The 144,179-nt window shown below is 45.7% G+C and overlaps 5 long non-coding RNA genes across 8 annotated transcripts; 2 read left to right on the forward strand and 3 right to left on the reverse strand.

The window, feature by feature from the left end:
• Positions 1-25,110: 25,110 nt before the first annotated feature.
• LOC309338686 lies at positions 25,111-27,268 on the forward strand. The gene is made up of 2 exons (XR_014155020.1): positions 25,111-25,241; positions 27,091-27,268. It is a non-coding gene; the product is annotated as an uncharacterized lncRNA (long non-coding RNA).
• A 556-nt stretch (positions 27,269-27,824) lies between these two features.
• On the reverse strand, positions 27,825-87,908 carry LOC309338136. Its single transcript, XR_014154750.1, has 2 exons — positions 87,641-87,908; positions 27,825-27,964 (listed from the first exon to the last, which is right to left on the reverse strand). It is a non-coding gene; the product is annotated as an uncharacterized lncRNA (long non-coding RNA).
• On the reverse strand, positions 32,404-53,576 carry LOC309338047. Of its 2 annotated transcripts, none has more exons than XR_014154622.1 (4): positions 50,298-53,576; positions 39,419-39,558; positions 33,866-33,995; positions 32,404-32,576 (listed from the first exon to the last, which is right to left on the reverse strand). It is a non-coding gene; the product is annotated as an uncharacterized lncRNA (long non-coding RNA). The 2 variants fall into 2 exon arrangements; XR_014154623.1 differs by lacking the exon at positions 32,404-32,576 and adding an exon at positions 32,583-32,952.
• Positions 55,848-87,066, forward strand: LOC309338061. 3 transcript variants are annotated; one of them, XR_014154653.1, is made up of 3 exons: positions 55,848-60,159; positions 60,535-60,667; positions 86,891-87,066. It is a non-coding gene; the product is annotated as an uncharacterized lncRNA (long non-coding RNA). The 3 variants fall into 3 exon arrangements; XR_014154654.1 differs by lacking the exon at positions 86,891-87,066 and adding an exon at positions 62,233-62,408; XR_014154655.1 differs by lacking the exon at positions 86,891-87,066 and adding an exon at positions 62,233-62,408 and having other exon boundaries at positions 55,848-59,211.
• A 46,817-nt stretch (positions 87,909-134,725) lies between the features above and the next one.
• On the reverse strand, positions 134,726-136,309 carry LOC309338154. Its single transcript, XR_014154767.1, has 2 exons — positions 136,190-136,309; positions 134,726-134,900 (listed from the first exon to the last, which is right to left on the reverse strand). It is a non-coding gene; the product is annotated as an uncharacterized lncRNA (long non-coding RNA).
• Between the last annotated feature and the right edge of the window lie 7,870 nt (positions 136,310-144,179).

Genomic DNA, 144,179 nt, shown 5'->3' on the forward strand with positions numbered 1-144,179 from the left:
AGATGGCACACAAAGGTGTTTCAGTGACTGTAACTTTGGCTTTTTACCTGCTGTTCAATTGCTATTCAGCAGACATACTTTTTGTACATAAATGTTGGTTGTTTTCAGGGAATAATGCTTATGGCTCTGGACTGGACCATGAAGTAGCTCATTGGCAACATGTGAAACCTGTGCCAAACTTCCCTGCTCATGACTGCATACACCATTCTGTTCCTTTCATTTCCCCCCTCAGCTGATTCTTCTTCAGTCACAAAGAAAGCGGAGCCCTGCAGAGATTCTGCTCGGTTGCCAGCTATTTCCTGGAGGATATAAACTCTCCCCATTCTCGGGGACCTTTGTTCTAAATGTCATCCACTCCCCTCTGTGCTTCTGCCTGAGAGAACCACACAGATCAGCTCAACTGTCCGCATTTCCCAGCAAATAAAATCCATTCTCTTCTCAGGATATCAGCAGACCACTGGGTTTTATGCAGCCTTGCCAAGGACTCGAGTGTAGCTTCTGCCAGCCTGGGTGGGCATTATGCTGAAGTTTTATAACCTAACGCTGCCAAAAGATTTCCCCAAATGGAAATTCATCTTCTGTTTTGGTGATCACTTGTAGCCGAGTAAGATTGTCTTCCATGAACATGATCTTAACAGTGAGTCCGTAAGTGACTGTGGAGGCCATTTCTGGATCTACACATCCTTTCACACTGGGGACATAGGTTTCTGGGCAGGGGTTGATCACGGTGAGGGTTTGCCAGACGTGCCTTCCTCTTAGATTGCTTCTCCCTTTCGTCCTGAGTTCGAGTGTCTTCAAAGCCCATGACACTTTTGGTAAAGGCTGTTCTCCAATAGGAGCGCTCGTAGGCCAGTGTTGGTGTTTATACTGCATTTTTAAAGATTTGCCTTGAGAGAGTCTTTAAACCTCTTTTGTTGACCACTGGCATTATGCTTTCCATTTTTAAGTTCAGAATAGAGTAGTTGCTTTGGAAGATGATAATCAGGCATCCACACAATATGACCAGTCCAAAGAAGTTGATGTTGAAGAATCATTGCTTCGACACTGGTGATCTTTGCTTCTTCCAGTACACTGGCATTAGTTCGCATCTCTTCCCAAGTGATGTGTAATTCCCCCCCCCCCCCCAATTTTTTAAAATTAATTTTCCACATTTATAACAGGAATAACATACAAAACACACAAAAGAAAACACATCACAATACTAAAGAAAAAAAATAAAAACACTTATTACTTCTAAGACCTAATTTAACTTTCATTGTTAATTGACTTCCTCAAATCCCCCCTAACTGAATTTCATTGAATCACCTTATAACAGTTCTCCAAAATCATATTTCTAATAAAATTAACTCCTTCAATTTACTATCATCTTCTCTTTTATTAGTATTCTAATCCTTAATGCGATGTGTAACATTTTGGGGAGACACCGTTGATGGAATCTTTCCAGGAGTTGGAGATGGCGTTTTTAAGTGTTCCATGTTTCAAAAGCGTACAGTAACGTTGGTAGTACAAGAGCTTTGCAAACAAGCATTTTGGTTTCCCTGCGAATGTCCCGGTCCGCAAACACAAGACCGCGCTCAGGGCGGCTAACACCCAATATAATCTTGTTTTTTAAGTTGTATCTCAATCAATTTGTTTTTGATTGAGATACAACTTAAAAAACAAGATTAAAATACAACATTAAAACATTAAAATGCAGCCTCATTTCTATGGAAACTCAAATCAAAAACTTTTGGGGGGATGAAAGTCTTCACCAAGGCTAACTATCCAAACTGGTCCTACATGGGCCAGAAAAAAGCCAGGGAAGTCCCCAAATAGGAGTTCCATCACAGGAGGAGAAAGGAAAAAAGAAAGAGGGGGAGGGAATCAAGTTGATTCCAAGCCAAAGGCCAGGCAGAACAACTCTGTCTTACAGGCCCTGCGGAAAGAAATCAGATCCTGCAGGGCCCTGGTCTCATGAGACAGAGCGTTCCACCAGGACGGAGCCAGTGTTGAAAAGGCCCTGGTTCTGGTTGAGGCTAATCTGACTTTCTTAGGGCCCAGGACCTCTAAGGTGTTGCTATTTATGGACCTTAAGGTCCTCCGTGGGGCATATCAGGAGAGCAAAGCCCCCACAGCCCCTAAGAATTGGCTCCTAGGAGCAATCTTTAGAAGTCTCTGCGTGTTCTCTGTTTTCCCTTCAGCTTCCTTAATAAAGAAACTAACTGTAAGTTAGCTGGTGTTTCACTGTCTTTCTCTGAACCGTGAATGACCTGTTTCTCCTTGTCGGCTCCCTGACACACAGAGGGAAACCAGATGCTTCTGGGAAGCCCACAAGCAAGACTTGAGGGCAACAGCACTCCCCCTCCATCACTTTGGATTCCTAGCAACAGGCAGTGCAGTCAAACGATGGAACTCACTTCCCCAGGAGGCAGTGATGGCTGTCGGGATCTCTGCTTGGCCAAGCTGATAAAGCTCATCTTCCTCCGAATCCTTCGGAATCGCCCTCCCGACGAATAATTAACGACCTGAGCCTTTGATAAGGCCTCAGGCACATTCCATTCAGCAGAGAATCCAGCACAGGGAAGTGATTAGATTTATGGCTACATGCTATGCTTTATTTCTTACTACGCAGACAGCAAAGAAATATAGAATCATAGAATCATAGAATCATAGAGTTGGAAGAGACCACAAGGGCCATCGAGTCCAACCCCCTGCCAAGCAGGAAACACCATCAGAGCACTCCTGACATATGGTTGTCAAGCCTCTGCTTAAAGACCTCCAAAGAAGGAGACTCCACCACACTCCTTGACAGCAAATTCCACTGTCGAACAGCTCTTACTGTCAGGAAGTGCTTCCTAATGTTTAGGTGGAATCTTCTTTCTTGTAGTTTGGAACCATTGCTCCGTGTCCGCTTCTCTGGAGCAGCAGAAAACAACCTTTCTCCCTCCTCTATGTGACATCCTTTTATATATTTGAACATGGCTATCATATCACCCCTTAACCTCCTCTTCTCCAGGCTAAACATGCCCAGCTCCCTTAGCCGTTCTTCATAAGGCATCGTTTCCAGGCCTTTGACCATTTTGGTTGCCCTCCTCTGGACACGTTCCAGTTTGTCAGTGTCCTTCTTGAACTGTGGTGCCCAGAACTGGACACAGTACGCCAGGGGAGGTCTGACCAGAGCAGAATACAGTGGCACTATTACTTCCCTTGATCTAGATGCAATACTCCTATTGATGCAGCCCAGAATTGCATTGGCTTTTTTAGCTGCCGCGTCACACTGTTGGCTCATGTCAAATATACATCCTCTCTCTTTGAAAGCAGAGAGCAACCGAACAAAGGAACAAAGGCAAACAGGAAACCAGTACGTCACATCCGTCTCTAGTCTCCCGTGAGACTTCCAGTAGCCTGGACTGTCTCTGAAATGTAAACAGAGCCTTGTGACTCTAAGCAGCTGCTCAGGGGGAAACAGAAACTAACAATGGCTGCCATCTTGGATGGCTATAGAAGACTATTGGGGAAATTCATCGAGAAGGGTTACCAATGGCTATCAGCCATGACAGCTAGCCTATGGTTACCAGATTTTTTTTCAATGAATCTGGGGACACTTTTTTCTTTTCTTTTTTAAACTGAGTAGCAACAGGGAGTCAGTAGTGGGGATGGTGAAGCAAAAGACCCTGGGCCCAAGCACACATGCATATTGTATAAAGGTGCTGCAAAGCCCTTCTTTCTCACCCTGTGAAACATAAATGTGCAGATTTTTTTAAAAAACTGGGCAACGGCGTACTGCCTGCCCGTGACTCCCGAGCCTTCCTTGATCTCCTGCCCCTTTCCCCCTTTGTTTTGATAGATCGGGGGGGGGGGATTCAGGAGTCGTAGGCGGGCGACCATTCTCCAGGTGGGGCGCAAGGCACACGGTTTCTCTGCCAGGCAAGGTGCAAAGCCCTTATTTCACACCTTGTGAAACATAAATGTGCAGAGTTTTAAAAAAACTGGGCAACAGCCAGCTGCCCGTGACTCCTGAGCCTCCTCCAATCAGTCAAACCAAAGGGGGTAGGGGGCAGGAGATCTGTATCGCTGGACATCCCCTGTTCCCCTTCAGCAGTGGCAGTGGCAGTCAGCAGCCCGGAGCCAGCCTGGTAGTGCAGTTGGCTCTGGCTGGTTTCAGGAGCTGCTCGTTGGCATGGCACCCTCCATTTTTCCTCTCCGGAAGTCCCCATATGATGTGTTGCACACAAGACACATCATATGGGGACTTCCGGAGAGGAAAAATGGCATGAGCCATGGCAGCGAGGAGTGAGCAGCGAGTAGCTCCTGAAGCCAGGCAGAACCAATTGTGCTACCAGGCTGGCTCTGGGCTGCTGAGGCTGCTGCTGCCATGTTTCCAGGGGACAGATTTGCAAATCTGGGGACATTCCGGAGACAGAATTTGTCCGGGGACAGATTTGCAAATCCGGGGACGTCTGGTAACCCTAGGCTAGCCTCTGTTTTCATAGCTGGAGGCAGCAAGGCTTTCAAATATCAGACGCTGGAGGAGATAGAGCTTGAAATATACTCGGAGTCGAGAGTGGATTTCATGCTCTTTATTCAGCTCATAGTGGTGAGGAGGAATGAAAGTTCCTCCAAAATATCTGCTTTATATACATGATTTACCCAATGGGCTGCACGTGATTGGCTAATTCCAGGATTCTCCTGTAGGCCAATCAGGTTGTGGATTCACTTCCACCTGGAGCTGGATTGGGTGGCTCCTGCGGACCAATCATACTGCTGCATCGTTCTAGGACCAATCAGACTGCTGCATTCTGAATCCTATTGTTCTAGGACCAATCAGACTGCTGCATTTTGGATCCTATTCAACTCAGTACATAACAGAAGAGTGACTAGTGGAGTGACTAGTGGGGTGCCACAGGGTTCTGTCTTGGGCCCGGTCTCATTCAACATCTTTATCAACAACTTGGATGATGGACTCAAGGGCATCCTGATCAAATTTGCAGATGACACCAAACTGGGAGGGGTGGCTAACACCCCAGAGGACAGGATCACACTTCAAAACGACCTTGACAGATTAGAGAACTGGGCCAAAACAAACAAGATGAATTTTAACAGGGAGAAATGTAAAGTATTGCACTTGGGCAAAAATAAAAATAAAAATGAGAGGCACAAATATAAGATGGGTGACACCTGGCTTGAGAGCAGTACATGTGAAAAGGATCTAGGAGTCTTGGTTGACCACAAACTTGACATGAGCCAACAGTGTGACGCGGCAGCTAAAAAAGCCAATGCAATTCTGGGCTGCATCAATAGGAGTATAGCATCTAGATCAAGGGAAGTAATAGTGCCACTGTATTCTGCTCTGGTCAGACCTCACCTGGCGTACTGTGTCCAGTTCTGGGCACCACAGTTCAAGAAGGACACTGACAAACTGGAACGTGTCCAGAGGAGGGCAACCAAAATGGTCAAAGGCCTGGAAACGATGCCTTATGAGGAACGGCTAAGGGAGCTGGGCATGTTTAGCCTGGAGAAGAGGAGGTTAAGGGGTGATATGATAGCCATGTTCAAATATATAAAAGGATGTCACATAGAGGAGGGAGAAAGGTTGTTTTCTGCTGCTCCAGAGAAGTGGACACGGAACAATGGTTCCAAACTACAAGAAAGAAGATTCCACCTAAACATTAGGAAGCACTTCCTGACAGTAAGAGCTGTTCGACAGTGGAATTTGCTGCCAAGGAGTGTGGTGGAGTCTCCTTCTTTGGAGGTCTTTAAGCAGAGGCTTGACAACCATATGTCAGGAGTGCTCTGATGGTGTTTCCTGCTTGGCAGGGGGTTGGACTCGATGGCCCTTGTGGTCTCTTCCAACTCTATGATTCTATGATTCTATGATTCTATAACAGAGCTGCTGTGCTCAAATCCTGCAGGCATCTGGGTGGCCACTGGGAGAATGCTTGACTAGAAAGGCCATTGGTCTGATTCAGCAAGACTAATCTGATTCAGAGGCATAACCCTCCCAAGGAATATGCCTCCATTGTGTCCTGAGACAGACGGATGCCAACCGCTTTTGATCATCAAATCAGCCTGTTGTTGTTGTTGATAGGATAGCAACATTTTCTAGGCTCAATTGCAAGGCTGTTTTATGTGGACCTTTCCCATTGGCCAACATTGTATGTTCTCGCCCTGAGACTCTGCATTTCTTACCGCATTTCCAAGAGCTTTATGGTGAAATCTAAACCTGGCACCTTCCTAACAGGTAATTAAAGCTTGCCTAACCGAGAAGAGATGGAACATGCTGGCAATGTTTCACCTTGGCTATGCCAAGTAGCCGTCTTTGAACTGTAGCATTCCTTATCTTACCTGCAGTGCTTGATTAATTTTCCAAACCTGCATCTTGCACTGAGTAGAATCATTCCCCTGCCTGGTGAACTGAACAACCACAGCATTTTAATTAAAATGCAATAACTGCAATAACAGAATCTGCTGCTCTTGTGGGTAGAGATGAACAAACCTGTCAATTTCAGTTTTTCTCAGGTTCCCCTTTTTTCGGTCTTACCTTCAGCATTTCTGCAACAGCTTGCGTTAAAAAAAACACAAAAACCTCTTTGTGGAAGTTTGTCAGCATTTCATTGCTTTTTTATCTTACCGTTCACTTTTTAAATATGCATTTGCTTGTTATGCAAGCCATTTCCCCATATGCAATGCACAGAGCTGCTTCTTATATCGTTTCAATCCTATCAAAGTTTAATTACCTTTTAGCAATTATTTTTTATATGTTTTTTTGTATTTTTATCTGTTTGTAAGCTATCTTACAAACAGGTTGGACAGTGTTCTCGAAGCTACAAACATGAGTCTGACCAAATTGCGGGAGACGGTGGAAGACAGAAGTGCCTGGCGTGCTCTGGTCCATGGGGTCACAAAGAGTCAGACACGACTAAATGACTAAACAACAACAACAACAACAACAATTCTATATCTATCTATATCTATCTATCATCTATCAGCGGGGCTGAGAGACTTCAGAAAAGTGTGACTACCCAAGGTCACCCAGCAGCTGCATGTGGAGGAGCGGGGAATCGAACCCGGTTCACCAGATTATGAGTCCACTGCTCTTAACCACTACACCACACTGGCTGCTTTTGAATGCTGGTGCTGGAGGACACTCTTGAGAGTCCCACGGACTGGAAGAAGATCAAACCTCTCCATTCTGAAGGAAATCAGCCCTGAGTGCTCACTGGAAGGACAGATCCTGAAGCTGAGGCTCCAATCCTTTGGCCACCTCATGAGACGAGAGGACTCCCTGGAAAAGACCCTGATGTTGGGAAAGATGGAGGGCACAGGGAGAAGGGGACGACAGAGGACGAGATGGTTGGACAGTGTTCTCGAAGCTACCAGCATGAGTTTGACCCAACTGCAGGAGGCAGTGGAAGACAGGAGTGCCTGGCTTGCTCTGGTCCATGGGGTCACGAAGAGTCGGACACGACTAAACGACTAAACAACAACAAGCTACCTTGAGTCACATTCTGGAGAAAAGTTGAGATATAAATAATAATAAAAAAGGTAAAGGACCCCTGACAGTTAAGTCCAGTCACGGACGACTCTGGGGTTGCGGCACTCATCTTGCTTTACAGGCCAAGGGAGCCAGTGTTTGTCCGCAGACAGTTTTTTCCGGGTCATGTGGCCAGCATGACTAAGCCGCTTCTGGCAAAACTAGAGCAATGCACGGAAATGCTGTTTACCTTCCCACCAGAGTGGTACCTATTTATCTACCTGCACTTTGATATGCCTTCAAACTGCTAGGTTGGCAGGAGCAGGGACCGAGCAATGGGAGCTCACACCATCATGGAGATTCGAACCGCCAACCTTCCGATCGGCAAGCCCAAGGCTCAGTCCACAGCACCACCTGCGTCCCGATAAATAATAATACATATTATTAAATGTGTGCTTTTTAATGCACACTTTCCCCTATATTCACATGTATTGGTTGGCAAACTGGGTTGCAAAACCTGGAGGAGGGTGGATTGTGCAAAATAGCTGTGTTTTGGTTCGCGTATTGTTCGGGGATGTTTAAATTTGATAGGTTAACATTAACCTGTGAGCTGAATTGAATTGGATTCTGAGTAACTCCAGTGCAACTGTGCAGGTCCAAACATGCTTTCAGCCCAGCCCTGACCAGCCCTGACCAGGCACTCAGCGGTGAGACCTATGTTGAGCAACAGTACACTAAATAACCATCTTTGCATCTTCTCTCCCTTTTCCTCCTCTCCTTATATTATTCCCCAGAATCTAAGAGGTGTGTGTGGGGAGGAACGGGCACTCAAAATTTGATCCCATCCCTGGAGATGCATCTGGCATAGCAATAATAGCAACATGCGCCAGAGAGCATCAATAATTCAGGGGAAATGGAAGCAGATGCAGAATTTATCTGGGTTGTTCTTTTACTGCCAGTTTGGTCAGCAGTTGATGACACTGACCTATGTTAGGACACAGTGAGGCTAAAATAGGGTTGAGCGATTAATCTTTAAATATGCAGGGTGACACAGAGAGATGGGGCAGGAAGGGCCATAGCTCAGTGGAATTATTATTATTATTATTATTAATAATAATAATAATACCCCACCCATCCAGCTGGATTTCCCCAGCCACTCTGGATGGCTCCCAACAGAATATTAAAAACACAACAAAACATCAAATATTAAAAACTTCCCTAAACAGGGCTGCCTTCAGATGTCTTCTAAAAGTCAGGTAGTTGTTTATTTCCTTGACATCTGACGGGAAGTTGTTCCACAGGGTGGGCGCCACTACAGAGAAGGCCCTCTGCCTGGTTCCCTGTAACCTCAATTCTTCCAGTGAGGGAACCTCCAGAAGGCCCTCAAGAAGGCTTTCCTAATGTTCAACTGAAATCTACGTGTCACTTAAGCCAAATAAATATTGTATTGCATCTAGATCAAGGGAAGTAATAGTGCCACTGTATTCTGCTCTGGTCAGACCTCACCTGGAGTACTGTGTCCAGTTCTGGGCACCACAGTTCAAGAAGGACACTGACAAACTGGAACGTGTCCAGAGGAGGGCAACCAAAATGGTCAAAGGCCTGGAAACGATGCCTTATGAGGAACGGCTAAGGGAGCTGGGCATGTTTAGCCTGGAGAAGAGGAGGTTAAGGGGTGATATGATAGCCATGTTCAAATATATAAAAGGATGTCACATAGAGGAGGGAGAAAGGTTGTTTTCTGCTGCTCCAGAGAAGCGGACACGGAGCAATGGCTCCAAACTACAAGAAAGAAGATTCCACCTAAACATTAGGAAGAACTTCCTGACAGTAAGAGCTGTTCGACAGTGGAATTTGCTGTCAAGGAGTGTGGTGGAGTCTCCTTCTTTGGAGGTCTTTAAGCAGAGGCTTGACAACCATATGTCAGGAGTGCTCTGATGGTGTTTCCTGCTTGGCAGGGGGTTGGACTCGATGGCCCTTGTGGTCTCTTCCAACTCTATGATTCTATGATTCTATGATTCTAAATCTAATCCTACCCTCTGGGAGCAGCAGAGATCAAGTATTTTCCCTCTTCCATGGAACAGTCCAGCATCAATCCATCATCTCCAGGTTAGGGCTTGGAGAGACTCTGGCTTAGAGACCTGGACAGCAGCTGTCAGTCAGCGTAGACCGTAATAAGCTACATGGACCAATGGTTTGACACGGTCAAGGCACCTTCCTGTATCCCTATGCCTTGGGCTGAAAGAGGATTACAGAGCTTAAATTTCGTAGCAAATCTTTGTCCATGGTGAAGACTCTCACCCCAGAAGCTGTGGGAGGAAGTGGAAGAAAGCTTTGGTCAAGCTCATTGCTAGGGTTGGGGAAGAAATTTGAGTTTTTTCTCAATCCAGAATTGTTGATTGTCCTCAACATGCTGCTTTAAATAAGGATGGAGAAGGTCCTTGGTAAAGTCCCCAGTATCTCTAGGCAGGCCTGGGAGTGTCAAGGACAGACACAGCCAGTCAGTGTAGACCAGGCTTCCTCAACCTCGGCCCTCCAGATGTTTTGAAACTACAATTCCCATCATCCCTGACCACTGGTCCTGCTAGCTATGGATCATGGGAGTTGTAGGCCAAAATTGGGGAAGCCTGGGTGAACCAATGGCCTGACTCATTGTGACTTCACACACTGATAGCCTGACTCTGGCCTTGTTTGGAAAAGCGGAGCGATCCTGTAAGCCAGACATCGAAACCCTGCCAGCAGTAACTTGAGAGATCCCACAAGCCTGATCTCAGTGCAACATCTTCAAGGCAGCCTACAACTGCAGCATCCTTCAATGAGGGTCATCCAGCCTCTGCTTCAACTCTTCTCATGAGGAAGACCTTGATCAGTGTGGACACGAAACCACATTGTGTGCAGAAATCTGGCATGTCCGAAACCCAAAGGGTAGACTTCATGCTGAATTGCTCCAGATCTTTTTGGAATGCAAAGCCTTTCTGACCTGGCTAGCGTAGCAAACAGTCAGGGATGCCTGTCTCACAGGTGCTGGATGTTTTTTCTGGATGTTTTGTTTGTCTCCTAAATGACAGCAGGTGCTTTAAACACACACACCCTGTTTTTTTATGTTATGGTCTATTCCTGTTCAGATGCCTTAACTCCTTACAGCCATTTTCTTAAAAAAATATTACATCTGAAGATAGTTGCGTAGGTTTTAACAGAAAGGAATGTGGAAATGTTGGGTGATGCAACAGACAGGCAATGTTAAAAGCAGCTGAGCACCTGTGGTCTGTAACTGCCATGTTGCTTTTGTGGAAACCAATTTGATGGACACATTGCAGCAATATCTTTGCAACGGCATTTGATTTCAGAGGAGACTGGGGGGTTGGTGAGAGGAATGAGCAGTGGAATAGAGCCCACTGGCTTTATTTTATTTTTAAAGTCACCTTAAAAAAATAAAATAAAACCAGATTTTTTTTCTTTTTGAAGGATTTTGTTTGATGCTATTACTAATGCTAACAATAATACTTTGGGTAGGTGAGCATGTAAAAAAATGCCCTTCCTTCAAGTAACCACAAGGGTCCAGCAAGGTGGTGGGGACAGACTTGCCAGAGGGATGATGCCCACTGGCAATGTGGCTATTTATGGCATGAAAGCTGCTATAATACATAATACAATAATAATACATTTTATTTATACCCCACCCTCCCCGGCCAGAGCTGGGCTCAGGGCAGCTAACACCAATAAAATCACAGTAAAAAACATAATGGGGGGGGGGAATCAATTTAAAATACAGGTTAAAATGCAATTTAAAATGCAGCCTCATTTTAAAAGTAGCCCATAGATCAAAACCATAAGAGGAGGGAAACATAAAGGTCAGACTGAGTCCAAACCAAAGGCCAGGCGGAGCAGCTCTGTCTTGCAGGCCCTGCAGAAAGATGCCAAGTCCCGCAGGGCCCTAGTCTCTTGTGACAGAGCGTTCCACCACGTTGGGGCCACTGCTGAAAAGGCTCTGGTCCTAGTTGAAACCAATATAACCACCTTGTGACTTTGGACCTCCAAAATGTTGTCATTTGTGGACCTTAAGGTTCTCCGCGGCGCATACCAGGAGAGGCGGTCCTGTAGGTACATGGGTCCTAGACCACATAGGGCTTTAAAGGTCAAAACCAGCACCTTAAATAAACAGATTTGCCTGGCACACTTCTCACCAGGCATTTAGCAGAGCTGAAATACAGTCTGCAGCGAAGTGTGAGTCTTGATTGATGAGCAACACACTATTGTTGCAGGCAGATTACTTTACTGCCTGTCATTAAGCTTAATGGTTGCTGAATACAGAGACTGGTGTGGATCGTCTCAGCAGATCAAATCCCAAACTCTTTCCATCACTCAAATAATGCAATGCACAAATCGATATGGCTAACCTGATCCAAAACACCCACCCACCCCACTCACACATGAAAACAAAGATCACCACAGCCAATCACAAACAAACAACCACACCCTAGGCCAACCCCAACCCCAAAGAAACAAAAGTAAATACAGTGGTACCTCTGGTTAAGAACTTAATAATAATAATAATAATAATAATAATAATAATAATAATAATAATAATATCTTTATTGTCATTGCCCCCTCTCGGGGACAATGAAATTACTTGGCTGCTCCATCCACCCAGGTAGGGCACTCCATACAAAATCAAAACAACTATAAAAACACTAATTAAAAAAATACAGTATAATACAGCAAGGAAGTTTAGATGACTTTCAAAGTCCAGGCTTCCCATTCAGGGCCGAGATCGCTCTGGAGAAGAAGCTGTTCTTGAGACGGCTCGTTCTTGTCTTCATCGTCCTGTATCTCCGTCCCGACGGCAGGAGCTCGAAGAGACAGTGACCAGGATGCTATGGATCTTTTACTATGTCCAGTGCCTTCCTATGGCACCTTGTGGCATAAATCTGCTCTAAGGTGGAGAGTGGGCAGCCAACAATGCTCTCTGCTGCCTTCACAACTCTGCACAACCCCATCCTGTCCTGGGTAGTACAGCTTCCGTACCACACACATAAGCCATAAGTGAGCACGCTCTCAATGGCACAGTGATAGAAGGCAAGCAGCAGTTTCTGCGGAAGATGGTTTTTCCTTAATTCGTTCCAGAGGTCTGTTCTTAACCTGAAACTGTTCTAAACCTGAAGCACCACTTTAGCTAATGGGGCCTCCTGCTGCCGCCACTCCGCCACCGCCCAATTTCTGTTCTTATCCTGAAGCAAAGTTCTGAACCTGAAGCACTATTTCTGGGTTAGCGGAGTGTGTAACCTGAAGCGTATGTAACCTGAAGTGTATGTAACCCGAGGTACCACTGTACAGTCATACCTCGGATTGAAGACCCTTCAGGTTGAGTGTTTTCAGGTTGTCTTCCGCGGTGACCCGGAAGTAACGGAATGGGTTACTTCCGGGTTTCGCTGCTTGCGCATGCGCAGACGCTCAAAATGACATCATGCGCAGAAGAGGCCAATTGCGACCCGCGCAACCGCAGATGCTCAGATGCGGGTTGTGTTCTGCTCAGGATGCAAATGGGGCTGCGGAACGGATCCCATTCGCATCCAGAGGTACCACTGTAGCAGAGAACCTGCACAAGTGACGCTGACACAAAACCCCACATATATTAAGCAAAATAGATACATCGCCACCTGACCCCACCCCACTCACCTTTCCCGCCTCCACCTCTTTCCCCCTTTTCTTCCTAATGTCAACAAATGAAACTGATCTGTAAAAAATGTTACTTGAAAGAGAGAGAGAGAGAGATTGCACATACTTTTGTAAACCAAGAAAATCTTCAATAAAAATACATTAAAAAATAAATAATAATAATGCAATGCACATGTCCACGACTTCACTGTCTTATCATTGCACCTGTGTAAGCAATCCAGCTACACAGCCAGAGCCTCGTGTTACATACAGAAACTCACAGTTTTCTGAAAAAGAATGACCAACACCCCAAGAAGCAATTCCTATGTGGGGCAATGCATCCTTCTCATAAACTTTTCATTGATCCAAGCTAACTCCCTCTGAAACATGAATACAGCAGATCTGAATGCCTGTGATCTGTAATTGGGATCTTACTTCTGTGGAAACTGCTATGACTGCCAGACTGCAGGAATACCTCTCCAGAGGCATGTGATTCTGGCAACGTTCTCTTCCACGTCAGCCTAAGTCACAGTGTCCCAAGGAGATTACAATTATGGGAAGCATGGGTGCAGCCAGGATTTATTTTATTTATTTATCTGTGAAGAAGAAGAGAAGAGTTTGGATTTGAAATCACACTTTATCACTACCCGAAGGAGTCTCAAAGCGGCTAACATTCTCCTTTCCCTTACTCCCCCACAACAAACACTCTGTGAGGTGAGTGGGGCTGAGAGACTTAAAAGAAGTGTGACTAGCCCAAGGTCACTCAGCAGCTGCATGTGGAGGAGCAGGGAATTGAACCCGGTTCACCAGATTACGAGTCCGCCACTCTTAACCAATACACCACACTGGCTCTCCTCCTCTTCTTCCTCTTGTGCCTCCTCTTCTTCCTCTTCTGAATGAACTTTCCTTTCCCTTGTGGACCATGGTACTTGTTTCTCCCTCTACACAGGATTTTCCCTGTTACAACCAGATTTTATGTGCTTATACTGAATAGTCCCTTTCATGGATCACTGCCTTGCTGTGGCGAAGGGGCTTGAATAACTCAGAGAACCTGGAGGAGGGAGCAGGGAGCAGCTGGAGGAGGGACTAACTAAACAACAAGATGTCTCTGCAATTTCTAAGCTGGAACTGCAATGGCTTGAACCTTCCCAGAAAAAGGCGTGAGGTTTTTCATATCTTGAAAAGAGAACAATTGGACTTGATTTGCTTACAAGAAACCCACGTGACCAGGGCACACAGAAAATTGCTTATAAATAAAAGATTAGGACAAGAATTTATTTCAGAGGCAAAGTTAAGAAAAGAGGAGTGGTGATCTACGCAAAGGAAAAGTTGGCCCCAAAGTTGATTTTTAAAGATGAACAAGGAAGATTTTTGGCAATTGAAATACAAGTCCAAGGAGAAAAATTTTTGACAGTTGGAATTTATGCACCAAACGAAGGGAAGGCAGATATCTTCAAGAAGTTGCATGAGACTTTAATGGACCATTTGGATTATAATGTAATTATGATGGGAGATATGAATGGTGTGGTCTCCACAAACATGGACAAAGCACAAAGACAGGTGGTCTCCAAGGATGGGAGATTACCAAAGACTTTCTTTGAAATGACTGAAAATATGGATTTGATTGACATTTGGAGAACAAGGAACCCTCTGGAAAGAGAGGGAACCTTTTTCTCTGAAGCAAACATGACATGGACAAGAACTGACCAAATATGGGTTACTAGTGGGATGGCTCCAAAGATAAAAAAAAGTAGAAATCTGCCCAAAGACTTGCTCCGACCATAACACCGTAAAGATGGAGATGAAATTGACAACAGCTGGCTCCTTTAGATGGAGAATGAATGACACCCTATTTAGAGATGAGGAGATTCACAAAAAGGCCCAAAAAACTTTGAAAGAATATTTTGAGATAAATCTGAGGACAGATGTCGAGAAAAGAATAATTTGGGACGCAAGTAAAGCCGTGATGCGAGGTTTCCTAATACAACAGAATTCTTTAAAGAGGAAGAAACAAAATGAGAAAAAGATAAGATCCTGGAAAAGATGAAAGAAGGAGAAAAGAAATTGAGGTCAAAACCAAAGTCTCATGAGATTTTAAGAGAAATTAAGTTTTACCAGATGCAGTATATGGAACTGATGAATCAAGAGATAGAATGGAAAATTAAGCAAATGAGACAAAGGACATTCGAATCAGCAGACAAATGTGGGAAACTTCTTGCATGGCAATTGAAGAAGAGACAAAAATTGAACACAGTTACAAGTTTGGAAGTGGAAGGAAAGAACATTTATAAACCAAACGAGATTAGTAACTGTTTTCAGAGTTACTTTAGAAGATTATATGCAAAAGGGCCGGAGAATGAAGGTGAAATAGATGATTTTCTTAAGAAATATGGTTTACAAAAGATTTCACAACAAAGTACAATGGTTTTGAATGAGAAAATAACAGAACAAGAAATAGAGGGTGCCATTCAAAATATGCAATTAGGGAAATCTCCAGGACCAGATGGGTTGACCTCCAGATATTACAAGGCTTTGAAGGAATGGTTAGTACAACCGCTGAAGGAGGTCTGCAATGAAATTTTAGAGGGGAAAAAGGCACCGGAATCGTGGAAAGAAGCATTTATTACACTTATACCAAAAACTGAGACTGAAAAGAACCAGATACAGAACTACCGCCCTATATCATTACAGTGGTGCCCCGCAAGACGAATGCCTCGCTAAACGAAAAACCCGCAAGACGAAAGAGTTTTCCGATTTTTTAGCAGCTTCGCAAGACGAATTTCCCTATGGGCTTGCTTCGCAAGACGAAAGCCCATAGGGAAATCTCCGGGACAGCGGGGAACCCTCCTCCCACCGCAAGCCCCGGGAAGAGAGGAGAAGCTGCGCGCCTTCCCCTCTGTTCCCGGACCTGTCCTGAAGGCTTGCGGTGGGAGGTCCGGGAACAGAGGAGAAGGCGCACAGCTTCTCCTCTCTTCCCGGGGCTTGCGGTGGGAGGAGGGTTTTTCCTCCCCACCACCAACATTCAGAACAGCTCTGCTTAAGAGCGCCCCTCGTGCGGGGCAGCAGGCTGCTATCCGCAGCTTGGAGAGCCCTGCGGGGAAGTCCGGCAGGGCTCCCCAAGCTGTGAATGTCTGCCCCGCGTGAGGGGCACTCTGCTTAAGAGTGCCCCTCGTGCGGGGCAGCAGGCTGCTATCCGCAGCTTGGAGAGCCCTGTGGGGAAGTCCGGCAGGGCTCCCCAAGCTGCAGATGTGTGCCCCGCGCGAGGGGCGCTCTGCTTCAGAGCGTCCCTCGCACCGGGCAGCAGGCTGCTATCCGCAGCCTAGGCAGCCCTGCAGGAACTCTTCTGAAGGCTGGCGGCGGGAGAAGGGCTTTTCTTCCCACCGCCAGTCTTCAGAAGGCTGTTCTGAAGCCTGGCGGTGGGGAGAAAAGTCCCCCCCCCACCAGCCTTCAGAAGGTCCCCGGACCTGGTCTGAAGGCGGTCTCCCTAGGAACGCATTAATTGATTTTCAATGCATTCCTATGGGAAACCCTGCTTCGCAAGACAAAAAACTCGCAAGACGAAAAAACTTGCGGAACGAATTAATTTCGTCTTGCAAGGCACCACTGTACTTAATGTGGAGTACAAAATATTTGCTGACATTTTGGCAAAAAGATTGAAGAAGGTGTTGGTGGAAGAGATTCACAAGGACCAGGCTGGCTTTCTCCCAGGGAGACATTTGTCAGACAATGTGAGAAATATAATTGACATTATGGAATTGCTAGAAGTCAACATTAACACGAAGGCGGTATTGATATTTGTGGACGCGGAGAAAGCTTTTGATAACATTTCCTGGAATTTTATGAAGAAGAATCTCCATGGGATGGGGGTAGGCCAAAGATTTGAAAATGGTATAGGTGCAATATACTCTGAACAAAAAGCGAAATTAATTGTGAACAATGTGGTTACTGAAGAACTTCCAATAGAAAAAGGGACACGACAGGGGTGCCCAATATCCCCACTGCTTTTTATATTTGTCTTGGAGGTTTTGTTAAATATGATCAGGGGGGACCAGCTGGTTAAAGGAATTCAGGTCGGAGCCAAACAATATAAACTGAGGGCCTTTGCAGATGACCTAGTTTTAACTTTACAACAGCCAGACACTAGTACGAAAAGAGTTTTAGAACTAATTCAAGCTTTTGGTCATGTAGCAGGATTTAAGTTAAATAAGCAAAAAACTAAAGTTTTGGAGAAAAACTTAACAAATGCTGAAAAAGAGAGATTTCAAAGTGAAACTGGATTAATGGTGGCAAAGAAAGTGAAATATTTGGGGATTAACATGACATCTAAGAATGTGAACCTATTTAAAGATAACTATGATAAATGTTGGACAGAGATAAAGAAAGATCTAGAAATATGGTCAAGTTTGAGACTTTCCTTGGTAGGCCGAATTGCTGTAATTAAGATGAATGTATTGCCTAGAATGTTATTCTTGTTCCAAACATTACAGATTGTTGATAGAATGGACTGTTTCAAGAAGTGGCAGAAAGATATATCTAAATTTGTCTGGCAGGGCAAAAAGCCCAGAATAAAATTTAAGATATTAACTGATGCAAAAGATAGAGGGGGGTTTGCCCTGCCGGACTTAAAACTGTATTATGAATCGGCAGCTTTCTGCTGGTTGAAAGACTGGCTACTTCTTGAGAATACAGACATTTTGGATTTGGAAGGGTTTGATAATAGATTCGGTTGGCATGCATATATATGGTATGACAAGGTAAAAACTCCTAAAGGATTTAAAAACCATATCGTCAGGAAAGCACTATATAATGTTTGGATTCGATATAAAGATTTGCTGGAAAATAAAACCCCTAGGTGGTTGTCACCAATGGAAGCCAAGGAGGTGAAAAAACTTAATATGGAATCGAAATGGCCAAAATATTGTGAAATATTGGAGCAAGAGAGTGGAAAAATCAAATTACAGAATTTTGAGAAAATGAAGTCTAAGGTACGAGATTGGCTTCATTACTATCAAATAATGGAAGTGTTCAAACAAGACAGGAAAATTGGCTTCCAGGTGGAGAGATCAAAATTAGAAACAGAACTGTTAGAACCCAATACTAAGAATTTGTCAAGAATATATAACCTGCTGTTGAAATGGAACACACTAGATGAGACAGTTAAATCAGCTATGATTAAGTGGGCACAAGACACAAGACATTATGTTTGCTGACTGGGAACAGTTATGGACCACCGGCATAAAATTTACGGCATGTAATGCCTTAAGAGAAAATATTATGAAAATGATTTACAGGTGGTACATGACCCCAGTCAAGCTTGCAAAAATTTATCATTTGCCCAATAATAAATGTTGGAAATGTAATGAGACTGAAGGTACTTTCTACCACCTTTGGTGGACTTGCCCGAGGATTAAGGCCTTCTGGGAAATGATTTATAATGAAATTAAGAAGGTACTTAAATGTACTTTTCATAAGAAACCAGAGGCATTTCTCCTGGGCATGGTCGGCCAACTGGTGTCTAAGAAGGACAGGACGTTTTTTATGTATGCTACTACAGCAGCAAGGATTCTTTTAGCAAAGTATTGGAAGACACAAGAACTACCCACATTGGAAGAATGGCAGACGAAGGTGATTGACTATATGGGACTTGCGGAGATGACCGGCAGAATCCGTGACCAAGAAAAAGAGACGGTGGAAGAAGACTGGAAGAAATTTAAAGTATATCTTAAGAATTGTTGTAAAATTGAAGAGTGCTAAAATGTCAAGGGAAAAGAAAATATTGAATTATAGCTGTAATTGATTAAGTATGAGAAGAAGCTAAAAAAGAAAATAAGTAATTAGACAATTGGTGTGAGGAGTTGTTGAAAAAATCTTAAAACAGGGATGCAGAAAAGGGGAGGTAAGGGGAAGTCTGAGAAGCAAGGTTATGAAAAAGATGTTTGAAATTATACATGTTTATATGTTTTGTTTGTTTGTTTATGTATTGTGTGTTGTTTTGTTTTTAAATCTGTGTTGAAAAAAACCAATAAAAAATTATATAATAATAATAAATTGAATAACTCAGAGAAGCTATGAGCTATTCCGTGCAGGGCCACCCAAATGGACAGGTCATAGTGGAGAGTTTTGACCATACGTGATCCACCTGGAGCAGGAACCGGCAAGCCACTCCAGTATCCCTGCCAAGAAAACTCCATGGACAAAGACAACAGGCATATAAAAATTATGACGCTGGAAGATGAGCCCCTCAGGTCGGAAGGCGTCCAACATGCTACTGAGGAAGAGAGGAGGACAAGTACAAGTAGATCCAGAGCTGATGAAGCGGCTGGGCAAAAGCCGAAAGGTCGGTCAGTTGTGGATATGCCTGGAAGCGAGAGGAAAGTCCAATGCTGTAAAGAAAAATATTGCATAGGAACCTGGAATGTAAGAACCATGAACCTGGGTAAGCTCCTGAAGCTGAGGTTCCTGAAGCTGAGGCTCCTGAGGTAAGCTCCTGAAGCTGAAGCTGAGAACTTTGGCCACCTCATGAGAAGAGGAGACTCCCTGGAAAAGACCCATGATGTTGGGAAAGATGGAGGGGACAAGGAGAAGGGGATGACAGAGGACGAGATGGCTGGACAGTATTCTCGGAGCTACCAGCATGAGTTTGACCAAACTGCGGGAGGCAGTGGAAGACAGGAGTGCCTGGCGTGCTCTGGTCCCAGGGGGTCACGAAGAGTCGGACACGACTAAACAACTAAACAACATACGGAATAGTATTTGCCTCCTGTTCTTGTGCCCTGCTGGCTTCACTGACATTGGAAGCTGCCCACCAATGTATAATTGTTGTAGAAGGGAACTCCAGCTTGGAGAATGAGAATCAAACAACTGTCCAGAGCAAAGTATCATTTCTCCTCCCCACGCCATAACCCTCTCGCAGCATTTTCTGGGCTGATAATTTTGAGGAGCCTCTGATTTGGGTGGTTTCTTTTCTTTTTTCTTTCAATTTTTTAAATTGAGTTTATTTAACAACACATTACACACTCACTTATCAAACAAACATAAAAATACTAACTCCCAATCAAAACAACAACAACACACAAACAAACAGCAACAGAACAAAAAACTAAAAGATACAAATAAAACGTAATAACATACGAAACTTATACAAAATTACTCGTCCATGATATATATGCACACACACACCATATTTCAAGTCTTTTTTCCCTCCAATTGTCTTCCTTCATCCTCAACACATTTCTCTTTTCAATTTTTGGTAAACTGTCTCCTTTTTAGTTTTTTTTATTATCCCTTATACTTTCTGTTTTAAGTTTTTAAGTACCATAAATTATTTTGCAGAAATTAATCAAAACAAGTCCAAGTATTCATTTGAGAGCACTGCTTTTTAAGATAATCTTTATGTTCTTCCAATTCTTTTGTATATATTTGGTTGGGCTGGCCCCTAATTGCCTAGGTCAATTTAGCCAATTCCATATAATCAAATAATTGTCTTGCCATTCTTTTTTTGTTGGTATTGTTTCTTTTCCCCAATTTTTAGCAATTAGTGTTCTCACAGCCCCTGTAGCATAAAGGAATGTTTTCTTATTTTCTCTGGCAATATCTGTGTCTAATATCCCCAACTGAAAGCCATTCTATTCCTTCATAAAAAGCATAAAAAGCCAAAACAAAATCATTAAAGTCATTATATTGAGTGGTTGTACCTCCTGCAAGATTTACAGTTGTTTTAATTATGTTTTTCATCAATTAAACAGCCACTGGCAGTACAAAGTATCTCTAGTGGAACTTGTTTATTACACAAAATGTCATGTTCATAGAGCAGTGAGTACCATGCTCTGGTCCATGGGGTCACGAAGAGTTGGACATGACTAAACAACTAAACACGTGAGTACCAGCTGCCTGTTCCATTAGTTACACAAAGCATCAATTACTCAAGTTGTCCCTGAATACATCGTCCTCTGATTGCAAGCTTAATTGGTTGCACAGCCAGTTGTTTCCATACTTTCTCCATTGCAAAAGACACCTATGGCAGAATCAGCCTAGGGCGGCACATCCCGTATTAACCCAAATGGCAGCCCAAAATCAGTGCTGATGATGCTGGTGCCTCTCCTCCACTGGCAGAAGCAGCAGGGCAGGAGGGGCACCCATGGGCATTGTGCCTGGTTGGGGGCTTCTGCCACCTGAAGGAGCGTCCTCACCTGCCTCAAGGCTCTGGGATCAGCCCTGTCTTTGGTTGTTTTACTCTGTGAGGTTTTGCCAGTTCCTCTTGGTTGAATCCTTAAATCACACAGCATTTGCATGTTTAGAATAATATGCAGTTTCATCCATTATTTTTCTCAGTGGATAAAGGGATCACTATAATTATCCATTCTGAAGCTTAAATAACTGCTGGGCATTTGATCAGAGCGATCTTCTCCCCTCCATCTTGTTTGAATAGCTAAGGATTACTTCTCATATATTCCATGCAAAGTGTCCCACATTCTGTTCTAAGCACCTTGCGCATGAAAGCACCAAGGCTGGGCATGAAAGCTCAAATGAAACCTCAAAGCAGAGAAGGTTAACTCATCGGCCTTTGGGTGTTTCTGATCTGGAGATCCCATCACCCCTGATCTTTAGCCACAAATAACAGCGACTCCATGGAGCGCAGGGCAGAAGAGCGAAGTGGCTTCAGTAACAGGGTTGGGAAGGGGAAAAGGGGGCTTAGTCATCTTCTAGGGTGGAAAGGAGAAAGGAAAGGACAGGTTGGCCAGTTATGATGGGGTGCAGAGTGGGACATGGCAGGTGGAGCAAGCAGAGAAGCAGAGCCCCTCCAGTTTGAAAATATTTTTGTAGGTTGCCTTGAGTCTTGTCTGGAAAAGGTGTCTGAGAAATAGGGTGATGATGATTGCAAGAAGGATAAGGAGTAGGATAAGAGAGCATGTGAAGATTGCCCTTCCTTCAAGTAAGCACAAGAGTCCATCATTTCACCTTTGAAATCTCCTTGCCCTGCATTTCCCACTCAACCTCTTCAATCGATTGACTTGGATCTTTTCTTTTTGAAGAACTGTTTGAAGCTATTACTACTACCAGTGCTTTTTGCGTGTGAAGACCCCCAAACCACCTCCAAAATAAATCACACAGGAAACAGAATATTTGTTTAGGATTTTTGGCATTAATTTGGCCACAACTTTATTGTTTACAGCATGTGAGTGGTTGCTTAGGCATTGGTTCGGACTTCCTGAACCTGCACCAGACTGACAACTGGGACCTTCAGAAGAAAGTAAGGGAAAACATACTAGAGGAGCATAGAGGCAGATTTCCACCTCTTAGTTCACCCCAGATGTTCCCAGGAACTCTGGCATGGCCCTACCCCTGAGGGGAGATCGGACAGAGCAAATCGAGCCCCTGGATTCCTTTAACGGAATTCCCCAGCAGCAACAACAAAAATGAGGGGCAGGCAAAACCAATCCACAATCCCCTCTCCCAAAGAATGAACCAGTGCCTAACCGCCAACCTTACAAAGTTGTGACGATTTGCTACATGGTAGGCAAAAACCAAATGGCACCAGCCCATCAGCCAAGTGGCAAAATTCCTACCGGGCCCCTGCTCCGAAAACAGACGACCCCTAGTCAGGCATAGCAAGGTCAAAAACACAACCTAAAATTATAGGGAGGGAGGGAGATCCACTGCACGATGGGAAAGAGAAAGTACTTCGCCATGTGCAGCCCCTTAAATAGCTCCTTATATGCCAATCAAAGCCCAACTGAAAGAAATCTGGCCCAGTAACAAAGGGGCAACCACAGTGAGGCAAGGAGGTCATCCAAACGGGCCCGCCCCTGCAACAAGAAGGCAGTTTGGTGATTTCACCGCAACACGTGGATCTCCATGATTTGGAGAACATGATTTCCTGGGGGGTCGCTGGGGTACGCCTACCCCTAAACATTTTGTGAATCTAAGTTTGGCCTCATTGAGAGGCAGTATTTTAATATGAGTAAAAAATTTTTTAGCAAAAAGCAGACTACTACTAAGAATAATCATTATGAAAAACATCTTCATGTATGCGACAATGGCTGCGAGAGTTTTAATGGCACAAGGATGGAAGACTGAAGAAACCCCAACTAAAGAATCATGGCAAGAAAAATTGATGGACTATGCAGAACTGGCAAAACTGACACACAAGCTATGGGACAAGGATAACTGTGACTTTAAAGATGAATGGGAACCCTTTACAAAGTATTTGAAGACGCAACAAAGCGAATTGGACTCCTTGGCTGGTTTTGAATAAACATTCACAAACTTTTTATTGATAATTATTACTTAAATAGTTTGAGGATCTATACAACTGTGTAACATGCAGAAAACAGCATTTTTTAGAGAAATCAAAGACTGGAACTGAGGGAAGTCGGGGGGTGGGTGGGTTCTGTGGGGGGAAGGAGGGGGAGGGAGGAAAAAGAGGGAAAATAAGGATGATATGTTTCTGGATAATATGTTTTGTTTTAATTTTGAATAAAAAAGTAATTAAAAAAAAAGAAAATTCATTGTGGGAGGCGAGCATGTGAAAAGTGCCCTTCCTTCAGGTAACCGCAAGGGTCCAGCAATGCGGTGGGGACAGGTGAGGAGTGAGTCATTTACCTGAGGGATACATCCCCCTAGCACTGCCTATGTGGGGCATTGCATCATCCTCACAAACCTTTCATTTGATTCAAGCTATCTCCCTCTGAAAAATGAATACAGCACATCTGAATGTTTGTGATCTTCTGTGGAAACTGCTATGACTGACTGAATGCAGGAATGTCATTCCAGAGGCATGTGATTTTGGCGCCGTTGTCTTCCACGTCAGCCTAAATCACAACGTCCCAAAGAAATTACAATTATGAAATCTTCTTCTCCCTACCTGCCCTCTCTTGGCAAGCTTTGGGGCTCCATTTAGCTTAAAAGCAGGCATTGGGCTTTGCCACCACAGTTCATCCGGAGTCATGAAGATCCTTCACCTCTGCTTGGCTGTTCTCTCTTTGCTGCTCCTGGCTTCCCCAGGTAAGGGATGGAGGGGAAGAAGGCAGAGGGACACCTGCCAGCCTATTATGGGGTGGAAGAGGGAGAGGAGTACAGTCGCTGTTCTGTGGCCTTGCAAAGGAAGCTTACTTTTCTTTATAGAGACGTTTCTTTAGTGGTAAATTTTGCATAAAAATGTATATATGGTACAAAATTGCCTGCAAAAGTGTGTCTATTAGGGAAAACATGCACTGTGTTGCTGAATTTCCCCCATTATGCCCATCATTGCTTTGCAATCTCCCCTAATATAACCTTTATTTTCATTCTGTTTTCATGAAGTTACACTTTTTCATGTGCAGTTCAGTAGACACATTTTTAAAAAAACATTACTTGAAAGGAGAACTGCCTTTCAAAGGATGGCTGTGCTTTGATGTTCACATGTTAACTTTATTATGCTGCAGTAATACATGGAAACATTGCATCACATGTAAAAGTGGTAAGGAAAAACAAAAGTAGCCTCCTCTTTTCTCAGTTTGGTTAGATTTTATGGAATTCTATGCAATTCTATGGAATACATTTTAAAAAGTAAAATTTCGATTTGCCTCTTCCACAGGTCTTTCACTAAATTTGGCGTATGTCGTGTCTAATTAGTGGGGAAGTTTTCCTGATGTAATATAGAGCCTTTTATTCTGGGTAGTCCTTGGGGCTCTGATGGCTTCAGTTACAGGTTTTAGATTCTCTATAACTTATAAGCCACGTGTGCCTCACTTCTTGCTCTCCTGTTTCATAGGTTGACATCCTCCACTTACAAGCAAATATTTGTATAACTACATTTACCATTTCTTCTTGTGAATGTAGCAAGGGGGGTGAACAGGAGTGGCCAGTGGCGGGTTGGGGGGGTAGGAGTTAGGATGCCACGGCACCCAGAGAGTCACAGAGCCACTCCTGTTCAAAGAGCTATGGAGTTGTGGCTTTCTTTCTGCCTATTGTGAATTAATCTCCTTCTCCACACTTACGTTTGTTTTTCTCTTTGCACAGGATCTGCACAAGACGATGAACTTAACAATTATGACGAGTGTGAAAGGAGTGCCGGTATTTGCATAAATGGAGGTTGTCCTGATAATTCTCAATACATTGGAATGTGTGATTATGATCTGTTCTGTTGCAGAAGGTAATTTCTTCTTGCCAAATGAGAATTACACCTCCTGCCCCTCTCCCTTCAGCCTCTGGGTTGATCATTTTTTCATTTCATTTCATTATTTCATTTCATTATTTCATTTCATTTTAATGTTTGATGCATTATTGTATTTTATTATTTTGTTGGAAGCCACCCAGAGTCCTGGGGAAGCCCAGCCAGATGAGTGAGGTATAAATAATAAATTATTGTTATTACTATTTACTATTATTATTATTATTATTATTATTATTATTATTATTATTATTATTATTATTTGGCGCCTCTGCTTTGGGTGGCTGCCACCTTAAATTGACATCCCTTCTCAGACTGAGGCTAAGGGACCCACAGAACTAAGAAATTAGTTTCATTACGTACAACCTGGCAGACTTTAGGATGGCTTGTCACAATTAACTATTGATTAGTCTGCATGTTTACAATAATCTGTGTGATTCCAGTTTAGCATCCTTTAACGTAGCATTCATCCGCTGTTAAAATCCATTAGACTTTTCCATCACAACCCTCTTATATTCAATTTGTTAATTACATATATTGCTTTCATAGGTCAATGAGTACCAGCTACCTGCTCCATTAATTACCCAAAGCATCGTTTACCTAAATAGTTAATTGCTCCATGTACCAAATGCAGAGTCCCCTAAGTTGATCATCCTTTGCCTGCAAGCTCGATTGTTCCATTGCAAAACAAGGACAAAAAAAATCTATGGCAGAATCAGCCAAGGGCAGCATATCCCATTTTGCCACTTGAGGCGAAGTAAGAATTGCTTCTTTGCCATGCTACTGGCAACGCTCCTGACCCCATCTACCTGCTCCTCCTGCCATGGCCTGATCTGCCACTGCCACACACCATACCCTGTTGGTTGCAGGCACAGAAGCGGCACTACCATTGTTGCCCATTTTAAGCAAGATGGTGCCGAGTTCTTGCACCACAGGCAGAACCAGCGGGGCAGGAGGGGCACCAATGGGTTTGTTGTCTGAGGGGCTTCTGCCACCAGAAGCAGGGTCCTCACCTGCCTCATGGCTGGTCCAGCTGTCTTTGGCCCCTTGGCCCTGAGAGTTTATGCCAGATCTCCTTTGCCAAATCCTTAAACAACACTGTATGGGCACATTTAATTTGTTGTGCACCTTCATCCATTGTTTATCTCAGTGCCTAAGGGATGTCTATTCTGCAGCTTTAACAGATGCTGGGCACTTACTCTGTGTGGTGTCCTTCCCTCCACCATTTAAGATTACCTCAGTATCACATCCCATACATTCCAGGAAATCTCCCACTTTCAATTCCAAGCAGATTCATTATTATTTTATCTTTTAAAGAAAGAACCTGAGGCAGTAGACTTTTGTCTTGGGTCCTGGCAGAGAAATTAGCAACTGGACGGAATGAACCCCAGGGTGCCAGTACCTCCCGTGTTTCTCAAAACATTGTCACAAAATTGTGAGCAAGCTTCCTGTTTCCCCAGAACTGTTCCTCGGGGCCACAAAGACAACAAATCCCTGCCATGCATAACATCCAGTCTGCAGGAGAATATTGGAGACCTTGCAAGCTCACTCACTATTCTGTCATATATTTAATTTTACTTATAAAAGGAAGTCCCCCAGGGATGAGGATGGGCAAGAGATTGGATTCAATTCTCATTGAAAGGTGAATCTATGTAATTCATAGTTTCTGGAAACGAAAAACTGAAACAGACCTATCCTTACCGAATGGTTTATTATCATGAAATGTTTCTTATAGTCCAACATCGCTTGCTTTGTATTTTCTTGTCTCAAACATGGTCACTTTGCTATGAAACTAACTGTTGTCCTTTTGTTGCTGATTTCTATGTTTTAGACGGGAGGAGTGATAGATGCCTTTGAAAAGTGGAAGATGCTCCCTCTCTTTGAGAGCCGCTGGATCCCGCTTGATCCCCAGCTAGGGACTTCTTCTCCAAAGCATCCAGACTGAAAAAAGCAACAGTTTCAAGGCTCACATGAGCTTGTGCCTTGCAATAAAAGCAGATCCAAAAGCCTTTTCTCCTCTGTTTTTCATTTCTAAGCATGAGTGTTCTTGCTAGTGAGAAGCCAAAAGGGCACCTTACGTCCATGAGAAGGAGGTGTTAGCAGGCATGGTTTGTGGAGAGGCCCAAAACGTCATTAGAAAGGAAGACTATGAGGGGGTGAGGATCCCCCAAAACAGTCTAGTGAGCAGGACTGGGCCACAATGTGGAAAATGAAGAGTGACAAAATATGGAGGATGGAATGAGAGGGAGAAGTTCAGTTCTGCTTCCATTTAAATGGTAACCAACCTGAGTGGCACTCTTTTAAAAAGTTTGCCAGTTGAAATATAGTCATCCTTCAAAATCCACAGGTGTCTGAATTTTGGGATTATTGAACTGACCAGACCAGATCTGGAAGTTTCCTCTTATAGATTCTTGCCCCCTCCCCCCACAGGATTGCAGGTTGGGAAGTGTGGTGATCACACAGGGTCCCCGGACATTTCACCATCTATTGATCCCTGTTCCACCAATTTATTTCTTGGTACCACCACCCAGGCCCTACCTGGTAAAATACTGAGTCCAGTCAGGGTTAAGTTGGAACATAAACTTCTGTTTATTTATTGCAGTTTAACAAGCGTGTGGTTTCATAAACGGTCTCAGTGAATTACAATCTTGGGGTGCCTATCCAGACCTATAACTTCTGCTACCTGCTCTCACTCACTAAACCACCTCTCAAATATTTACTTGTCTTCCTTATTTCACTACACAAACTCAACCTACCCACAGACTCTATCCCAATTCACTCCTACTCCCACCAACCACCCAACTCCCAATGAACTCCTCCCTTTGCCCCTCCCAGAGCTGGTTTTATAATCTCTCTGACTCCACCCCCTGGGTTCTGATAGGGTAACCTGTTTAACTATTTCACCTCCAGCACTCTCATATGTTAACGTCACAGGAAGTAGCCCTGGCTTTTGCAGAAATTAGCGCCACTCATTACAGTATATTAGGCATAATTGCATGCACATGTGCCCACCAGGAAGAAATCTTCATCCTAGGATCCCATAGCACCCAGTCTGGTGAGATACGAGAATGCAAATAATAATAATAATAATAATAATAATAATAATAATAATAATAATAATAATTTATTATTTATACCCCACCCATCTGACTGGGTTCCCCCAGCCACTCTGGGAAGCTTCCAACAGAATATTAAAATGCAATAACCTATTAAACATTAAAAACTTCCCTAATCAAGGCTTCCTTCAGATGTCTTCTAAATGTTTGGCAGTTGTTTTTCTCTTTGACATCTGGTGGGAGGGCATTCCACAGGGCAGGTGCCACTACCCAGAAGGACCTCCGCCTGGTTTCCTGTAACTTGGCTTCTCGCAGTGAGGGAACCACCAGAAGGCCCTCAGCACTGGACCTCAGTGTCCGGGCAGAACGATGGGGGTGGAGACGCTCCTTTAGGTATACTGAACCAGGGGTGTTTAGGGCTTTAAAGGTCAACACCAACACTTTGAATTGTGCTTGGAAATGTACTGGGAGCCAGTGTAGGTCTTTCAAGACCATTGTTAAATGGTTTTGGCAGCCGCTCTCAGTCACCAGTCTAGCTGCCGCATTCTGGATTAGTTGTAGTTTCCAGATCACCTTCAAAGGTAGCCCCACACAGAACGCATTGCAGTAGTCCAAGCAAGAGATAAGTAAAGCATGCACCACTCTGGCGATGGTCTATGGTCAGCTAGGGTCTCAGCCTGCATACCAGATGGAGCTGGTAAACAGCTACCCTGGACACAGAATTGACCTGCTCCTCCATGGACAGCTGTGAGTCCAGAATGATTCCCAGGCTGCACACCTGGTCCTTCAGGGGCACGGTTACCCCATTCAGGACCTGGGAGTCTTCCACACCTGCCCGCCTCCTGTCCCCCCAAAACAGTACTTCTGTCTTCTCAGGATTCAACCTCAATCTGTTAGCTGCCATCCATCCTCCAACTGGCTCCAGACACTCACACAGGACCTTCACCGCCTTCACTGGTTCTGATTTGAAAGAGAGCTAGAGCTGGGTATCATCCGCATACTGGTGAACACCCAGCCCAAACCTCCTGATGATCTCTCCCAGCTTCTGCATGTAGATGTTGAAAACATCTGCCCTCAGATCTGTGGACCAGACCCGGAGTCAGGGATAGTCCTCAAACAACGACTAAACCTGCCTCTTTGGTAATGACGTAGTCTGGTCTTAGCGTAACTTCTCCTCCTACCCCTAATCACTGAGATCGGTTCTCCCAGTGCACCCCCCCCCCCCGTGGAACCTGCCCCAGCCATTTTGTTGGATGGTCTGCCCCCGCCACTTAATGGATCCAAATGGTTTCCAGAGAGTGGCAGGGAATGCTTTATCTCATGTTGATGGCCTTTCAGCTGATTCCCTGGTGGCCCGCTGGAATGTGGCGTTAACCAGGGCTATTGACTGTTAGGCTCCGAAGCGCCCTCTCCAATTGCATGGTTTTCCACAGATCTGAGGGCAATGAAACAATCGCTGAGATGGCTAGAGCGCAGGTGGCGGATAACTCATTCTGAAGCTGACCGGACACGGTTTAGAGCTCAATGTCGAGCCTACCAAATGGCGGTAGTGATGGCAAAGAGGAATTTCTTCACCGCCTCTATTGTAGCTGCAGAAAACAGCAGCAGGAGACTCTTTCGGGTGGTTTGCAATTCAGCGGGACCATCTGCTACATCAGGGCCCAGTACGGGCCACATGATCTCCTGCAATGATTTTGCAAAGTTTTTTGCAGATAAAGTCACTCAGATTCAGGAAGAGGTAGACTCCACCGTGGGAGCAGGGCCGGGGTGGGAGAGTGCTAAAGTCATGTCTAGTCAAGTTGCGGGGGATCAATTCCAATCTGTTACCTCTGAGGATGTGGACAGGCTGCTTGGACAAGTGAAACCAACCACCTGTCTCATTGATCCTTGCCCATCCTGGCTTATAAAAGCTAGCCGGGAAGGGCTGGGCGATGGACTTCGTGGGGTGATGAATGCTTCTCTCTGTGAGGGAACCTTCCCAGATGGGCTGAAAGAGGCGGTTAGGAAACTACTTCTTAAAAAACCATCTTTAGATGCTGCCAATATGGCCAACTATCACTCAGTCTGAAATCTTCCATTCTTGGGCAAGGTGATTGAGAGAGTGGTTGCTGAACAACTCCAGGCATGCCATTTGGATCCCTTCCAATCAGGATTCAGGCCTCATCATGGGACTGAAACTGCCTTGGTCACACTGGTCTATGATCTCCGGCGGGCTAGGGACAAAGGTGAGAGCTGTTTCCTAGTTCTCCTGGATCTCTCAGTGGCTTTTGACACCATCAACCATAACATCCTTCTGGGCCGTCTAGAGGGGCTGGGAGCTGGGGGCACTGTCATACAGTGGTTCTGCTCCTTCCTCCTGGGCCATGTTCAGAAAGTGGTGGTGGGGAATGAGTGTTCAGACATCTGAGCTCTCACTTGTGGGGTGTCTCAGGGTTCTGTCCTCTCCCCCATGCTTTTCAACATTTACATGCAGCCGCTCGGCGGGATCATCAGGGGGTTTGGGCTGGGTGTTCATCAGTATGCGGATGATACCCAGCTCTAGCTCTCTTTCAAATCAGAACCAGTGAAGGCAGTGAAAGTCCTGTGTGAGTGTCTAGAGGTGGTTGGAGGATGGATGGCAGCTAACAGATTGAGGTTGAATCCTGACAAGACAGAAGTACTGTTTTTGGGGGACAGGAGGCGAGCAGGTATGGATGACTCCCTGGTCCTGAATCGGGTATCTGTGCCCCTGAAGGACCAGGGGTGCAGCCTGGGAGTCATTCTGGACTCACAGTTGTCCATGGAGGAGCAGGTCAATTCTGTGTCCAGGGCAGCTGCATATCAGCTCCATCTGGTACACAGGCTGAGACCCTAGCTGGCCAAAGACTGTCTCACCAGAGTGGTGCATGCTCTAGTTATCTCTTGCTTGGACTACTGCAATGCATTCTGTGTGGGCCTACCTTTGAAGGTGATCTTGAAACTGAAACTAATCCAGAATGCGGCAGCTAGACTGGTGAATGGAAGCGGCTGCCAAAACCATTTAACACTGGTCTTGAAAGACCTACACTGGCTCCCAGTACGTTTCCAAACACAATTCATAGTGTTGGTGCTGACCTTTAAAACCCTAAATGGCCTCAGTCCATTATACCTAAAGGAGCGTCTCCATCCCCAATGTTCTGCCCGGACGCTGAGGTCCAGTGCTGAGGGCCTTCTGGCAGTTTCCTCGCTATGAGAAGCCAAGTTACAGGAAACCAGGCGGAGGTCCTTCTGGGTAGTGGCACCCGCACTGTGGAACGCCCTCCCACCAGAGAAAAACAACTACCAAACATTTAGAAGACATCTGAAGGCAGCCTTGTTTAGGGAAGTTTTTAATGTTTAATAGGTTATTGTCGTTTAATATTCTGTTGGAAGCCACCCAGAGTAGCTGTGAAAACCCAGTCAGATGGGTGGGGTATAAAATAATAAATTATTGTTATTGTTTTATTGTTATTGTTATTGTTATTATTTGCATTTTCTTATCTCACCAGACTGGATGCCATGGGATGCTAGGATGAAGAATTCTTCTTAGTAAGCACATGTGCATGCAATTATGCATAATAATAATAATAATAATAATAATAATAATAATGATGAGTGGGCTTGGTGGAGCTAGTTTCTGTAAAAGCCTGGACTACTTCCCATCCTGTAATCCTGTAGCTGGAGGGGCCTAGAATCTATAAGAAGAAGCTTCCAGATCTGGTCTGGTCCGTTCAATAACCCCAAAATTCAGACACCTGTGGATTTTGAAGGATGACTATATTTCAATTGGCATACTTTTTAAAAGAGTGCAACTCAGGTTGGTTACCATTTAAATGGAAGCAGAACTGAACTTCTACTCCCTATCATTCCATATTTTGTCACTCTTCATTTCCCACATTGTGGCCCAGTCCTGCTCACTAGACTGTTTTGGGGGATCCTCACCCCCTTTTAGTCTTTCTTTCTAATGATGTTTTGGGCCTCTCCACAAACCATGCCTGCTGACACCTCCTTCTCATGGATGTAAGGTGCCCTTTTGGCTTCTTACTAGCAAGAACACTCATGCTTAGAAATGAAAAACAGAGGGGAAAAGGTTTTTGGATCTGCTTTTATTGCAAGGCACAAGCTCATGTGAGCCTTGAAACTGTTGCTTTTTTCAATCTGGATGCTTTGGAGAAGTCCCTAGCTGGGGATCAAGCGGGATCCAGCGGCTCTCAAAGAGAGGGTGCATCTTCCACTTTTCAAAGGCATCTATCACTCCTCCTTTCTAAAACATAGAAACCAACAACAAAAAGACAAAAGTTAACTCAGTTTCATAGCAAAGTGACCATGTTTGAGACACGAAAACACAAAGCAAGGCATGTTGGACCACAAGAAAGATTTCATGATAATAAACCATTGAGTGGGGATAGGTCTGTTTCAGTTTTTCATTTCCAGAAACTATGAATTACATAGATTCACCTTTCGATGAAAATTAAATGCAGTCTTTTCCCCATCCTTACCCCTGGGGGACTTTCTTTTCTAGGTACAATTAAATATGTCACAGAATAGTGAGTGAGCTTTCAAGGTCTCCAATATTCTCCTGCAGACTGGATGTTATGCATGGCAGGGTTTTGTTGTCTTTGTGGCCCCGAGGAACAGTTCTGGGGAAACAGGAAGCTTGCTCACCAGTTTGTGACAATGTTTTGAGAAACATGGGAGGTACTGGCACCCTGGGGTTCATTCCGTCCAGTTGCTAATTTCTCTACCAGGACCCAAGACAAAAGTCTACTGCCTCAGGTTCTTTCTTTAAAAGATAAAATAATAATGAATCTGCTTGGAATTGAAAGTGGGAGATTTGCATGGAATGTATGGCATGTGAAACTGAGGTAATCTTAAATGGTGGAGGGAAGGACACCACACAGAGTAAGAGCCCAGCATCTGTTAAAGCTGCAGAATAGACATCCCTTAGGCACTGAGATAAACAATGGATGAAGGTGCACAACAAATTAAATGTGCCCATACGGTGTGGTTTAGGGATTTGTCAAAGGCGAACTGGCATAAGCTCACAGGGCAAAGTGGCCAAAGACTGCTGGACCAGCCATTAGGCAAGTCAGGACCCTGATTCTGGTGGCAGAAGCCCCTCAGACAACAAACCCATTGGTGCCCCTCCTGCCCCGCTGGTTCTGCCTATGGTGCAAGAACTCGGCACCATCTTGCTTAAAATGGGCAAGAATGGTAGTGCCGCTTCTGTGCCTGCAACCAACAGGGTATGGTGTGTGTCAGCGGCAGATCAGGCCATGGCAGGAGGAGCAGGTAGATGGGCTTAGGAGCCGTGCCGGCAGAATGGCCAAGCATTAATTAGCATTTTGCATCAAGCGGCAAAATGAGATGTTCCACCCTTGGCTGATTCTGGCATAGGTATTTTTATTTTTATTTTTGCAATGGAGCAATTGAGCTTGCAGGCAAAGGATGATCAGTTTAGGGGACTCTGCACTGGGTACTTAAAATGATCAATCCAGAGGGTAATGGGAGAGGGGCAGGAGGTATAATTCTCATTTGGTCAGCTGAAATTACCTTCTGCAACAGTTAGGCAAAAAGTAGCACCTTCCAATTCTTTCATAATTATTGGGACAACGTCTACGGTAGCAAAGACCTTTGGCCTGACCGCATTCAGCAGCATCGGTAGGTCCCTCATCCGCTGATCCTGTGCAAAGAGAGAAACAAACATAAGTGGGGAGAAGGAATTTAATTCACAACTGGATGAAAGAGAGGAACAACTCCACAGCCCTTTGAACAAGAGAGGCTCTGTGACGCTCTGGGTGCTGTGGCATCCCAACTCCTACTCCCCACCCCGCCAGTGGTCACTGGTGTTTACCACCCTTGCTACATTCACAAGAAGAAATGGACAATCTGCCTATCCAGATATTTGCTCATGAGTGGAGGGTGTCAGTCTACGAAACACAACAGCAAGAAGTGAGGCACACATGGTGTCAGGGAACTGCCATCAGGGCTGGAGGGAGAGAGCGGGCTCCGGAGGGGTCCCAGAGAGTGTCCCGGGATGGGGAGAGGCAGCCCATATTCTGGGGAAGAGAATCAGCGTAGCACCAGTGGAGAAGGGGGGCAGATGGGGGAATCGGCAAGGCGGTCCCATGACTCCTTGCCAGGGACCAGCGGGGAGAGTAAGGGTCCTCCGCTGCCTACACCCTCCTTGCACAGAAGGCTTCCGCGCAGGGAGAGTAGGTGGAGACTAGGCGTCAAAGAGCTTCTTTGCTGGAAGAAGTTCAAGAAATGCCCACTGACGGATTCTGCCAGCGATTGAGACAGCCACGGGTGAGTGGCTGTCCGGACAGAAAAGGTTCACTCTGGCAACCCAGCCAGGTGTTGCACTGGTTTACGCACGAGCAACCCCTAGAAGCATTACAGCAATCCATCAGTCCCTGACGTTGCTTGTGTGCAGCCCCAGAGAGGCAGCACGATGAGCCAAACAGCGCCGGCCGGAGGGACAGAGCAAGAAGCCAGGGTGTGAGGTCTGGTCAAGAGGAACCGAGACCTGGAGGTGCATGTCACTACCCTGTCTGCGCAGCTGGAGGAGAGACGGGCTCAGGATGCACAGGTCAGAGCCACCCCGATAGGGAGGAAGGTCCCGGGGCTGGTACATAAGTTTGGTGTAAAGCCCCAGGACTACAATGCCTTCTGAACGGAAATTCAATACGCTTTGGATTTGCAGAAAAATGACTTTGCGGATGACGGGGAGAGGGTGGCTTACATTGTTGGACATCTGCAGGATGGGGCCCGCGAATGGATCAGGCCCCTAATGGCGACGCAGAATGATGCATTGAAAGATCTTAAGCAATTCTACCAGGCGATGGACGCGATGTTCTCCAGCGAGGTGGAGCAATGCGTGACACGGAGGGAGCTGATGGGGTGCAAGCAGGGGGGCCTGTCCGTCAGAGACTACTGGTCGCGTTTTGCAATGTTAGTCCACAAGCTCGGGTGGGATCTGGACTCTGAACCAATACAAATGTTGTTTGAGGCGGGTTTGGACCCTGGAGTGAAAGACGAGCTGTCCCGAGCGCCCCGCCCGCGGTCAATGGATGAACTCACAAAGGCTGTGCTGGCGATCGGAGTACGCCAGAAAGTGCAGTCTCAGGAGAAGCGAGAGATAAGGGGAGAACGTTTCCATGGCAACCACATCCCGGAGATGCCGAGGGAGCCTTCCCAGGCGGCAGAGCCGATGGAAATTGATGGCGCGTGTGCGCACGAAGTTCCAAATGCCGGCGAAGGCCGGAAGAGGGAAGGGAAGGAGGGGAAAACTACAAAGAAGTGTTTCCTCTGTCAGCAACCGGGACATTTTGCAAGGGTCTGCCCTCAACGGAAAGCCTGGCAAGGCATGGCATGGTGGGGACTACGACGAGAAGGGGGAGGAGCGGCCGGTGCAGGGAAATGACAATGCCTGGCTGCCAACCAGCGGGGGCAGCAGCCAGGCCAGCAACCAATAGAAGTGCCCCAGCCTGACCCACCCAGGGCAACTATAGCCATAGAGGTGGTGCTAGAACTCCCAAATGGGCACCTCGTCAAAGTGGAGGGGCTGCTAGATTCTGGCAGCTCGTGTAATTTCTTCAGCAGAGACTTCACTCTGGAGCATCAGCTCCACCTGTTGCCACTAGATTTTCCCTTGCAGGTGAATACCATTGATGGCAGGGAACTCCTGGGAGGGGAAGTGACACACCAGACACAGCCAATGCAAATGAGTGTCTCCAGGCACATGGAAACCATAGCCTTTCATGTGAGGCGGGGAAATATTTTTACCAAGCTGGACCTCAGGGGAGCATATAATCTGATTAGGATAAGGGAGGGGGACGAATGGAAAACGACCATGTTCACCCCCCTGGGGTCTTTTGAGTACTTTGTCATGCCATTTGGATTACAATCGGGGTCTGCCTGCTTTCAAGCCTTCATGCACCATGTGTTGGGGCCCCTGCTGTACAAGAATTGCGTAGTCTTTTTGGATGACGTCTTGATCTATTCGGACAATGAAACGCAACACATCAGAGACGTCAGGGAGGTGCTACAGAGATTGAAGAAGCATCAGTTGTGGGTCAAGCTGGAAAAATGCCAATTCCACGCCAGGGAGGTCGAGTTCCTGGGGTACAGGTTGTCCGACAAAGGACTAGCCATGGATCGGGGCAAGGTGAAGGCAGTGCTGGAATGGAAAGCCCCCCAAAACAGAAAGGATGTGCAGAGGTTCCTAGGCTTCAGCAACTTCTACAGGAAGTTCATAAAGAACTTTGCTCACTTGACAGTGCTCATAACGGATTGTCTTAGTAGCAAAAAGAAGTTCGCATGGACAGAGGATGCGCAGCAATCCTTTGAAAAGCTGAAGAAGGCGTTTGCCTCGTAGGAGCAGCTCCTGCATGTGGATCCAGAGAAGCCCATGAGACTGGAGACGGATGCGTCCGACTGCGCGGTTGGGGCAGTACTTTTGCAGCCCGGGGCCAAGCAGAACTGGAGGCCGTGTGCCTTTTTCTCTAGGAAGCTGAGCAAGTCGGAGCAAAACTACACGGTGTATGACCGAGAATTGCTTGCGATCTATGCGGCATTTCGGCAATGGAGACATCTGTTGATAGGGGTGCGGCACAAAATCCAGGTCCGAACGGACCACAAGAACTTGGAATACTGGCGGACCGCACGAGTGCTCAACCAGAGACAGATCAGATGGTCCCAGGAGTTCGCCAAGTTCTTCTTCGAGATTCGATACGTCCCGGGAGAGGAAAACGTAAGGGCAGGTGCTCTCTCCAGGAAACCGGAGTACATGGAAGGGGAGGGGCCACCAGAGACCAGGCACGTGTTCCCCGAGGACCGGTGGGTGGGTTGGGGAACGTGGGTTGGGAAATGAGAACTGGCAGGGCTCACCAGAGATGATGAGTTTGCTCAGGCCCAGATCAGGGAACTCAGGGATGGAAAGGAAGACAATGGAGGGTTTGAGGAAAAGGAAGGGCTACTGTACTATAAGGGAGTGCTGTATGTACCAGGGGAGACTTTGAGGGGGAAGGTACTTAGGCAACTCCATGACAACCCAACAGCTGGGCACTTTGGACAGCACAAGACCATGCTACTTGTCACCAGGCAGTTCTGGTGGCCAAAGGTGAGGGAAGACGTACGAGAATATGTATTAGGGTGCGACCGATGCCAGAGGGCTAAGGGGGAAAGGGCGGCCCCCACAGGGTTACTGGAACCCCTACCTACACCGGGAAAGCCCTGGGAGGTGGTCTCCATTGATTTTATGACAGATCTGCTCAAGTCTAGGGGGAAGACAGCGGTCATGGTAGTAGTCGATCTACTGACGAAAATGTGCCATTTCGTAGCTTGCTCACATGCAGCAACGGCAGAGGAGACAGCCAGGCTGTTTGTGGATCACATTTTTAGACTACATGGAGCTCCCTTGAGGGTTATCTTGGATCGTGGGAAACAATTTACCTCCCGGTTCTGGAGGAAGCACATGAGCTTGCTACAGGTCGAGGTGAGCTTCTTAACGGCGAGGCACCCAGAGACCAACTGACAAGCAGAAAGAGCAAATGGTATACTCCAGCAATACCTACGCTGCTATGTCAGCGGGAGACAGAACGACTGGGTAGAGAAATTAGCTCTGGCTGAATTTGCGTACAATAATGCTGAACACATGTCCACGGGAATGAGCCCTTTCATGGCCAATTATGGGTGTCACCCCAGGGCCTTCCCGGGGCGGGGGGAGGAAGGATGGAGTGTACCCGCGGCTGAGCAATTTGTGGAGGAAATGGAGGCCTTGCACCAGCAACTCAGGTTGAACTTGGAGCGGGCCAAGGAAGTTTACAAGAGGCAGGTGGACAGGCACCATAGGGAGGGGGAGGCCATACGGGTGGGAGACCGGGTGTGGTTGTCATCCCAAGGGTTACCCCTAAAGGGAGGGTGCAAGAAGTTGCAGCCAAGGCGGCTGGGACCTTTTGAGGTAATACAGCAGGTAAACCCAGTGGGTTCACCCAGGTAACCCAGCCAAGCGTGGCGCTGACTTATGCACGAGCAACCCCTAGAATGATTACACATGGCTTATAAGTTATAGAGAAACTAGAGCCTGTAACTGAAGCCATCAGAGCCCCTAGGACTACCCAGAATAAAAGGCTCTATATTATATCAAGAAAATATTCCCACTAATTAGATACTATATACCCCAAATTTATTGGCCGACCTGTGGAAGAGACAAATCAAAATTTTATTTTGTAAAAAATATTCCATAAATCTGCATAGAATTCCATAAAATCTAACCAAACTGAGAAAAGAAGAGGCTACATTTGTTTTTCCTTACCAGTTTTACATGCGATGCCATTTTCCATATATTAAAAAAAAAGGGAAAAGGACTGTTTTGACAGTTACGTCCAGTTGCAGACAACTCTGGGGTTGTGCGCTCATCCTGCTTTACAGGCTGAGGGAGCCGGCTTTTGACCAGAGACAGCTTCCGGGTCATGTGGCCAGCATGACAAAGCTGTTTACCTTCCTGCCAGAGCGGTACCTATTTATCTACTTGACTTGGATGTACTTTCGAATTGCTAGGTTGGCAGGAGCTGAGACCGAACAACGGGAGCTCACCCCGTTGTGGGATTTCAAACCGCCAACCTTCTGATCGCCAAGCCCAAGAGGCTCAGTGGTTTAACCCACAGGGCCACCCACGTCCCTTTTCCCTTATATTAGTGTGCCATAATGAAGACAACATGTGAACATGAAAGCACAGCTATCCTCTGAAAGTCAGCTCTCCCTGCAAGTAATGTGTTTAAAAAATGTACCTGAAAAAGTGTAATTTCATGACAATAGCATGAAAATATAGGTTATAACAGGGGAAATTGTATAGCAATTATGGGCATAATGGGGGAAATTCAGCAACACAGTGCATATATCCCCTAATAGATGCACCTTTGTAGGCAATTTTGTCTGATATATATACATTTTTATGCAAAATTTACCACTAAAGAAATGTCTCTAGCAAGAAAAGTGAGCTTCCTTTGCAAGGCCACAGAACAGCCACTGTACTCCTCTCCCTCTTCCGCCCCATAATAGGCTGGCAGGTGTCCCTCTGCCTTCTTCCTCTCCATCCCTTACCTGGGGAAGCCAGGAGCAGCAAAGAGAGAACTGCCAAGCACAGGTGAAGGATCTTCATGGCTCAGGATGAATTGTGGTGGCAAAGCCAGGCAAAGCCAGCTTTTAAGCCAAATGGAGCCCCAAAGTTTGCCAAGAGAGGGCTGGGCTTCCCATAATTGTAATTTCTTTGGGACATTGTGAGTTAGGCTGACGTGGAAGAGAACGTTGCCAAAATCACGTGCCTCTGGAACGGCATTCCTGCATTCAGTCAGTCATAGCAGTTTTCACAGAAGATCACAAACATTCAGGTGTGCTGTATTCATGTTTCAGAGCGAGATAGCTTGAATCAAACGAAACATTTATGAGGAGGATTCAATTCCTCACATAGGCAGTGCCCGGGGGATGTATCCCTCAGGTAAATGACTCACCCCTCACCTGTTCCCACCACATTACTGTACCCTTGTGGTTACCTGAAGGAAGGTCACTTTTCACATGCTCGCTTTCCACAATGATTATTCTTAGTAGTTGTCAGTGCTCCCCCCCCCCTAAAAAATGTTTAGGGTTACTCTCATTTTCCTACTCATATTGAAATACTGCTCCTCAATCTGGCCAAACTTAGATTCACAAAATGTTTAGGGGTATGCGGACCCCTGCATCCCCCCCCCCCAGGAAATAGCACTGGTAGTAGTAATAGCTTCAAACAGTTCTTCCAAAAAGAAAAAGAAAAAGAAAGATTCAAGTCCACTGATTGAAGAGGTTGAGAGGGGACATGCAGGTCAAGGAGATTTCAAAGGTGAAATGATGGACTCTTTGCTTACTTGAAGGAAGGGCAATCTTCACATGCTCTCTTGTCCTTTTTCTCATTCTTGCAATCATCATCATCATCCTTTTTCCTTTTTTAACTGGATTTAACTGTCAGGGGTCTTTTACATTTACCTTTTAATTCTCAGCAATTCAAACAAGATGGAGGGAAGAAGATCACAGTGAGCAGATGCCCAGGAGCTATTGAAGTTTGAGGATCGACAGTTATGGTGATCCCTTTCCACTGAGATAAACAATAGATGAAACTGCATATTAATCTAAACAATCATATACCATGTGATTGAAGGATTTGACCAAGAAGAATTGGCAAAACCTCCCAGAGCAAAGCAATCAAAGACAGGGCTGATCCCAGAGCCTTGAGGCAGGTGAGGATGCTGCTTCAGGTGACAGAAGCCCCCAACCAGGCAGAATGCCCATGGGTGCCCCTCCTGCCCTGATGCATCTGCCAGTGGAAGAGAAGCACCAGCATCATCAGCACTGATTTTGGAAAAGAAATTTACAACATGTAATGCCTTAAGAGAGAATATTATGAAAATGATTTACAGGTGGTACATGACCCCAGTCAGGCTTGCAAAAATTTATCATATGCCCGATAATAAATGTTGGAAATGTAAAGAGACTGAAGGTACATTCTTTCACCTTTGGTGGACGTGCCCAAGGATTAAGGCTTTCTGGGAAATGATTTATAATGAAATGAAAAAGGTATTTAAATATACCTTCTTGAAGAAACCAGAGGCCTTTCTCCTGGGCATGGTTGGCCAGTTGGTGCCAAAGAAGGATAGAACTTTTTTTATGTATGCGACAACAGCAGCAAGAATACTCATTGCAAAATATTGGAAGACACAAGATCTACCCACTCTGGAAGAATGGCAGATGAAGATGATGGACTATATGGGACTGGCAGAAATGACCGGCAGAATCCGAGACCAGGGAAAAGAGTCGGCGGAAGAAGATTGGAAGAAGTTTAAAGACTATTTACAGAAATATTGTAAAATTAATGAATGTTAGAATGATGTTGGACAGAAATCAAGTGGTTTCCAGCTGTAATGCCTTAAGAGATATGGAAAATAAGGTTTTGAAATAAGCAAAAACTAATGGTGAGGATTTGTTGAATTAATAATTTGAATTGTAATATAAGAAAGGGAGGTATGAGGAGGTCCGGAAAATAAGTTAAAAGAAAATAAGTAAAGGGAAATTTTATGTGTTTTCTTTTCTTTTTCTTTTTTTCAGTGGCTTTTGTAATTTTTTTTGTATTTTTGTATCTTTGTTGTTTCTTTTTTGTTGTTTTACAATATATTATTCTGGAAAATCTCAATAAATATCTTATATAAAAAAAAAGATTTTGGAAAAGGTCGCTGCCATTTGGGGCAATACGGGATGTGCCGCCCTAGGCTGATTCTGCCAAAGGTGTCTTTTACAATGGACAAAGTATGAAAACAACTGGCTGCGCAACAAATTAAGCTTGCAATCAAAGGACGATGTATTCAGGGTCCACTTAAGTAATTGATGCTTTGTGTAACGAATGGAACAGGTAGCTGGTACTCGCTGCTCTATGAAAATGACATTCTGTGTAATAAAAAGGTTGCATTAGAGATACGTTGTACTACCAGTGGTTGTTTAATTAATGAAAAACCTAATTAAGACAACTGTAAATCTTGCAGGCTGTATAATCAACCTACATAATGACTATAATGAGTTTTGTTTTGGTTATTTCTGTTTCTGAAGGAATAGAATGGCTCTAAGACACAGAAAGGAGGGAAGAGGGAGGGAGGAGAGATGTGTTTGTATCAATGCATTTTTTACATAATGGATGAAATAATAAAGTTTTAATGGAAAACTCAAATGGATATAGCAGACAAATGCTATATTAAAGGAGGTTAAACTGGAATCAAATAAATGATCATCAACTTGTAAAGACACCTGTTGTTCATGTTAGCAGGCATCATAAAAGTTTTCCAAGTTTTACGTAATGAAACTATTTTCTCAGTTCACTGGCTCCCTTTGCCTAAATCTGAGAAGGGATGTCCTTTTAGGGTGGTAGCCTAAAGCTACTCAGATCAGAGGCTCCTCAAAATGATCGATCCAAAAAATGCTACAAGAGGGGCAGCGCGTGGGAAGGAGAAATGATACTTTCCTCTGGACACTTGTTTGATTCTCATTCGCCAAGCAGAAGTTCCCTTCTGCAACAATTATACAGTGGAGGACAGATCCCAATGTCAGTGAAGACAGCAGGACAAACGAACGGGAGGGAGATACAATCAGTTTGTGATAGGCCATATCCTGGGTAGCGGGAGAACAAATACCATGGTCCACAAGAGAAAGGAAAGTTCATTCAGAAGAGCATGAAACGGAGGCACAACTTCATAGGCCCCTCTAAAATAAATCTTGGCTGCACCCATGCTTCCCATCATTTTAATTTCTTTGGGACGTTTTGACTTAGGCTGACATGGAGGAGAATGTTGCCAAAATCACATGCTTGTGGGAAGATATTGCTGAAATCTGGTAGTCATAGCAGTTTCCACAGAAGTTAGATCCCAACTACATTCAGATCTGCTGCATTCATGTTTCACAAGGAGATAGCTTGGATCAAACAAAAAGTTTATGAGGAGGATAGGCAGTGTCAGGGGGATGTATCCCTCAGGTAAATAACTCACCCCTCACCTGTTCCCATCACATTGCTGGACCCTTGTGGTTACCTGACGAAGGGCACCTTTCACAATAATAATTGGCCAGCCTGTCCATTCCCTTCTCCTTTCCGCTGTAGAGGATGACTAAGCCATTTACTTACTTACTTGCTTACTTACTTACTTAAGGTAAAGGGACCCCTGACCATTAGGTCCAGTCGTGGCCGACTCTGGGGTTGCGGTGCTCATCTCGCTTTACTGGCCGAGGGAGCCGGCGTACAGCCGGCATACAGGGTCATGTGGCCAGCATGACTAAGCCGCTTCTGGTGAACCAGAGCAGCACACGGAAACACCGTTTACCTTCTCGCCACAGCAGTACCTATTTATCTATTTGTACTTTGACGTGCTTTCGAACTGCTAGGTTGGCAGGAGCAGAGACCGAGCAACGGGAGCTCATCCCGTTGCAGGGATTCAAACCACCAACCTTCTGATCAGCAAGTCCTAGGCTCTGTGGTTTAATCCACAGCGCCACCCGCGTCCCTTACAGCGCCAGTCACTTACTTACTTATTTAATATACCGCTTTATAACTGGGGGTCTCAGTGCAGTTCACAGAATAAAATTAAGATATAATACCACATAATACCTAATAAAAATAAAAAGCAACTCAATACCCCCAGTGACGGCCTCGGAAGTGGTGGAGGGCATCAGGGCCACCTCCAGCCATTTGGAATAGGCGTCCACCACTACCATAAAGGTCCGGCCGTGAAAGGGGCCGGCCAGATCGATGTGCACCCTCGACCAGGGTGTCTTGGGCATCTCCCAGGTGTGTCCCTTAGCTGCCGGTGGCGCAGGCCTTGATTCTTGGCACGCTTGACAGGCGGAAACCCAGGCAGTGATGGCATCATCCATGTTAGGCCACCAGACGTAATACCGAGCCAACACCTTCATTTTGACGATTCCTGGGTGGCCAACGTGCAGAGCCTCCAGGACACGTTGACGGAGTCTTTGGGGAATCACGACGCGGTCTCCCCACAGCAGACAGCCGCAATGAGCTGAGAGTTCATGTTGTCTGGTTGCGAACTGCAGGAACTCTGATGCAAAAGGCCCTTGTGGCCACCCCCTCCACACCCACTTGAGCACACGGCTGATGGTGCGATCCTGGGCAGATGTGGAGGCCACAGAGGCAGCCGATACAGGCGCTGCTGGAAAATCCTCAATCAGGAGGAGCGATGAAGCAGGAGCCGGGTCTTCCACAAAGGTTGGAATAGGGCAACGGCTGGGGGCGTTGGCATGGCCCATTGATTTCCCCGGGCGATGAGTCAATTGCTTCTTTCACGGAGCGAAGCCGCATAGCCGTTGCCGGAGAGCGCTGACTTTTTCCTGGGACAATTCGACAACAAAAGTAACTACCCGTGAGTAGGGGAAATTGGACTTAATTAAAAAGAAGGAAAAAAAGACTTTAATTTGATACCGAAGCGGGGAGGTCTAAACAGGAAGTCCACCTTCCGCTTTTGTAAATAGATCAAAGCAAAGAGACTTTAAGCTAAAGCTTTGGAATTTCGCTTGGAAAGGACTGATTTCTAACTTGATAAAGTTCTGAAGCCTCTTCCTGGGAAGCAGGGAAGGAAGGGGGATGTTTTTGGACTGAATTTGCCTGCAAGAGAGAGGGAAAGAGCCTAAAATCCACGGCTCAAACTTGGGAATGGTCTGCCAGTAGACAAAGACTGTCGCCTTTTGAACTGTACTTTAAATGTGATAGAAGGCTTGCTGACTGCAAGATAGATACATTGTGATCAGTCATTTTACTTGTTTGCAAAAAGGAGAGAAAGTAACTGGAAAGTATCAAAAAATTGGAACTGTTTAATTTTCTCGGTTGGATTTTTAAAAGGTTGTTTCTTTTTTGGATTCTTTTTTGGACTATTGCAACTGTTTTCCCCTAGAGGGAGTTTTAGAAACTGTTACAAGAGGAATTTTCCACTGGTAAACAGAAACCGTATATCTGAGTGACCTTGGCTCCTCTATTGTTTAAGTGTTATGGCAGATGGGAAAGAAAAAGTAGATTTGTCACTCCCAGAAAAATCAACAAGGTCTGGGAAGGCCTGGGGGCAACGAAGGCAATCAGCCGCTGGCCTTACTACTTTATCTGTGACTGTGCCAACACAATCTAAGTTGAGTGGAATGTCTTCAGAAGATGCTTTAGCGAATGCACTGGCCAAGATTAATGAATCTTTGGTGCAACTTAGCACGAGGGTTGAGGAGACAAATAAGAGGGTCGAGGAGACAAATAAGAGGGTTGAAGAGACAAAAACGACGGTGGATGAGACTAAAGTGAAGGTTGATACTGCAACCACTAAAATTGACTTAAATACAGAAACCTTAAATAGTTTGGGACAAAAGGTTAACAATAATACAGAATCTATCCAGAAATTGTTGCAGGAATCTACTTTGACCCGACAGACTGCAGATGAAGCTAAGGACAAAGCTGTTGCTGTGGAATTTAAGGTAACGCAATTGGAAACAGAGAAGGTTCCAGACCTACAGAAACAAATTGAAGACCATAAACTGATGCTGTCTATGATTGAATTGAAGGAAAAACAGACGAACTTAAGGATCAGAGCTGTACCCGAATTGGAGAAGGGCACCCTGATAGATTTCTTGACACAAGAATTTGCAGAGTTTTGGAAGTCGGATTTGAAACAAGAAGAATTTAAAATTGTGAGGGCTTTCAGACTAGGAAAAGGAAGAAAGAAGATTAAAATAAGGGATTGTTTGATTACCCTCCGATCCAAAGAAGAGAGAGACAAAATTTTGGGTTTGCACTTTCGGAACCCTTTGATAATTCTGCAATCAAGAGTGGAAAATTTTTAAGACATACCGAAACATCTTTTGGATCTCAGATCCAATTTTGGAGATTTGGTTGCCCTTCTTAGAAGGAATAAAATCATTTTCAGGTGGGAATTCCCCCAAGGCCTATCTTTTAGTTACAAAGGAAGAAAGATAAAAATAAGATCAGTGGAGGAAAAAGACAAGTTTTTGGGAAACCACGAAGAAGACCTGCAGAAAGGACTTGGAAAAGAGCCAGAAGTTCTAGACAAGAGTTCACCAAAAAAAGAGGGAAACCAACGCCACCGACTGATATAGACAAACTACTGGGTGCTGTTGGAGGAAAAGCAAAGTAATTACATCATGACACTGCAAGTATTAAGCTGGAATGTGAATGGACTGAACTCCCCGGAAAAGAGGCGGAGAGTTTTTCATATATTAAAAAAAGAACAATTGGACTTGATTTGTTTACAAGAAACACATGTGACAAGGCTGCATTGGAAGATTCTGAGTAACAAAAGATTAGGATATGAATTTATTTCATCAGATAAAGTTAAGAAAAGAGGAGTAGTACTTTATGCAAAGGAGAGCTTGTCACTGAAATTTTTATTTAAAGATGATCAAGGAAGATTTGTTGCAATTGAAATTCAATCACGAGGAGAGAAGTTCCTGATAGTAGGTATTTATGCACCGAATGAGGGGAAATCGGAATTTTTCAAGAAGTTGCATGAAACTTTGATGGACTACCTGGACTACAATATGATCTTGATGGGAGATATGAATGGAGTGGTGTCCACAAATATGGATAAAGCCCAGAGACAGGTGGTTACAAAAGATGGCAGATTACCAAAGACGTTCTTTGATATGGCTGACAATATGGACCTTGCTGATATTTGGAGAACTAAGAACCCCTTGGGAAGAGAAGGAACTTTCTTCTCTGAAGCCAAAATGACATGGACAAGAATTGACCAAATTTGGGTAACTAGGGGGCTGGCCCCGAAGATTAAAAAAGTGGAAATTTGCCCTAAAACTTGCTCCGACCATAATGCCGTGAAGATGCAAATGATACTAACACCAATTGGTTCCTTTAGATGGAGGATGAATGACTCTTTGTTTAGGAATGAGGAAGTGACTAAAAAGGCCCAAAAAACTTGAGAGACTACTTTGAGATATGAATACCACTACTGAAAAAAGAGTAATTTGGGACACAAGCAAAGCAGTTATGAGAGGGTTTTTGATACAACAGAATGCAATTAAGAAGAGAGCTCAAAATGAAAAGAAAGAAAAAATCTTGGAAAAAATAAAGGAAGGAGAAAAGAGACTGAGAGCAAAACCAAAATCACAGGAGATCCTGCAAGAGATAAAGTTATATCAAGTACAATGTACGAAATTGATGAATCAGGAAATAGAATGGAAGATTAAACAGATGAGCAGTGCTTCTCTTCCGTCTGGAAAACGGTGGCTAAGGACAGTGCTGATGCCAAAAGGTGAGGCGGCGCAGGCAAGGACCAGTGGCCTGGCTTCACTGTACTGTATCAGCACACTGTCCGATGAAAGGAGGGCCTTGACCGCATTGAAGGCCGCCATCTCCCAATGACCCCAGGACCAAGGTGTCTTTGTGCTGAGGAGACGGTGGAGAGGCTCAGCCACCGTGGCTTTGTGGGGCAGGAACATGTTATAAAAGTTCAGCAGTCCCAGGAACGCCTTCAACTCCGTCTTGTTCTTTGGGATGGGGGCCTGCTGGATAGCACAGATCTTGGATGTGGTCGGGTGAAGGCCGGAGGCGTTGATAAGATAGCCCAGGAACTTCACCTGTGGAATGGCGATCTGGCACTTCTCCCTCTTTACCTTGAGCCCGGCCTCCTGGAACCTGGTCAGCACGGCACAGAGGCGCTTGAACAGCTGCTGGTGTGAGTCTGTGGACACCAAGATGTCATCAAAATATGGTACCACGCCCGGAAGCCCTTGCAGGAGACACTCCATAAGGCTTTGGAAGATGCCAGGAGCCTGAACTGCAACCGGCGGCAACGGAATGCCCCTCAGTGGGTGACGATCGTCTGGGCTTCAGCAGTGGCATCATCGATGGGCAGTTGTTGATAGGCTTGGGCAAGGTCCAGCTTAGCGAAGACCTTGCCCTAACCCAGGGAATGACCTAACCGATTGGCCCTTGGACTTCTTTTGGAACTTCCTGCACTCCCGCTTTGTCTGGTGCACGTCATCGTCTTCACTGGAGGATGCCTCATCACTGCTGGCCTCTTCATTATGCACTAGAACTGGCTTCCTAGCAAGACGTGGGCTGCTGGCCTTGCGGATCTCCTGGGCGGAGCATTCGGCAGCTTCCAAGGTCACGGCCTCCTCAATGGCTTCCTATAGCGTGAGGTCTGGCTTGGCGAGGAGACGCCGTTGCAGACGGATGTCCTGGACCCCACAGACGATTCAATCAATCAGGGCATCATCTAAGTCTCGGAACTCACAGTGCATTGCGGCTTGTCGGAGGGCGGCAGTGTAGTTGTTAATTGACTCCCCCTCTGACTGGTTCCGGTGGTAGAATGCATGGCAGGCAGCAATCTTGGACGGCTTTGGCGCGTAGTGATTGCGGAGCTTCTCTTGAATCGTATCCCATGTTGTTGCCTGTACTGCTTCAGGCGCAAACAATGCTCGGGCCGTCTCAAACACCTTAGGCCCACAGAGGCTTAGGAATAGGCCCCACTTCCATTCCTTTGATACTTCTGTCAGCTCGTTGGCTTGGAGGTAGCAGTCGAACCGAGCGAGGAAGGAGTCCCATGATTCAGAGGTTGGCGCAAATGGCGGTAGAGGCACAAGTGAAGCCATGATTCCGATGCTGGCGTGAAGGGCGATGGATGGAACACAGTGCTCTAGCCAGAACAGTCAGCTCTGAATTGGTTCTGTTCAGTGATTTCGCTCAGTGATTTCGCTCAGTGATTCAGCTCAGTTCAGAGGGTGAACAATTATCAAAAGAAGAACAATTATCAAAATGCCAAAATCTCAAGGGCGGAGGCAGAAACACAGAAATGGTCAGGAAACACCCCCCCATTCCCCCATCAAAGTTCAATGGAGAGTCTCCCTTGCATGAATGCTTAAGGGCCCCGTTCCTGCCACTCATCACCTGGCCCAGGGCGGGGCCTGACAGGCCTCATAAGAACGGCTGCTGCTGCTGCTGCTGACCAGGAGGACTCAGAACAGTGGAGAGTTCTAAATAAATAAATAAATAAAAATTACCTTTTATTTTATGGGGGGTGGATGTTTAGTGAGGTTCGGGAATTTGTTTAATTTTGGTATGTTTGAAATTTTTACTGTCTTTGGTTTGTATTGCTTTATTGTTTTAGTGTGTGTGTGTGTGTCTGTTTTAAGGGTTTTATTTTGTTCTTAAGGGAAGGGGTCAGGGCTGCCTGGGAGTGCGTGGGCTGCCTGGGAGTTTCTAATGACAACGTGTCAGCCAGCTTGAAATAATATTGTATTCTCCTGTTAATTATTTGCATTTTATATTTGACTATATGTTTTTTTGGGGGGGGTATTGAGCTGCTTTTTATTTTTATTAGGTATTTTGTGGTATTATATCTTAATTTTATTCTGTGAACTGCCCTGAGACCCCCAGTTATAAAGCGGTGTATTAAGTAAGTAAGTAAGTAAGTAAGTGTGGCGTTTGCCTCCTAGGATGGGTCATAGGAAAGGGTTAAAATGGGTGTGATGTGATTGGCCAGTAAGAATGCAAGGGGGGAGGAAATGTTAGAGTGGGAGGCTTTGAAAGTCAGTTGAGGTTTGGGAGTTGAAGAAGGAAGAGGGAGGATTAGGTGTGGGTTGGTAGAGTTGTATTGTGAGAGAGTGAGAGGAATTGTCAGGTGGAGTCAGATAGATAGTTGGGAACAATCAGTTTGGAGTTGTTAGGAACTAAGATTAAGAAACTGACAAGAGAAAAATAAACTGAAACTATATGCTTGTTCCTGCATTTAAAAATAAACTTGATTATTTGTTAATGTTAACAACTGTCTGGACTCTGTGTGTCCCCGTGAGAAGCTGGGTGGTGGCAGCGAAGAAAACAATCACAGTGGTGGCACAGGGTCAATAGACCATCAAACGTCCGGGGGCCCTGTGTGATCGCCACAAAACTGGTGGTGTAGCAGTGGGATAAAACATCAGTGGAATAACATCACTACCTGTCACCACAGAAGTGGTAGGCAAGTGGTGGGATTTGGTGGGAAAAACAATACACCTGGAGGGGGAAGGGTAAATCTGTGAAGGGATTACCTAGCCGGGGGTGTAGTTGTGAGGTACCCAAGATAAGCCGCAAAGCCAAGATAACAAAGAGAAAGAGAGCTCAAAGTCTGTTCTGGTAGAGGGTTTAGGCTCGTGGTCAGAGGAATGAAGCTTGAAGGGTTAGAGAGAAAACCTATAGCAGACCTTTGGGACCAGAGTCTTGAGAGAAGCCTAGCCAGAAAGAACAGTACTGAGAGGAAATTTCCCGTATTTTGTTAATTTATTGATAATTCTCACTCACACAAAAAGATAAGAAACCCTGTGAGGGAAACAACTTATGAAAGCTCTGAAGGAGAGGAGAATGGAAATCCACAGAGAGAAGAGCAGAGTTTAGAAAATGTAACTAATATTCAACCTGAGGCAGAAGGTCCAAAATTCTCTGAAGAATTTGTAAAATGGAAGTTAGAACAAGACTATAAATTGGAGTTAGAAAAGATTAGATCTGCAGAGGAAATAGAAAGAATTAAAGCTGAGAGTGAAAGACTTAAGGCTGAGCAGGAGAGCGAAAGAATTAGGGCTGAAAGTGAGAGCGAAAGAATGCAATTTCAGTTGGAAATGAGGAAACTGGAATTACCAGCTATGGAGAATCAAAATAATAGTAATAACACCAGTAGTCCAACTCAAGAGAAGGTAGATTTAAAGCACTTTCCCGAGTTTAAGGAAAAAGATTGCCCTGAGGCTTTCATTATACTATTTGAAAGAGCTTGTCAAGACTTTCAAGTGAAAGATGAGGACAAGATGACGATCCTTAGAGCCAGGATCAGTGGATCATTAGCTGTAATTTATTCTCAAATGTCGGGGACCGATTCCAAAAATTTTGAGATATTTAAGCAACTAATATACACCTGGTTTGGGATTACCTCAGAACAACTGAGAAAGAAATTCAGAAGTGTGACTAAAGTGAGGAAGGAGACATACGCTCAGCTTGGGGCTAAAATCTCATACTACCTCACAAAATGGTTAGAACAGGAGAGGGCAGACTCTGTTCCAAAAATCAGAGAAGTTTTTGCTCTGGAACAATTTTATGAAACAGTAAATGGCCAATTAAAATATCTTATAAAGGAAAGACACCCTCAATCACTTCAAGAAGCCGCTAACTTAGCTGACCAAATAAACGAAATAAGGGACCATAGGTTTGATGAACCGAGTTTTGGCGGGAAAGTGTGGGGGGCTAACAGAAATAAATTCCAACAAGCAAAGGGAAACCCCTCTTCAGAGAAAGACAAGGGAGATAGGCCATTGTCAAAAGGGCAAAATGACAAGGCCCAAGCCAACACCAGTCTCACTGAGGAGAAAGGGTGGAAAACAAACTATACAAATCCCAAAGAAGTTCAATGCTGGGGATGTGGAAAATTTGGCCACAAAAGATTTAATTGTAGATCTGGAGGAGAAAAGTCTGGTAATATAAGCCCTCAAAGAAAAACCTTTTGTATCAAAGAAGCTGAGGAGAGCCAAGCTAGTCAGGATAGGCCGAAGCCTGCTGAAGTAGTGGAGGCTAAAGTGGCACATTGCTATGCTATAAAACAAGATAATCTTCTTTTAAAAATGCTGGGGAAGATATTTGGATTGAAGGGAAGAGATTTCTGGGGTTAAAAGACACCGGGTCGCAAGTCACTATTGTCCACCCAGAGATCATCTGTCCCACCAAAATAATTCCAGGGAAAGTTATGTTAATTAAAAGGAATTTCTAAAGACCCTGAGGTATTACCAGTTGCAGAAATCCATATTAAATTCCAAGATTGGTCAGGGAAGTGACAGGTTGCTATTTCTGAGGAGATTCCTACTACTGTGCTGATCGGATGGGATCTCTTAGAGCATGTACAGAGTTCTTTTGTAGTTACTCGCTCCAAGGGGGTCAACAGTCACCCGATGCTGAGGGGAATGCTACTGTTGCCCAAGGAGACAGAGCTGAGGAACAGAACTCTGCGGGGAGAAAACCAAGCCCTGCTAGTCCCTTTTGTAAAAAGCCAAAAACACAGTTTTGCCCAAGAACAGAAAGAAGATGCTGATTTAGTTAATTGTTTTGAGGCAGACAAATCAGATGAAGCCGATATGCTGGGAAGGGAGAGGGGAGCAATTGTGCAATCCACAAGAAATAAAGATAGCTCCTACATTAACCCTTAATCAGCAGGTGGAGGTTAAGCAGATCCTACAAGATTTTAAAGACATTTTCAATAACACTCCAGGTAGAGCTAAAGGAGTTATACATCATATCGACACTGGGGATGCTAAGCCTATTGCTGTCAACCCCTACAGAATAACTGGAGAGTATGTGGGGAAAGTTAGCAATGAGGTAAGTGCGATGCTGAAGGCAGGGATGATAACCCCTTCGGAAAGCTGCTGGGCAGCACCCATAGTGTTATTAGACAAACCTGATGGATCTATTAGATTTTGCCTGGATTATAGGAAGCTGAACCATGTCACTAAAGCGGATGCATATCCAATGCCGCGTTTAGATGACCTGATCGAAGCTATAGGCCAGTGTCATTACATCACCTGCCTAGACTTAACAAAGGGGTACTATCAAGTAGAAATGGACCCTAGGGACCAGGAGAAAACTGCGTTCAGAAGTCCGTTAGGGCTGTTTGAGTTTAAAGTAATGCCTTTTGGCTTAAAGAATGTGCCAGCAACTTTTCAGCGATTGGTGGACAAAATCCTGAAAGGATTAAGAGAGTTCACAGTTGCTTATTTGGACGATATGGTTGTGTACAGTCCAACTTGGGAGAAACACAAAGAGCACTTAGGGATAGTGCTACAGCAAATTAAAGAGGCGGGCTTAACCATCAAAGCTAGCAAATGCCAGATAGGGGGCTTGACTATTCAATACCTGGGACACATGGTGGGAGGAGTGATGAAACTTTTAGAGACAAAGGTAGAAGCCATTTCAAACTGGCCTACCCCTACCTCCAAGAAGAAAGTCAGAGCTTTCCTAGGACTAGCCGGTTATTATCACAAATTTATTCTGAAATTTAGCGAGATAGCAGTGCCTTTATCTGACCTAACGCGGAAGAAGGAGCCAGACAAGGTTAACTGGACAGCAGCATGTCAGCAGGCGTTTGACGCCTTAAAAAGCGCCTTGACATCAAATCCAGTCCTTGTTGCTCCTGATTATGATCGTGAGTTCACCGTCTTCACCGATGCATCCAATGCCGGGATCTGGGCCGTGCTGTGCCAACAGGGAGAGAAGGACGACCTGCATCCCATCACCTTCATAAGCAAGAAACTACTACCAAGGGGAAGACATTATTCGACCATCGAGAAGGAATGCCTTGCCATCATGTGGGCATTACAGAAACTGAAGCCGTACATCTGGGGCCGAACTTTTACTTTATGTACTGACCATTCACCCTTGCTGTGGCTGAGAACCATGAAGACCAACAGTAAGCTGATGAGGTGGGCCCTATCACTGCAAGACTTTGATTTTACGGTTAAAAATGTGAAAGGGACCCTGAACACCGTTGCAGACGCCTTATCCAGAAGACCTGCAATTGAAAGTTAACTGAATGCTTAAGATGCAACAGGTTTTTGTATATATGTATATTTTACCAGAACACAGTATTGGATGTACAAATGTTAGGTGTGATGTGAAGGGTGAAATGACAGGTTAGGAAATGTTTATTTGCCATAAAGATGTACTGCTTGTGGGAGTTCAGAACTTAACTGGTTAAGTGTTCTGAGCTGTGCGTCAGCTTTCTGACGTCAGCTATGGAAGCTGGGAGGAGTCTGGGAGGAGACTGTATCTTCTTGTTCTCCCTGTGATCCCGGGGGAGAAAGATGTTCTCTCTCTGTGTCTGAGAGAAAAAGCTATGGCTGCCTGCAGTGACGGACTTTGTAGCTGAAATGCTGAGCTGTAAATACTTATGCTGCAATAAAGGACTGATAAATAAATAAGCACACTAACGCTTCGTGTGTTTGGATGGTTTTGAAGCAACAGTTGTTCCGCTGTGTTTTACTCTGCGAACTTGCGGCTGCCGGAGGAGGACCTGAGCAGAGGTCGCTACGGAAGAGTGCTGGACAGCCATCGAAGGAGCTGCGCTTAATTGGAGTCGTAAATCAATTAAGCCTAATTATGCTAATACTGCTGATTGATCAAGAGAATAATTAGGTTAAGTTATCCCTCCTGAGTCAATCTTCTTAAGGGGGGAGGAATGTGGCGTTTGCCTCCTAGGATGGGTCATAGGAAAGGGTTAAAATGGGTGTGATGTGATTGGCCAGTGAGAATGCAAGGGGGGAGTAAAAGTTAGAGTGGGAGGCTTTGAAAGTCAGTTGAGGTTTGGGAGTTGAGAGTTGAGGTTTGGGGGTTGAAGAAGGAAGAGGGAGGATTAGGTGTGGGTTGGTACAGTTGTATTGTGAGAGGAATTGTCAGGTGGAGTCAGATAGATAGTTGGGAATAATCAGTTTGGAGTTGTTAGGAACTAAGATTAAGAAACTGACAAGAGAAAAATAAACTGAAACTATATGCTTGTTCCTGCATTTAAAAATAAACTTGATTATTTGTTAATGTTAACAACTGTCTGGACTCTGTGTGTCCCCGTGAGAAGCGGGGCGGTGGCAGCGAAGAAAGGAATCACAGTGGTGGCACAGGGTCATAGAATCATAGAATCATAGAGTTGGAAGAGACCACAAGGGCCATCGAGTCCAACCCCCTGCCAAGCAGGAAACACCATCAGAGCACTCCTGACATATGGTTGTCAAGCCTCTGCTTAAAGACCTCCAAAGAAGGAGACTCCACCACACTCCTTGGCAGCAAATTCCACTGTCGAACAGCTCTTACTGTCAGGAAGTTCTTCCTAATGTTTAGGTGGAATCTTTTTTCTTGTAGTTTGGAACCATTGCTCCGTGTCCGCTTCTCTGGAGCCGCAGAAAACAACCTTTCTCCCTCCTCTATGTGACATCCTTTTATATATTTGAACATGGCTATCATATCACCCCTTAACCTCCTCTTCTCCAGGCTAAACATGCCCAGCTCCCTTAGCCGTTCCTCATAAGGCATCGTTTCCAGGCCTTTGACCATTTTGGTTGCCCTCCTCTGGACACGTTCCAGTTAGTCAGTGTCCTTCTTGAACTGTGGTGTCCAGAACTGGACACAGTACTCCAGGTGAGGTCTGACCAGAGCAGAATACAGTGGCACTATTACTTCCCTTGATCTAGATGCTATACTCCTATTGATGCAGCCCAGAATTGCATTGGCTTTTTTAGCTGCCGCGTCACACTGGTGGCTCATGTCAAGTTTGTGGTCAACCAAGACTCCTAGATCCTTTTCACATGTACTGCTCTCAAGCCAGGTGTCACCCATCTTGTATTTGTGCCTCTCATTTTTTTTTGCCCAAGTGCAATACTTTACATTTCTCCCTGTTAAAATTCATCTTGTTTTGGCCCAGTTCTCTAATCTGTCAAGGTCGTTTTGAAGTGTGATTCTGTCCTCTGGGGTGTTAGCCATCCCTCCCAGTTTGGTGTCATCTGCAAATTTGAACAGGATGCCCTTGAGTCCATCATCCAAGTCGTTGATGAAGATGTTGAATAAGACCGGGCCCAAGACAGAACCCTGTGGCACCCCACTAGTCACTCTTCTCCAGGATGAAGAGGAACCATTGATGAGCACCCTTTGGGTTCAGTCAGTCAGCCAGTTACAAATCCACTGAGTGGTAGCATAGTCAAGACCGCATTTTACCAACTTCTTTACAAGAATATCATGGGGCACCTTGTCAAATGCCTTGCTGAAATCAAGGTAGGCTACATCCACTGCGTTCCCTTCATCTACCAGGGTTGTAATTCTGTCAAAAAATGAGATCAGGTTAGTCTGACATGACTTATTTTTCAGAAATCCATGCTGACTATTGGTGATCACAGCATTCCTTTCTAGGTGCTCACAGACTGTTTGATTAATGATCTGCAATATGGTCAATAGACCATCAAACGTCCGGGGGGCCTGTGTGATCGCCACAGTAAGAAAGTAAGTAAAAGGCTTAGTCATCCTCTATGGTGTAAAGGAGAAGGGAAAGGACAGGCTGGCCAATTATTATTGTGAAAGGTGTCCTTCCTTCAGGTAACCACAAGGGTCCAGCAGTGTGATGGGAACAGGTGAGGGGTGAGTTATTTACCTGAGGGATACATCCCCCTGACACTGCCTATCCTCCTCATAAACTTTTTGTTTGATCCAAGCTATCTCCTTGTGAAATATGAATGCAGCAGATCTGAATGTTTGCGATCTGTAATTGGGATCTTACTTCTGTGGAAACTGCTATGACTACCAGATTTCAGCAATATCTTCCCACAAGCATGCGATTTTGGCAATGTTCTCCTCCATGTCAGCCTAAGTCAAAATGTTCCAAACAAATTAAAAATATGGGAAGCATGGGTGCAGCCAAGATTTATTTTAGGGGGGTCGGCTACGAAGTTGTGCCTCCATTTCTTCCTCTTCTGAATGAACTTTCCTTTTACTTGTGGACCATGGTATTTGTGCTCCCTCTACACAGGATTTGGCCTATCACAAACTGATTGTATCTGCCTCCCATTCGTTTGTCCTGCTGTCTTCACTGACATTGGGATCTGTGCATCACTGTATAATTGTAGCAGAAGGGAACTTCAGCTTAGCAAAGGATAATCAAACAAGTGTCCAGAGGAAAGTATCATTTCTCCTCCCCGCACCATGCCCCTCTTGTAGCATTTTTTGGATCAATCATTTTGAGGAGCCTCTGATCTGACTAGCTTTAGGCTACCACGCTAAATGGACATCCCTTCTCGGATTTAGGCACAGGGAGCCAGTGAACTGAGAAAATAGTTTCATTATGATGCCTGCTAACATGAACCATCGGTTTCTTTACAAGTTGATGATCATTTATCTGATTCCAGTTTAACCTCCTTTAATATAGCATTTTTCTGCTATATCCATTTGAGTTTTCCATTAAACCTTTATTATTTCCTACATTATGTAAAAAATGCATCAATACAAACTGATCTCTCCTCCCTCCCTCTTCCCTCCATTCTGTGTCTTAGAGCCATTCTATTCCTTCAGAATCAGAAATAAGCAGTTTTCATAATTAGGTTTTTCATTAATTAAACAACCACTGGCAGTACAAAGTATCTCTAATGCAACCTTTTTATTACACAGAATGTCTTTTTCATAGAGCAGTGAGTACCAGCTACCTGTTCCATTCGTTACACAAAGCATCAATTACTTAAGTGGTCCCTGAATACATCGTCCTTTGATTGCAAGCTTAATTTGTTGCGCAGCCAGTTGTTTTCATATCTTGTCAATTGCAAAAGACACCTATGGCAGAATCAGCCTAGGGCGGCACTTCCCGTATTGCCCCAAATGGCAGAGATCTTGTCCAAAATCAGTGCTGATGATGCTGATGCTTCTCTTCCACTGGCAGAAGCAGCAGGGCAGGAGGGGCACCCATGGGTATTCTGCCTGGTTGGGGGCTTCTGTCACCTGAAGCAGCGTCCTCACCTGCCTCAAGGCTCTGGGATCAGCCCTGTCTTTGGTTGCTTTGCTCTGTGAGGTTTTGCCAATTCTTCTTGGTCGAATTCTTCAATCACATGGTATTTGATTGTTTAGATTAATATGCAGTTTCATCTATTGTTTATCTCAGTGGAAAGGGATCAACATAACTGTACATCCTAAAACTTCAATAGCTGCTGGACATTTGCTCAGTATGATCTTCTCCCTTCCATCTTGTTTGAATAGCTGAGGATTAAAAGGTAAAGGACCCTTGACAGTTAAGTCCAGTCGTGGACGACCCTGGAGTTGCTGAGCTCACCTTGCTTTACTGGCTGAAGGAGCCTACATTTGTCCGCAGACAGTTTTTCAACGTCATGTGGCCAGCATGACTAAGCCGCTTCTGGCGAAATCAGAACAGTGCACGGAAACACCTTTTACCTTCCCGCAGGAGCGGTACCTATTTATCTACTTGTATTTTTTGGTGTGCTTTCGAACTGCTAGGTTGCCAGGAGCTGGGACCGAACAACGGGAGCTCAACATGTAAAGGGGATTCGAACTGCTGACGTTTTGATTGGCAAGCCCAAGGCTCAGTGGTTTAGACCACAGTGCACCCGCATCTTTTAGCTGAGGATTAGGTTCCATATATTCCTTGCAAAGGGTTCCACATTCAGTTTCAAGCACCTTGCGCATGAAAGCACCAGGCCTGAGCATGAAAGGTCAAATGAAACATCAAAGCAGAGAAGGTTAACTCATCGGCCTTTGGATGTTTCTGTTGTGGAGATCCCATCACCGCTGATCTTTAGTCACAAATAACAGCGACTCCAAGGAGCGCAGGACAGAAGAGAGAAGCAGCTTCAGAAACAGGGTTGGGAAGGGGGAAAGGGGGCTTAGTCATCTTCAAGGGTGGAAAGGAGAAAGGAAAGGAGAGGTTGGCCAATTATTATGGGGTGCATAGTGGACATGGCAGGTGTAGCAAGCAGAGAAGCAGAGCCCCTCATGTTTGAAAATATTTTTGTAAGTTGCTTTGAGTCTAGTTAGAAAAAGGTGTTTGCGAAAAAGGATGATGATGATGGTTGCAAGAATGAGAAAAAGGACAAGAGAGCATGTGAATATTGCCCTTCCTTCAAGTAAGCAAAGAGTCCATCATTTCACCTTTCAAATCTCCTCGCCCTGCATGTCCCACTCAACCTCTTCAATCAGTGGACTTGAATCTTTCTTTTTCTTTTTCTTTTTGGAAGAACTGTTTGAAGCTATTACTACTACCAGTGCTATTTCCTGGGGGGATGCAGGGGTAACGCATACCCCTAAACATTTTGTGAATCTAAGTTTGGCCAGATTAAGGTGAGCATGTGAAAAGTCCCCTTCCTTCAGGTAATTGCAAGGGTCCAGCAATGTGGTGGGGACAGGTGAGGGGTGAGTCATTTACCTGAGGGATACATCCCCCTAGCACTGCCTATGTGGGGCATTGCATCCTCCTCATAAATGTTTCATTTGATTTAAGCTATCTCCCTCTGAAACATGAATACAGCACACCTGAATGTTTGTGATCTTGTGTGGAAACTGCTTTGACTGACAGAATGCAGGAATGCCTTTGCAGAGGCACATGATTTTGGCAACATTCTCGTCCACGTCAGCCTAAGTCACAATGTCCCAAAGAAATTACAATTATGCAATCTGCCTACCTGCCCCCTCTTGGCAAGCTTTGGGGCTCCATTTGGCTTAAAAGCTGCCTTTGCCTGGCTTTGCCACCACAATTCATCCTGAGCCATGAAGATCCTTCACCTCTGCTTGGCAGTTCTCTCTTTGCTGCTCCTGGCTTCCCCAGGTAAGGGATGGAGAGGAAGAAGACAGAGGGACACCTGCCAGCCTATTATGGGGTGGAAGAGGGAGAGGAGTACAGTTGCTGTTCTGTGGCCTTGCAAAGGAAGTTCACTTTTCTTTCTAGAGACATTTCTTTAGTGGTAAATTTTGCATAAAAATGTATATATCTGACAAAATTGCCTACAAAGGTGCATCTATTAGGAGATAGATGCACTGTGTTGCTGAATTTCCCCTATTATGCCCATAATTGCTATAAAATTTCCCCTGTTATAACCTATATTTTCATGCTATTGTCATGAAATTACACTTTTTCATGTACATTTTTTAAACACGTTACTTGGAGGAAGAGCTGCCTTTCAGAGGACGGCTGTGGTTTGATGTTCACATGTTGACTTCATTATGGCAGAGTAATATAAGGAAAAAGGGACGTGGTTGGCCCTGTGGTTTAAACTACTGAGCCTCTTGGGTTTCCTGATCAGAAGATTGGTGGTTTGAATCCCCACGACGGGGTGAGCTCCCATTGCTCGGTCCCTGCTCCTGCCAACCTAGCAATTCAAAAGCACATCAAAGTGCAAGTAGAAAAATAGGTACAGCTCCGGCGGGAGGGGAAACGGTGTTTCCGTGTGCTGCTCTGGTTCACCAGAAGCAGCTTAGTCATGCTGGCCACGTGTCTGTGGTCAAACGCCGGCTCCCAGAGTTGTCTGCAACTGGAATTAACTGTCAAAACAGTCCTTTACCTTTTTATTAATATATGGAAAATGGCATCACATGTAAAACTGGTAAGGAAAAACAAAAGCAGCCTCTTCTTTTCTGAGTTTGGTTAGATTTTTTGCAATTCTATGCATATTTATGGAATACGTCTTAGAAAATAAAATTTTGATTTGTCTCTTCCACAGGTCTGCCAATAAATTTGGGGTATAAAGTTTCTAATTAGTGGGAAATGCTTCTTGATGTAATATAGAGCCTTTTATTCTGGGTAGTTCTTGGGACTCTCATGGCTTCAGTTACAGGCTTTAGTTTCTCAATAACTTATAAGCCATGTGTGCCTCACTTCTTCCTGTCGTGTTTTGTGGACTGACACCCTCCACTCATGAGCAAATATCTGGAGAAGCACATTTACCATTTCCTCTTGTGAATGTAGCAAGGGGGGTGAACACCAGTGGCCAGTGGCAGGGGTGGGGGTGGGGGGTAGGAGTTGGGATGCCACAGCACCCAGAGCGTCACAGAGCCACTCCTGTTCAAAGGGCTGTGGAGTTGTTCCTCTCTTTCATTCTATTGTGATTTAACTTCCTTCTCCCCACTTATGTTTGTTTCTCTCTTTGCACAGGATCTGCACAGGACCAGGAACCTAGGAATACTAGGCAATGCCTTAGGGCCAATGGTGTTTGCTACCCTATACCTTGTTCCAATAATTATAAAAAGATTGGAAGGTGTCTTCATAATTATTTCTGTTGCAAAAGGTAATTTCAGCTGACCAAAAAAGAATTACACCTCCTGCCCTTCTCCCATTACCCTTTGGATTGATCATTTTAAGTACCCAATTCAGCGTCCCCTAAACAGATTATGTTTTGCCTGCAAGCTCAATTGCTCCATTGCAAAAATAAAAATAAAAATACCTATGCCAGAATCAGCTTTATCCATTGTTTATCTCAGTGCAAGTGGTTCAAAACTGTGCATCAAAAACTCCTTACATGCGGTTTGCATTCACAGTCCCTACTATCAATGGGCCTCATTAAAGCAAAGAGTCTAATAGGCCAGCGCCTGAAAGACATTGAACGGCAAAACAACCTGACTATCTTAAAGAAACTGTGCCCATGGTATACCTACTCTCCCCCTTCTCATTTTGACTCCCCAGCTTCATATCTGTTTAAATTAACCATCCCAAAATACAGACGTGCCTTTACATTGGCTAGATGGGATGTTCTTCCTTCTGCCGTACTCGAAGGTCGTTATCAAAAGACTCCATTTGAAAAACGTCTCTGCCCATGTGGAGATGGTAACACGGAAACAGTGTCCCACGTCCTCCTATCCTGCCCCATTTACAAAGACCTAAGGAATGAGATTATTACTCTACTCATTCTCTCCAACCCCGGCCGCTCACCAGACATTACACTGTATTTTCTCTTATCTGATACGGATAGTCAGATAACAGAGAAGGTCGCGAGGTACATCGAGAGAGCTGTGAAATTGAGGGCCACCATCTGAGTGACAGACTTGTTCATCTGACGGACCTCCTTTTGCTTGCTCTTTTCTTCTTTTTATTCTTATTTTTATTTTTAATTCTTGTATAGCTGTGGCCTGTTGGCTTTGCTAATAAAGTTTTGATCTGATCTATCTCAGTGCCTAAGGGATGTCTATTCTGCAGCTTTAACAGATGCTGGGCACTTACTCTGTGTGGTGTCCTATCCTCCACCGTTTAAGATTACCTCAGTTTCACATCCCATACATTCCATGCAAATCTCCCACTTTCAATTCCAAGCAGCTTCATTCTTATTTTATCTTTTAAAGAAAGAACCTGAGGCAGTGGACTTTTGTCTTGGGTCCTGGCAGAGAAATTAGCAACTGGACGGAATGAACCCCAGGGTGCCAGTTCTCTCGTGTTTCTCAAAACATTGTCACAAATTATGAGCAAGCTTCCTGTTAACCCAGAACTCTTCCTCAGGGCCACAAAGACAAGAAATCCCTGCCGTGCATAACATCCAGTCTGCAGGAGAATATTGGAGACCTTGCAAGCTCACTCACTATTCCGTGACATATTTAATTGTACCTAGAAAAGAAAGTCCCCCAGGGGTAGGGGTGTCTCAGAGACTGCATTCAATTCTCATTGAAAGGGGAATCTATGTAATTCATAGTTTCTGGAAATGAAAAACTGAAACAGACCTATCCCTACCCAATGGTTTATTATCATGAAAACTTTCTTGTGGTCCAACATGCCTTGCTTTGTATTTTTGTGTCTCAAACATGGTCACTTTGCTATGAAACCGAGTTAACTGTTGTCTTTTTGTTGCTGGTTTCTATGTTTTAGACGGGAGGAGTGATAGATGCCTTTGAAAAGTGGAAGATGCTCCTCCCTTTGAGAGCTGCTGGATCCCGCTTCATCCCCAGTTAGGGACTTCTTCTCCAAAGCATCCAGATTGAAAAAGCAACATTTGCAAGGCTTACCTGAGCTTGTGCCTTGCAATAAAAGCAGATCCAAAAGCCTTTTCCCTCTGTTTTTCATTTCTAAGTATGAGTGTTCTTGCTAGTGAAGCCGAAATGGCACCTTACGTCCATGAGAAGGAGGTGTCAGCAAGCATGGTTTGTGGAGAGGCCCAAAACGTCATAAGAAAGGAAGACTAAAAGCGGATGAGGATCTCTCTATACAGTCTAGCGAGTAGGACTGGGCCACAATGTGGAAAATGAAGAGTCGTAAAATATGGAGGGTGGAATGGGAGGGAGAAGAAGTTTCCTTTTAAATTTGAACCAATCTGAGTTGTACTCTTTGAAAAAGTATGCCAGTTGAAATTTAGTCATCCTTCCAAATTCACAGGTCTCTGAATTTTGGGGTTATTGAACTGACCAGACCAGATTCTAGGCCCCTCCAGCTAAAGGATTACGGGATGGGAAGTAGCCCAGGCTTTTACAGAAACTAGCCCCACAAAGCCCACTCATTACAGTATATTGGGCATAATTGCATGCACATGTGCCTACCAGGAATAATTCTTCATCCTAGGATCCCATGGCTTCCAGTTGGGTGAGATCAGAGAATGCACGTCCATTCCTCTCTATGGCAACAGAGCTCACTCTTTTAAGATGTTGTCAGGGAACTGCCATCGGAGCCAGAGGCGGAGGCAAGGCTCCAAAGCGATGCAGGAGAAGGGCCCAGCAGGGAGAGGGGCAGCTCATCGGCTGGGGAAGGAAATCAGCGTAACATCAGGGATAAAGGGGGGCAGATGGGGGAATTGGCGAGCGGGCTCCAGGACTCCTCACTGGAGACGAGCGGGGAGAGCACGGGTCCTCCGCTGCCCACACCCACCCTGCGCAGAAGACTTCCGCGTAGGGAGAGTAGGCGGAGACTTGGCGTCAAAGAGCTTCTATGCTGGAAGAGGTTCAAAAAACGCCCCCACTGACGGATTCTGCTAGCGACAGAACAGCCACGGGGTGAAGGGCTGTCCAGACAGGAAAGGTTTAACCAGGCAACCTAGCCAGGAGTGGCGGCAACTTACGCACGAGCAACCCCTATAACCATTACAGATGTGAATGATGGGTACTTAGCTGAATGGCTATATACCTCCAGACATAATTTTATTGGAGTGGTGCCTTTCCATAGTTCATACCATGCTTGAGGTGGCTTGCAAGATGGAAATAATAATAATTACAACATAAAAATTTAGTCTTAAATCATTCAAAAACACACAAAGTGAACAAATTAGACATAATTTATAGGATCCAAAATAAAGATACTAAAAGGTTTGCTTCTGGAGATCTGCAGACATCCTGACTACACTTAAGATGGGTGGGGTATAAATACAGTGGTGTAGCCTTATTAGACTTTACCGATTGGTGGGCTCTGCGTTGCTCCCGGACAGGAGGAAGGAAGTCAAATGACACCGAGGGTTGGTTCAGAGAAAGAGTTATTTATTTCTGCTCTCCGGAAAAACAGAAAGGCACTTGCATGGTCAGTCCACAGCAAGTCCAAAGAAATGAGAAATTTCAGGCAGTATATATATCCTCCAGGCACCCTCTCCCTCCTTCCCCAGGAATCCAACCACGTCAGCCTATACACGCAGGTTGACATCACATATGTTCCTGCTCTGGTATTTTTAACCATAAAAGGGTATTCCTTCCTGTACTTCTGACCATAAAAGGGTATTTCTGTTCTTATACTCTTAACTTGGAGCAAGAGGTCACCAACTCCAAGAACACACTCTGGCGCTGCTCCCGGACTAGGTCTGTGCATCTTTGTGGTCTTTGTGGTCAGGATGTAAGATAAGGCCCAGAGTGTCATCCCTGTTCCACTTTGGAATGGACAAAGCCATCCGTCATTACCAGCCTTCATAGACTGATAAGGGAGAGAACTTTGAGCACTTGTTTATACAGCTGGGTTTTGGCTCAAGAGCTCAAGTTAAAGCATTTTAGCTAAGGAAAAATAGGGATTTTGGTTTCAAACTGCTTGCACAGTCAGTTTAGGGTTTGGGAAACCCATTCCTTCAGTGGTACCTCTAGTTACAAACTTAATTCGTTCTGGCGATCCATTCTTAACCTGAAACTGTTCTTAACTAGAGGTGTGCTTTCGCTAATGGGGCCTCTTGCTGCCGCTGCGCTGCCGGCACACGATTTCCATTCTCATCCCAGGGCAAAGTTCTCAACTAGTGGTAACTCTTCCAGGTTAGCAAAGTTTGTAACCAGAAATGTTTCTAACCTGAGGCGTTTGTAACTGGAGGTACCACTGTAGTAGAATTATTATTCATAATAAAACAGGATGTCCCATTTTCATGGAAGGAATTTGGGAGGATTTCTTGAGAACAACAAGGGACCCTATATGGAGAAAGCAATGGGGAGACTCCATCTGTTTCTCTTCTTCCAAGAATCACAACTATAATTCAATGTCCCCAACTCTTCCCCCTTGTGTCCTGCCCTGAAGGCCACAGCCTGCTGGCCTCTCTTGCCCATTTGTGCTCTGGCTGGCCTGTTTCTCCTTTGATCTCCTAGCGTAGAGTTTGGAGGTGACTTCTACTCCTAAAGTCCAAGAGAGAGAAGTGTGAGGAGGAGCAGGAAGATGTAAAGCAGGGTGAAAGTTAAGGTGTATCAGCCTAAACAACACGTTTAGAACGTTGCTGCTCCTGACTGAAATGTTATCTCCCTCTCTCTCCCTGCCTTCTCTTGGCAACCTTTGGGGCTCCATTTGGCTTAAAAGCTGGCATTCAGCTTTGCCACGTCAACTCATCCTGAGCCATGAAGATCCTTCACCTCTGCTTGGCAGTTCTCTCTTTGCTGCTCCTGGCTTCCCCAGGATTTTTAGGAAGTCGTTAGTCTGCACCAGGCGTCCTATTGTGAAGACCCAGTTTTCTGAGTTCATGTTCTGGGAGTTGTGCAATAGGGGCAGTACAGGATTCCTTCTGGTGTACTGACCTCTCTGCTGCACCAAGGATTCCCTGCCTCAGCTGCTTCCTGGAGAGACCTAGTTTGGTTGTCCATGGGGATTTTAACATCCAGATCTGCCACAGTCATGTTTCAGAACGAAATAGCTTGGATCAAATGAAAATTTTATGAGGAGGATACAATGCCCAGGGGATTTATCCCTCAGGTTAATAACTCACGCTTCACCTGTTCCCACCAGATTGCTGGATCCTTGCAGTTACCTGAAGGAAGAGCATTTTCACAGGCTCATATCCCAAAATTATTATTAGTTGTAGTCATAATAGCATCAAACAGTTCTTAAAAAAAAAAATCCAAGTCGACCAATTGAAGAGGTTGAGTGGGCACATGCAGGACAAGGAGATTTCAAAGGTGAATTGATGGACTCTTCAGCTTACTTGAAGGAAGGGCAATTTTCACATGTCTCCTCCTCCTCCTTCTCCTTCTCCTCCTCCTCCTCCTCTTCCTAACTCACCACCACCATATCTCTCAGACACGTTATTCAAACAGGACTCAAGACAACTTAAAAAATAATTCAAAACTGGAGGGGCTCTTCTTCTCTGCTTCCTCCACCTGCCATTTCCCACTCTGCACCCCATAATAATTGGCCAGCCTGTCCTTCCCTTTCTCCTTTCCACCCTAGAAGATGACAAATCCCCCTTTCTCCTTCCCAACCCTGTTTCTGAAGCCGCTTCACTCTTCTGTTCAAATCCCCTTGGTGGCTCTGTCAGTATGGCTGTAGATCAGGGGTGATGGAATCTCCAGATCAGAAACATCGAAAGGGCAATGGGTCAGTGTCCAGTCCTGGTACTTTCATGCCAAAGGTGCTTGGAATTGAATGTGGGACACTTTACATGAAATATATCGGACCGGATCCTCAGCTATCTAAACAAGGTGGAGGGGGAACGTTTTGTGCCTCTGCACAACCATGCCTGCTAACACCTCCTTCTCATGGGCGTAAGGTCCCATTTTGGTTTCATTAGCAATGATGCGCGTGCTTGAGAATAAACAATAGAAGTAATAGGGCTTTTTGATCTGCTTTTATTGCAAGGCACAACTCGTGTAAGCCTTGAAAACGTTGCTTTTTTATAATCTGGATGCTTTGGGGAAGACGTCTCTAGCTGGGGATGACGCGGGATCCAGCATATAGTACAGTAGCCCTTCTTTTTCCTCAAACCCTCCCTGGTCTTCCCTTCCATCCTGGAGTTCCCTGATTTTCGCTTGAGCGAACGCGTCGTCTCTAGTAAGCCCGGTCAGGTCTCATTTCCCAACCAACGCTCCGCCACACACCCATCGGTCCTCGGGAAACGCGTGTCGGACCTCCGGTGGTCCCCCTCCTTCCATGTACTCCGGCTTCCTGGAGAGAGCATCTGCTCTTACGTTTTCCTCTCCCGGGACGTATCGTATCTCGAAGGAAAACTTGGAGAACTCCTGAGCCCATCGAATCTGTCTCTGGTTGAGTACTCACGCGGTCCTCCAGTATTCTAAGTTCTTGTGGTCAGTACAGACCTGGATCTTGTGCCGCGCCCCTATCAACAGATGTCTCCATTGCCGAAAAGCTGCATAGATCGCAAGCAGTTCATGGTCATACACAGTATAGTTTTGCTCCGACTTGTTCAACTTCCTTGAGAAAAAGGCACACGGTCTCCAGCTCTGCTTGGCCCCTGGCTGCAAAAGGACCGCCGCTATGCGGAGCCCGATTGTAATCCAAATGGCATAACTAAGTACTCAAAAGCCCCTAGGGGGTGAACATGGTAATTTTCCATTCGTCCCCCTCCCTTATCCTAATCAAATTGCACGCTCCCCTGAGGTCCAGCTTGGTAAAAAAATTCCCCTGCCTTACCCGTGTTAAAATGTCGCCAATCCTGGGCATTGGGAAGGTCACGGGTTCTGACACCAGATTTAACGCCTGGTCATCTACAACTAATCTGGGCTGATTAGTCTCCTTTTTGCCCACAAAGAACACCGGACTGCCCCCCACCGCCTTTGATTCCCTTATGAACCCCCTCTTCAGGTTCTTGTCAATAAATTGCCACAACTCCTGCATCTCCTGGTCGGACATGGCATACAGCTTACCCACCGGCAGCTGAGCCCCTGGGAGTAAGTTGATTTGGCAGTCAAAGTAAGTTGATTTGGCAGTCAACAGATCTCTGGTTCTTCCCATTCTGCTGTTTTCCTCTATTTCTTTGCATTGCTCATTTAAGAAGGCCTTCTTATCTCTCCTTGCTATTTTTTGGAAATCTGCATTCAGTTTCCTGTATCTTTCTCTATCTCCCTCGCATTTTGCTTGCCTTCTCTCCCCCGCTATTTGTAAGGCCTCGTTGGACAGCCACTTTGCTTTCTTGCATTTCCTTTTCATTGGGATGGTTTTCGTTGCTGCCTTCTGTATAATGTTGCGAGCCTCCATCCATAGTTCTTCAGGCACTCTGTCCAGCAAATCTAAATCCTTAAACCTGTTCCTCACTTCCACTGTGTATTCATAAGGGATTTGATTTAGATTGTATCTTACCGGCCCAGTGGTTTTTCCTACTTTCTTCAGTTTAAGCTTGAATTTTGCTATAAGAAGCTGATGATCTGAGCCACAGTCAGCTCCAGGTCTTGTTTTTGCTGACTGTATCGAGCTTCTCCATCTTTGGCTGCAGAGAATATAATCAATCTGATTTCGATGCTGCCCATCTGGTGATGTCCACGTGTAGAGTCGTCTCTTGTGTTGTTGGAAAAGTGTGTTTGTGATGACCAGCTTGTTCTCTTGACAGAACTCTATTAGCCTTTGCCCTGCTTCATTTTGCTCTCCAAGGCCAAACTTGCCAGTTGTTCCTTTTATCTCTTGGTTCCCTACTTTAGCATTCCAATCTCCTATAATGAGAAGAACATCCTTCTTTGGTGTCACTTCTATAAGGTGTTGTAAGTCTTCATAGAACTGGTCAATTTCAGTTTCTTCCGCACCAGTAGTTGGTGCATAAACTTGGATTACTGTTATGTTAAAAGGTCTGCCTTGGATTCGTATCGAGATCATTCTATCATTTTTGAGATTGCATCCCAGTACTGCTTTCGCAACTCTTTTGTTGACTATGAGGGCCACTCCATTTCTTTTGCGGGTTTCTGGCCCACAGTAGTAGATATGATGGTCATCCGAAACGAATTCGCGCATTCCCGTCCATTTTAGCTCACTGATGCCCAGGATGTCAATATTTATTCTTGCCATCTCATTTTTGACCACATCCAACTTACCTAGGTTCATGGTTCTTACATTCCAGGTTCCTATGCAATATTTTTCTTTACAGCATTGGACTTTCCTTTCGCTTCCAGGCATATCCGCAACTGAACGTCCTTTCAGCTTTAGCCCAGCCGCTTCATCAGCTCTGGATCTACTTGTACTTGTCCTCCGCTCTTCCCCAGTAGCATGTTGGACGCCTTGTGACCTGAGGGGCTCATCTTCCAGCGTCATAACTTTTATATGCCTGTTGTCTTTGTCCATAGAGTTTTCTTGGCAGGGATACTGGAGTGGCTTGCCGGTTCCTCCTCCAGGTGGATCACGTTTGGTCAAAACTCTCCACTATGACCTGTTCATCTTGGGTGCCCTGCTCGGCATAGTTCATAGCTTCTCTGAGTTCTTCAAGCCCCTTTGCCACGGCAAGGCAGTGATCCATGAAGGGGGTTCCAAGCAGTAAGCTGACCCAAAGGTGACTGACAGCTGATGCCAAGACACTACTGGATCATGCAGTGCCAGCCAGCTCATTCCCAGTATTACTGGAGGTCCTGCCAGTGTGGCCACGTGAAAAGTGATGGTCTCCTGCTGAAGAAATTGCAGGAGCTCCCCGAATCCAGCAGCCCCTCAACTTTGACTGGGTGCCCATTTGGGAGTTCTAGCACCACTTCTATGGCTATAGCTGCCTTGGGGGGGGTCAGGCTGGGGCACTTCTATTGGTTGCTGGCCTGGCTGCTGCCCCTGCTGGTTGGCAGCCAGGCGTTGTCGTTTCCCTGCGCCTGCCCTTCCTTCCCCTTCTCCTCACAGCCAGCAGCCCCCACCATCCCTTGCCAGGCCTTTCTTTGAGGGCAGACCCTGGCAAAATGTCCTGGCCGCTGGCAGAGGAAACACTTCTTGGTGGTTTTCCAATCCTTCCCCTCCCTCTTGCGACCTTCACTGGAGTTTGAAACCTCGCGCACACGCGCGCCCCATCAATTTCCATTGGCTCAGCCGCCTGGGAAAGCTATCTCAGTATTTCAGGAATGTAGTAGTCATGGCAACGTTCCCCTCTCACTTCGCGTTTCTCCTGAGCCCGCGCTTCCTGCCGTACTCCAATCACAAGCACAGCCTTGGTCAGCTCATCCATTGACTGTGGGCGGGGCGTGCGGGACAACTCGTCTTTCACTTCAGGGGACAGACCCTCCTCAAACAACATTTGTATTGGTTCAGAGTCCAGATTCCAGCCGAGCCGGTGGATCAACATCGCAAAGCGCGACCAGTAGTCTCTAACTGACTGGCTCCCCTGCTTGCACCCCATCAGTTCCCACCGAGTCACACTTTGCTCCACTTCGCTGGAATACATTGCATTCATTGCCTGGAAGAATTTCTTAAGGTCCTTCAAGGCATTATTTTGCGTCGCCATTAGGGGCCTGATCCATTCATGCGCCCCATCCTCCAGATGCCCCACAATGTAAGCTACCCTCTCCCCATCATCAGCAAAGTCATTATGCTGCAGTTCCAAAGCGTACTCTATTTCCGTTCGAAACGCATTGTAGTCCTGGGGTTCCGCCCCCAAACTTGTGTACCAGCCCCGGTACTTTCGTTGCGATAGGGGTGGGTCTGAGTTGCGCATCCTGAGCCCGTCTTTCGTCCAGCCGCACCCTCAGGAGAGTTACATGCTGTTCCAAGTCTCGGTTCCTCTCTACCAGACTTCGCACTTCGGCTGCTTGCTCCGTCTCTCTGGCTGTCCTGGTTTGGCTCATCATGCTGCCTCTCTGGGGCTGCGCACAAGCAACGTCGGTGACTGACGGATTGCTGTAATGGTTCTAGGGGTTGCTCGTGTGTAAGTTGTCACTACTCCTGGCTAGGTTACCTGGGTGAACCCTTTCTGTATGGACAGCCTCTCACCCGTGGCTGTCTCAATCGCTGGCAGAATCCGTCAGTGGGCGTTTCTTGAACTTCTTCCAGCAAAGAAGTTCTTTGACGCCTAGTCTCCTCCTACTCTCCCTGCTCGGAAGTCTTCTGCGCAGGGAGGGTGTGGGCAGCGGAGGACCCGTGCTCTCCCCGCTGGTCTCCGGCGAGGAGTCCTGGAGTCCCCTCGCCGATTCCCCCATCTGCCCCTCTTCTCCACTGGTGCTATGCTGATTTCCTTCCCCAGCAGATGGGCTGCCTCTCCCCCTACTGGGACCTTCTCCGGCATCCCTCTGGAGCCTTCCCTCCACCTCTGGCTCCGATGGCAGTTCCCTGACACATCCCAATGAAAAGGAAAAGCAAGAAAGCAGAGTGGTTGTCCAATGAGGCCTTACAAATAGCGGAGGAGAGAAGGCAAGCAAAATGTGGTTGGAGATAGTGAAAGATTCAGGAAATTGAATGCAGATTTCCAAAAAATAGCAAGGAGAGACAAGAAGGCCTTCTTAAACGAGCAATGCAAAGAAATAGAGGAAAACAACAGAATGGGAAGAACCAGAGATCTGTTCAAGAAAATTGGAGATATCAAAGGGACATTTCGTACAAAGATTACCATAATAAAGGACAAAAGTGGTAGGGAACTAACAGAAGCAGAAGACATCAAGAAGAGGTGGCAAAAATACACAGAGGAATTATACCAGAAAGATATGGATGGCTCGTACACCCCGGGTACTGTGGTTGCTGACCTTGAGCCAGACATCCTGGAGAGTGAAGTCAAATGGGCCTTAGAAGGCACTGCTAATAACAAGCCAGTGGAAGTGATGGTATTCCATCTGAACTACTTGAAATTTTAAAAGATGATGCTGTTAAGGTCCTACACTCAATATGCCAGCAAATTTGGAAAACTCAGCAGTGGCCAGAGGATTGGAGAAGATCTGTCTACATCCCAATCCCAAAGAAGGGCAGTGCCAAAGAAGGCTCCAACTACCGCACAATTGCACTCATTTCACACGCTAACAAGGTTATGCTTAAAATTTTACAAGGAAGGCTCAAGCAGTATGTGGACCGAGAACTCCCAGAAGTGCAAGCTGGATTTAGAAGAGGCAGAGGAACCAGAGACCAAATTGCAAGGATGCGCTGGATTATGGAGAAAGCTAGAGAGTTCCAGAAAGACATCTACTTTTGCTTCATTGACTATGCAAAAGCCTTTGACTGTGTCAACCACAGCAAACTATGGCAAGTACTTAAAGAAATGGGAGTGCCTGATCACCTCATCTGTCTCCTGAGAAATCTCTATGTGGGACAAGAAGCTACAGTTAGAACTGGATATGGAACAACTGATTGGTTCAAAATTGGGAAAGGCATACGGCAAGGCTGTATATTGTCTCCCTGCTTATTTAATTTAAATGCAGAATTCATCATGCGAAAGGCTGGGCTGGATGAATCCCTAGCTGGAATTAAGATTGCTGGAAGAAATATCAACAACCTCAGATATGCAGATGACACAACCTTGATGGCAGAAAGTGAGGAGGAATTAAAGAACCTTTTAATGAGGGTGAAAGAGGAGAGCACAAAATATGGTCTGAAGCTCAACATCAAAAAAACAAAGATCATGGCCACTGGGCCCATCACCTCCTGGCAAACAGAAGGGGAAGAAATGGAGGCAGTGAGAGATTTTACTTTCTTGGGCTCCATGATCACTGCAGATGGTGACAGCAGTCATGAAATTAAAAGACGCCTGCTCCTTGGGAGAAAGGCGATGGCAAACCTAGACAGCATCTTAAAAAGCAGAGACATCACCTTGCCAACAAAGGTCCGTATATTTAAAGCCATGGTTTTCCCGGTAGTGATGTATGGAAGTAAGAGCTGGACCATAAAGAAGGCTGATCACCGAAGAATTGATGCTTTTGAATTCTGGTGCTGGATGAGACTCTTGAGAGTCCCATGGACTGCAAGAAGATCAAACGCATCTATTCTTAAGGAAATTAGCCCTGAGTGCTCACTGGAATGACAGATCCTGAAGCTGAGACTCCAATACTTTGGCCACCTCATGAGAAGAGAAGACTCCCTGGAAAAGACCCTGATGTTGGGAAAGAATGAGGGCACAAGGAGAAGGGGATGACAGAGGACGAGATGCTTGGACAGTGTTCTCAAAGCTACAAACATGAGTCTGACCAAACTGCGGTAGACAGTGGAAGACAGAAGTGCCTGGCGTGCTCTGGTCCATGGGGTTACGAAGAGTCGGACATGACTAAATGACTAAAAACAATGTGTTTATAAAATGTACAGGAAAAAGAATAACTTCATGAAAATAGCATGAAAATATGGGTTATATTAGGGGAAATTGCATAGCAATGATGGGCGTAATTCGGAAAATTCAGCAACACAGTGCATATTTCCCCTAATAGACACACTTTTGTTTGCAATTTTGTCCAATATATACAATTTTATGCAAAGAATTCCCACTAAAGAGATTTCCACTAAAGAAACATCTCTAGTGAGAAAAGTGAGCTTCCTTTGCAAGGCCACAGAAGAGCAAATGGACTCCTCTCCTTCTTCCGCCCCATAATAGGCTGGCAGGTGTCCCTCTGTCTTCTTCCTCTCCATCCCTTACCTGGGCAAGCCAGGAGCAGCAAAGAGAGAACTGCCAAGCCCAGGTGAAGGATCTTCATGGCTTCCTGACGTGGCAAAGCTGAATGCCAGCTTGTAGGCCAATTGGAGCCCCAAAGGTTGCCAAGAGAGGGCAGGGAGGGAGAGGGAGATTAAATAATTGTAATTTCTTTGGGACGTTGTGTCTTAGGCTGACGCGGAAGAGAACATGGCCAAAATCACATGCCTCTCCCTTCATTCTGGCAGTCATAGCAGTTTTCACCGAAGTGAGATCCCAGTTACTGATCACAAACATTCCTTTCCCTTTTCAACCTAGAAGATGACCAAGTCCCCTTTCCCCTTAACACCCCTGCTTCTGAAGCCGTTTCCTCTACCCGTTCAGCAACACTCAAGGCTGCAATCCTCCCTTAATTTACCTAGGCGCATGCCCCATGGAAACCAACAGGAGTTCCTTCTGAGTGGGCCTGTTTTAGGACTGCACTTTATGATGCCACAACCAGAGATGGCACTCCTGCCTAAACCACTGTCCATACAAATACTTTCCTTAAGTCACGTAAGCCAAGCAGGGTCCCAGGGAAGGCAGCAAGGCCACCAGGAGGAGAGGGCCAGGGATGTGCAGCCAGACAAGGCAACGACCTTAAACATCTTGGAGACCTTCTTGGCTGTGAGTCCTGGAAGCTCTTCTCCCTGCTCACAGGCCTTTTCCCACCTGGGTTCATTCAGCCCAGCTGCTAGTTACTCTGCAAAGTCCCAGAGCAAAAGTCTGCAACCTCAGATTCTTTTTTTATTTATTTTAGTGAAGGCGTTTGGAACTGAATGTGGGACACTTTGCATGGAATAGATGGGACCGAATCCTCAGCTATTCAAGCAAGGTGGGGTAAAGAAAATCGCAGTGAGCAAATGCCCAGCAGCTATTAAAGCTTCAGGATGGACAATTATATTGATCCTTTATCCAATGAGAAAAACAATGGATGAAACTGCATATTAATCTAAGCATGCAAATAAAGTGTGGTTTAAGGATTGGAGGAATTGGCAAAACCTCACAGAGGAATTGGCAAAACCTCACAGAGCAAAGCAACAAAAGACAAGGCTGATCCCAGAGCCGGACAAGCCTTGAGGTAGGTGAGGATGCTGCTTCAGGTGGCAGAAGCCCCCAACCAGGCAGAATGCCCATGGGTGCCCCTCCTGCCCTGCTGCTTCTGCCAGTGGAAGAGAAGCACCAGCATCATCAGCACTGATTTTAGACAAGATCTCTGCCATTTGGGGCAATACGGGAAGTGCCGCCCTAGGCTGATTCTGCCATAGGTGTCTTTTGCAATGCACAAGGTATGAAAACAACTGGCTGCGCAACAAATTAAGTTTGCAACCACAGGGCGATGTATTCAAGGACCACTCAAGTAATTGATGTCTTGTGTAACAAATGGAACAGGTAGCTGGTACTCGCTGGTCTATCAAAATGACATTCTGTGTAATAAAAAGGTTGCATTAGAGATTCTTTGTACTGCCAGTGGTTGTTTAATTAATGAAAAACATAATTAAGACAACTGTAAATATTGCAGGCTGTATAACCAACCTATATAATGACTATAATGAGGGTTGTTTTGGTTATTTCTGTTTCTGAAGAAATAGAATGGCTCAGGAGGGAGGGAGGGAGGGAGGGAGGGAGGGGAAATGAGTTTGTACTGATGAGTTTTTTTCATAATGGAGGATGTAAGAAAGGTTTAATGGAAAAGTCAAATGGATTTTAACAGTGGATAAATGTTGTATTAAAGAGGTTAAATTGGAATCAGATAAATTATCATCAACTTGTAAAGAAACATATAGATCATCATAAACCTTTTCCAAGTTATATAATAATAATAATAATAATAATAATAATAATAATAAATTTTATTTATATCCCGCCCTCCCCAGCCGAAGCCGGGCTCAGGGCGGCTAACAACACTAAAACAGTACAACATTATAAAACATTATAAAAATGAATTAAAATCAAAATTGATGGCAACCATAAACTAAAGTTTTGTAAAGATTGCCAAAGGAGGGAGTCAGGCTGCGCCCTGACCAAAGGCCAGGTGGAACAGCTCTGTCTTGCAGGCCCTGCGGAAAGATGTCAAGTCCTGCAGGGCCCTTGTCTCTTGTGACAGAGCGTTCCACCAGGTTGGAGCCGCAGCCGAAAAAGCCCTGGCTCTAGGTGAGGCCAGCCTAACCTCTCTGTGGCTTGGGACCTTCAAGGTGTTTTAATTTGAAGATCGTAAGACTTCCGGGATAGCGCGAACGGGTAATGGCGGACTCCCTCTGAGCTCCGGAGGGAGTCGGCTCCGCTAAGGACGGGTCTTGCCGTGCCGGCGACACGGGGACCCTTAGAAACCGCAGGCGCGGAAGCCTGCGGACATGGTGACTCGGTGGGCACCTTAAGCGCCCTCCCTGACCCGCGAAGAGCCTTTTTAAAGGCTACGGAGTGGACCGGAGAGTGGCGTGGTGCTGAGAGTCGATCGCTGCCTTGGCGGAGCGAAGCCGCGAGCCATGACCGGAGAGCGCTGTCTTTCTTCTTAAAATTTGGACTGAAAATGTAACCCGTGAGTAAAAGGAAATTTCGGCACTAAAAGTTTCTTATTTACGAATTCGAGTATGATTGGGGGGACGTGTTAAAAAGGAAGTCCGCACTCCCCCTCCCCACCAAAAGATTTAAAGCAAAGAGATAGCACCAGGTCGGAAAGACTTTGGTGCTTAAACGGAGAACTTTCACAAACTGAATTAAGAAGTAATTTGAGCAGGAGTGGAAGAAAGAGGAATTCCGGGGGTTTTGCTTTTTAAGTTGACCCCCCCCCAGACCCGGGTAGCGCCCAGTGTGGGAGCCCGAGAAACAGAATAAGGAGTTTGACAGCTGTCAAAAAGAGCTGTCAAACGACTAGCCGAAACGTGGAACTGTGTTATAACTGCTTTTCTGGATTAAATGCTACATTGAAACTGAATTGATTGAACTGATTGGAAACAAAATAATCCTTAACAACAAAGTAACTGACTGTTGGGTGAGATTCATGATGGAGATCCCTCTGGAGGGAACTGATGACATTGCAATGGCTGCTGAAGGAAAATTACTGGCAGAGATACAAAAAATGTTTTGTCTGGTGGGAACCTTGCAAAAACAGAACACAATTATGACTGAACAGTTGATGACCTTCAGTCTTAAACTTAACGACTCTGTCAATGGAACTAAACAAGTGGAAAAAAAATTTGCAGCTGCAGAAGGAGAGATAACCCTATGGGGGGAAGGAGAAAAAGAAAGAGTTCAACAAGAATGCAAACAGAAACCTGCAACTTTTGGGAATCAAAGAAACAAGGAGGATGACTATGGGATTGCAGATCTGCAGGGCCAGAGGAAGAGAGAAGCCCCTGGAATAATCAGAATATTGAATCAACAAAGAATGAACAAGTTCAATGGGGACTTCTTTCTGGGGCTGGACTTTGGGAGATTTGTTGTCTTTGGTCAAAAACTGCCTTTGTTTGATTTGGAAGAAAGAAAATATGAGGAGCTGCTGACAGAACTTCATGGAGAAGGGAAGACCAACAAAGAGGACTATAAACAAAATCGGCGGAGAGAGGCTAACTGGGGCCTGAAGGCCTCGGATGTCAGAAATCCGGGCTAAAACTGTTGTTTATCTATTTGGGTAGGGGCAAAGCGGGGGCAGGGGGGAGGGGAATTTGGGGTGGTAAAAACCTGGGATTTGGAACTGAAATATTATGATTTTAGATTTAATATATATATATAAAAAAGATGAGTTTGTGGGAGAGAAATTAGGCCGACCTTGGAGAATAGATCCAATATGGGAAAGGGAACATGTAAAATTATGATAAGTTAAAAAGGGGGAAAAGATAAATTGGAAGGAAAGAATTGAATAATTTTTAAGAGATCTAATAAATAATTTGCTGAGCTATGTAGTGAAAATGGAAGGTGGGCAGGGGAGTGCGGGGAAGTCATTGAAAGAAGGAGATGAAAATTTGGTTGTGTTTTGTTTTGTTTTGTGTTTGTTTTACCTTTGTTTTGATTTTTTTTTATGTAAGTTTGTTTTGTCTTTAAAATTGAAAATTGAATAAAAATTATTTAAAAAAAAAAAAAAAAAAAAAAGATCGTAAGTTCCTCTGTGGGGCATACCAGGAGAGGCGGTCCCGTAGGTACGAGGGCCCTAGGCCGTATAGGGCTTTGAAGGTTAAAACCAGCACCTTAAACCTGATCCTGTACTCCACCGGGAGCCAGTGCAGCTGGTATAGCACAGGATGAATGTGATCACTAAGCGAAGACCCCGTAAGGAGTCTCGCTGCAGCATTTTGCACCCGCTGGAGTTTCTGGGTCAGTCTCAAGGGCAGCCCCACGTAGAGCGAGTTACAATAATCCAGTCTGGAGGTGACCGTCGCGTGGATCACAGTGGCTAGGTCAGGGCGAGAGAGGTAAGGAGCCAACTGCTTAGCTTGGCGGAGATGAAAGAATGCCGCCTTTGTTATAGCTGCAATCTGTGCCTCCATGGAGAGGGGAGGTATCGAAGATTACACCCAAACTCTTAACGGACGGTGCTGGCACTAATTGCACCCCCGCAAGAGATGGGAGTTGCCCCCTCAGCCCCATGTCGTCCCGTCCCAGCCAGAGGACCTCTGTCTTCGAAGGATTTAACTTCAACCGGCTCCCACGTAACCATCCAGCCACAGCCTCCAAGCATCTGATCAGTGTGTCTGGAGCCGAGTCCGGGTGGCCGTCCATCAACAGATAGAGTTGGGTGTCATCAGCATACTGATGGCAGCCCAGCCCAAAACTCCGGACAAGCTGGGCGAGGGGGCGCATAAAGATGTTAAAAAGCATCGGGGAGAGTATTGCACCCTGGGGCACACCACACACCAAGGAGTGGCGGGATGACAATTTCCCCCCAAGCGCCACCCTCTGTCCCCGACCAGAGAGAAACGAGCGCAGCCATAGAAGGACTGTGCCCTGGATCCGCAGGTCGGCAAGGCGGTGGTCCAGGAGTTCGTGATCGACCATGTCGAAGGCTGCTGACAGGTGTAGAAGAATCAGCAGCCCCGACCCGCCTCGATCCAGCTGCCTGCGGAGATCATCTGTTAGGGCGACCAGAGCCGTCTCGGTCCCATGACCAGCGTGGAAGCCGGACTGGAATGGATCCAGAGCTGATGTTTCATCCAGAAACCTACCAAGCTGTTCAGCAACCGCTCTCTCAATCACCTTACCCAGGAATGGAAGATTCGAAACCGGGCGGTAATTGGATAGATCTAAGGGATCTAATGATGTTTTCTTTAAGAGCGGGCGCACCACTGCCTCCTTCAGTTCCCCTGGGAATGTCCCGGTGCCAAGGGACAGATTGATGATATCCCCCAGGGGGGCCCGCACCTCGTCTGGACACGCTCTAATCAGCCAGGACGGGCACGGGTCGAGAGGACAGGTGGTGGGCTTTCCAGCTCGGAGGAGTCTGTCCACATCGGCTGGGGATATCCAGTCAAAGTGGTCCAATACTGAACCCGAGGACAGTCGAGGGGCCTCCAGTTCCTTTATTGTATCCAAATTGGCAGGGAGGTCATGGCGGAGCAACAAGACCTTCTCCGCAAAAAAGCTCGCAAATGCCTCACAGCTGTGTGTCAAATTGTTATTTAAATTTGGCTGTCCTTCGAGGGACGTTAAAGACCGAATTATACTAAATAATTGCGCCGGGCGAGAGCTAGCGGATGCAATGGAGGCCGAGAAGTAAGACTTCTTAGCGGCCTTCACTGCCATCTCATAGGTTTTCATAAAAACCCTATAAGATGTTCTTGAGGCTCCGTCACGGGCACCCCGCCATACTCGCTCTAGCCGTCTGAGGTCCCGCTTCATTTTCCGGAGCTCCTCGGTAAACCAGGGAGCCCGGTTTCTGCGGGGTCGCAGAGGGCACTTAGGTGCGATCTCATTGATGGCTGCCAGGAGCTGGGTATTCCAGGCCTCAACAAGCTCAGTCAATGAGTCGCCAGGGGGAGAAAGGTCCCGCAAGGCTTGACGGAATCTATCAGGGTCCATCAGCCTCTGCGGGCGAGCCCAAATTGGCTCGCCACCCAAGCAGGGTGGGGGTGGAACGTCAATCCTGGCTTTCAGGGCATAGTGATCAGACCATGGCACCTTCATCGAAGGAAACATGATCACATCTATACCAACGCCAAAGATCAAATCCAGCGTGTGGCCTGCTTGATGTGTGGGGCCCGAAACAAACTGGGAGAGCCCTAGTGTCGTCATGGAAGACACCAGGTCCAGAGCCTGCGAGGAGGGAGTGGCATCAGCATGGATGTTGAAGTCCCCCAATACCAATAGGTTAGGGAACTCCAAGGCCCAGCCGGCCACCGCCTCCAGCAGGCCTGACAGGGTGGCTGCTGGTGCGCTAGGTGGCCGGTACACCAGCCAGACAGCCAAGCTCACCTCGGAGCCCCACACTAGGCCAACACATTCAATGCCGGGGATCGATGGCGATGGTAGAGCCCTGAAAGAACAATCTTCCCGGATTAATAACGCCACCCTCCCCCCCGGCCCACAGTCCGCGACTGGTGGAGGACGGAGAAACCCGGGGGCGCCATCTCTCGTAAGGTAACAGTATCCTCTTCGCGCACCCAGGTCTCAGTCACACATGCCAGGTCAACCCCCTGCGAGGTGAAGAAATCTCGCAGGGTGGCGGTTTTGTTGCCTATAGACCTGGCATTGCACAACACCAGTGACGGAGGTGAGTAATCCTTGCTCACCCTACCCTCGTCTCTCGGGATGGGGCGCAGATTGGAAGGGGTACGAGCATATCCGTATCTCGATCCCCTTCGCCTATGACATCTGCCCCCACCGCCATACCTCCCTCGCCCCTCCACAGTAGGAATCCCAAGCCTCAGGCTCGCCTCCATTTACGGAATATAAAAGCAAACAAACATAAACAATTACACGAAAACAAAACCAATCCCCACCCCACTCCACAACCACCCCACCCCAACCCAAAATAAACCAAAACAAAATAAAAATACATGGATAAAAACCACCGCTTATGGTGGTACAACAAAGCAAAAAAAATAAAAACAGTTTAAAACATATAAAAACACTTCAAACAACCGCTGTCGCAGCACCAGTGTCCCCAAAGGTGCGGCAGTGGTGAGCGTAGGCCCCGCCCCCTGGCCTGATGGAAAGTGGGCCTGCAGGGGGAAGAGCCCTCCCCACAAACGCGCGGCAAAGCGCGTAATTAAGCTATTTTCTCAGTTCACTGGGTCCCTTAGCCTAAACCCAAGAAGGGTGGTAGCCTAAAGCTACTCAGATCAGAGGCTCCTCAAAATGATCTGTCCAGAAAATGCTGTGAGAGGGGCAGGGCATGCGGACGAGAAATGATCACCTGTTCTGGCCACTTGTTTGAATCTCATTTGCCAAGCTGAATTTCCCTTCTTTAAAAATTATACAATGGCGGAAAGCTCCCAATGTCAGTGAAGCCAGCAGGAAACAAGAACGGGAGTTTGTCCCAGCCCAGGAGGAAACAGGAAGTTTATTTACTGGCTGGACAAACATCCCTTCTCATGTGTAAACATGTCCACTCTAGGAATGTTGTATTTGACTGCTTTGTATTTCACACCCCACATACCCCTTCTCAGGCAATACAACATGCACAAACATAAATAACTTTATTCAACCACCCAGAGTCCCAGCTTGACATGTAGGTTCTGGAAACTCTCTTGGCAGGGGTTTTGTCAGGATGTCAGCAGTCATCTCCTTGGTGCGGCAGTAAGACAGTTCCACAAGTCCATCCTGGATCATCTCACGTACATCATGGTACTTCACGCCAATATGTTTTTTCCTCACATAGAACTTCTCACTCTGTGTCAGCTTCAAGCAACTCTGATTGTCCTCTAGCAAGCTGACAGGTTCCTTTCTCACCAACCCAAAGTCCTTGATGAGTCGATCGAGCCAGGCAACCTCTCTGCATGCATCTGTCGCTGCAATGTACTCTGATTCTGTGGAAGACAATGCTACACAGCTCTGTTTATAACTACCCCATGCAACAGGTCCATCCCCAAACATAAAAACAAATCCACCTGTGGATTTATACTGAGCATTGTCCCCAGCCCAATCCGCATCAGTATACCCAACCAACTTAGGGTTTCTGACAGCTGGTAACCTTAACTGACAATTCATGGTACCCTTCAAATACCGCACCACCCTTTTTACACCTGCCCAATCATGCTCAGTGGGAGAATTCACTTTTCTACTAAAAATCCCCACAGCATTTGCTAAGTCAGGTCTACATGTGGTAACTAGATACAAGAGTTCACCAACTGCCGACCTGTATTCACTGTTGTCTGGCAACAGCTTTGAATCCTGCTGATTCTTCAAGAAGTTCGTGGTCATGCGTATTGCAGCCGGATGTGCATCTTGCATCTGCGGATCTTTTTTCTCTGATTGAGAAGAAATGAGCCATCTTCTTCTTAAAAGATTTAACTATGTGTTTTTTTGGGGGGGGCTATTCAGTTCCTTTTTATTCTTATTAGGTATTTTGTGGTATTACTGTATACTGTAACTTGAACAATAGGTTTCTTTACAAGTTGGTGATCATTTATCTGATTCCAGTTTAACCTCCTTTAATATAGCATTTGTCTGCTGTTAAAATCCATTAGAGTTTTCCATTAAAACGTTATTATTTCCTCCATTATGTAAAAACCTCATCAGTACAAACTCATCTCTTCTCCCTCCCTCTTTCCTCCCTTCTGTGTCTTAGAGCCATTCTACTCCATCAGAAACAGAAATAACCAAAACAAAACTCATTATAGTCATTATGTAGGTTGATTATACAGCCTGCAAGATTTACAGTTGTATTAATTGTGCTTTTCATTAATTAAACAACCACTGGCAGTACAAAGCATCTCTAATGCAACCTTTTTATTACAAAGAATGTCATTTTCATAGAGCAGTGAGTACCAGCTACCTGTTCCATTTGTTACACAAATTACTTAAGTGGTCCCTGAATACATCGTCCTTTGATTGCAAGTTTAATTGGTTGTGCAGCCAGTTGTTTTCATACTTTATCTATTGCAAAAGACACCTATGGCAGAATCAGCCTAGGGCGGCACTTCCCGTATTGCCCCAAATGGCAGCCTAAAATCAGTGCTGATGATGCTGGTGCTTCTCTTCCACTGGCAGAAGCAGCAGGGCAGGAGGGGCACCCATGGGCATTGTGCCTGGTTGGGGGCTTCTGCCACCTGAAGCAGCATCCTCACCTGCCTCAAGGCTCTGGGATCAGCCCTGTCTTTGGTTGCTGTGCTCTGTGAGGTTTTGCGAATTCCTCTTAATCAAATTCTTCAATCACATGGTATTTGATTGTTTAGATTAATTGCAGTTTCATCTATTGTTTATCTCAGTGGAAAGGGATCACTATAACTGTCCATCCTAAAACTTCAATAGCTGCTGGGCATTTGCTCACTGTGATTTTCTCCCCTCCATCTTGTTTGAATAGCTGAGAATTAAAAGGTAAACCTAAAGGGAAAGTTAAGTCCAGTTGCGAATGACTCTGGGATTGCGGCGGTCATCTCACTATACTGGTTGAGGGAGCCGACATTTGTCCGCAGACATTTTTTCCGGGTCATGTGTGCAGCATGACTAAGCTGCTTCTGGCGAAATCAGAGCAGTGCACAGAAACACCATTTACCTTCCCACCAGAGTGGTACCTATTCATCTACTTGCACTTTGATGTGCTTTCGAACTGCTAGGTTGCCAGAAGCTGAGACCGAACAATGGGAGCTCACCCTATCACGGGAATTTGAACCACCGACGTTTTGATCGGCAAGCCCAAGTCTCAGTGGACCACAGCGCCAACCGTGTCCCTTAGCTGAGTATTAGGTCCATGCAAAGTGTCCCACATTCAGTCCCACATGAAAGCACCAGGCCTGAGCATGAAAGCTCAAATGAAACCTCAAAGCAGAGAAGGTTAACTCTTTGGCCTTTGAATTTTTCTGATGTGGAGATTCCCTGATCTTTAGTCACAAATAACAGCGACTCCATGGAGCGCAGGACAGAAGAGCAAAGCGGCTTCAGAAACAGGGTTGGGAAGGGGGAAAGGGGGCTTAGTCATCTTCTAGGGTGGAAAGGAGAAAGGAAAGGACAGGTTGGCCAATTATTATGAGGTGCAGAGTGGACATGGCAGGTGTAGCAAGCAGAGAAGCAGAGCCCCTCATGTTTGAAAATATTTTTGTAAGTGGCTTTGAGTCTAGTTAGAAAAAGGTGTTTGCGAAAAAGGATGATGATGACGATTGCAAGAATGAGAAAAAGGACAAGAGAGCATGTGAAGACTGCCCTTCCTTCAAATAAGCAAAGACTCCATCATTTCACCTTTGAAATCTCCTTGCCCTGCATGTCCCACTCAACCTCTTCAATCGGTGGACTTGAATCTTTCTTTTTCTTTTTGGAAGAACTGTTTGAAGCTATTACTACTACCAGTGCTATTTCCTGGGGGGGGGATGCAGGGGTCCGCATACCCCTAAACATTTTGTGAATCTAAGTTTGGCCAGATTGAGGAGCAGTATTTCAATATGAGTAGGAAAATGAGAGTAACCCTAAACATTTTTTAGGGGGGGGGAGCACTGACAACTACTAAGAATAATCATTGTGGAAAGCGAGCATGTGAAAAGTGACCTTCCTTCAGGTAACCACAAGGGTACAGTAATGTGGTGGGGACAGGTGAGGGGTGAGTCATTTACCTGAGGGATACATCCCCCTAGCACTGCCTATGTGGGGCATCGCATGCTCCTCATAAATGTTTTGTTTGATTCAAGCTATCTCCCTCTGAAACATAAATACAGCACACCTGAATGTTTGTGATTTTACTTCTGTGGAAAGTGCTATGACTGACAGAATGCAGGAATGCCTTTGCAGAGGCACGTGATTTTGGCAACGTTCTCTTCCACGTCAGCCTAAGTCACAATGTCCCAAAGAAATTACAATTATGAAATCTGCCTGCCTGCCCCCTCTTGGCAAACTTTGGGGCTCCATTTGACTTAAAAGCTGGCTTTGCCTGGCTTTGCCACCACAATTCATCCTGAGCCATGAAGATCCTTCACCTGTGCTTGGCAGTTCTCTGTTTGCTGCTCCTGGCTTCCCCAGGTAAGGGATGGAGAGGAAGAAGGCAGAGGGACACCTGCCAGCCTATTATGGGGTGGAAGAGGGAGAGGAGTACAGTCGCTGTTCTGTGGCCTTGCAAAGGAAGCTCACTTTTCTTGCTAGAGACATTTCTTTAGGGGTAAAATTAGCATAAAAATGTATATATCAGACAAAATTGCCTACAAAGGTGCATCTATTAGGGGATATATGCACTGTGTTGCTGAATTCCCACCATTATGCCCATAATTGCTATGCAATTTCCCCTGTTATAACCTACATGTTCATGCTATTGTCATGAAATTACATTTTCATGTACATTTTTTAAACACGTTACTTGGAGGAAGAGCTGCCTTTCAGAGGACGGCTGTGCTTTGATGTTCACATGTTGACTTCATTATGGAAGAGTAATATAAGGAAAAGGGGATGTGAGTGGCCCTGTGGTTTAAACTACTGAGCCTCTTGGGCTTGCTGATCAGAAGGTTGGTGGTTTGAATCCCCACGACGGGGTGAGCTCCCATTGCTCGGTCCCTGGTCCTGCCAACCTAGCAATTCGAAAGCACATCAAAGTGCAAGTAGAAAAATAGGTACAGCTCCGGCGGGAAGGGAAACAGCGTTTCCGTGTGCTGCTCTGGTTCACCAGAAGCAGCTTAGTCATGCTGGCCAGTTGTCTGTGGTCAAACGCCAGCTCCCAGAGTTGTCTGCAACTGGACTAAACTGTCAAAACAGTCCTTTACCTTTTTAAAAATATATGGAAAATGGCATCGCATGTAAAACTGGTAAGGAAAAACAAAAGCAGTCTCTTCTTTTCTCAGTTTGGTTAGATTTTATGGAATGCTATGCAAATTTATGGAATACGTTTTAGAAAATAAAATTTTGATTTGTCTCTTCCACAGGTCTGCCAATAAATTTGGGGTATAAAGTTTCTAATTAGTGGGAAATGTTTCTTGATGTAGTATACAGCCTTTTATTCTGGGTAGTCCTTGGGGCTCTGATGGCTTCAGTTACAGGCTTTAGTTTCTCTATAACGTATAAGCCATGTGTGCCTCACTTCTTGCTGTTGTCTTTTGTAGACTGACACCCTCCACTCATGAGCAAATATCTGGATAAGCAGATTGACCATTTCTTCTTGTGAATGTAGCAAGGGTGGTAAACACCAGTGGCCAGTGGCAAGGAGTGGGGGATAGGAGTTGGGATGCCACAGCACCCAGAGCGTCACAGAGCCACTCCTGTTCAAAGGGCTGTGGAGTTGTTCCTCTCTTTCATTCTATTGCGATTTAACTTCCTTCTCCCCACTTATGTTTGTTTCTCTCTTTGCACAGGATCTGCGCAGGATGAGGAACCTAAGAATGCTAGGCAATGCTATAGGGCCAATGGTATTTGCTACCCTCTACTTTGTCCCAATAATTCTAAGAAGATTGGAAGGTGTGCTCCTAATTATTTCTGTTGCCAAAGGTAATTTCAGCTGACCAAATAAGAATTATACCTCCTGCCCTTCTCCCATTACCCTCTGGATTGATCATTTTAAGTACCCAATGCAGAGTCTCCTAAACTGATCATCTTTTGCCTGGAAGCTCAATTGCTCCATTGCAAAAATAAAAATAAAAATACCTATGCCAGAATCAGCCAAGGGTGGCACATCCCATTTTGCCGCTTGATGAAAAATGCTAATTGCTGCTTGGCCATTCTGCCGGCACGGCTCCTAAGCCCATCTACCTGCTCCTCCTGCCATGGCCTGATCTGCCGCTGACACACACCATACCCTGTTGGTTGCAGGCACAGAAGCGGAACTACCATTGTTGCCCATTTTAAGCAAGATGGTGCCGAGTTCTTGCACCACAGGCAGAACCAGCGGGGCAGGAGGGGCACCAATGGGTTTATTGTCTGAGGGGCTTCTGCCACCAGAAGCAGGGTCCTCACCTGCATCATGGCTGGTCCAGCTGTCTTTGACCCCTTGGACCTGTGAGCTTATGCCAGATCTCCTTTGCCAAATCCCTAAACCACACCGGATGGTGTGCAGCTTCATCCATTATTTATCTCAGTGCCTAAGGCATGTCTATTCTGCAGCTTTAACAGATGCTGGGCTCTTACTCTGTGTGGTGTCCTGCCCTCCACCATTTAAGATTATCTCAGTATCACATCCCATACATTCCAGTCAAATCTCCCAGTTTCAACTCCAAGCAGCTTCATTCTTATTTTATCTTTTAAAGAAAGAACCTGAGGCAGTAGACTTTTGTCTTGGGTCCTGGCAGAGAAATTAGCAACTGGACGGAATGAACCCCAGGGTGCCAGTACCTCCCATGTTTCTCAAAACATTCTCACAAAATTGTGAGCAAGCTTCCTGTTTCCCCAGAAACTCTTCCTCAGGGCCACAAAGACAACAAATCCCTGCCATGCATAACATCCAGTCTGCAGGAGAATATTGGAGACCTTGCAAGCTCACTCACTACTCTGTGACATATTTAATTGTACCTAGAAAAGAAAGTCCCCCAGGGGTAAGGATGTCTGAGAGACTGTATTTAATTCTCATCGAAAGGTGAATCTATGTAATTCACAGTTTCTGGAAATGAAAAACTGAAACATACCTATCTCTGCCCAATGGTTTATTATCGTGAAATCTTTCTTGTGGTCCAACATGCCTTGGTTTATATTTTTGTGTCTCAAACATGGTCACTTTGCTATGAAACTGAGTTAACTTTTGTCTTTTTGTTGTTGGTTTCTATGTTTTAGACGGGAGGAGTGATAGATGCCTTTGAAAAGTGGAAGATGCTCCCTCTCTTTGAGAGCCGCTGGATCCCGCTTGATCCCCAGCTAGGGACTTCTTCTCCAAAGCATCCAGATTGAAAAAAGCAAGATTTTCAAGGCTGACATGAGCTTGTGCCTTGCAATAAAAGCAGATCCAAAAACCTTTTCCTTCTGTTTTTCATTTCTAAGCATGAGTGTTCTTGCTAGTGAAGCCAAAATAGCACCTTACGTCCATGAGAAGGAGGTGTCAGAAGGCATGGTTTGTGGGGAGGCCCAAAACATCATTAGAAAGGAGGACTAAAAAGGGGTGAAGATCCCCCAAAACCTGAGTGGCACTCTTTTAAAAAGTATGCCAATTGAAATATAGTCATCCTTCAGAATCCACAGGTGTCTGAATTTTTGGATTATTGAACTGACCAGACGAGGTCTGGAAGCTTCCTCTTAAAGATTCTTGCCCCCTCCCCCCACAGGATTGCAGGTTGGGAAGTGTGGTGATCACACAGGGCCCCCGGACATTTCACCGTCTATTGATCCCTGTTCCACCACTTTATTTCTTGCTACCACCACCCAGGCCCTACCTGGCAAAATACTGAGTCCAGTCAGGGTTAAGTTGGAACATAAACTTCTGTTTATTTATTGCAGTTTAACAAGCGTGTGGTTTCATAAACAGTCTCAGTGAATTACAATCATGGGGTGCCTATCCAGACCTATACCTTCTCTTACTCGCTAAACCACCTCTCAGATATTTACTTGTCTTCCTAGCCCCTAACTGTTCCTGACTCAGCTTATTTCACTACACTAATTCAACCTACCCACAGACTATCCCAATTCACTCCCACTCCAACCAACCACCCCACTCCCAACAAACTCCTCCCTTCGCCCCTCCCAGAGCTGGTTTTATAGTCCCTCTGACTCCACCCCCTGGGTTCTGATTGGGTAACCTGCTTAACTATTTCACCTCCAGCACTCTCATATGTTAATGTCACAGGAAGTAGCCCAGGCTTTTGCAGAAATTAGCTCCACTAGCCCACTCATTATAGTATATTAGGCATAATTGCATGCACATGTGCCCACCAGGAAGAATTCTTCATCCTAGGATCCCATGGCGCCCAGTCTGGTGAGATAAGTGAATGCAAATAATAATAGCAATAACAATAACAATAACAATAATTTATTATTTATACCCCGCCCCTCTGGCTGGGTTCCCCCAGCCACTCTGGGAGGCTTCCAACAGAATATTTTGTTGTTATTTCGTCGTTTAGTCGAGTCCGACTCTTCGTGACCCCATGGACCAGAGCACGCCAGGCACTCCTGTCTTCCACTGCCTCCCACAGTTGGGTCAGACTCATGCTGGTAGCTTCGAGAACACTGTCCAACCATCTTGTCCTCTGTTGTCCCCTTCTCCTTCTGCCCTCAATCTTTCCCAACATCAGGGTCTTTTCCAGGGAGTCTTCTCATGAGGTGGCCAAAGTCTTGGAGCCTCAGCTTCAGGACCTGTCCTTCCAGTGAGTGCTCAGGGCTGATTTCCTTAAGAATGGATACATTTGATCTTCTTGCAGTCCATGGGACTCTCAAGAGTCTCTTCCAGCACCACAGTTCAAAAGCACCAATTCTTTGGCAATCAGCCTTCTTTATGGTCCAGCTCTCACTTCCATACATCACTACTGGGAAAACCATGGCTTTTACTATGCGGACCTTTGTTGGCAAGGTGATGTCTCTGCTTTTTAAGATGTTGTCTAGGTTTGCCATTGCCTTTTATATATATAATATATAATATATAATATAATAATAATATTTTTTTATTTATACCCCGCCCTCCCCAGCCAAGGCCGGGCTCAGAGCGGCTTACAAACAATAATAAAAACAAGAAGAATGATTACAACTTAAAAACAAAAATAAAATACAACATTAAAATAATGGAACATTAAAATATTAAAATGTAGCCTTGTCACAGGAGGAGAAGGAAAAGAAAACAAAAGAGAGGGGGGGGGAGAGAGAGAGAGAGAGAGAGAGAGAGAGAGAGAGAGGGAGAGAATCAAATTGGCTCCAAGCCAAAGGCCAGGCGGAACAACTCTGTCTTACAGGCCCTGCGGAAAGAAATCAGATCCTGCAGGGCCCTGGTCTCATGAGGCAGAGCGTTCCACCAGGCCGGAGCCAGAGTTGAAAAGGCCCTGGCTCTGGTTGAAGCCAATCTAACTTCCTTAGGGCCTGGGACCACTAGGGTGTTGCTATTTATGGACCTTGAGGCTCTCCATGGGGCATACCGGGAGAGGCGGTCCCGTAGGTACGAGGGTCCTAGGCCGTGAAGGGCTTTAAAGGTCAAAAGCAGCACCTTAAATCTGACCCTGTACTCCACCGGGAGCCAGTGCAGCTTGAAAAGCACTGGGTGAATATGCTCCCATGGCAGAGACCCCGTGAGGAGCCTCGCTGCAGCATTCTGTACCCGCTGGAGTTTCTGGGACAGCTTCAAGGGCAGCCCCGCATAGAGCGAATTACAGTAGTCAAGCCTGGAGATGACCGTCGCATGGATCACTGTGGCCAAATCAGGGCGGGAAAGGTAAGGGACCAACTGCTTGATGCGGCGAAGGTGGAAAAATGTCGCCTTGGCTGTTGCTGTAACCTGCGCCTCCCTGGAAAGGGAGGCGTCAAGGATTACACCCAAACTCTTAACGGAAGGCAATGGCACTAATTGGGCCCCCGCAAGAGGAGGGAGTTGGTCCCTCATCCCCATGCCATCCCGACCTAGCCATAGGACCTCTGTCTTCGAAGGATTTAGTTTCAATCGGCTCCCACGAAACCATCCAGCCACAGCTTCCAAGCATCTGGTCAGTGTGTTCAGGGTCGAGTCAGTGTGGCCATCCATCAGCAGATAGAGCTGAGTGTCATCAGCATATTGGTGACAGCCCAGCCCAAAGCTCCGGATAATCTGGGCAAGGGGGCGCATAAAGATGTTAAAAAGCATCGGGGAGAGAATTGCGCCCTGCGGCACTCCACATACCAAGGCGTGGCGCGACGACATTTCCCTCCCTAGTGCCACCCTCTGTCCCCGACCACAGATAAAAGCACAACCAGTTACGGGCTATGCCCTGTATCCCCACGTCTGCGAGGCAGTGGTCCAGAAGATCATGATCGACCATGTCAAAGGCTGCTGACAAATCTAAAAGGATCAGCAGTCCTGACCCGCCTCGATCTAGTTGTCTACGGAGATCATCTGTTAGGGCAACCAGAGCCGTCTCCGTCCCAAAACCAGGACGGAAACCGGACTGAAATGGATCTAATGCCGATGTTTCCTCCAGAAACCTACCAAGCTGTTCAGCAACCGCTCTCTCAATTACCTTACCCAGGTATGGAAGATTTGAAACTGGGCGGTAATTGGATAGGTCTAAGGGATCTAATGAAGTTTTTTTTTAAGAGTGGACACACCACTGCTTCCTTCAGTTCCCCTGGGAATGTCCCCGTGTCAAGGGACAAATTGATAATTTCAACCAGGGGGGTCCGCACAACATCTGGACACTCCCTAATCAGCCAAGACGGGCACGGATCGAGGAGACAGGTGGTGGGCCTACCAACTTGGAGGAATCTATCCACATCAGTAGGGAGTATCCGATCGAAATGGTCCAACACTGGACCTGAAGTCAGTCGAGGGGCCTCCAGTTCAGTCACTGTATCTAAATTGGCAGGGAGGTCACGGCGGAGCAACAGGACTTTCTCCGCAAAAAAACTCGCGAATGCCTCACAGCTGTGGGTCGAATTTGTGCTTAAATTTGGTTGTCCTCCTAAGGACGTTATTGACCTAATTATTCTAAAAAGTTGTGCCGGGCGAGAGCTAGCGGATGCAATGGAAGCTGCAAAGTAAGATTTCTTAGCAGCTTTCATAGCCGACTCATAGGCTTTCATAAGCGTCCTATAAGATGTTCTTGAGGCTCCTTTTGACTGCTGTCACCATCTGCAGTGATCATGGAGCCCAAGAAAGTAAAATCTCTCACTGCCTCCATTTCTTCCCCTTCTATTTGCCAGGAGGTGATGGGCCCAGTGGCCATGAGCCTCGTTTTTTTGATGTTGAGCTTCAGACCATATTTTGTGCTCTCCTCTTTAAAAGGTTCTTTAATTCCGCCTCACTTTCTGCCATCAAGGTTGTGTCATCTGCATATCTGAGGTTGTTGATATTTCTTCCGGCAATCTTAATTCCGGCTTGGGAGACAATATACAGCCTTGCCGTACTCCTTTCCCAATTTTGAACCAATCAGTTGTTCCATATACAGTTCTAACTGTAGCTTCTTGTCCCACATAGAGATTTCTCAGGAGACAGATGAGGTGATCAGGCACTCCCATTTCCTTAAGAACTTGCCATAGTTTGCTGTGGTCGACACAGTCAAAGGCTTTTGCATAGTCAATGAAGCAGAAGTAGATGTCTTTCTGGAACTCTCTAGCTTTCTCCATAATCCAGCGCATCCTTGCAATTTGGTCTCTGGTTCCTCTGCCCCTTTGAAATCCAGCTTGCACTTCTGGGAGTTCTCGGTCCACATACTGCTTAAGCCTGCCTTGTAGAATTTTAAGCATAACCTTGCTAGCGTGTGAAATGAGTGCCATTGTGCGGTAGTTGGAGCCTTCTTTGGCACTGCCCTTCTTTGGGATTGGGATGTAGACAGATCTTCTCCAATCCTCTGGCCACTGCTGAGTTTTCCAAATTTGCTGGCATATTGAGTGTAGCACTTTAACAGCATCATCTTTTAAAATTTTAAATAGTTCAGATGGAATACCATCACTTCCACTGGCCTTGTTATTAGCAGTGCCTTCTAAGGCCCATTTGACTTCACTCTCCAGGATGTCTGGCTCAAAGTCAAGCAACCACACTACCTGGGGTATACGAGACATCCATTTCTTTCTGCTTTAGTTCCTCTGTGTATTCTTTTTTTAAAAAAAATAATGTTTATTGAAATTTTCCATATAATAACAAAACAAAAAACAAAAATTAAAAAACACAAAAAATATCCAAAAAAGAGAAACAATTAAAAAGACACATAATATTTAAAGAACCTTATCTTCTTTCACCTTATTTCTGAGACCTCCTCCCCCCTCCCCTTCTTGCATTCCAATTTATATTATCTGCCCAACAAGTTCTTATCTTTTTGCTCTACCTTAACTTAATAATTTCTTTATTCATGCTATTTATTTTCCTTTTCTTCTTTCTTTCATTTCTCAATTAATTTTAAAAACCTTATTTCTAATTAGTTTAAAAAACCCAAATTTAACTTAATCTTAAACCTTTTTCCTAAAGTCGACCCAAATTTCCCTTCCACAATTTCCCTACATTCTATAAAAATCGCAAAAGTTATAAAAAGAAGAAAAAAGAACATAACAAACTATATTTAAACACACTTTGGATTCCCAAATCCCACCCTCCCATTCCCGGTTTGATCCCCAAATCAATGTCCATCAATCCATCAATTCTCAGCCTGGATCCCAAACTTCTGAGGCTTCTAAAACTCTTTCCATTTCACTCTGCCGGATTTTTTGACCATCCTTTGTGCTCAACACCAACTCTCGAGGAAGATCTGTCCCAATAATGACCAATTTTCTTCCAAACCAGTCTCCAGATTTGAAAGTGGAGCTCAAATTTAGTTCTTTAATTTTTTTCAAACTGTATGTCCCAAAAGCTTCAACTTCCATCTTGGTCTCACTTGTGCTAACAGGCCTCTGATCTGCCTTGATCTTCCACAACATTATAGCTTTATCTTCATTTTCCACCAAATTATCCACCAAATCCTCATATGTCTGCCCAACTGCCGCAATTTCTGTTCCAACTTCAAGGTCTTTTGGCTCCACAACAAAGACTTGTCCTGTTCCAGCAAGTTTGTTTACTGCTTCATTCAATGTTGTCACCCTTGTAGTCAAAATATTAGCCTGGTCCTTGATCTCTCCCTGTAATTCCAGGAGCTTTCCCAGGAGGTGAAATGTCCTATTCAGCTCAGTCAGTATTTTTCCACTTACAGCCATTTCTTGCAATGTTCCAAGACTCCCCTCTAGGGGGATTTTGTTTACTTAGTATCTTTCCAATTCCAATCCAAAAATCCAATGTAGCTTATTTTTCTTTTCCCCAGCAAATTTGTATCCAAATTACAGAAAATCTAACCGGCAGAGTCACCAGAAACAACGTTTCCTTTTATTTCCCAGCTTTGACAGCTAGATTGACAGCTGTCAAAGTCTGTATCTTTTCAGCAGGCTCTCTCACAGATCACTCCCGGGTCCCGGGGGGTTGCACTTTAACTTTCCAAACCAACTCTTTTCCTCCAGCAAAAATTAATTGTAGTGTCCAATCATGAAATTAATAGTTTTTCTCCGCAAGGGACAAAGATGCTTCTCTCAACTTTAGCTCTCTAGTCCTTGCTTTAGGTTGTCTGCAAGGTGGGGGGGCGGACTTCCTTTTTACACCTCCCCCGGTCGTACCGAATTTAAAGAAAAAAGATCTTTTTTAAGTCCAGTTTCCGTATTACTCATGGGTTGTTGCTTTTAATCCGAATGTTCAAGGAAAAAAGTCAGCGCTCTCCGTCCATGGCATGCGGCTTCGCTCAGCAGGGGATGCAGAGGGCTCTCAGCACCGCGCCGCTCCCCATTCCCTGTTCCGTAGCCTTTAAAAAGGCTCCTTCATGGGTCGGGAGGGCGCTAATGGTGCCCACCAAGTCACCACGTCCACAGGCATCCGCGCCTGTGGTTTTTAAGGGTCCCCGCGTCGCCGGCGCGGTAGAAGAAGAAGAAGAAGAAGAAGAAGAAGAAGAAGAGTTTGGATTTGATATCCCGCCTTTCACTCCCCTTCAGGAGTCTCAAAGCGGCTAACATTCTCCTTTCCCTTCCTCCCCCACAACAAACACTCTGTGAGGTGAGTGGGGCTGAGAGACTTCAGAGAAGTATGACTGGCCCAAGGTCACCCAGCAGCTGCATGTGGAGGAGCAGAGACGCGAACCCAGTTCCCCAGATTACGAGACTACCGCTCTTAACCACTACACCACACTGGCTCTCTATAACCCGATCCCTACTGAGCCAATTCCCTCTGGAGCTTGGAGGGAATCCGCCATTAGATGATGGCGCTAACCCGGAAGTTAGTTCCTCTGTGTATTCTTGCCACCTCTTCTTGATGACTTCTGCTTCTGGACCCGGAGCAGGAACCGGCAAGCCACTCCAATATCCCTGCCAAGAAAACTCCATGGACAAAACGACAGAATATTAAAATACAATAACCTATTAAACATTAAAAACTTCCTTAATCAAGGCTGCCTTCAGATGTCTTCTGTTTGGTAGTTGTTTTTCTCTTTTCTCTCTTTCTCTGGTGGGAGGGCGTTCCACAGGGCAGGTGCCACTACCGAGAAGGCCCTCCGCCTATTTCCCTGTAACTTTGTTAGGGTGTGAAACCTAAGACGCTGGCAAGTTAGCAATGTCATGTGACTTTAAGTAGTCAAGCTCGTATAGTTGTTAACTTGCTCAGTATATAAAGAGTGTTTGTTTTCTCTGCCTGTGGGGCGTGAAGCAAAAATGTCTGAAAGCTCCGGAGGTGTTTCTGTTATCTTTCTGCAATAAACCTGTCTTTGGAAAGACAGGCTTCCCTGTGTCGTTATTTCTTTGCTGCTGAGACTCTGAAGCTTGTACTGCAACAAGAATCTCTGCACTGGACTTAATCAATGCTCTGCAAAGAGAACTGTTGCTGGTTGCGCAGTGGAAGCGTTTACTGGACCAGTACACAAATTCTCTTAGGTTATGGATCCTTCTACGTTTCTACAGCTGTATTGTGTGCAGAGAAAGTGAAAGCAGCTTTCGGATGAGAGAAGACCGGCTTGGTTGTAAATCCAGCTCTTAAAGGAACTGAGAGGCGTCTGAAAAGTGAGTAAGACAAATCCCAAGGGGAAAGAGAAGCAAGGGCACACAGAGGGAGTAGCAGCCGACCCCAAGTATGGCAGTGGAAAATTTCCAGGTTCCCTTTACAAAGTTGAACTCTGCTAATTACGTGCAGTGGTCTAAGAGGGCTCAAGTCTGGTTGGAAGCCAAAGAAGTGTGGGCTGACTATGTCCAAAGGCGAAAGCCGTTTGTGGCTGTTGCAGCAGATGCCACAGCAGAGCAACAGGCTGCTGCACATGCTCAGAACAGGGAACATGATAAAATGGACACTAAAGCTAGATGCATGTTGATGGTATCGATAGACGATTCCCAATTACCTCATGTGGAAAATTTAAGGTCTGCATTTGAAATTTGGGAAGCTCTTAGGCGAATTCACCATAGAGCCACGCCCGGAGAGAAGGTGAACATTATACGTGCTTTGTATGAGTTGAAACTGAAGCCAGGGGATAGTGTGGTTGAACACACGTCACAGATGACTGAGTATTTCAACCGACTGTCATCTCTAGGTGTGAATTTTCCTGAAAATATTAAAGTTTATACTCTGCTTAGCAGTCTGCATGCAGGGTTTGAAAACTTAGTACTAACTTTACAAGTTTTGCCAGAGGACCAGCTGAATATGAATTATGTGACTGGTAGATTGTGTGAGCGAGAATATCAACATCATCGAAAACGTATTGATAATTCAAATACCCCAAGGGTTGTATGTTCAGATAATTCCCAGTGTGGGGGAACTAGCAGGCAGAGCTGTAAGGAAGCCTCACAAGTGTCTGCTATGGCCAGCAGGTCATGTTTTTGATGTGGCAGCAGGTTTCATTTGATAGCAAAGTGTCCAGGAATTTCAACAGTCCAAGGTCAGTTTCCGGAGCTACAGGGGAAGACGAAGTGAGAACTACAAGAATCAACGATCCAGAGGGGGAGCAGGTGCTGATAAGGGACTATCTGCAATGGCAGCACAACAGGGTCCTAAAAGGAGCCAACAAACCTTGAAGTGGATCACTGACAGTGGAGCAAGTCACAGTTTAGTTCCAGTGACATCTAGTGGCAGCTTGATGAACTGTAAGACATTGCCAGTTGCAAAAACTGTGACTATAGCAGACAATAGTAAACGAGAAATGAACCTTAAAGGCACAATTTATGTTAATTGTTTGCAAACTAACCTTCCTGTTTTTGTTCTTCCAGGAATGAAGAATGGACTTTTGAGTGTGTCATGCCTGGTAAAAAGTGGTTTTAAGGTTGAGTTTGAAAATGATGTGTGCATCATTTCGAAACAGGGGAAGGAGCTAGTTAAAATTCCCTGTGAGGATGGGCTTTTTGTTTTGGATGAAGAGCAGTTAGCAGCAGGTAGATGTTCAACAGGTGAAGCGCAAGCTAAGTGTGTAAATAAGGCTCCTCATACAGGTTGTGCACATCTACTACACAGAAGGTTAGCTCATATATGCTTTAAGTATGTAAGCAAGATGCCAGATTTAGCTGAGGAGTGTAACATTAAACCCTGTCCAAATTTTCTGGATTGTTGTGCTTGTAAACATGCTAAGGTTAAGACATGTAACTATCTTAGATCTGATAGAGTAAGCAAGAAACCCTTTGAACTTGTGCACACAGACGTGTGTGGCCCTATGCCAGTCAAATCACTTGGAGGTGCGAGATTTATGCAAATTTTGGTGGATGATTTTTCAAGGGCTAGTTGGGTTTTCTTTCTGAAAGAAAAATCACAAGCAGCTTCCATCCTGATGGATTGGATTGAAGAAGTCGAATGTAAATTTGACACCAGGGTGCGTAAAATACAATCAGATCGTGGTGGGGAATATGTGAACCACACGCTGGAGACGTGGTTAAGAAGGAAAGGTATAGTTCATAGACTTACCAATCCCTATTCACCACAGGAGAATGCAGTTGCCGAAAGAAAATTTTGAACATTACAGGAAGCCATTGCTGCTTTGCTGTTTGATTCTGGACTTCCACAGCGTTTTTGGGCTGAGGCTGCAATGTATGCGAATTATACTTTTAACAGAGTGTACAATAGCACAGTAGGCAACACTCCTTACTTCATGCTATTTGAAAAAAACCCAAAAATTGATCATCTAAGAGTTTTTGGATGTCGTGCTTATGTGCTGGTGCCTAGGGCACAACGTAGGAAAGGTGATCCTAGATCTAAAGAAATGTTTTTCTGTGGTTATCAAGCAAACACAAAAGGTTGGAGATTTGTGAATGTAGAAGGCAATCAAACAAAAATCACAATCAGCAGAAGTGCGGAATTTTGTGAACAGGATGGTTGGAATAAAATTCATGGAAATCCTGACATACTATTTGATGTGGTGAACAGTAACAATGAAACTCAGGCCCCAGGGCAGGTATTAGTTCCAGAACAGGCTGAGGAATTTGAGTCTGAGGACGAGGGTGAGAAATTGTCTAGTTCACCCAAGTCTGTAAAGTCAGAATCTTCTAGCTCTAAAAGTTCACCCGTACAGCAAGAGAGACGTGTAAAGTCAGAATCAGAAAGTTCTTCAACTACTAGTGACAAACAGATGACGACTAGTGATTCTGGGTCAGAAGGGGAAACTGAAGGAACATCACAGGAACTGTTAAGGCGTTCCAAGCGTGCCAACAAAGGTATACCTCCTGAAAGGTACCAAGCTATTAGTGTTTGGGCTGGTTTGGCAAATTGCGAACCTGACAGTTTTGAGGAGGTTGAGCAATTACCCCAGGAGGAGGCCAGTAGGTGGCATGAGGCCATGCAAAAGGAGTTGAATTCTATGAAAGAACTGGGTGTGTTTTCCATCACCAAACTGCCAGAAGGTACCAAGGCAGTAAGTTGTAGGTGGGTGTACAGGATAAAGACAACAGCGATGGGGAAACCAGAGTACAAAGCAAGGCTTGTAGCTCGAGGTTTTACGCAAAGAGAGGGGTTACATTATTCCGAAGTCTATGCACCCACTTCAAGGAGTGAAACCCTTCAGGCACTATTAGCAGTTGCTGCTCAGAAAGGGTTCAAAGTGAATCAATTTAATGTCTCTACAGCTTATCTTCATTCAGACTTGGCTGAAGAGCTCTATAAGGAGCTACCGCCAGGATTGAAAGTTAGTAAATCAAATCAGGTATGGAAACTACATAAATCTATTTATGGACTCAAGCAATCTGCTCATAATTGGAATGAGTGTTTGAATGACGTTTTGGTAGGCATTGGTTTTAGCAGGAGCAAGGCTGACAATTGCTTATATTTCAGAGGTTCAGGAGATGCTCAAGAATCTTTGCTTGTTTATGTAGATGATCTGATTTATACTTCAAAGACACAAGAACAAGTAAAAAAACTAGCCAAAGAATTAAATAAACACTTCAAAGTTAAGAATCTTGGTGATGTAAAGGTCTATCTTGGTGTTCAGATCGATAGGACCAAAAATGGCAGTTTTCTACTGAATCAAAAAGGCAAGATATTGCAAATGTTGAAAAAGTTTGGCATGACGGAGTGTGCAGGTGTTAGAACACCAATGGAAATGGGTTTTGTAAAAGACAATGAGTTCAAGGATAGTGCTGAATTCAAGCGTGCTGAAATCTTTCAGTCAGCACTGGGAAGCTTACTTCATCTTTCGCAATGGAGTAGACCAGACATTGCTTACGCTATTAACTTACTCAGCAGAGAAGCTTCAAAACCTAGTGTAAATGCATGGAAAGGAATTCAAAGAGTGTTAAGATATTTACAATACACCAAAGATTTTTGCCTTGAATTATCTTCTGAAGGACAAGCACAGATTACTTGATGGGCAGATAGTGATTGGGCAAATTTAAAGGATAGAAAATCAGTGTCTGGCTGTGTAATAAAATTTGGTAACTCTCTGATTGGGTGGAGATCCAAGAAACAGAACCTGATTGCTTTGTCGTCAACAGAAGCTGAGTTCTGTGCCTTATCTGAGTTATGTAGAGATCTAGAATTTTACAAATGCTTGGCACAAGAGATGTATGAAAAGGCCATCACTCCAATCACTGTATGGGGTGATAATCAACCGTGTCTTAAGTTAGCACAAAATGGGCAGTTTAAAGGTCGTACAAAACATTTGGATATCCGCTTTCAAAATGTTTGTCAAACGGTAAAAGCAGGAATTGTTAAATTAAATTACTGTCCCAGTCATGAAAATCAAGCTGATGGTTTTACAAAACCGCTTGGGTTTCAGCGGCATGAAAACTTTTGTGAAGAAATGGGTCTGAAGTAATTTTGTTTTTGTATTGCCAGCGAGAGGGGATGTTAGGGTGTGAAACCTAAGACGCTGGCAAGTTAGCAATGTCATGTGACTTTAAGTAGTCAAGCTCGTATAGTTGTTAACTTGCTCAGTATATAAAGAGTGTTTGTTTTCTCTGCCTGTGGGGCGTGAAGCAAAAATGTCTGAAAGCTCCGGAGGTGTTTCTGTTATCTTTCTGCAATAAACCTGTCTTTGGAAAGACAGGCTTCCCTGTGTCGTTATTTCTTTGCTGCTGAGACTCTGAAGCTTGTACTGCAACAAGAATCTCTGCACTGGACTTAATCAATGCTCTGCAAAGAGAACTGTTGCTGGTTGTGCAGTGGAAGCGTTTACTGGACCAGTACACAAACTCTCTTAAACTTGGCTTCTCGCAGTGAGGGAACCACCAGAAGGCCCTCAGCACTGGACCTCAGTGTCCAGGCAGAACGATGGGGGTTTCATTTGAGCTTTCATGCTCAGGCCTGGTGCTTTCATGCGCAAGGTGCTTGGAACGAATATGGGAAATTTTGCATGGAATTCATGCGACCTAATCCTCAGCTAACAGACACGGGTGGTGCTGTGGTCTAAACAACTGAGCCTTGTGCTTGCCGTAATAATATAAACAATAAGGTAGAAATGTGCGGAAAGTAAAAATATGAAGGATTTGCAGACAAATTGAGGGAAGTGAAAAAAGAGAAATAAGATGTAATTAAGATGTATGGAGTGTATAATTTTGTTTTGTATTTGAAAACTAATATATATATATATATATATATATATATATATATATATATATATATAATGTTGGCAATTCAAATCCCCGTTACAGGGTGAACACCCCTTGTTCAGTCCCAGCTCCTGGCAACCTAGCAGTTCGAAAGCACATCAAAGTGAAAGTAGATAAATAGGTACCGCTTCGGCTTAAAGGTAAAAGGCGTTTCTGTGTGCTGCTCTGATGTCGCCAGAAGCTGCTTAGTCATGCTGCACACATGACCCGGAAAAACTGTATGCGGACAAATGTCGGCTCCATCAGCCAGTAAAACAAGATGACCGCCACAAGCCCAGAGTCGTCAGCAACTGGACTTAACTGTCAGGGGTCTTTTACCTTTACCTTTTAATTCTCAACTATTCCAACAAGATGGAGGGGAGAAGGTCACAGTGAGCAAATGCCCAGCAGCTATTGAAGTTTTAGGATTGACAGTTACGGTGATCCCTTTCCACTGAGATAAACAATAGATGAAACTTCATATTCATCTAAACAAGCAAATACCGTGTGATTGAAGGATTCGACCGTCTGGAATTGGCAAAACCTCACAGAGCAAAGCAACTAAAGACAGGGCTGATCCCAGAGCCTTGAGGCAGGTGAGGATGCTGCTTCAGGTGGCAGAAGCCCCCAACCAGGCAGAATGCCCATGGGTACCCCTCCTGCCCTGCTGCTTCTGCCAGTGGAAGAGAAGCACCAGCATCATCAGCACTGATTTTGGGCTGCCATTTGGGGCAATGCGGGAAGTGCCGCCCTAGGCTGATTCTGCCATATGTGTCTTTTGCAATGGACAAAGTATGAAAACAGCTGGCTGCACAACCAATTAAGCTTGCAATCAAAGGACGATGTATTCAGGGACCACTTAAGTAATTGAGGCTTTGTGTAACGAATGGAACAGGTAGCTGGTACTCACTTCTCTATGAAAATGACATTCTGTGTAATAAAAAGGTTGCATTAGAGATACGTTGTACTGCCAGTGGTTGTTTAATTAATGAAAAACCTAATTAAGACAACTGTAAATCTTGCAGGCTGTATAATCAACCTACATAATGACTATAATGAGTTTTGTTTTGGTTAATTCTGTTTCTGAAGGAATAGAATGGATCTAAGACACGGAAGGGAGGGAAGAGGGAGGGAGGAAAGATGTGTTTGTATCGATGCAGTTTTTACATAATGGATGAAATAATAAAGTTTTAATGGAAAACTCAAATGGATATAGCAGACAAATGCTATATTAAAGGAGGTTAAACTGGAATCAAATAAATCATAGAATCATAGAATCATAGTTGGAAGAGACCACAAGGGCCATCGAGTCCAACCCCCTGCCAAGCAGGAAACACCATCAGAGCACTCCTGACATATGGTTGTCAAGCCTCTGCTTAAAGACCTCCAAAGAAGGAGACTCCACCACACTCCTTGGCAGCAAATTCCACTGTCAAACAGCTCTTACTGTCAGGAATTCTTCCTAATGTTTAGGTGGAATCTTCTTTCTTGTAGTTTGGAACCATTGCTCCGTGTCCGCTTCTCTGGAGCAGCAGAAAACAACCTTTCTCCCTCCTCTATGTGACATCCTTTTATATATTAAACATGGCTATCATATCACCCCTTAACCTCCTCTTCTCCAGGCTAAACATGCCCAGCTCCCTTAGCCGTTCCTCATAAGGCATCGTTTCCAGGCCTTTGACCATTTTGGTTGCCCTCCTCTGGACACGTTCCAGTTTGTCCGTGTCCTTCTTGAACTGTGGTGCCCAGAACTGGACACAGTACTCCAGGTGAGGTCTGACCAGAGCAGAATACAGTGGCACTATTACTTCCCTTGATCTAGATGCTCTACTCCTATTGATGCAGCCCAGAATTGCATTGGCTTTTTTAGCTACCGCGTCACACTGTTGGCTCATGTCAAGTTTGTGGTCAACCAAGACTCCTAGATCCTTTTCACATGTACTGCTCTCAAGCCAGGTGTCACCCATCTTGTATTTGTGCCTCTCATTTTTTTTGCCCAAGTTCAATACTTTACATTTCTCCCTGTTAAAGTTAATCTCGTTTGTTTTGGCCCAGTTCTCTAATCTGTCAAGGTCGTTTTGAAGTGTGATCCTGTCCTCTGGGGTGTTAGCCACCCCTCCCAGTTTGGTGTCATCTGCAAATTTGATCAGGATGCCCTTGAGTCCATCATCCAAGTCGTTGATGAAGATGTTGAATAAGACCGGGCCCAAGACAGAACCCTGTGGCACCCCACTAGTCACTCTTCTCCAGGATGAAGAGGAACCAATAATGAGCACCCTTTGGGTTCGGTCAGTCAGCCAGTTACAAATCCACTGAGTGGTAGCATAGTCAAGACCGCATTTTACCAGCTTCTTTACAAGAATATCATGGGGCACCTTGTCAAATGCCTTGCTGAAATCAAGGTAGGCTACATCCACTGTGTTCCCTTCATCTACCAGGCTTGTAATTCTGTCAAAAAACGAGATCAGGTTAGTCTGACATGACTTATTTTTCAGAAATCCATGCTGACTATTGGTGATCACAGCATTGCTTTCTAGGTGCTCACAGACTGTTTGCTTAATGATCTGCTCCAGAATCTTCCCTGGTATTGATGTCAGACTGACTGGGCAGTAATTATTTGGGTCCTCTCTTTCCCCCTTTTTGAAAATAGGGACAACATTTGCCCTCCTCCAGTCTGCCGGGACTTCGCCTGTTCTCCAGGAATTCTCAAAGATGACTGTCAGTGGTTCTGAGATCACATCTGCCAGTTCTTTTAATACTCTTGGATGCAGTTCATCTGGCCCTGGAGACTTGAATACATCTAAACTAGCCAGGTATTCTTGTACTATCTCCTTAGTTATTCTGGGCTGTGTTTCTTCTGCTGAATCATTTGCTCCAAATTCTTCAGGTCGGGCATTGTTTTCTTTATCGGATAAGACTGAGGCAAAGAAGGCATTGAGGAGTTCAGCCCTTTCTGTGTCCCCTGTTTGCATTTCACCATCTTCTACTCTGAGTGACCCCACTGTTTCTTTGTTCTTCCTTTTGCTAAGGACATACCCATAAAAGCCTTTTTTGTTGCTTTTAAGCTCTCTAGCAAGCCTGAGTTTATTCTGTGCTTTAGCTTTTCTGACTTTGTGTCTACACGTGCTGGCTATTTGTTTGAATTCCTCTTTGGTGGTTTCCCCCCTTTTCCATTTTTTGTACACATCCTTTTTTAATCTTAACTCAGTTAAAAGTTCTTTAGATAGCCACCCTGGCTTCTTTAGGCACCTTCCATGTTTCCGTCTCATTGGTATTGCTTGAGGTTGTGCTTTTACTATCTCCCTCTTAACAAACTCCCAGCCATCATGAACTCCCTTTCCTTTTAGTATTACTGTCCATGGGATCTCACCCAGCACTTCCCTAAGTTTTATGAAGTCGGCTTTCTTAAAGTTAAGAAATTGAGTCCTAGTATGCTTGGCTGCTCCTTTCCGCTATATAGTAAACTTCAGAAGAGCATGATCACTTGCGCCTAATGACCCTTCCACTTCTACCCCACTAACCAGGTCATCAACATTGGTTAGGACCAGATCTAAAATGGCTGTTCCTCTTGTTGCTTCTCCCACTTTCTGGACAATGAAGTCGTCTGCAAGGCCACTGAGGAATCTGTTTGACCTTATGCTCTTGGCTGAGTTTGACATCCAACAAATATCCGGGTAATTGAAGTTCCCCATTACTACTATCTCCCTTCCTTTTGTATGCTTGGCCATCTGTTCCAGGAAGGCATCATCTATGTCCTCCGTTTGGCTTGGGGATCTATAGTAAACTCCCACAATGAGGTCTCTGTTATTCTTCTCTCCCTTAATTTTGACCCAAATGCTCTCACTTTGGCTTTGAGGTTCTAAATCTTGGATCTCTTCACAGGTATACACATCCCTGACATATAACACCACTCCTCCTCCTTTCTTGTCTGGTCTGTTTCTCTGAAATAGATTGTATCCCTCCATTATTACATTCCAATCATGGGACTTATCCCACCAGGTTTCAGTGATGCCTATTATGTCATGTTTAGTTTGCTGTACCAAGAGCTCAAGCTCATCTTGTTTATTTCCCATGCTTTGCACAATGTACAGACATTGAAGTCCATTAATCATTCCCCCGTGTCTCTTATTTAAGGATTTTTTCCTCCCACCACTAGGTCTGCGTGCTGTTTGCTCCATTTGGTCTATGACATTTGGATGATCATCTTCCTCAATTGATAGACTCCTACCTTCAGGAGTACTGTCTCCCTCCCCCACATTAGTCAGTTTAAAGCCATCCTGATGAGGTTTCTGAGATTTTTGGCAAAAACATTCCTCCCAACCAGTGGCGTAGCGTGGGTTGTCAGCACCCAGGGCAAGGCAAGTAATTTGCGCCCCCTAACCCTGGATTTGCGCCCCCTAACCCTATCCCTAACCCTAACCCCCAGATGTTGCGCCCGGTGCGGCCGGCACCCCCTGCACCCCCCACGCTACGCCACTGCTCCCAACCATTGTGAGGTGCAGCCCATCGCTTGCCAGAAGTCCATCTTCTTTTTTTTTTTTTAAATAATTTTTATTGATTTTACAACATAAACAAAAAACAAATAAACATAACACGACTTCCCCAAACCTCCCCTTCCCTGCATCCATATTTTAAAATTTTTTAGCAATTCTTCATCCCATTTTTATATTTAATTCTCTTTAAAAAAAAATTCTATTTTATAAATTTCAATTTATAGCTGTAATTCTTTTTATCCAATCCCTTGACATCTTAACATTCCGAAATTTTACAACAATTTTTAAGATAGATTTTAAATTTTTTCCAGTCCTCCTCCACTGTCTCTTTCCTCTGGTCACGAATTCTGCCGGTCATCTCTGCCAATCCCATAAATTCAGTCACCTTGGTCTGCCATTCTTCCAGAGTAGGTAATTCTTTAGTCTTCCAATACTTCGCCAAAAGGATTCTTGCTGCTGTTGTTGCATACATAAAAAAGGTCCTATCTTTCTTTGGTACCAATTGGCTGACCATGCCCAGGAGAAAAGCCTCCGGTTTCTTTACAAATGTCCACTTAAGGATTTTCTTAATTTCATTATAGATCATTTCCCAGTAGGCCTTAATCTTTGGGCAGGTCCACCAAAGGTGATAAAAAGTTCCTTCACATTCATTGCACTTCCAACAATTGTTATTGGGCAAATGATATATCTTTGCAAGCTTGACTGGAGTCATGTACCACCTATAGATCATTTTCATTATGTTCTCTTTCAGGGCACTACATGCCGTAAATTTAATACCTGTGGTCCATAACTGCTCCCAGTCAGCAAACATAATATCATGACCAATATCCTGTGCCCACTTAATCATAGCTGATTTAACCGTTTCATCCTGTGTATTCCATTTTAGCAGCAGATTATACATTCTAGACAAATTCTTGGTATTGGGTTCTAGCAATTCTGTTTCTAACTTTGACCTCTCCTTCTGAAATCCTAGTTTTCTGTCCTGCTTAAAAGTTTCATTGATCTGGAAATAATGTAACCAATCTCGGACTTTAGGTTTCAATTTCTCAAAACTCTGTAGTTTCAACTTTTCACCATCATATTCTATAATTTCACAATATTTTGGCCACTCTGTATCCATGTTCAGTCTTTTTACCGCCTTGGCTTCCATTGGTGACAACCACCTGGGGGTTTTACTTTCAAGCAAATCTTTATATCGATTCCATACATTATACAATGCTTTCCTAACAATATGGTTTTTAAAATTTCTATGTACCTTTACCTTGTCATACCATAAATATGCATGCCAACCAAAACTATTATCATAACCTTCCAGATCCAGAATGTCTGTATTCTCAAGAAGTAGCCATGGTTTCAGCCAGCAAAAAGCTGCTGCTTCATAATAAAGTTTTAAGTCCGGCAGGGCAAAGCCCCCTCTATCCTTTGCATCAGTCAGAATCTTAAATTTTATTCTGGGTTTTTTGCCCTGCCAGACAAATTTAGATATATCTTTCTGCCACTTCTTGAAACAGTCCATCTTATCTAGAATTTGCAATGTCTGGAACAGAAACAACAATCTCGGCAATACATTCATCTTGATAACAGCAATTCGGCCTAACAAGGAAAGTCTCAATCTTGACCATATATCGAAATCTTTCTTCACTTCGGCCCAGCATTTCTCATAATTGTCTTTAAATAGGTTCACATTCTTAGATGTTAAATTCACCCCCAGATATTTTACCTTTTTAGTAATTTCCAAACCAGTTTCTCTTTGAAAACTATCTTTTTCCCCCACCGTAAGATTTTTTTCCAACACCTTTGTCTTATGTTTATTTAATTTAAAACCTGCTACCTGACCAAATATTTCAATAAGTTCCAAAACTCTTTTTGTACTGGTTTCTGGCTGTTGTAATGTCAAGACTAGATCATCTGCGAATGCTCTTAACTTATAATGTTTAGTTCCGACCTGTATACCTTTAACCAGCTGGTCTCTTCTAATCATATTTAGGAAAACCTCCAGTACCGATATAAACAATAGAGGGGAAATTGGGCATCCCTGTCGTGTCCCTTTCTCTATTGGAATTTCGTCCATAACCATACCATTTACAATTAGTTTGGCCTTTTGCTCAGAGTAAATTGCACTTATACCATTTTCAAAGTTTTTGCCTACCCCCATCCCTTGGAGATTCCTCTTCATAAAGCTCCAACAAATGTTGTCAAAGGCTTTCTCTGCATCCACAAAAATCAAAACAGCTTTTCTATTTATGTCAGATTCCAGAAGTTCTAAAATGTCTATAATATTCCTCACATTGTCTGACAATTGCCTGCCTGGTAGAAAGCCAGTTTGGTCCCTGTGAATCTCCTCTAACAAAACTTTTTTGAATCTTTTTGCTAAAATGTCTGCAAAAATTTTATAATCCACATTCAAGAGTGATATAGGGCGGTAATTCTTAACTTGATGTTTCTCAGTTTCTGTCTTCGGTATAAGTGAGATGAATGCTTCCTTCCACGATTCGGGAGCCTTTTTCCCTTCCAAAATTTGATTGCAAACTTCTTTCAATGGTTGTATTAACCAATCCTTCAGTGCTTTATAGTATCTCGCAGTTAGTCCATCTGGTCCTGGTGATTTTCCCAGCTGCATATCCTGAATGGCGCTCTCTATTTCTTGATCTGTAATTTTCTCATTCAAACTCCTTCTATTATTTTCAGAGATTTTTGGTAAGCCGTATTTTCCAATAAATTCTTCTATCTCCTGTTCGTTTTTTGGCCCTTGTTTGTATAATTTCTTGAAGAAACTTTGAAAACAATTACTTATCTCATTTGGTTTATTAATAGACTTCCCATCTACTTCGAGTGATGTCACTGTATTCAATTTTTGCCTCTTTTTCAATTGCCAAGACAGTAGCTTCCCACATTTATCTGCGGATTCAAAAGTCTTTTGTCTCATTTGTTTAATTTTCCATTCTATTTCCTGATTCATCAATTCCATATATTGTGTTTGATAGAATTTTATTTCTCTTAATATCTCTTGAGATTTAGGCTTAGATCTCAATTTCTTCTCCCCTTCTTTTATTAGATTCCAAATTTTCTCTTTCTTCTCATTCTGTTTTTTCCTCTTTATTGAATTCTGTTGTATTAGGAAGCCACGCATCACGGCTTTACTTGCATCCCAAATAACTCTTTTTTCAGTGTCTGATCTCAGGTTAATCTCGAAGTAGTCTTTAAGTGTCTTTTGGGCCTTTTTACAAATTTCTTCATCTCCAAAAAGAGTGTCATTCATTCTCCATCTAAAGGTTCCAGCTGTTGTCAGTTTCATTTCCATCTTGACAGCATTGTGGTCAGAACAGGTCTTTGGGCAGATTTCTATTTTTTTAACTTTTGATGCCAGATTACTAGAAGTCCATATTTGATCAATTCTAGTCCATGTCATTTTTGCTTCAGAGAAGAAGGTCCCCTCCCTTTCCAGAGGGTTCCTAGTTCTCCAAATGTCAATCAGGTCCATAGTGTCAGTCAGTTCGAAGAATGTCTTTGGTAGTCTTCCATCATTAGATATTGTTTGTCTTTGGGCCTTGTCCATGTTTGTGGAGACGACTCCATTCATATCACCCATCATTATAATTTTAAAATCCAAAAAGTCCATTAAAGTCTCATGCAACTTCTTGAAGAATTCAGCCTTCCCCTCATTTGGTGCATAAACTCCAACAATCAAAATCTTTTCTCCATGAATTTGAATTTCCACTGCCAGGTATCTTCCTTGGTCATCCTTAAAGATCAGTTTTGGTTCAAATTTTTCCTTGACATAGATCACAACTCCTCTTTTCTTAACTCTATCTGATGAAATAAATTCTTGTCCTAATCTCTTATTTGTTAAAAGTTTTCTATGTATCCTGGCAATGTGAGTTTCTTGTAGACAGATTACATCTAGATGTTCCTTCTTTAATAGATGGAATACTTGACCCCTTTTTCGAGGGTGGTTCAAACCATTACAATTCCAGCTGAAGAGTTGCAGAGACATTTTTGTTACTGGGTAGCTCTTCCACCGACTGCACCAAGTTGTTGTTCCTCCTCGGTCGGTGCTCGGTTCAGTCCAAATGATAGATTTGAAATGTCCGGTACTTCCCCCTCACTAACAGTTCCTTTCTGAAGATCCTCTTGATTTCTTTCCAAAAAGAGTTCTTTATCCTGGTTTGTTTTTATTTTAATTTTCTTCCCTTTAAAGTTAAAGGACAGCCCTTGTGGAAATTCCCACCTGAATGGGATATTATTCTGTTTAAGTAGATCAACTAATTCTTTAAATTGAGATCTAACCTCCAAAAAATATTTAGGAATATCCTTGAAAATCTGGATCTGAGAATTTTTAATGACCAAGGCCTTCTGGAAATGTAGGTTCAGTATTTTGTCTCTTTGTTCCTTTGATCCCAAGGTAATTAAACAGTCTCTTGGCTTCTTCCCTTGCTTCCTGCCAATCCGAAAGGCTGAGGTTATCACAAATTCATCTTCTTCTCCATCTAACTCATCATTCCAAAAATCTTGAAATTTATCTGTGAGGAATTCCCCAAGCTTGTCCTCTTCCTCTTCTGGAACCAGTCTTAATTTCAGGTTCTTGCTTTTCCTTTCCAGTTCTAGTAGGGCTAATGCTGTATCATGTTCATGTACTTTTTTTGCAATAGGCGCAAACTTTCCTTTGGTTTCTTCGGCAGTAGACCTAGCACTCTCAGCTATTCTCCTTGTTTCCGTAGACTCTTGAACCAAACGGTTTATAGAATCTGTATTAGATGAGATTGTTGTTGTGTTCAGGTCTAGTCTTGTTGTCAGCTCCGTCAGTTTCTTAGAGTTCTCTGTAGACTGTTTAGTAAGTTCTGCAGATTGCTTGGTGAGTACTTCTAATGACTGATTTATTTTGAGCAGAGCCTGTGTCATTGACTCCATTGATGCTGCTGTTATTTTTTCTTGTGCAGCTGCTGCTCCTGATAAAGAGCCTCTTTTTTGAGCTTGTTTTTGAGCCTGCTTTGTTTTACTTCTTGTTGAAATTTCTTCTGGCGGGTTGCTCATAACTCAAGGTCATTCACACAGGAAAGTTGCAAGTGGAAAATCCCGCTGGATACACCGTAATACAACTAAAGCCCTCTAGAGGAGGAAATTGTAACCATCCAAAGGCACCCACAACAAAGAAACAGAAAGTCCAAAGGCAAAAGTCCCACTAAGAGTCTTTAATTTGTAGCACTTTACTGTTAAAATTGTAATCCACCAAAGTCCCGTTAATATGTTTCAAATAAGTCTTATTTTGTAGCCACTGTCTTTTGACAGCTCACTTGACAGTTCCTTTTTCAGGCGATCGCTGCTCCGGCAGCCTGACCAGAAGTGTCAGCAGCAGAGGTTTTTTATTCCTTATCCCTTTCTTTTGCAGGTTAAATTAATTCTGTTTCCTCCCCCCCTTCTCCTGCACTACAGGGGGGAGATCCTTTCGATGTCTGGTTTAATAAGAGTTAAAAGGAAAGTCCGTTTAAACACAGCTCAGTCTTTCATTGCTCCGTTAATCATGCAGATCCGGGAGGCTGACTTCCTTAATTTTTGCCTTCCCGTTTTCAGCCAAATCTTCTAGATTTTTAAGTCCCGTTTTAATTTTGCGTTCTTACTCACGGGTATTGTTGTTGCCAATCTTTAGTTTCAGAAAGGAATCGGCGCTCTCCGTTAATGGCGACGCGGCTTCACTCCGTAAGCTGGGTAGCGATCCTCAGCACCGCGCTCACCCCGATGCCGCTCCGGAGCCTTTAAAAAGGCTCTTTCACGATGCCGGGGGGGCGCAAAGGTGCCCACCGAATCTCCTTGCTCACAGGCTTCAGCGCCTGTGATTTTAGGGGTCCCCCGCTTGCCGTAGCGGGTAAGACCCGAACTTACGGAGCAGTCCTGCCTCGGAGCTCGAGGCTAGGACCGCCATCAAACGCTGGCGCCGACCGGAAGTCTCCCACAATGAGGTCTCTGTTATTCTTCTCTCCCTTAATTTTGACCCAAATGCTCTCACTTTGGCTTTGAGGTTCTAAATCTTGGATCTCTTCACAGGTATACACATCCCTGACATATAACACCACTCCTCCTCCTTTCTTGTCTGGTCTGTTTCTCTGAAATAGATTGTATCCCTCCATTATTACATTCCAATCATGGGACTTATCCCACCAGGTTTCAGTGATGCCTATTATGTCATGTTTAGTTTGCTGTACCAAGAGCTCAAGCTCATCTTGTTTATTTCCCATGCTTTGCACAATGTACAGACATTGAAGTCCATTAATCATTCCCCCGTGTCTCTTATTTAAGGATTTTTTCCTCCCACCACTAGGTCTGCGTGCTGTTTGCTCCATTTGGTCTATGACATTTGGATGATCATCTTCCTCAATTGATAGACTCCTACCTTCAGGAGTACTGTCTCCCTCCCCCACATTAGTCAGTTTAAAGCCATCCTGATGAGGTTTCTGAGATTTTTGGCAAAAACATTCCTCCCAACCAGTGGCGTAGCGTGGGTTGTCAGCACCCAGGGCAAGGCAAGTAATTTGCGCCCCCTAACCCTGGATTTGCGCCCCCTAACCCTATCCCTAACCCTAACCCCCAGATGTTGCGCCCGGTGCGGCCGGCACCCCCTGCACCCCCCACGCTACGCCACTGCTCCCAACCATTGTGAGGTGCAGCCCATCGCTTGCCAGAAGTCCATCTTCAAGAAACTGCAGTCCGTGATCTAAGAATCCAAACCGTTCCTGTTTACACCATTTGCGAAGCCAGCTGTTCACTTCCACTATTTTTCCCTCTCTCCCTGGGCCATGTCGTTCAACTGGGAGGACAGATGAGATGACAATTTGTGCATTTAATTGCTTCAATTTCCTGCCCAGAGCCTCGTAGTCTCTTTTGATCTTCTGGAGACTATTGCTTGCAGTGTCATTGGTTCCCACATGAACCAAGAGGAAGGGGTATTTGTCAGTGGGTTTTATGATTCCTTGCAGTCGTTCAGTTACATCTTGGATCTTAGCCCAGGGGAGACAGCACACCTCCTGAGACATCTTTTCAGGCCCACAGATCACTGCTTCTGTTCCCCTCAGTAGGGAATCCCCTATCACCACTACGCCTCCTCTTAGGTTTGGTCGGGGTTCTTTCGTGAGCTGTCCATTCCAAGGTCGCCTGCACATTCCCTGAGGACTGACTTTGCTGCTCATCTTCATATACCTGATCGACTGTAATGAGGGAGAGATCCTCAAATGGAGTCTGTTCTTCGTTTTCCATGCTAGGGGAGAGGACTTCAAAGCGTTGTGTATTTCTAAACAATCAGAGCGAACCCTGGGCCTCCTACTTCTTTGAGTCACGTTTCTCCATATATCTGGCACCTGTCTTGGTGAACTAGCCTCCTTCTCAGGGGTTTCCCCTGTCTCCTCCTTGGTGGAGACGGTGTGCTCTGTTGCTTCCAAGAAGAGCTCCAGCTCTCTAATTCTTTGGAGCGTAGCTACACCTTCCTCCAGTTGCTGGACTTTGTCTTCTAAGAAGGCAATCAACATACAATTGCTGCAGGTAAAGCTGCCTGCAACCTTTGGCAAGATGGCAAACATTGCGCAGGAACCGCAGGCGACTGCAGCTGTTCCCTCACCCTCCATCTTGAAAACTTGTCATTGGGGGTGGCTACAGTGGTCCTCCATTTTAAAAAGCGTGAAGACAGGACAAATCACCCCCCAAAAAAGGCTAGGTCTCACCCAACAAACGTTTGAGACTACCTCCCCTAAATCTAAAAGATGGATCAAACTGCGTGTGCCGCTGCCCTGCAAGCTCTGATAAGCTCCTCCCACAGCTAATCACCTGCCTCAACAGAAACCCTGCCCCCTCTGACCTTTGCACAGGGAGAGCAGCTAATCAGCCAGAAAGCAACACACACACAAGAAAACCCTTTTGCTCCTCCTTCAGCTGCTGCCCTGCAAGCTCTGATAAGCTCCTCCCACAGCTAATCACCTGCCTCAACAGAAACCCTGCCCCCTCTGACCTTTGCACAGGGAAAGCAGCTAACCAGCCACAAATGATCATCAACTTGTAAAGAAACCTATTGTTCATGTTAGCAGGCATCATAAAAGTTTTCCAAGTTTTACGTAATGAAACTTTTTTCTCAGTTCACTGGCTCCCTTTGCCTAAATCTGAGAAGGGATGTCCATTTAGGGTGGTAGCCTAAAGCTACTCAGATCAGAGGCTCCTCAAAACGATCAATCCAAAAAATTCTACAAGAGGGGCAGGGCGTGGGGAGGAGAAATGATACTTTCCTCTGGACACTTGTTTGATTCTCATTTGCTAAGCTGAAGTTCCCTTCTGCAACAATTATACAGTGGTGGACAGATCCCAATGTCAGTGAAGACAGCAGGACAAATGAACGGGAGGCAGATACAATCAGTTTGTGACCGGCCAAATCCTGTGTAGAGGGAGAACAAATACCATGGTCCACAAGAAAAAGGAAAGTTCATTCAGAAGAGGAAGAAACGGAGGCACAACTTCATAGGCCCCCCTAAAATAAATCTTGGCTGCAGCCATGCTTCCCATCATTTGAATTTCTTTGGGACGTTGTGACTTAGGCTGACATGGAAGAGAATTTTGCCAAAATCTCATGCTTGTGGGAAGATATTGCTGAAATTTGGTAGTCATAGCAGTTTCCACAGAAGTAAGATCCCAACTACAGATCACAAACATTCAGATCTGCTGCATTCATGTTTCACAAGGAGATAGCTTGGATCAAGCGAAAAGTTTATGAGGAGGATAGGCAGTGCCAGGGGGATGTATCCCTCAGGTAAATCACTCACCCCTCACCTGTTCCCATCACATTGCTGGACCCTTGTGGTTACCTGAAGGAAGGGCAACTTTCACAATAATAGTGGGCCAGCCTATGCTTTTCCTTCTCCTTCCCAACATAGAGGATGACTAAGGCATTTACTTACTTACTTACTTACTTACTTACTTACGGTCCTAGGCTCTGTGGTTTAACCCACAGCGCCACCCGCATCCCTTACAGCGCCACCCGCGTCACTTACTTACTTATCAGACATATCATATCAGAGGACACAGTGATTCTTCAAACAGCTCTTGTTTATTCAGAGGCCAGAACAGAACTGAGCTGAAGAGCTCAGTCAGCCTACTTATATAGAGCTCCAGAACAACGTAACTGTAGCAACTTTCTAAAACTATCCAATCACTGAACGTCACATTCGATCCTTCATTTGCATACAAACTATCCAATCACTGAACGTCATTTTTGATCCTTCATTTGCATAACTATCTACAGTATCCCCCTGTTGGCCCAGGGTGAGAACTTCAGTATATAACAGCCCTCACCACCGAGATAAGGCGTTAGTTACAATAGTAATGGTTTCCTTATATACAGCACTACACTTAATGGTTCAATTAGGCACAAAAGCATATCGGTTACATTTCACATACTTAGACCAACAGTGATACATGTCCAACAACACAGTCCTTTAACTAAGTTGGGTGCTTGGAAACTCTGCCAGACCGCCGGGGACTGTTAACCATGTCCGGGGGGGGGCCACCCAATTCTTGCTGAGGCTGTGGTGTGACCCTAGGTGGCATTGAAACCAAGTCCCCTGGATCCGCTGCTGTGGGTGGAACCTCCGCAAGTGGAGTTGGCGGAATGTCAGGCACGGCAGTGGTCTGAGTCTGTGGTAAGTCTGACAGACCCTCTGAAGAAGAATTTACAGGGGATGGGGGTAGGTCAAGGTTTTGAAAATGGTATAGGTGCAATTTATTCAGAACAAAAAGCAAAATTAATTGTGAACAATGTAGTTACAGAAGAGTTTAAGATTGAGAAAGGAACACTACAAGGTTGCCCAATCTCTGCACTGCTTTTTATATCGGTCCTGGAGGTTTTGCTAAATATGATTAGAAAGGACCAATCAGTTAAAGGTATACAAGTGGGAGCTAAACAGTATAAACTGAAAGCATTTGCTGATGACCTAGTATTGACTTTACAGGAGCCAGAAACTAGTACTAAAAGGGTACTGGAACTGATTCAAGAATTTGGACAGGTAGCAGGTTTTAAGTTAAACAAAATGAAAACTAAGGTTTTAGAGAAAAATTTAACTGTGAATGAGAGAGAGAGGTTTCAGAAGGAGACAGGATTAACACTAGTTAAGAAAGTGAAATATCTAGGGGTTAATATGACTGCCAAGAATGTGAATTTATTTAAAGACAACTATGAAAAATGCTGGATGGAAGTGAAAAGGGATTTAGAAATATGGTCAAAATTGAAGTTATCATTGCTAGGCCAAATTGCTGAGATAAAAATGAATGTATTGCCAAGGATGCTGTTTTTGTTTCAAACATTGCAAATTTTGGATAAAATGGATTATTTCAAGAAGTGCCAGAAATATATTTCTAGATTTGTCTGGCAGGGCAAGAAGCCTCAAATAAAATTTAAGATATTAACTGATGCTAAAGAAAGAGGTGGATTTGCCCTGCCAGACCTTAAGCTTTATTATGAATCAGCCGCATTTTGTTGGCTGAAGGAATGGCTGATCTTGAAAACACTGACGTACTGGATTTGGAAGGGTTCAATAATGTATTTGGTTGGCATGCATATTTGTGGTATGATAAGGTCAAAGCACATAAAGCGTTTAAAAACCATATTGTCAGGAAAGCACTGTTTAATGTCTAGATAAGATATAAGGACTTGCTTGAAAATAAAACTCCAAGGTGGTTGTCACCAATGGAAGCGAAGGCTCAGAAAAAGCTCAATATGGAGGCCAAATGGCCAAAATATTGGGAAATATTGGAACAAGAAGGAGACAGATTAAAACTGCAGAGTTTTGAAAAACTAAAAAACAAAGTACGGGATTGGCTTCATTATTACCAAATAATGGAGGCTTACAATTTGGATAAGAAAATTGGCTTTCAGGTGGAGAAATCAAAATTGGAAACAGAACTGTTAGATCCTAAAACTAAGAATTTGTCAAGAATGTATAACTTGCTGTTGAAATGGAATACTCAGGATGAAACGGTGAAATCTGCTATGATTAAATGGGCACAAGATCAAAACAAAACAAATTCCTTCCAGTAGCACCTTAAAGACCAACTAAGTCAGTTCTTGGTATGAGCTTTCGTGTGCATGCACACTTCTTCAGATACACTGCACAAGATGTTGGACATAACATTATGATGGCTGACTGGGAACAGTTATGGACCACAGATATGAAGTTCACGGCATGTAATGCCTTAAGAGAGAATATAATGAAAATGATTTACAGGTGGTACATGACACCAGTCAAGCTTGCAAAATGTTGGAAATGTAAAGAGACTGAAGGTACATTCTTTCACCTTTGGTGGACATGCCCAAGGATTAAGACTTTCTGGGAGATGATCTATAATGAAATGAAAAAGGTATTTAAATATACCTTTCAGAAGAAACCAGAGGCCTTTCTCCTGGGCATGGTCGGCCAATTGGTGTTAAAGAAGGATAGAACTTTCTTTATGTATGCTACAGCAGCAGCAAGAATACTCATCGCAAAGCATTGGAAGACACAGGACTTACCCACCTTGGAAGAATGGCAGATGCAAGTAATGGACTATATGGAAATGGCAGAAATGACTGGCAGAATTCGAGATCAGGGAGAAGAGTTGTTGGAAGAAAATTGGAAGAAATTTAAAATCTATTTACAAAAACATTGTAAAATTTTTGAATGTTGATGACATTGAAATGAAATGAAGGGGTTCTAGTAAAAAAGGTAAAATAAGAATATGAAAGAAGGGATAGATATTAGATGAAAATAGGAAAATACAATATGTGAAGAAAGATAATTAAGGATAAAATTAATAAGAAGGAATTTGCTAATCAATTTCAAATTGGAATACAAGAAAGGGGGTGTGAGGAAGTCAGGAAAATAAGTTTATGAATGGTAAGAAATTAAAAAGAGGGATTTTTATTTTTAACTTTTTGAATCTTTTTCTTGTCTTATTCTTTTTTTCTTTTTTTCTTTTTCTTCTTCTTTATATGTTAATTGTTTGCATTTTTGTATCTCGATGTTCCCTGTATGTTTTTATGTTTTGTGTTTTCTTATGTAATTTTTTTCTTTGATAAAATTTAATAAAATATCATTTAAAAAAAGAAGAAGATTGGAAGAAATTTAAAGTTTATCTACGGAAACATTGTAAAATTAAGGAATGTTAGAAGGATGTTGGAATGAAGTAATGTGATTTTAGCAGAAATGATATAAAGGATTAAGTAAAAATGGATTGTTAATTGGTGAAAGAAGAGAATGTAAAATTACAGTATATTAAGATAAATTATTAGGATAAAAACAAAGCTGGAAAGGATTTGCTGAAATATCTAACTGAACTAGAATACAAAAAGGGAGGTGTGAGGAGGTCAGGGAAATAAGCAAAGGAAAGAAAGTTATGTAAAGGTTTGACTTGTTCTTTTTTTCTTCTTTTATTTCTTTTTTCTTCTTTTGTTTAAATGGAAATTTTTCTATTTTTCTATTTTTCTATTTTCTTTTTTGTAACCTTTAAAATCTTAATAAAAATCTATTGGGGGAAAAATCGTGGAATGAAGTTATATGGCTTTGGCAGAAATATTATAAGGAACTAGGTACAGATAGATTGTTAATGTATTAAAGGGAAAAAATTAGGTTAGAATATGTTAAGATTAATTACAGGACAGAAAATAGATGAAGATGGAAAGGAATTGCTGAAACAGTTAATTGAAGTGGAATACAAAAAGGGAGGCGTGAGGAAGTCAATGAAACAAGTGAATGAAAGCTAAGATTGAAAATATTGGAAGTGTTTTTAATTGTTTTTGTTTTGTTTTGTTAATTCAATGTTTCATGTAGTGTTTTTGTTTTTGTTTTTGTTTTTTATTATATTGTCATGTTTAATTCTTTTTTTTCTTTTTGTAATCTTTAAACTCTTAATAAATATTATTTTTTTTAAAAAAATGAAGTCGCTTGGTTCGGCTCCACGCCGGCAGTTTGCGAGAGAGGTGTAGGTGGAGCCTCACCATCTGTAAGCCACAAGTGCAGTTGGGGGCACCACGGTAGTGTCCAAGTCCCCAACCCTGCGCCTAAGCTGGTCTATGTGCCAGCACCACAAGCATCCGTCTTCGAGTGCCACCTGGTACGAGCGAGGTCCAGTGACTCCCACTACTGTGGCTGGCACCCAAGGAATGTTCCCCACAAAGTTCCAGGCAAAGACCTGGTTTCCTGGAACAAATGACCGTGGCGCGTTGGCACAGCCTGGGGGTTCGGCCACGGCAAAGTCCGGGTGCAGCCGGGCGAGCGGGGACCTGAGGCAGCGGCCCATAAGCAGTTTGGCAGGACTCCGCCCTGTGGCCGCATGAGGGGTGATGTGTTGTACGAACAAGTATTCGGTGACCCACTCGTGCCAGTCTCCCCGGTCCAGGCACACCAGTGCCTCTTTTGCCGAGCACACCATTCTCTCTGCTTGCCCCTTGCTGGATGGATGAAATGGTGCCGTTAGGGCATGGCGGATGCCCAGTCCCAAAAGATACCGCTCAAAAGTGCCTGAAGTGAACTGCGGTCCATTGTCGAAGACAAGGACATCAGGATACCCATGTGTCGCAAAGAGGCCTCGCAGCACGCGGATGACGGCCTCGGTACTGGTGGAGGGCATCAGGGCCACCTCCAGCCATTTGGAATAGGCGTCCTCCACTACCATAAAGGTCCGGCCGTGAAAGGGGCCGGCCAGATCGATGTGCACCCTTCTAGCAGGGTGTCTTGGGCGTCTTCCAGGTGTGTCCCTTAGCTGCCAGTGGTGCAGGCCTTTATTCTTGGCACGCTTGACAGGCAGAAACCCAGGCAGTGATGGCATCATCCATGTTAGGCCACCAGACGTAACACCGAGCCAACGCCTTCATTTTGACGATTCCCGGGTGGCCAACGTGCAGAGCCTCCAGGACACGTTGACGGAGTCTTTGGGGAATCACGACGCGGTCTCCCCACAGCAGACAGCCGCGATGAGCTGAGAGTTCATGTTGTCTGGTTGCGAACGGCAGGAATTCCGATGCAAAAGGCCCTTGTGGCCACCCCCTCCACACCCAGTTGAGCACCCAGCTGATGGTGCGATCCTGGGCAGATGCAGAGGCCACAGAGGCAGCCAATACAGGCGCTGCCGGAAGATCCTCAATCAGGAGGAGCGATGAAGCAGGAGCCAGGTCTTCCACAAAGGCTGGAAGAGGGCAACGGCTGAGGGCGTTGGCATGGCCCATTGATTTCCCCAGGCGATGGACGAGCCAGTAGTGGCAGGCAGCCAGGAAAACCGTCCATTGCAGCATGCACAGCAAGAGGACCGGTGGAGTTGGACGAGGCCCAGGAGTGGCTTGTGGTCAGTGATGAGGTCAAAAGTCCTTCCGTAGAGGTATTCATGGAACCTCTTCACTCCAGCCACAAGTGCCAGTGCCTCCTTGTCGAGCTGGCTGTAATTCTGTTCAGTCAGAGATAGCATCCTGGAACAGTAGGCGAGCAGTGCTTCTCTTCCGTCTGGAAAACAGTGACTAAGGAAAGTGCCGATGCCAAAAGGTGAGGCGGCACAGGCAAGGACCAGTGGCCTGGCTTCACTGTACTGTATCAGCACACTGTCCGATGAAAGGAGGGCCTTGACCGCCTTGAAGGCCGCCATCTCCCGATGACCCCAGGACCAAGGTGTCTTTGTGCTGAGGAGTCGGTTAAGAGGCTCAGCCGCCGTGGCTTTGTGGGGCAGGAACATGTTATAAAAGTTCAGCAGTCCCAGGAACGCCTGCAACTCGGTCTAGTGACCCAGAAGTGTCTTTGGACAGCGCTGGCTCCCGACCTCTTAAGTGAGATGAGCGCACAACCCTAGAGTCGGACACGACTGGACCGTACGGGCAGGGGTACCGTTACCTTTTATCTTAATTTTATTCTGTGAACTGCCCTGAGACCCCCAGTTATAAAGCGGTATATTAAATAAGTAAGTAAGTAGAAGAAGAAGAAGAGTTTGGATTTGATATCCCGCCTTTCACTCCCTTTAAGGAGTCTCAAAGCGGCTAACATTCTCCTTTCCCTTCCTCCCCCACAACAAACACTCTGTGAGGTGAGTGGGGCTGAGAGACTTCACAGAAGTGTGACTGGCCCAAGGTCACCCAGCAGCTGCATGTGGAGGAGCGGAGACGCGAACCCGGTTCCCCAGGATTACGAGACTACCGCTCTTAACCACTACACCACACTGGCTCTCAGTAAGTAAGTAAGTAAGTAAGTAAGTAAGTAAGTAAATGGCTTAGTCATCCTCTATGGTGTAAAGGAGAAGGGAAAGGACAGGTTGGCCAACTATTATTGTGAAAGGTGTCCTTCCTTCAGGTAACCACAAGGGTCCAGCAATGTGATGGGAACAGGTGAGGGGTGAGTTATTTACCTGAGGGATACATCCCCCTGGCACTGCCTATCCTCCTCATAAACTTTTTGTTTGATCCAAGCTATCTCCTTGTGAAACATGAAAGCAGCAGATCTGAATGTAGTTGGGATCTTACTTCTGTGGAAACTGCTATGACTACCAGATTTCAGCAATATCTTCCCACAAGCATGTGATTTTGGCAACATTCTCTTCCATGTCAGCCTAAGTCACAACGTCCCAAAGAAATTACAATTATGGAAAGCATGGGTGCAGCCAAGATTTATTTTAGGGGGGCCTATGAAGTTGTGCCTCTGTTTCATCCTTTTCTTAAAGAACTTTCCTTTCACTTGTGGACCATGGTATTTGTTCTCCCTCTACACAGGATTTGGCCTGTCACAAACCGATTGTATCTGCCTCCCGTTTGTTTGTCCTGCTGTCTTCACTGAGCTGTCCTCCACGGTATAATTGTTGCAGAAGGGAACTTCTGCTTGGCAAATGAGAATCAAACAAGTGTCCAGAGGAAAGTATCATTTCTCCTCCCCATGCCCTGCCCCTCTTGTAGAATTTTTTGGATTGATCGTTTTAAGGAGCCTTCGATCTGAGTAGCTTTAGGCTACCACCCTAAGTGGACATCCTTTCTCAGATTTAGGCAAAGGGAGCCAGTGAACTGAGAAAATAGTTTCATTACCTAAAACTTGGAAAACTTTTATGATGCCTGCTAACATGAAACATGGGAAAGATTGAGGGCACAAGAAGAAGGGGACGACAGAGGATGAGATGGTTGGACAATGTTCTTGAAGCTATAAACATGAGTCTGACCAAACTGCGGGAAGCAGTGGAAGACAGACGTGCCTGGCGTGCTCTGGTCCATGGGGTCACGAAGAGTCGGACACGACTAAATGACTAAACAACAACAACATGAACCATAGGTTTCTTTACAAGTTGATGATCACTTATCTGATTCCAGTTTAACCTCCTTTAATATAGCATTTATCCGCTGTTAAAATCCATTAGCGTTTTCCATTAAAACTTTATTATATCCTCCATTATGGAAAAACTTCATTGCTACAAACTCATCTCTCCTCCCTCCATCTTCCATGTCTTAGAGCCATTCTACTCCATCAGAAACATCAAAAAACAAAAACAAAACTCATTATAGTCATTATGTAGGTTGATTATACAGCCTTAAGTTGTCTTAATTATGTTTTCCATTAATTAAACAACCACTGGAAGTACAAAGTATCTCTAATGCTACCTTTTTATTACACAGAATGTCATTTTCATAGAGCAGTGAGTACCAGCTACCTGTTCCATTCGTTACACAAAGCATCAATTACTTAAGTTGTCCCTGAATACATCGTCCTTTAATTGCAAGCTTAATTGGTTGCGCAGCCAGTTGTTTTGATACTTTATCCATTGCAAAAGACACCTATGGCAGAATCAGCCTAGGGCGGCACTTCCCGTATTGCCCCAAATGGCAGCGATCTTTTCCAAAATCAGTGCTGATGATGTTGATGCTTCTCTTCCACTGGCAGAAGCAACAGGGCAGGAGGGGCACCCATGGGCATTGTGCCTGGTTGGGGGCTTCTGCCACCTGAAGCAGCATCCTCACCTGCCTCAAGGCTCTGCGATCAGCCCTGTCTTTAGTTGCTTTGCTCTGTGAGGTTTTGCCAATTCCTCTTGGTCAAATCCTTCAATCACATGGTATTTTGATTGTTTAGATTAATATGCAGTTTCATCTATTGTTTATCTCAGTGGAAAGGGATCACCATAACTGTCCATCCTAAATCTTCAATAGCTGCTGGGCATTTGCTCACTGTGATCTTCTCCCCTTCATCTTGTTTGAATAGTTGAGAATTAAAAGGTAACTGTAAAGGACCCCTGACAGTTAGGTCCAGTTGCTGACGACCCTGGGGTTGCGGCACTCATCTTGCTTTACTGGCTGAGGGAGCCTACGTTTGTCCGCAGACAGTTTTTCCGGGTCATGTGGCCAGCATGACTGAGCCACTTCTGGCGAAACCAGAGCAGCGCACGGAAACTCCATTTACCTTCCCGCAGGAGCGGTACCTATTTATCTACTTGCATTTTTTGGTGTGCTTTCGAACTGCTAGGTTGCCAGGAGCTGGGACCGAACAACGGGAGCTCACCATGTAACGGGGATTTGAACTGCCGATGTTTTGATTGGCAAGCCCAAGGCTCAGTGGTTTAGACCACAGCGCACAGGTTGGCCAGTTATTATGGGGTGCAGAGTGTACATGGCAGGTGGAGCAAGCAGAGAAGCAGAGCCCCTCATGTTTGAAAATATTTTTGTAAGTGGCTTTGAGTCTAGTTAGAAAAAGGTGTTTGAGAAAAAGGATGATGATGATGATTGCAAGAATGAGAAAAAGGACAAGAGAGCACGTGAATATTGCCCTTCCTTCAAGTAAGCAAAGAGTCCATCATTTCACCTTTGAAATCTCCTTGCCCTGCATGTCCCACTCAACCTCTTCAATCGTTGGACTTGAATCTTTCTTTTTCTTTTTGGAAGAATTGTTTGAATTATTGCTGAACAGCTTGGTAGGTTTCTGGATGAAACATCGGCTCTGGATCCATTCCAGTCCGGCTTCCGTGCTGGTCATGGGACCGAGACGGCTCTGGTCGCCCTAACAGATGATCTCCGCAGGCAGCTGGATCAAGGCGGGTCGGGGTTGCTGATTCTTCTAGACCTGTCAGCAGTCTTCGACATGGTCGATCACGAACTCCTGGACCACCGCCTTGCCGACCTGGGGATCCAGGGCACAGTCCTTCAATGGCTGCGCTTGTTTCTCTCTGGTCGGGGACAGAGGGTGGCGCTTGGGGGGGAATTGTCATCCCGCCACTCCTTGGTGTGTGGGGTGCCCCAGGGTGCAATACTCTCCCCGATGCTTTTTAATATCTTTATGCGCCCCCTCGCCCAGCTTGTCCGGAGTTTTGGGCTGGGCTGCCATCAGTATGCTGATGACACCCAACTCTATCTGTTGATGGACGGCCACCCTGACTCGGCCCCAGACACACTGATCAGATGCTTGGAGGCTGTGGCTGGATGGTTACGTGGGAGCCGGTTGAAGTTAAATCCTTCGAAGACAGAGGTCCTCTGGCTGGGACGGGACGATATGGGACTGAGGGGGCAACTCCCATCTCTTGCGGGGGTGCAATTAGTGCCAGCACCGTTCGTTAAGAGTTTGGGTGTAATCTTCGATACCTCCCTCTCCATGGAGGCGCAGATTGCAGCTATAACAAAGGCGGCATTTTTTCATCTCCGCCAAGCTAAGCAGTTGGCTCCTTACCTCTCTCGCCCTGACCTAGCCACTGTGATCCACGCGACGGTCACCTCCAGACTGGATTATTGTAACTCGCTCTACGTGGGGCTGCCCTTGAGACTGACCCAGAAAAACCAGCGGGTGCAGAATGCCGCAGCGAGACTCCTTACGGGGTCTTCGCTTAGAGATCACATTCATCCGGTGCTATACCAGCTGCACTGGCTCCCGGTGGAGTACAGGATCAGGTTTAAGGTGCTGGTTTTAACCTTCAAAGCCCTATACGGCCTAGGACCCTCGTACCTACGGGACCGCCTCTCCTGGTATGCCCCACAGAGGAACTTACGGTCTTCAAATAAAAACACCTTGAAGGTCCCAGGCCACAGAGAGGTTAGGCTGGCCTCAACTAGAGCCAGGGCTTTCTCGGTGTGCTGGACCCGGGGGAAAGGTACCTTGAGCGTAGTCTGAGTCCACACTCAGAGGGGCGAGGTCCGAGGCGGAGAGCCGGGCGGGGAACAGGAAAGCTGGAACAGGAGGCCGAGCAGGGTACAGGAACACCGGATGGTCAGGAACAGGAGGCCGAGCAGGGAACAGGAGCACCGGATGGTCAGGAACAGGAGGCCAAGCAGGGATCAAGAACACAGGAAGGTCCAAAGCCAACAACGACGTTGCTCCCGCAACCTGGGACCGGGCTGACTGGGCTTTTATCCTCTTCTAAGGCCAGGGGCGGTCCCGGCCCCCAGGAGCCCCGCCTCCTCTGGCCTTAAGGCGAGCACTCCTCCTGGGAGCAACCAGTTCCCTTCGCCTCTCTGCCCTAAGCCTCTGCAGATCAGGAGAGGCCGAAGGGTTACTGGGCCCTGGAGGAGGCTCACCTGTAGCCACTGAGTCCTCAAGCCCCTCTGGGGCCTGAAGGGTTTCACCTGGGGCCAGCTCCTGGTGCTCTGCCACAGGTGCAGGCTCTTCAGCATCTAGGCCTTGCCCCAGTTCAGCCGGCCCTGGAGGCGGGGACTCCTGTGCAGGCTGGGATTCCTCTGGTTCATCCTCTGAATCGGAATCCCAGGCCATCACACCATCCCCCCTCCCAGGCCCCCCCCTCAACCGAGGGTCCGGACCCGGCTTGCCGGGGTACGTCGCATGGAACTCTCGGAGGCAGGCAGGTGCGTGGACGTTGGCCGCTGGTTCCCAGGATCGGTCCTCCGGTCCGTACCCCTTCCAGTCAATGAGATACTGCAGCTTTCCCCTGCGGTATCGGGAGTCCAGGATGCGTTCCACCTCGTACTCAGGCTCTCCCTGAACCAACACTGGCTGCGGTCGGGGACGGTTCGGGTGGAACTCGTCGGGTGGGGCCACTGGACTCAGAAGGGACCTGTGGAAGACCGGGTGAACCTTCAGGGTTGCGGGTAACCGGAGACGGAATGCCACAGGAGAGACTTGGTCCACGATAGGGAACGGGCCGGTGAATCGGGCGTCCAACTTCCGCGAAGGTCGAGAAGGGTGGAGGTGGCGAGTGGAGAGCCAAACCAGGTCACCGACGCGAAGTTCCGGCCCCACCTGGCGGTGGCGGTCGGCCTGGGCTTTGTACGCTTCCTTGGCCTGGTGCAGTTGCTCCACCAAAAGCTGTTGCTGGGACTGGAGCTCTTGAAGCCACTCCGTCACCGCCGGGACCGCGGATGCCGGCAGCACATCTGGAAACAGCCGTGGATGATAACCGTAACTGGCCTGGAACGGGGTCTGCTGGGTGGACGCATTCACCGCGTTGTTGTAGGCGAACTCCGCCAATGCCAGGTGGTCGACCCAGTCATCCTGCTGGTAGCTGCAGTAACACCGGAGGTACTGCTCCAGCACCGCGTTCGCCCGTTCCGTCTGGCCATCGGTCTGTGGGTGGTAGGCTGACGAGAGGCAGACCTCTGTCCCGAGGGTCTGGTGTAATGCTCGCCAGAACCGGGATGTGAACTGAACGCCCCGGTCGGACACCACGCGCTCAGGTAGGCCATGCAGGCGGAAGACATGCTGAAGGTACAGCTGAGCGGTTTCCTTGGCTGTGGGTACAGATGGGCAGGGGGCGCAGTGCACCATCTTGGTGAAATGGTCGGAGAAAACTAGGAGGCAGGTACAACCACGAGACAGGGGTAAGTCCACTACAAAGTCCAACGAAACCGTGTGCCAAGGGCGCGGTGGAACTGGCAATGGCTGAAGTAGGCCGGGGGGTCGCCCGGTAGGGCCCTTGGCGCGCCGGCAGACATCACAACCAGCAACGTATCGAGCCACGTCAGCCTTCAGGCGGGGCCACCAAAACTCACGACTGACCAGATGGGTGGTCCGATACCGTCCAAAGTGCCCCGCTGCTGGGGCATCATGGGCCATCCGGAGAACCTCCAGCCGCAGTGGCCCTGGCGGGATGTACAGACGACCGTGGTGCAGCAGAAGGCCCTGATGCAGGACCAGCCCCGGATACTGTGGGCTGGACCCTTCAGCCAGCTCCTGGAGTCGTTCCTGGGCCCAAGCGTCGACCCGCTGCTGTTTCCGCACCCGAGCCTGCAGTGGCTCCGCCTCCTGGGTGGCCAGGAATGCAGCTGGAGGTAGGATCGTGGTGGGTTCTGCTTGCTGTACCGTGTCTGAGTTGTCTTCAGGTTTCCGGGACAGGGCATCCGCCTTCTGGTTCTGAGAGCTAGGGATGTAGCGGATCCGGAACTGGAACCGGGAAAAGAACAACGCCCACCGGATCTGTCTTTGGTTCAGCTTGCGGGTGGTCTGGAGGTACTCCAGGTTCCGGTGGTCGGTTCTCACCTCCACCGGATGTCGTGCCCCCTCAAGATGGTGGCGCCAGACCTCAAAGGCCACCTTGATGGCCAGTAGTTCCCGCTCCCACACAGTATAGTTACGCTCCGCTGGTAGGAGCTGGCGGGAATAGAAGGCACAGGGTAAGAGTGGCGCTTCAGGTCCATTCTGTTGAGACAAGACGGCACCGAGAGCCGTACTGGAGGCGTCGGTCTCCACCACAAAGGGTCGAGAGGGGTCAGGATGTTGTAAGATTGGCGCCCTCTGGAAACAGGCCTTCAACCCCTGAAACGCCTCCTCTGCCTCCTTGTCCCAGGAAAACGGCGTCTTTGGGCGCAGTAGCCGGGTCAACGGGGTGGTGCGATGAGCATAATCTGCGATGAAGGTCCGGTAGTAGTTGGCGAACCCCAGGAAACGCTGTAGGTCCTTGCGGTTCCGGGGTGCCGCCCATTCTCGAACCGCTGCCACCTTCCCAGGGTCCATCTGCACCCCATCTGGAGAGAGCCGGTGTCCAAGGAAGTCCACAGTCCGCTGATGGAACTCGCACTTGCTGAGCTTTGCGTACAAACGGTGCTCACGCAAGCGCTGCAGCACGGTCCGGACATGTCCCTCATGGCGAGCCGGGTCACGGGAGTAAACCAGTATGTCATCCAAGTACACCACCACGTACTTGTCTAACAAGTCCTGGAACACGTGGTTGATGTAGCGTTGGAACACAGCAGGCGCGTTGCACAAACCGAAAGGCATAACCAAGTATTCGAACTGCCCGTACCGGGTCCCAAATGCTGTCTTCCACTCATCCCCGGCTCGGATCCGAATCAAGTTGTAGGCCCCCCGGAGGTCCAGCTTGGTGAACACCTGTGCCCCTTGCACCCGCTCCAGCAACTCCGAGATAAGGGGCAAGGGGTACCGGTCTGGGATGGTAATTTTGTTCAGGGCTCGGTAATCATGGCAAGGGCGAAGTTCCCCACATTTCTTCTTAACAAAGAGCACTGGTGCCGCGGTAGGCGAGGTGGAAGGCCTAATGAACCCACGCTCCAGGTTCTTGCGCAAGAAGTCCTGCAAAGCCTCGCGCTCTGGCTCTGTTAGAGAATATAAGCGACTCACTGGTAAGGGCGCTCCGGGCTGGAGGTCTATGCCGCAGTCAAAAGGCCGATGCGGCGGCAGCTGGTCTGCCCCCCGTTCCTCGAACACGTCCTGGTAGTCCTGGTACACGGCTGGGAGCGTGGGTGCTGCCTCCTCCGTGGGCGCGGCCGCCAGCGTCTCGGATTGAGCATGGGAACATGGGTCTGGGAAGTGCACAGTCCGTTTGACCCAGTCAATCTGAACGTTGTGAGCTTCCAGCCAGTCCATCCCGAGCACGAGGGGGAACCGGGGCATAGAGGCAATGTCCAAAGTTCGCAACTCCCGGTGCTGCTGGAGACACAGGACCAGGGGCTGGGTCTCCTGAGTAACGGCTCCTGAACGTAGAAGCCGTCCGTCAATTGCTTCCACCTGGACCGGTTCTGGCTTGTTCCGAAGTGGCACCTGATGATGGGCAGCAAAAGCAGCGTCCATATAAGAACGGGTTGCTCCTGAATCCACCAAAGCATGGGTAAGAATCCAGGGCCCACCTGGAGGGTATAAACGTACCGGAACCATAAGATGTTGCAAGTCCATTGGTGCGGGCCCATTCTGCGCTGTTTGGGACCCCCGGTAGCTAGGGCCATCAGCTACTGGGGGTTGGCGGTTTCCCTGCGGCTGGCCTTTCTCAGGGCAGGACAGAGCGTAGTGTCCACTTCCGCCACAGTAGAGACATAGATTCCCCTCCCGACGCCGCACCTTCTCTGCGGGGGAAAGGCGTGGACGCACTGCCCCGAGCTGCATAGGCTCCTCCGATAACTCAGTTGTGACCGTGGGGCTGCCGGAAGAAACTGGTGCCGAGAACTGGAGGTGTCGTCGGCCCCGGGCCTGGCGACGATCCTCCAGCCGGTCGTCTATCTGTAGACTCCGTTGAATGAGAGTGTCTAGCGTGGTGGGGCGTTCCATTGTGGCCAGCTGGTCCAGTATCTCGTCCGAAAGCCCTTCGAGATACTGGTCCCGCAATGCCGAGTCGTTCCAGGTCAAGTCCTGTGCCAACAGCCGAAACTCCGTGGTATATGCGGCCACCGTGGACTCGCCCTGTTTCAACTGCCGAATCGCCCGGTTGGCTTGACTCCCTTTCTGGGGGTTGCCGAACGCGGCCTCGAAAAGATTGCAAAACCCCGTATAGTCTGCCAGCAAGGGGGAGTCTTGCCTGAGTAGCGGCAACGCCCACTTGGCCGCCTGGTCCTTTAACAAACTAATCAAAAAGTGCACCTTGGTGCGGTCGTCAGGGAAGTTCCGGGCTCGCCCCTGAATATACAGCTTGGCTTGGGCGAGGAACATGGGAAAGCTGGCCGGGGCTCCATCAAATTTCTTGGGCAAAGCCACTGGGTACTTGCCAGGAGCCGGGGCGTCGGCCCCAGGAGCCGGTAGGGCTTCCAAGCGCTGCTGAAGTGCCGTAACCGCGTCGCTGAGCTGCTGCACGGTGTGAGTCAAGGCCTGGTTCTTCTGGGCCAAAGCCACCAGCGCAGCCACCTGGTCAGCCATGGCCTCTGGCTCTTCCCGAACGCACCCCAACGAAGGGGGAGTGCGGGTGTGGCGGGAGCAAACTGTGCTGGACCCGGGGGAAAGGTACCTTGAGCGTAGTCTGAGTCCACACGAAGAGGGGCGAGGTCCGAGGCGGAGAGCCGGGCGGGGAACAGGAACGCTGGAACAGGAGGCCGAGCAGGGTACAGGAACACCGGATGGTCAGGAACAGGAGGCCGAGCAGGGAACAGGAGCACCGGATGGTCAGGAACAGGAGGCCAAGCAGGGATCAAGAACACAGGAAGGTCCAAAGCCAACAACGACGTTGCTCCCGCAACCTGGGACCGGGCTGACTGGGCTTTTATCCTCTTCTAAGGCCAGGGGCGGTCCCGGCCCCCAGGAGCCCCGCCTCCTCTGGCCTTAAGGCGAGCACTCCTCCTGGGAGCAACCAGTTCCCTTCGCCTCTCTGCCCTAAGCCTCTGCAGATCAGGAGAGGCCGAAGGGTTACTGGGCCCTGGAGGAGGCTCACCTGTAGCCACTGAGTCCTCAAGCCCCTCTGGGGCCTGAAGGGTTTCACCTGGGGCCAGCTCCTGGTGCTCTGCCACAGGTGCAGGCTCTTCAGCATCTAGGCCTTGCCCCAGTTCAGCCGGCCCTGGAGGCGGGGACTCCTGTGCAGGCTGGGATTCCTCTGGTTCATCCTCTGAATCGGAATCCCAGGCCATCACACTCGGCTGCGGCTCCAACCTGGTGGAACGCTCTGTCACAAGAGACAAGGGCCCTGCAGGACTTGACATATTTCCGCAGGGCCTGCAAGACAGAGCTGTTCCACCTGGCCTTTGGTCAGGGCGCAGCCTGACTCCCTCCTTTGGCAATCTTTACAAAACTTTAGTAATGGTAGCGCCCAAATAGTGGCCATGCCCTGTGACCCTCAAGCATTGCTCAATTTTTCAGAGCGTTTGAAACATTTTATAGGCAATGTAGGCCTGGGGCTTTGGCGCTACCGGACCCAGAACCATCACAGGAGGTAATACCCGACACTCCTCCTAACAATCAAGGGCAGCAGGGCATCCCAGCCACTGCAGTGGGCCACGCCCAGTCAGAAGCTGCAAATCTAGGTCGCCCTAATACCTGTGCCCAGGCAGACATTACTAAGAAAGCCAACCAAAGCACTGGAAAGGGTAAGGCACCGGCAAAAGGTCACAGCAAGGGGAAGGCTATTGCCAAAGGGAGCAGCAGCAATGCCGTTTCACAGGTGGTAGACATTCCTAGTGCATTTCAGGAACAGCAGCCCCAGCACAGCTCTACCGAGGACAGTGCGGGTTCCGGCTTGGAGGAGGAGCACATGGAACCTCAAATTGCTCAGCCAGCGGCCAGTGTGAACCCGGCCAACGTAGAGGTGCAAGGAGGTAAAAGAAAATCCAAGAAGAAGCACACATCTGCGAAGAAGAAAAGAAGTAAGCAGTCTGAGACGGAGGACGAGTCAGGTACGTCATCCTCTGATTCGGATAGTGAGGGCCCCATGGATGGTTACTGGGGTTTTGATGAAGGTAATCATGGGATCCCACTTTGGGCGCACGAAAGGAGGGCCAATTGCCATCGTAAGACCTTCAGTGGAGTACTGGAATGGAAGGATGGGGCATTGGTTGAGGACGTTAAAGTTTCCACCAATCAGTCCACTGATTTTATACTGGGGAACCATTTGTCCCAGAAGAATAAGAATAAGATCCTCAACGGGGACTATGTGGACATGTTTACCCTTCTCCCTCCTACTAAAGTAACGGGGAAAGGTGAAAAGAGGCGCTCTTTTGGTAAGCGGAGGTATAGGACACCTAGGGCGGAGCGGACCTTTGAGAATTGGTTGGATGGGTACCAGGTTTTCATGGGAGTTGTTTCTGCGGCTTATCCTCGGCGCTCCATGGATTTGGTTGCTTATTTGGCTCATGTGAGGCGGGCTCACACGCTCGCAGGGGAAAATGCCGCTTTAACGTATGATGAGAATTTCCATAGAAATGCTTCTCTCCTGTCTTCCACCCGATGGGATCTAAGGGATCCCAACTACTGGGGCGAGGACGTCAATCCCTACATTGAAAAGAAAAACCAGGAATCAGCCAAGGCGGGTAAGACAGAGGCGAAAGAGCGCCGCCAGTGCTGGGAGTTCAACGGGGTGTATGCTCGTGACCCTCCTGTAAGTATCTTCATGAATGTGAGCGGTGCTTGGGAAACCACCCCGCCTCTGCATGCTTCAAGAATAAACAGCTGCCCTTTCGAGGGGGCAGGGGGTACTTCCACAACAATACCAGAGGTGCCCTCGGATCCTCCCACCAGCGACCCAGTAACCTCCAGTAACTTGTATCTTGGTTTGGCCTCCTCCCCTATCCATCTTCAGCCCCTCAAAACCCTGCTAGATCAATATCCCGATCGAAAAGCCGCACAATACCTTTGGGCGGGGTTCTCTATGGGGTTCAGGATTCCCGTGGCTTTCCCCCCTAACACTGGGGACCCACAAAATCTAAAACCAGTTAGGGAAAGGCCCAAGATAGTCAGAAAAAAGATAGAGAAAGAAATCAGGGCAGGTAGGGTAGCAGGCCCCTTTGCCGAACCTCCCTTGGATGGACTTCACCTATACCCTCTGGGCATTGTACCAAAAAAGACCCCAGGGGAATTCCGCATGATCCACAACCTCTTTTACACAAGGGGAGGCTCGGTCAATGACGAGATCCCCCAGGAACTTTGTACAGTGAAATACGCCTCCTTGGCTTGCTCAGCCTTTGAGTCGTTCAGTATGTTTCTTGATTGGGCCCTACGCTTCAGGACAGTGTCGTTGGGCATGTCAAATTACCTGGACGACTTGATTTTGGTGGCAGATAACAGGCAACGATGCTCCGCCCTCTTGGAGGCTTTCACAGCCCTGGCCGGGGAGCTGGGGGTGCTGCTGGCCGCCGAGAAAACGGAGGGTCCAGCCACTTCCATGGTCTATATGGGCATTGAGTTAGACACTGTGGCCCAAACATCTAGGTTGCCCGGGGAAAAACTGATCGCCCTTAAAGCACTGATACAACAGCTACTGCCCCTAAGGAAGGTTACCCTAAGGCAAATTCAATCCCTGCTAGGCCACCTAAATTTCGCTTGTAGGGTAGTGGCGCCAGGTTGCCCCTTTTGCGGCTGCCTGGCCAGATTGTCGGCAGGTCTCAGGGCACCACAGCATAGGGTGCGCCTCTCCAAAGAAGTTAAGGTGGATCTGGGAGTTTGGCTACAATTCCTCGACAAGTACAACGGTATATCGTTATGGCAAGATTCCATGGCACTCAATGCTGACTTCCAAGTCCAGTCAGATGCGGCAGGCTCCTTGGGTTTTGGAGTTTATTTCAGGGGCCAGTGGTGTGCCCAAAAGTGGCCTGCAGACTGGCAGGGCCAGCCCATTACTTGGGACCTTACATTCTTGGAATTTTTCTCTATTGTAGTGGCAGTACATCTTTGGGCAGAGCAGTTCCACAATCATAGGGTTTGTTTCAACACAGATAACCAGGCAGTAGTAGCGGTTCTTTCTAGACAGTCCGCACGCTCCACCAGGGTGGGGAACTTGTTACAGTCCTTCGTCCTTTTGTGTCTGGAACAGAATATATATTTTTCAGCCAAATGGCATTAATAATGACATCGTGGATGCTCTGTCTCGTTTTCAGATGGAGCGCTTCCGCTCATTAGCGCCGGATACGGAACAATCATCGATGCCTTTCCCGGAGCATCTCTGGAGCCTTGGGAGCAAGAAGTGATGAAGGGAGTATTCGGTGCAGTGGCCTCTTCCACAGTGAGATCATACAAGAAGGCTTGGGCTGACTTCTTAAAGTTCCGCAGCAGAATACCCAGCACAAGGCAGAATTCCATTCCCTCAACGAGGGAGGTCCTCCGCTACTTAGCCCACCTGAAGGAGCTGGGCAGGGCACCAAAGACTCTCAATATTCAGTCCGTGGGGATTTCATATTTTTGTAAAGCCTTTTTCGCCACCGACCCGTGCGCTGAATTTATCGTGCGTAAGACTTTAGAGGGTTGGCGCCGGCTGCAGCCCCCCAGCTCTGATAAGAGGAGGCCCATAACTTATGATATTCTGACCCAGATACACAAAAAAATACGAGAAATATGCTGGTCAAAATATGAAGCTTGCCTATTTTCTGCCCCTTATTCCATAGCCTTCTTTGGTGCCCTGCTCATAGGGGAGCTAGTTTGTGAGGGAGGGGTTGCCCACTGCCAGAGGGGCCTCCTCTTAAGTGATCTGACCCTATCAGGGACTGATCTAATCGTTCAAGTACCGAGCTCTAAGACGGACCAACAGGGTAGGGGGGCCCTCCTTCAGTTACCAACCTCACAAGCTAGTGGCCCCTGCCCGGTTAGGGATACGAGGCGTTTCCTCTACTTAAGACCCAATAGCCCCGGCCCCTTTTTTATTCACGCGGATGGATCGCTCTTGGCCAGACACCAGTTTACGCGAGTGATGCGCATGGCGTTGGCAGCATGCGGACTAACCGCGGCTGAATTTGCAGCTCACTCCTTTCGGATCGGGGCAGCTACCACTGCAGTGCACCTTGGGCTCTCCACAGAGAGGATAAAGGACTTAGGGCGGTGGAAATCTAATGCATACAAAGCTTATGTGAGAAAGAATCTATGACTAGCGGTTGTTCTCCTGACCTTGGTTTTTCTGTCTATTTGCTTTTCAGAATACAAGAGGGTGCGCATTTGGTTGGTGGGCCACAGCATTGTGCATTGGGCCAAGAATCGTGCCATGAGTACCGGGTTGGGACAAAATTTGAACTTGCCTGCAAATGTGGAGCTGGCGTGGATAGCGCGAAGAGGGATGTGCTGGAGCGAATTCAAGCCAGCCGTGATGGTGAGAGCTGCCTCTGAGGGCCCACATGATGCCCTGGTTATCCAGTTGGGGGGAAACGACCTAGCGTACCACAAAACTATTGACTTTAGATGGAACATTTTTGACGATTTTGCTGATCTGATGGCGGTTTACACAAACATTACTATCTTGTGGTCCTCGTTGCTTGAGAGGAGGACATGGCGGGATCGTGTGAGCCCGGTTGGAATCAATAAAGCAAGAAAGGTCTTGGAGCAGGCTGTGGAACGTAGAGTGGCGGCTCTGGGCGGGCGCGTCATAGGACACCCAGGCATCCAGTACAGCAACGAGGCCCTTTACAGATGGGATGGCATGCATCTGTCAGATGCTGGAAATGATATTGGGTTGGGGGACATCATAGCAAGGATTAGGAGTTGGTTACAGGTTTGAAGGTATTGGCAGCAAGCTTTGCTCGAGTGGCGGTTAGGCATTGGCAGGGGTTAATTGTTATGCAAATGAATGGGGGGGAAGGAAGCGCCATCACCTTCCCCCAAGGAAAAGCATAGTCCAGTAGAGGACTCCGGGGGGCGTTGCCTTGTCTGAAACCTAGGGAGGTAAGGGCCCTCGGCATGCCCCCGAGTGGTGACACCCATGGGATCCTAGTTGGCGTACTTCAACAGGACTCCCACGGCTTGTGGACAACCCTTCCCGATCTCCATGCCGGGTAGTCGATAGGAGCCAATGCCTAAGGCCAAAACCTTTCAATTCTGTAATCAATAAAGTTGTGGCCTTTTTATGCCCATTAACCTTAAATAATGTGTCCAGTGTCTTCATTTCTCATGGGGGAGGGGACTTGCTACGCAACAAAATATTCTGTTGGAAGCCGCCCAGAGTGGCTGGGGGAACCCAGCCAGAGGGGCGGGGTATAAATAATAAATTATTGTTATTGTTTTGTTGTTTTGTTGTTTTGTTGTTTTGTTGTTTTGTTGTTTTGTTGTTTTGTTGTTATTGTTATTATTTGTATTCTCTTATCTCACCAGACTGGATGCCATGGGATGCTAGGATGAAGAATTCTTCTTGGTAGGCACATGTGCATGCAATTATGCATAATAATAATAATAATAATAATAATAATAATAATGAGTGGGCTTGGTGGAGCTAGTTTCTGTAAAAGCCTGGACTACTTCCCATCCCGTAATCCCGTAGCTGGAGGGGCCTAGAATCTATAAGAAGAAGCTTCCAGATCTGGTATGGTCAGTTTAATAACCCCAAAATTCAGACATCTGTGGATTTTTAAGTATGACTATATTTCAACTGGCAAACTTTTTAAAAGAGTGCCACTCAGGTTGGTTACTATTTAAATGGAAGCAGAACTGAACTTCCTCTCCTCTCGTCCCACCCTCCATATTTTGTCACTCTTCATTTCCCACATTGTGGCCCAGTCCTGCTCACTAGACTGTTTTGGGGGATCCTCACCCCCTTTTAGTCTTTCTTTCTAATGATGTTTTGGGCCTCTCCACAAACCAGGCCTGTTGACACCTCCTTCTCATGGACGTAAGGTGCCATTTTGGCTTCACTAGCAATAACACTCATGCTTAGAAATGAAAAACAGAGGGGAAAAGGCTTTTGGATCTGCTTTTATTGCAAAGCACAAGCTCATGTGAGCCTTGAAGCTGTTGCTTTTTTCAATCTGGATGCTTTGGAGAAGAAGTCCCTAGCTGGGGATCAAGCGGGATCCAGCGGCTCTCAAAGAGAGGGAGCATCTTCCACTTTTCAAAGGCATCTATCACTCTTCCTTTCTAAAACATAGAAACCAGCAACAGAAAGACAAGAGTTAACTCAGTTTCATAGCAAAGTGACCATGTTTGAGACACGAAAATACAAAGCAAGGCATGTTGGACCACAAGAAAGATTTCATGATAATAAACTGTTGGGTAGGGATAGGTCTGTTTCAGTTTTTCATTTCCAGAAACTATGAATTACATAGATTCCCCTTTCGATGAGAATTAAATGCAGTCTCTCAAACACCCCTACCCCTGGGGGACTTTCTTTTCTAGGTACAATTAAATATGTCACACAATAGTGAGGGAGCTTTCAAGGTCTCCAATATTCTCCTGCAGACTGGATGTTATGCACGGCAGGGATTTGCTGTCTTTGTGGCCCTGAGAAAGAGTTCTGGGAAAACAGGAAGCTTGCTCGCCATTTTGTGATAATGTTTTGAGAAACACGGGAGGTACTGGCACCCTGGGGTTCATTCCGTCCAGTTGCTAATTTCTCTGCAATGACCCAAGACAAAAGTCTACTGCCTCAGGTTCTTTCTTTAACAGATAAAATAAGAATGAAGCTGCTTGGAGTTGAAAGTGGGAGTTTTGCATGGAATGTATAGGATGTGAAACTGAGGTAATCTTAAATGGTGGAGGGCAGGACACCACACAGAGTAAGTGCCCAGCATCTGTTAAAGCTGCAGAATAGACATCCCTTAGGCACTGAGATAAACAATGGATGAAGCTGCACAACAAATTTAATGTGCCCATCCGGTGTGGTTTAGGGACTTGGCAAAGGAGATCTGGCATAAGCTCACAGGTCATAGAGCCCAAAGACAGCTAGACCAGCCATGAGGCAGGTGAGGACCCTGATTCTGGTTGCAGAAGTCCCTCAGACAACAAACGCATTGGTGCCCCTCCTGCCCCGCTGGTTCTGCCTGTGGTGAAAGAACTCGGCACCATCTTGCTTAAAATGGGCAACAATGGTAGTGCCGCTTCTGTGCCTGCAACCAACAGGGTATGGTGTGTGTCAGCGGCAGATCAGGCCATGGCAGGAGGAGCAGGTAGATGGGCTTAGGAGCCGTGCCGGCAGAATGGCCAAGCAGCAATTAGCATTTTTCATCAAGCGGCAAAATGGGATGTGCCACCCTTGGCTGATTCTGGCATAGGTATTTTTATTTTTATTTTTGCAATGGAGCAATTGAGCTTCCAGGCAAAAGATGATCAATTTAGGGGACGCTGAGTTGGGTACTTAAAATGATCAATCCAGAGGGTAATGGGAGAGGGGCAGGAGGTGTAATTCTCTTTTGGTCAGCTGAAATTACCTTGTGCAACAGGGATAATTAGGAATACACCTTCCAATCCTTTTATAATCATCGGGACAACGTAAAGGGTAGCAAGTACCATTCAGTCTATGGCATTGCAAAGTAGTCTTAGTTTCCTGGTCCTGTGCAGATCCTGTGCAAAGAGAGAAACAAACGTAAGTGTGGAGAAGGAGGTTAATTCACAATAGGCAGAAAGAAAGTCACAACTCCATAGCTCTTTGAACAGGAGTGGCTCTGTGACTCTCTGGGTGCTGCGGCATCCTAACTCCTACCCCCCCCAACCCGCCACTGGCCACTCCTGTTCACCCCCTTGCTACATTCACAAGAAGAAATGGTCAATCTGCTTATCCAGCTATTTGCTCATGAGTGGAGGGTGTCAGTCCACGAAAGACGACAGCAAGAAGTGAGGCACACATGGCTTATACGTTATAGAGAAACTAAAGCCTGTAACTGAAGCCATCAGAGCCCCAAGAACTACCCAGAATAAAAGGCTCTATATTATATCAAGAAACATTTCCCCACTAATTAGAAACTTTATACCCCAAATTTTTTTGCAGACCTGTGGAGGAGACAAATCAAAATTTTATTTTGTAAAAAATATTCCATAAATCTGCATAGAATTCCATAAAATCTAACCAAACTGAGAAAAGAAGAGGCCACTTTTGTTTTTCCTTACCAGTTTTACATGCGAAGCCATTTTCCATATATTAACAAAACGGTAAAGGACTCTTTTGACAGTTAAGTCCAGTTGCAGACAACTCTGGGGTTGTGTGCTCATCCCGCTTTACAGGCTGAGGGAGCCGGCGTTTGACCAGAGACAGATTCTGGGTCATGTGGCCACCATGACTAAGCTGTTTACCTTCCCGCCAGAGCGGTACCTATTTATCTACTTGACTTTGATGTGCTTTCGAATTGCTAGGTTGGCAGGAGCTGCGACCGAGCAATGGGAGCTCACCCCACCGTGGGGATTTGAACCGTCGCCTCACGATCAGCAAGTCCAAGGCACTGAGGTTTTACCCAGAGCGCCACCTGCGTCCCCTTTCCTTATATTACTGTGCCATAATGAAGTCAACAAGTGAACATCAAAGCACAGCTGTCCTGAAAGGCCCTCCCTCCAAGTAATGTGTTTAAAAAATGTGTTTAAGAAATTCAGCAACACAGTGCATATTTTCCCTAGTAGACACACTTTGGTAGGCAATTGTGTCAGATATATGCTTTTTATGCAAAGAATTCCCACTAAAGAGATTACCACTAAAGAAACATCTCTAGACAGAAAAGTGAGCTTCCTTTGCAAGGCTGTACTCTTCTCCCTCTTCCACCCCACAATCAGCTGGCAGGTGTCCCTCTGCCTTCTTCCTCTCCATCCCTTACCTGGGAAAGCCAGGAGCAGCAAAGAGAGAACTGCCAAGAACAGGTGAAAGATCTTCATGGCTCAGGATGAATTGTGGTGGCAAAGCCGAATGCCTCCTTTTAAGCTAAATGGAGCCCCCAAGCTTGCCAAGAGAGGGCAGGTAGGGAGAAGAACATTTCGTAATTGTAATTTCTTTGGGAGGTTGTGACTTAGGCTGACGTGGAAGAGAATGTTGCCAAAATCACGTGCCTTTAATATAGCATTTGTCTGCTATATCCATTTGAGTTTTCCATTAAAACTTTATTATTTCATCCATTACGTAAAAACTGCATTGATACAAACTCAGCTCTCTTTTCTCCCTCTTCCCTCCCTTACATGTCTTAGAGCCATTCTATTCCTTCAGAAACAGAATTAACCAAAACAAAACTCATTATAGTCATTATGTAGGTCGAAGCTACAAACATGAATCTGACTAAACTGCGGGAGGCAGTAGAAGACAGGAGTGCCTGGCGTGCTCTGGTCCAGGGGGTCATGAAGAGTCAGACACGACTAAACGACTAAACAACAACAAGGTTGATTATACAGCCTGCAAGATTTACAGTTGTCTTAATTAAGTTTTTCATTATTTAAACAACCACTGGTAGTACAACGTATCTCTAATGCAACCTTTTTATTACACAGAATGTCATTTTCATAGAGCAGTGAGTACCAGCTACCTCTTCCTTTAGTTACACAAAGCATTAATTACTTAAGTGGTCCCTGAATACATCGTCCTTTGATTGCAAGATTAATTGGTTGCGCAGCCAGTTGTTTTCATACTTTGTCCATTGCAAAAGACACCTATGGCAGAATCAGCCTAGGGTGGCACTTCCCATATTGCCCCAAATGGCAGCCCAAAATCAGTGCTGATGATGCTGGTGCTTCTCTCCACTGGCAGAACCAGCAGGGCAGGAGGGGCACCCATGGGCATTCTGCCTGGTTGGGGGCTTCTATCACCTGAAGCAGCATCCTCACCTGCCTCAAGGCTCCGGGATCAGCCCTGTCTTTGGTTGCTCTATTGTTTATCTCAGTGGAAAGGGATCACCATAACTGTCCATCCGAAAACTTCAATAGCTGCTGGACATTTGCTCAGTGTGTTCTTCTCCCCTCCATCTTGTTTGAATAGCTGAGGATTAAAAGGTACATGTAAAAGACCCCTGACAGTTAAGTCCAGTTAAAAAAGGAAAAAGGATGATGATGATTGCAAGAATGAGAAAAAGGAGAAGAGAGCATGTGAAGATTGCCCTTCCTTCAAGTAAGCAAAGAGTCCATCATTTCACCTTTGAAATCTCCTTGCCCTGCATGTCCCACTCAACCTCTTCAATCAGTGGACTTGAATCTCTCTTTTTTTTTCTGGAAGAACTGTTTGAAGCTATTACTACTCCCAGTGCTATTTCCTGGGGGGATGCAGGGGTCCGCATACCCCTAAACATTTTGTGAATCTAAGTTTGGCCAGATTGAGGAGCAGTATTTCAACATGAGTAGGAAAATGAGAGTAACCCTAAACATTTTTTAGGGGAGGAATGCACGGGCTACTACTAAGAATAATCATTGTGGGAAGCGAACATGTGAAAAGTGCCCTTCCTTCATGTAACCACAAGGGTCCAGCATTGTGGTGAGGGGTGAGTCATTTACCTGAGGGATACATCCCCCAGGCACTGCCTATGCGGGGCAATGCATTTTCTCCATAAATGTTTCGTTTAACTCAAGCTATCTTGCTCTGAAACATGAATACAGCAGACCTGAATGTTTGTGATCTTCTGTGGAAGCTGCTATGACTGACCGAATGCAGGAATGGCGTTCCAGAGGCACGTGATTTTGGCAACGGTCTCTTCCACGTCAGCCTAAGTCACAACGTCCCAAAGAAATTACAATTATGGGAAGCCCAGCCCTCTCTTGGCAAGCTTTGGGGCTCCATTTGGCTTAAAAGCTGGCTTTGCCTGGCTTTGCCACCACAATTCATCCTGAGCCATGAAGATCCTTCACCTGTGCTTCGCAGTTCTCTGTTTGCTGCTCCTGGCTTCCCCAGGTAAGGGATGGAGAGGAAGAAGACAGAGGGACACCTGCCAGCCTATTATGGGGTGGAAGAGGGAGAGGAGTACAGTGGCTGTTCTGTGGCCTTGCAAAGGAAGCTCACTTTTCTTTCTAGAGACATTTCTTTAGTGGTAAATTTTGCATAAAAATGTATATATCAGACAAAACTGCCTACAAAGGTGCATCTATTAGGGGATATATGCACTGTGTTGCTGAATTCCCCCCATTATGCCCATAACTGCTATGCAATTTGCCCTGTTATAACCTATATTTTCATGCTATTGTCATGAAATTACACTTTTTCAGGTACATTTTTTAAACACATTACTTGGAGGGAGAGCTGCCTTTCAGAGGACAGCTGTGCTTTGATGTTCACATGTTGACTTCATTATGGCACAGTAATATAAGGAAAAAGGGACGTGGGTGGCCCTCTGATTTAAACTACTGAGCCTCTTGGGCTTGCTGATCAGAAGGTTGGCGGTTTGAATCCCCATGACGGGGTGAACTCCCATTGCTCGGTCGCAGCTGCTGCCAACCTAGCAATTCGAAAGCACATCAAGGTGTTATGTAGTGAAGTTCACCCTGGGCCAGCAGGGGGATACTGTACATAGTTTTCACTCAGGTCTGTAGATAGTTTTCACTCAGGTCCACGTCAGTTATTTTAGGCGGGAAACTCTGGGTTGTTGTTGCTACAACGTTGACAGCCGGCTGCCTATAAAAGCAGGCCGGCTGAGCTGTTTGCTGTTCAGTCTTCTGTTCCAGCTTACAAAATAAAGAGCTGCTTGGAGAAATCGCTGTGTCATCTGCCATGTCTACTCACTATTCTACAAAAGTGCAAGTAGATAAATAGGTACCACTCTGGTGGGAAGGTAAACAGCGTTTTTTGTGTGCTGCTCTGGTTTGCCAGAAGCAGCTTAGTCATGCTGGCCACATGTCTGCGGACAAACGCTGGCCCCCTCGGCCTATAGAGCGAGATAAGCACGCAACCCCAGAGTTGTCTGCAACTGGACTTAACTGTCAAAAAAGTCCTTTACCTTTTTTTAATATATGGAAAATGGCATCGCATATAAAACTGGTAAGGAAAAACAAAAGCAGCCTCTTCTTTTCTCAGTTTGGTTAGATTTTATGGAATTCTATGCAAATTTATGGAATATGTTTTACAAAATAAAATTTTAAGTTATCTCTTCCACTGGTCTGCCAATAAATTTGGGGTATATAGTATCTAGTTTGTGGGGGGAAATTCTTTTTTTTTTTTAACTTTTATTTTGCTTTAAACAGGTACATATAAATATAGACAACCAAAATTACAAAGGAAAATTCCTTAATAGTAATGGGGGAAAAAAACTTTTAAAACTACAAAAAATATCAAAGTACATGACACAGAACATAAGCAACTATGGGAAAATAAAAGAAAAGAAAAAAGAAAAAAAGGAAAAAAAAGAAAAAGAAAAAGAAAAAGGAAGATGAGCCAAAGCAGGAAGGCTCATCTATTGTACACTTCCGTCAAGCTCACAACAGATCATTATTCTTATCAATTATCTCTATCTGCATTCCAAAGGAATCCCTCATCTTGGTATCAGGGAACATTTCTCTATGTGGCATCATTCTAAACATAGCCAGATCTTTCTTGCTGAGCCCTTGTCCCCTAAATAATTATTTAAACATTCCCATTCTTCCTTCACCAATTTTTTAGGTTTATCTCTTATTGCATCTGTCAGCTTTGCGAGCTCCAAGTACTCACACAATTTGACTACCCATTCCTCTTTAGTGGGCGTATTTTTATCTTTCCAGTGTTTTCCCTCCCAGTATATTATTCATTATTCTTTGTAATATAGGGAGGGTTACTTCTTCCAGGTTCTTATAGTACATTAATGTGATTCCGTCAAGACCTGGCGATTTGCCACTCTTCTTTTTTTTTTTTTTTTTTTTACTTGTGCTATTTCATCTATTTCTATATTGGAGATTAGGGCCTGAACTTCTTCTTTTTCAATTCATGGTAATTTATTTTGCTGTAAATATTCTTCCATTTTATTAACCTCTAATTGTTCTTGTTTATACAAATCTTTATAAAAGTTTAAGAATTTTATTTTTATTTTTACTGGGTCTGTTAAAAATTCTTGATGTAGTATATAGCCTTTTATTCTGGGTAGTCCTTGGCGCTCCGATGGCTTCAGTTACAGGCTTTGTTGTTTAGTCGTTTAGTCGTGTCCGACTCTTCGTGACCCCATGGACGAGAGCACACCAGGCACTCCTGTCTTTTACTGCCTCCCGCAGTTTGGTCAGACTTTAGTTTCTCTAGTTTAGTTTAGTTTAGTTTAGTTTAGTTACAAGCTTTAGTTTCTCTATAACGTATAAGCCATGTGTGCCTCACTTCTTGCTGTCGTGTTTCGTGGACTGACACCCTCCACTCATGAACAAATAGCTGGATAAGCAGATTGACCATTTCTTCTTCTGAATGAACCAAGGGTGGTAAACACCAGTGGCCAGCGGCAGGGGGTGGGGGTGGGGGTGGGGGGTAGGAGTTGGGATGCCACAGCACCCAGAGCGTCACAGAGCCACTCCTGTTCAAAGGGCTGTGGAGTTGTTCATCTCTTTCATCCTATTGTGAATTAACTTCCTTCTCCCCATTTATGTTTGTTTCTCTCTTTGCACAGGATCTGCACGTGGTCCACCTACCAATCCTTTTCATTGCCATAAAGCCAATGGTTCTTGCTTCCCTAGACGTTGTCCCGATACTCATGAAAAAATTGGAAAGTGTTTATCTAGTATGCTCTGTTGCAGAAGGTAATTTCAGCTGACCAAATGAGAATTACACCTCCTGCCCCTCTCCCATTACCCTCTGGATTGATCATTTTAAGTACCCAATGCAGAGTCCCGTAAACTGATCATCCTTTGCCTGCAAGCTCAATTGCTCCATTGCAAAAATAAAAATAAAAATACCTATGACAGAATGAGCCAAGGGTGGAACATCCCATTTTGTCGCTTGATGCAAAATGCTAATTGGTGATTTGCCATTCTGCCGGCACGGCTCCTAAGCCCATCTACCTGCTCCTCCTGCCATGGCCTGATCTGCCGCTGACACACACCATACCTTGTTGGTTGCAGGCACAGAAGCGGCACTACCATTCTTGCCCATTTTAAGCAAGATGGTGCCGAGTTCTTTCACCACAGGCAGAACCAGCGGGGCAGGAGGGGCACCAATGGGTTTGTTGTCTGAGGGGCGTCTGCCACCAGAAGCAGGGTCCTCACCTGCCTCATGGCTGGTCCAGCTGTCTTTGGGCTCTATGACCTGTGAGCTTATGCCAGATCTCCTTTGCCAAATCCCTAAACCACACCGGATGGGCACATTTAATTTGTTGTGCAGCTTCATCCATTGTTTATCTCAGTGCCTAAGGGATGTCTATTCTGCAGCTTTAACAGATGCTGGGCACTTACTCTGTGTGGTGTCCTGCCCTCCATCATTTATGATTACCTCAGTTTCACATGCCATACATTCCATGCGAATCTCCCACTTTCAATTCCAAGCAGCTTCATTCTTATATTATCTTTTAAAGAAAGAACCTGAGGCAGTAGACTTTTGTCTTGGGTCATTGCAGAGAAATTAGCAACTGGACGGAATGAACTCCAGGGTGCCAGTATCTCTCATGTTTCTCAAAACATTGTCACAAACTGGTGAGCAAGCTTCCTGTTTCCCCAGAACTCTTCCTCAGGGCCACAAAGACAACAAATCTCTGCCGTGCATAACATCCAGTCTGCAGGAGAATATTGGAGACCTTGCAAGCTCACTCACTACTCTGTGACATATTTAATTGTACCTAGAAAAGAAAGTCCCTCAGGGGTGAGTATGGGCAATAGATTGGATTCAATTCTCATCGAAAGGTGAATCTATGTAATTCATAGTTTCTGGAAGTGAAAAACTGAAACAGACCTATCCCTACCCAATGGTTTATTATCATGAAATGTTTCTTGTTGTCCAACATGCCTTGCTTTGTATTTTCGTGTCTCAAACATGGTCACTTTGCTATGAAACTGAGTTAACCGTTGTCTTTTTGTTGCTGGTTTCTATGTTTTAGACGGGAGGAGTGATAGATGCCTTTGAAAAGTGGAAGATGCTCCCTCTCTTTGAGAGCCGCTGGATCCCGCTTGATCCCCAGCTAGGGACTTCTTCTCCAAAGCATCCAGATTGAAAAAAGCAACAGCTTCAAGGCTTAGATGAGCTTGTGCCTTGCAATAAAAGCAGATCCAAAAGCCTTTTCCCTATGTTTTTCATTTCTAAGCATGAGTGTTATTGCTAGTGAAGCCAAAATGGCACCTTACATCCATGAGAAGGAGGTGTCAGCAGGCATGGTTTGTGGAGAGGCCCAAAACGTCATTAGAAAGGAAGACTATGAGGGGGTGAGGATCCCCCAAAACAGTCTAGTGAGCAGGACTGGACCACAATGTGGGAAATGAAGAGTCACAAAATATGGAGTGACAAAAACGTAATTCATTCCAGAAGTCCATTCTTAACCCAAAGCTTTCTTAACCCAAGGCACATATTCCCTACCTAGGTCTCCTGTGGCCCTG

This window comes from Podarcis erhardii, assembly GCF_964252035.2.
Source record: "Podarcis erhardii genome assembly, chromosome: 3".
NCBI lineage: Eukaryota > Metazoa > Chordata > Lepidosauria > Squamata > Lacertidae > Podarcis > Podarcis erhardii.